Source organism: Manis pentadactyla, chromosome 1 (assembly GCF_030020395.1).
Source record: "Manis pentadactyla isolate mManPen7 chromosome 1, mManPen7.hap1, whole genome shotgun sequence".
NCBI classification, from domain to species: domain Eukaryota; kingdom Metazoa; phylum Chordata; class Mammalia; order Pholidota; family Manidae; genus Manis; species Manis pentadactyla.
Genome location: NC_080019.1, coordinates 209,355,168 through 209,499,346, shown reverse-complemented (window position 1 = coordinate 209,499,346; position 144,179 = coordinate 209,355,168).

The window sequence follows — 144,179 nt, the reverse complement described above, 5'->3', positions numbered from 1 at the left end:
ACGATATTAATTCTTCCTAGGCACGAGCATGGGATGAGTTTCCACTTGTTAGTGTCCCCTTTAATTTTTCTTAAGAGTGACTTGTAGTTTTCAGAGTATAGGTCATTCACTTCTTTGGTTAGATTTATTCCTAGGTATTTTATTCTTTTTGATGCATTTGTGAATGGAATTGTTTTCCTGATTTCTCTTTCTATTGGTTCATTGTTAGTGTATAGGAAAGCTACATATTTCTGTGTGTTAATTTTGTATCCTGCAACTTTGCTGAATTCCGATATTAGCTCTAGTAGTTTTGGGGTGGAGTCTTTAGGGTTTTTTATGTACAATATCATGTCATCTGCAAATAGTGACAGTTTAACTTCTTCTTTACCAATCTGGATTCCTTGTATTTCTTTGTTTTGTCTGATTGCCATGGCTAGGACCTCCAGTACTATGTTAAATAGCCGTGGGGAGAGTGGGCATCCCTGTCTAGTTCCCGATCTCAGAGGAAAAGCTTTCAGCTTCTCGCTGTTCAGTTTAATGTTGGCTGTGGGTTTATGATATATGGCCTTTATTATGTTGAGGTACTTGCCCTCTATTCCCATTTTGCTGAGAGTTTTTATCATGAATGGATGTTGAATTTTGTCAAATGCTCTTTCATCATCTATGGAGATGATCATGTGGTTTTTGTCTTTCTTTTTGTTGATGTGGTGGATGATGTTGATGGACTTTCGAATGTTGTACCATCCTTGCATCCCTGGGCTGAATCCTACTTGGTTATGGTGTATGATCCTTTTGATATACTTTTGTATTCATTTTTCTAATATTTTATTAAGTATTTTTGCATCTACTTTCATCAGGGATATTGGTCTGTAATTTTCTTTTTTGGCGGGGTCTTTGTCTGGTTTTGGTATTAGGGTGATGTTGGCTTCATAGAATGAGTTTGGGAGTATTCTCTCCTCTTCTATTTTTTGGAAAACTTTAAGGAGAATGCGTATTATGTCTTCTCTGTGTGTCTGATATAATTCTGAGGTAAATCCGTCCGGCCTGGGTGTTTTGTTCTTGGGTAGTTTTTTGATTACCGTTTCAATTTCTTTGCTCATAATTGGTTTGTTTAACTTTTTTGTTTCTTCCTTGGTCAGTCTTGGAAGGTTGTATTTTTCTAGGAAGTTGTCCATTTCTTCTAGGTTTTCCAGCTTGTTGGCATATTGGTTTTCATAGTAGTCTTTAATAATTCTTGGTATTTCTGTGTGGTCCGTCGTGATTTTTCCATTCTCATATCTGATTCTGTTGATTTGTGTTTATTCTCTTTTTCTCTTAATAAGTTTGGCTAGAGGCTAATCTATTTTGTTTATTTTCTCAAAGAACCAGCTCTTGGTTTCATTGATTTTTGCTATTGTTTTATTCTTCTCAATTTTGTTTATTTCTTCTCTGATCTTTATTATGTCCCTCCTTCTGCTGACTTTAGGCCTCATTTGTTCTTCTTTTTCCAATTTCGATAATTGTGATGTTAGACTATTCATTTGGGATTGTTCTTGCTTCTTCAAGTGTGCCTGGATTGCTATATACTTTCCTCTTAAGACTGCTTTTGCTGCGTCCCACAGAAGTTGGGGCTTTGTGTTATTGTTGTCATTTGTTTCTATATATTCCTTAATCTCTATTTTAATTTGTTCATTGATCCATTGATTATTTAGGAGCATGTTGTTTAGCCTCCATATGTTTGTGAGCCTTTTTGTTTTCTTTGTAGAATTTTCTAGTTTTATGCCTTTGTGGTCCGAAAAGTTGGTTGGTCGAATTTCAATATTTTGAATTTCCTTCCGTTTTAAGGCTGAATAGCATTCCATGTGTACCTCTGCTACATTTTGTTTATCCATGCATCCATATTTGGACTTAGGTTGCATCCATCTATTGGCTACTGTGCATAATGGTTCTATGAAAATAAGTGTACAAATATATGTCATGCAATTTGATGTCATAAATTTTTAAGTATCTTAAAACTAAAGCTTTAGCTTGATGTAAATCACTTAATTGAAGTGAGGTCCCTTAGCTAATTAGCTAGTACTCCTTTAGAAAAAAATCACATATTACTTCATTTAGGTTTGGCTAGTAAAGTCCAAATTTCCCATTAACTTTTACTTTGGTTAGCTGTTGTTTTGTTTTTGTTTTGTTTTTTTAATAAACTTGAAAAATGGTAATGACAATAACCATTTTGGAGGCTGAAAACATTTAAGAATGTTTAACCATTCAGAATAACTGATATTATGAAACATGTTAAATTTTTTAATTGAAGAAAATAAAGTTAACAAGGCATAAAGTAATGTTAATAAAATCTGCTCACATCTTTAATCCCCAGTCTCACCACCCTGGGTCAAGCCACCAGGACCTCTGTAGTTGGTCTCCCCTTATCCACTTTGGGCTCTTTATAAACAATCAATGTTTTCAGGAGATTAGTAAATTATAGTCCTTCCTTCTAACATGCTCAGAATCAAAGGAAACGTAAGGCACAGGAAACATAGCACTCAAAATAGCCACTTTTTACTGATATGTTGATTAAAGAATAGGGGTTTATGCCTACTTTGCTTTTAAGATGCAGTTTTATGATTCAATTTTTCTCTTTTCTTAGCATACAAGTATACTTCTTTTAAGAAAAAATGTAGTGGTTTCCCTAGAGTTTGCAATATACATTTATAATGAGTCTAGTTCTCTTTCAAATAACACTGTACCATTTTATGAGTAGTTCATGTACCTATAACAGTGTTCCCAATTCCTCCCCTTATCCCCTAAACATTACAATCATTCATGTCACTTATACAGACGATATAATCACCTGATACTTCTTTTGCTATTATTATTCTGAACAAAATGTTATGTTAGATCAATTAAGAATAAGAAAAATGAAAGATTTTATTTTGTATCCTTTATTCCTTCTCTAACACTTTTCCCTTACGTAGCAACTTGGATCTACATATCATTTCCCTTATTTCTGAAGAAGCTTAGCAATTCTCTAAAGGTAAATCTACTGGTGACGAATCTCTCAGTATTTATTTCTGTGGGAAATTATTTCTGATTCCCTTCTGAAATATAGTTTCATTGCATAAAGAGTTCAATTTTGGTGTGTGTTTTTTCATTCAGCACCTTAAATATGTCATTCCACACTCTTCTTGATTATATGGTTTCTGAAAAATAGCCTGATGTAATTCTTATCCTTTTTCATCTATAAAGTGTTTGTTAACTCACTTCTTTAAAGATCTTCTTTTTGTCTTTGAGTTTCTGCATTTGGATATGATATGCCTTGGTGTAGACTTTTTTTTGTTATTTAACCTGATTGGTGTTCTGTGAGCTTCCTGGATGTGTACTTTGATTTCTTACATTCATTTTGGAAAGTTCTTTCATTACTTCAGATATTTCCTCTGCTCTTCTCTCTCTTTCACCCCCTTCTGGAATGCCCAAAAACATATGTTGCACCTTTAGTAATTGGCTCATACCTCCTAGACATTTGGTTCTATTTTTCCTTTCCTTTTTTTTGTTATTCTTTTTTTTTTTTTTTCTGTTTTCTTCTCAATTTTGGAAGTTTTATTGACCTATCTTCAAGCTCACTGAATCTTTCCTTGGGTATGGCCAGCCTGTTAATGAACCCATCAGAGCCAATCTTAATTTCTGTTGTACTTTTTGATCTATACATTTATTGCTTTTTGATTCTTTTATAATTTCCATCTCTCTGCTTATGTTATCAATCTTTTCTTGCATGTTATTGGCTCTTTCCATTAGATCCCTTTGGAATATTAATCATAGTAATTTTAAGTTCACAGTCGATAATTCCAAAATATGCACCATATCTGAGTTGGGTTCTGATGTGTTAAAGTAATTAAACAAGGACTCTGATGACACTGTAGTGGTTCTAATGCTGTGGTAGCCTGCACAAACAAACTAAAACTTAAGCCAGAGTCAATATAGTACAATCTGAGAAAGTAAAACTTAAGAACAGTTGAATACAAACAGCCAACTAGACTTTCCCAAACCAGGCAGCTGCTTAAGCTATAGCCAATCAAATAATTTCCTTGCTTTGGTTCTGTCTTCTGTCTATAAAAACCTCTCCTCTAGCCAGACACTGTCTCTAGCCCCTGACCAATTTTGATTTATTGATTCCTGATTTGAATAAGTATACTCAGACTTGAAAAAAAAATATTAATGTGCCTCAGTTTACTCTTTAACAGACGCTTGCCTCATCTCTTCAGAGTGTGTTATTTACCTTTTGGGTACTTTTTTTTTTTTGGAAGTCAGACATGATGTATTGGGTAGAAGAAACTGAAGTAAATAAATCTTTAGTGCGAGCTTTGTTTATCAGGCCATTAGGTAGGCTGTGTTTACTCTTTGTTATACCAGTAGGTGTTGAGTCTAAAATTTCCTCCATTTCTTTATTTTTTCTTTGTGTTTCTTAGGCACGCCTGAACTAGAATCTCAGCCTTGCATTTCTTTTCAGCTGTAATCCCGTTATTACCCAGATGCTTTGTTGATGTGGTAGTAAAGTACAGGGGAGTGAAAACATTCTATATAGTGGGCTGTGTCCCTGCACATATGCTTCTCACCACTATATACACAACAGAGTAATTGTCACATGGTAGGCACAAAATAAATGTTTGGCAAATGGGCAATTTTTAGTTTCATTTTTTTCAATTCAAAACTATGTCTGTATTTAAAGTTATGCAATAATTAGCATCCATATTCACAGTCACTCTTTTTCAGTGCAAGAAAGCTTCATGCCAGTCCAAGCTAAGAGCCTTGAAATCACAGAGCCCACAAACCCATCACCTTAGTTTGGTGTGGTCAGTAATAGGAATTTTTTTTCCCCTCAAGTTGAATGTATTTGCAGTGTAACCTTTTAAAGATTAATGGTGTTTTGCTTTTTTACTGAACCATCAATTATTTAGGGTATGTTTTATTTGTAACTTTAATTCATTAAAATTCTCTTCCTATTTCAATAGGAGTATGCATGATTCTCTATGTGTGTGTGGATTGGTTTTTCCCTTGGGCATTTTTGGGGAGCTGTAAACATTTCCTATTCCTGAAATGATGAAGTCTTAAATAGTAATTATTTGGAGATTTATTAAGTAGGAAAAGGATTAACATCAATCAGGCTTAATATATGCAGTTGAATAACATAGTCTCTTTCCTTTAATTAGCAAAATATAAAGGAAACATCTCCAAAGTGGAGAAGTTAGTATGTACAAAACTTTAGGAGATGCTCTTCTTCCTCCTTAGTCTATGAGAAGTGATTTTTCAGCAAAAGTTAGTCATGGAATTGCATCCAAGATGATGACTTTGTACACTGGTTCTTAACAGGCTTGGTACTGCAGGACCAAATGATGTCTAATAATATGTGTGAGTCAAATAGTTTGTGACATTGTTCTTACTTTCTCTATGGGAGATAGGCAGAAATATATTTGGTGAGCTCTAAGTAGAAAACTAGTGTTGAACTGTGAGCTCAAGAAGTAAGTTTATAATTCCCTTCCTCTATTTTCTTCTTTCTCTTAGCCTCCAAAACCTTAAAAATTCATTAATAGGAAGTTATAATTAAACTACCTGCTTTTTAGATCTGATTTCTTAACTCTCTTTAGATATTATGTGATCAAGTGGTCACACTTTATGAAATGTTAGGGTGTGAAATATGAAGTAATGTTCTGATAACTGATCAGATATCAACCTAAACCATACTGGCATATGAAGTAAAAAAGTGGATACGTTTAGGTATTTTTTTCCTAGAACTGTTCTGTAACTTTAGAAGCTGATTATCTTATGTCAGTGTTGCTTCTTTCTTATTTACATTAATAAAACAAAGTAGAGATCATTGAAAATCCATTGCCTCCTGAGGCTTTTAATAGATTGTGGTGGTAGATTGGGGTTCTTTGCTACCTTTATTTGTAATCACATGGGAAGATTGTGGCTGTGAGAAAGGTCTGGTGATCATTTCAATCTGCACAGTAGAGTGAAGGTTGTAGAAGAGACTTAAGGTCTGGTGCTCTTTGCTTTGATCTGAACCCTAAAGCTGGTTTCTTTTTGTGTTTCACCACAGCTATTCATGCAATTTTATTAATCTTAGTGACACTTTTTCTGATACTGTTTCTTTCACCTAAATGTCTCAGAAGATTTTACAAGCAGAAGTTTTTGAATTTTATACAAAATACTTTGTTATTTACCTTGTGATCCATATTCATTCAACAGTCAGCACTGCTGCTAGGGGGGGATGGGAAAAAGAATTCAGGGAGGGGCTTAAACTCTGAGGGGTCCTTGAAGTCACTGTCAGTGTCCTGTACTATTTTCTGCTCTGCATCTATTTTTTCCCATCTTCTTTTATCTTTTCTTTTACTTAAAAACTCAAAACATATATATAAAATAAAATCAAACAAAGATACAAATCATATGAAATTCAAATTACCACCAATAATTAAATGTGCTAGATGATCTTGTTTGGCTATAATAAAATCACTCATGTCAGGGTTCATTATTGAAATATAGAAACTTGGGTCTGTTTTGGTATTTAATTTATTTCTGTGTATCTTCTTGAACAGTACTTATGTTTACCTGCATAGAATGTTGTATAAAACTACTAATAACTTTAAGGTTTTATTAGCTAGGTTCAGGATATTCATACTCATCTTTAACACAGACTCTGCCATTGACCAGTTTTCAAGTGCCACTTCTAAGTTGTAATTCATACAATGGTCTTGTTAAATTGAAGATACAGTTAATGCTGTAGTGCTATTAATACTTAAATTAATTAACATCCAGTGTATTAATGAGTGAATTAGAGACAGAAAAATTCTTTGTGTATTTAATGTCATATTTTCTATTAACAATCTATAGTAAGTTAGTTCAAAGCTAAGACCAGCTCAGTGTATCTACTGCTGTATGAATATGGCACTGACTACTCTGGTGCAGATAATATTAGTTGCCTTGACATGTCTATACTCTTGTATTTTTTCCTTTTTCAGACATGATGGCTAAAGATCACTATAAGCACAAATGCAAAGAAAAGCCTCAAGTGACCCTCTAGACCAGCATCAGCAACTTTTTTTCTGTTAAGGGCCAGATAATAAATATTACAGACTTTGAGGGTCCTACGGCTCTGTCACAACTATTCACTTTTGCCATGGTCATACAAAAGCAGCCACTGGGGAGCTTAAAAAAAAAGGAAAAAAGAGAAAAGAGAAGAAAAGAAAACAAAAAGTCATGGCTGTTTTCTACCTAACTTTATTGACCCATGGCTATACTTTGCCGAACTTTGATCTAGATATGTTGTCCAATATGATACCAAAGAGACACATGTCTATTAATGTATTTAAATTAACTAAAATTAAACATTTTTGTTTCTCAGTATGCTAACCACATTTCTCAAATGTTTAACAATCATACATGGCTAGTGGCTTCCATATTGGGACAATAAAGATATAGAATATTTCCATATATAATAATTATATCACCACATAAATTTCTATTAGACCACAAATAAAAGATTTCAAACATGTTCATAGGGCTGTCTCTAGGTATCATTGAGCTAATGGCACAAAATATAAGTTCATATGTCTAGGAGAACTCATAAACTTCTAAAATGCATTTCCAGATCTCCCAAGGGTAAACATTCTGATTTTAAAACATCTTAAATAGTAAAATGAGTTAAAAATCTTGGTTCTGGTAAATACATTTTCAATCTTAGGGATATCTGTATCTCTGTCATCTTATCTCTTACATGGAAAATACAATACCTGCCCAGTTTACCATAACATAGTTTTGAGAAGGAATTCTTAACTCTTAGAGGCAACTGGCAGATATTTTAGGACAAAGTATGAGCACATGGCTGTACTACTATGTTTGGGAAAGCAAATTAGTGTGGTTACTGAGACTATGGGAAGAGAGTTGGGAATTCAAACTCTGGTTTTGCCATTTTTCATGTGAACTTCAGCCAGATCTTTGATCTCTCAAAGCCACGATTTGCTCATCATTAATCCCCAATGAGATAATATACTTAAAGCTGCTTAAATAATGCAGTGCCTGGTTCACAGAAAGTCCTAAGTACATGATAGCTATTACTGTCACATGCTGAAGAAGGAAGGAGAAAACATGGCAACATTAGGCATAAAGACTTCCTGCCACAGCAGAAATATCCAAGTGTAGGAGCACATTACAAAAAATAAAGGTAAGGAAGAAAGAGAGGCTATAAGCATGAGAGAAAAAGAGGAAGGGAAGAAAATAGTTTTAAGTGTACTCTCATTGGAGGAAATGGCCATATGATTGCAGGCTAACAGACATTGAGCCAACTTAATGAGGGGTGTTATAGAAATGGATTTCAGTTTTAAATCTTTTGCAATGCAAAATATGAAACTGTCAGTTAAATGAGACAAAGTTTCTGGAAATGCCTTCATGTATTAAGCGCTATTCAAACGTAATGGATCATTACAGCTTTCTTCTCGAGACATAGGCTGCTATCAGCATCTGCGGACCCTCTGGAGACCATCAGATGGAATGAGGCAGCTGATTTCTGGGTTCTAGTGACTCATCCACCCAGGTCCCTCTGCTCTGTACACTGGGCATGCCCAGAGACTGTATGGTGAAGTTACAAAATGGAGCGGAGCCACCTCCATCTGTCTGCTAGTCCTAGGGCAACCAACTGCCCCAGGTTGTGCAGGACTGAGGGGTTTCCTGGGACACAAGACTTTCTGTGCTAAAATCAGGGCAGCCTGGGCAGACAGGAATGGATGTTCTTCTTAGTAATCAGGTATCTACAAGGATGAAGATTTAGGTCAAACACTTGGTAAACCAGAGTGGTTAGCATTAATGCTGCTTCTGGATCTACCCCTTCCCTCCCAGTATATGGTGAGAAAACTGGTGAGAATCAGAGATCTGCAAACATCAGTGAAGGATTCTGACTTTCAAATGAGTACATTAATTGGCTCTTTATAGAATTCTGAAATCCCTGGAAGTTAAATTTTGAAAAAAATCTTAGAAGTTCTCTAGCTCTGCAATTTAAAAATGTTAAAAAGCAGTGGCTTTCTTCCTTAAAACAAAGTTCAGGTGAGAAAGTGTTATGGAAAAAGATTAAAAAGTGGGCCAAAGTTCCCTGAACCGTATCTATTCTTGCATCTGCTGCCTTTTTCATACCCTTCAGAATATGTTTTCGGAAATCATAGGGGTTCCTAAGAACAGAGCTGGAAAACCCACTGATGTACTCCCAAGCTCATCATGTTACAGTGGGGAAAACAGACCTCAGGATATCTCCATGCTTGCATCTTGTCAGCTGATATGTGTCAGAGCAGGAAATCAAGTTCAGGGCTTGTTTTCTGAGAAACATAGAATTTAGAATTGTGTCAAAGCTACTAGTTCTCTCAGTTTGTTAGCATTATCTGGATGTCTTAAGAAAACCATAGATGCCTGGGACCTATCCCCAGGGATTTTAAGTGATAGCACATTTTTGTGTCATGGACATAAAGATTTAAAAAATTTCTTCAAGTAATTTTAATTCAAGTTTGGTTAAAAACCTCATCTAGGCCTAGATGAGGAATAATACCAAACAAACCAACAACACACACACACCCCCCCCACAGTCCCACACTGGTACTGTGGTTAACAGACATGGGTTTGACCTCAGCTCTGTCAATGACTGGTTTGTGGCTTCTGACAAATCCTTTACTCTGTGCTTTGTGAGATATTGGTCAGTTGGTTTCAAACTTTCTAAAGCCATGGAAACCTTCTTCAATTGAAAATTTTGTGGGAGCCTGATATATCACATATGTAAAAACAGAGTTGCTTTGATTAAATAGAAAAGGAAGCGAACAAGGATTAAAGATGGCGGCGTGAGAGGAGAGACAGAGGCTTCCTCCTAAAACTGGATAGAATTAGAACATTTAACTGGCGCAACTAATCCTGAGAGAGCAACAGGAAAGAGGACGCCTCAGACTGCACACATCTGGAGAAAAGAGCAGACCTCAGTGAAGGGGGTAACGTACCAGAGCTGTGGCTCCCTGGGACCCGAGCCCCTCCCCCGCCAGCCCATCGGCGGGAGGAAGACAAACGGAGCAGGGAGGGAGTGGAAGGCTTGGGACTGCTGAATACCTAGCTCTGGAAATCTAAGCCGGGAGCACAAACTTACATTTCATGGTGCTTTCATGAGACTCGCATGACTACCAGGTTGGAAAGTTAATACAGGCAGAGTTCCTGGGGAGACTGGGATTCCAGCTGCTTGTGGAAAGCAGGGATCCATATCTGGCTGCTCTGGGACAAAAACTTATACCTCTGTGCCCAGCTCACTAGCTCAGGCAGTGGAGACAGGCACAGCAGCCGGGAGGCAGGGAACAGCTCTTCCCTCCTCCCAGTACCGCTCCCCTGCGACCCCTGACATTGCTTCAGGGGCTCAGCAGCTCCAGAATAGAGCTTCTGGACACTAGAGGGCGCCATATACAAACATGAACCGCCAAAGGAACCTTGTCCAGAGTAAAATTGTTAATACAACTCCCGAGAAAGATTTAAATGATATGGACCTCGTGACTCTTCCTGAAAGGAAGTTCAAAATAAAAATAATCAATGTCCTAATGGAGGTAAGGAAAGACATACAAGAACTCAGGAAGGAATTCAGGTCAGAGATCCAATCGTTGAAGAGCACCATGGAGGGTATTAAAAGCAGGTTGGATACGGTGAAGGAGAAGATAAATGAAATAGAAACTAGAGAAGAGGAATACAAAGAAGCTGAGGCACAGAGAGGAAAAAGGATCTCTAAGAATGAAAGAATATTGAGAGAACTGTGTGACCAATCCAAGCGGAACAATATTCGCATTATAGGGATACCAGAAGATGAAGAGAGAGAAAAAGGGATATAAAGTGTCTTTGAGGAGGTAGTTGCTGAAAACTTCCCCAATCTGGGGAAGGAGATAGTCTCTCAGGCCATGGAGATCCACAGATCCCCCTATACAAGGGACCCAAGGAAGACACCACCAAGACACATAGTAATTAAAATGGGAAAGATCAAGGATAAGGACAGGCTGTTAAAAGCAGCCAGAGGCAGAAATAAAATCACATATAAAGGAAAGCCCATCAGACTAACATCAGACTTCTCAGCAGAAACCTTACAGGCCAGAAGGGAGTGGCATGATGTATTTAATGCCATGAAGCAGAAGGGCCTGGAACCAAGATTACTTTATCCAGCAAGATTATCATTTAAATTTGAAGGAGGGATTAAACAATTTCCAGATAAGCAAAAGCTGAGAGAGTTTACCTCCCACAAACCATCTCTGCAGTCTATTTTGGAGGGACTGCTATAGATGGAAGTGTTCCTAGGGTTGGACAGCTGTAGCTGTCACCAGAGGTAGTAAAACCATGGTAGGGAGGGTGGAGCAGCTGATTGTGAGGCAAATGCAAAATTAAATTGGCTATCCCCAAAGCCAATCAAGGGATAGAGAAAAAGTATAGAATCTTATAACTAATATATAAAGAATGAAGGAGGAGAAATAGAAAAGAACCTTTAGATTGTGTTTGTAACAGCATACTAAGTGAGTTAAGTTAGACTCTTAGATAGTAAGGAAAGTAACCTGGAACCTTTGGTAACAACGAATCTAAAGGCTGAAATGGCAATAAATACATACCTATCGATAATCACCCTAAATGTAAATGGGCTGAATGCACCAATCAAAATACATAGAGTAACTGAATGGATAAAAAAACAAGACCCATCTGGATAGCGGAGCCAAGATGGCAGCGTGACTAGGACAGTGGGAATCTCCTCCCAAAAACATCTATATTTTTGAAAATACAACAAATACAACTAATTCTAAAAGAGAGACCAGAAGACACAGGACAAAAGCCAGAATACATTCACACCTGCGAGAACCCAGCGCATGGTGAAAGGGGTAAGATACAAGCCGCAGCCCGGAGGGACCGGAGTGCCCCCTCACCCCAGCTCCCGGCGGGAGGACAGGAGTTGGAGCGGGGAGGGAGAGGGAGCCCAGGACTGCTAAACACCCAACCCTAGCCATCTGCACCAGAGCGCAGACACAGTGCATGCGTGGGGTGCTAGAAACTAGGGAAGCACGACAGGAGGACCTGTGAGTGGGTCCCGAAGCTGGCGCCCCTGTGACAAAGAAAAGCGAGTGCCTTTTAAAAGTCTTAAAGGGACAGGGAATCCACAGATAGACGGAAGCATCCCAGGTCACAGTCCAGCAGCTGGAAATTCCAGGGAACTCCGGGTGCAATAAACCCCTGGGCAACAGCTCTGAGACCCCTCACAGAGGTAAACAGCCAAACATCCCCCTGTCCATTACCTCTCCAGGGCCCCGCCATAGCAGAGCAGAAGCCTGAGTCTGGCCACGCCCTCAACAAGGGAGCTTCCTCCATACCGGCCGGGCAAGATACAGAGACCCAGTCTACACGCAATTTCCCAACACAAGCCAATAGGGGTCGCAGTTGTCCCACTAAAGAAAGGCCAGGATCCAAGTGGAAAGAGGCTTGACTCTCCCAGCTGGTAGATGCTTCAATAGCACTCCACTGCACCTATCAACATGAAAAGGCAAAAAAATTTGATCCAGACAAGACTAACCAAAACAGCTTCGACATCTGCTACATCTTGCCCTGAGAAGGAACCCGGGGAGATAGATTTAACCAATCTTCCTGAAAAAGAATTCAAAACAAAAGTCATAACCATGCTGATGGACTAGCAGAGAAATATGCAAGAACTAAGAAGGGAGAATACAGAAATAAAACAAGCTCTGGAAGGACTTCAAAACAGAATGGATGAGATGCAAGAGACCATTAATGGACTAGAAAACAGAGAACAGGAACTCAGAGAAGCTGATGCAGAGAGAGATAAAAGGATCTCCAGGAATGAAAGAATTTTCAGAGAACAGTGTGACCAATCGAAATGGGACAATATCCTCATTATAGGCGTACCAGAAGAAGAAGAGAGAGAAAAAGGGATAGAAAGTGTCTTTGAAGAAATAATTGCTGAAAACTTCCACAAACTAGGGGAGGAAATGGACTCTCAGACCACAGAGGTACACAGAACTCCCATGACAAGGGATCCAAGGAGGGCAACACCAAGACACATAATAATTAAAATGGCAAAGATCAAACACAAGGACAGAGTATTAAAGGGAGCAAGAGAGAAAAAAAAGGTCACCTACAAAGGAAAATCCATCAGGCTATCATCAGACTTCTCAATAGAAACCCTACAGGCCCGAAGAGAATGGCACGATATACTTAATGCAATGAAACAGAAGGGCCTCGAACCAAGAATACTGTATCCAGCATGATTATCATTTAAATATGAAGGACGGATTAAACAATTCCCAGACAAGCAAAAATTGAGGAAATTTGCCTCCCACAAACCACCTCTACAGGGCATCTTACAGGGACTGCTCTAGATGGGAGCACTCCTAAAAAGAGCACAGAACAAGACACCCAACATATGAAGAAGGGAGGAGGAGGAATAAGAAGGGAGAGAAATAAAGAATCATCAGTCTGTGTTTATAATAGCTAAACAAGAGAGTTAAGTTAGACAGTAAGATAGTAAAGAAGCTAACTTCGAACCTTTGGTAACCACAAACTTAAAGCCTGCAATGGCAATAAGTACATATCTTTCAATAGTCACCCTAAATGTAAATGGACTGAATGCACCAATCAAAAGACACAGAGTAATAGAATTGATAAAAAAGCAAGATCCACCCATATGCTGCTTATAAGAGACTGACCTCAAACCCAAAGTCATGCACAGACTTAAAGTCAAGGGATGGAAAAAGATATTTCATGCAAACAACAGAGAGGAAAAGGCAGGTGTTGCAATACTAGTATCAGACAAAATAGACTTCAAAATAAAGAAAGTAACAAAAGATAAAGAAGGACATTACATAATGATAAAGGGCTCAGTCCAACAAGAGGATATAACCATTATAAATATATATGCACCCAATACAGGAGCACCAACATATGTGAAACAAATACTAACAGAATTAAAGGAGGAAATAGAATGCAATGCATTCATTCTGGGAGACTTCAACACACCACTCACTCCAAAGGACAGATCCACCAGACAGAAAATAAGTAAGGAAACAAATGCACTGGAAAACACACTAGAAAAGATGGATCTAATAGACATCTACAGAACTCTACATACAAAAAGAACAGGATACATGTTCTTCTCAAGTGCACATATAACATTCCCCAGAATAGACCACATACTAGGCCACAAAAAGAGCCTCAGTAAATTCCAAAAGATTGAAATCCTACCAACCAACTTTTCAGACCACAAAGGCATAAAACTAGAAATAAATTGTACAAAGAAAGCAAAAAGGCTAACAAACACATGGAGGCTTAACAACACGCTCCTAAATAATCAATGGATCAATTTCCAAATCAAAATGGAGATCCAGCAATATATGGAAAAAAATGACAGCAACAACACAAAGCCCCAACTACTGTGGGATACAGCAAAAGCAGTCTTAAGAGGAAAGTATATAGCAATCCAGGCATATGTAAAGAAAGAAGAACAATCCCAAATGAATGGTCTAATCTCACAATTATCAAAATTGGAAAAAGAAGAACAAATGAGGCCTAAAGTCAGCAGAAGGAAGGACATAATAAAGATCAGAGAAGAAATAAATAAAATTGAGAGGAATGAAAAAATAGCAAAAATCAATGAAACCAAGAGCTGGTTCTTTGAGAAAATAAACAAAATAGATAAGCCTTTAGCCAGACTTATTAAGAGAAAAAGAGAGTCAACACAAATCAACAGAATCAGAAATGAGAAAGGAAAAATCACAACGGACCCCACAGAAATACGAAGAATTAATAGAGAGTACTATGAAAACCTATATGCAAACAAGCTGGGAAACCTAGGACAAAGGGACAACTTCCTAGAAAAATACAACCTTCCAAGACTGACCCAGAAAGAAACAGAAAATCTAAACAGACCAATTACCAGCAACGAAGTTGAAGCACTAATCAAAAATCTACCAAAGAACAAAACCACCGGGCCAGATGGATGTACCTCAGAATTTTATCAGACATACAGAGAAGACATAGTACCCATTGTCCTTAAAGTTTTCCAAAAAATAGAAGAGTAGGGAATACTCCCAAACTCATTCTATGAAGCTAACATCACCCTAATACCAAAACCAGGCAAAGACCCCACCAAAAAAGAAAATTACACACCAATATCCCTGATGAACGTAGATGCAAAAATACTCAACAAAATATTAGCAAACCGAATTTAAAAATACATCAAAGAGATCATACACCATGACCAAGTGGGATTCATCCAGGGATGCAAGGATGCTATGACATTCAAAAATCCATCAACATCATTCACCACATCAACAAAAAGAAAGACAAAAACCACATGATCATCTCCATAGATGCTGAAAAAGCATTGGATAAATTTCAACATCCATTCATGATAAAAACTCTCAGCAAAATGGGTATAGAGGGCAAGTACCTCAACACAATAAAGGCCATATATCATAAACCCACAGCCAACATGATACTTAACAGCAAGAAGCTGAAAACTTTTCCTCTGCGATCGGGAACAAGACAGGGATGCCCACTATCCCCACTATTATTCAACATAGTACTGGAGGTCCTATCCATGGCAATTAGACAAAACAAAGAAATACAAGGAATCCAGATTGGTTAAGAAGAAGTTAAACTGTCACTATTTGCAGATGACATGATATTGTACATAAAAAACCCTAAAGATTCCACTCCGAATATACTAGAGCTAATATCGGAATTCCGCAAAGTTGCAGGATACAAAATTAACACACAGAAATCTGTGGCTTTCCTATACACTAACAATAAACTAATAGAAAGAGAAATCAGGAAGACAATTCCATTCACAATAGCATCAAAAAGAATAAAATACCTTGGAATAAACCTAACCAAGGAAGTGAAAGACCTATACCCTGAAAACTATAAGACACTCTTAAGAGAAATTAAAGAGGTCACTAAGAAATGGAAACTCATCCCATGCTTCTGGGTAGGAATAATTAATATCGTCAAAATGGCCATCCTGCCCAAAGCAATATACAGATTTGATGCAATCCCTATCAAACTACCAACAGCATTCTTCAATGAACTGGAACAAATAGTTCAAAAATTCATATGGAAACACCAAAGACTGCAAAAAGCTTAAGCAATCCTGAGAAGGAAGAATAAAGTGGGGGGGATCTCACTCCCCAACTTCAAGCTCTACTACAAAGCCACAGTAACCAAAGACAATTTGGTACTGGCACAAGAACAGAGCCACAGACCAATGGAACAGAATAGAGACTCCAAACATTAACCCAAACATATATGGTCAAGTAATATTCAATAAAGGGGCCATGGACATACAATGGGGAAATGACAGTCTCTTCAACAGATGGTGCTGGCAAAACTGGACAGCTACATGTAAGAGAATGAAACTGGATCACTGTCTAACCCCACACACAGAAGTAAATTCGAAATGGATCAAAGACTTGAATGTAAGTCATGAAACCATAAAACTCTTAGAAAAAAACGTAGGCAAAAATCTCTTAGACATAAACATGAGTGACCTCTTCTTGAACATATCTCCCCGGGCAAGGGAAACAAATGCAAAAATGAAAAAATGGGACTATATCAAGCGGAAAAGCTTCTGTACAGCAAAGTACACCATCAATAGAACATAAAGTTATCCTACAGTATGGGAGAATATTTTCGTAAATGACAGATCTGATAAAGGGTTGACATCAAAAATATATAACGAGCTCACACACCTCAACAAACAAAAAGCAAATAACCCAGTTAGAAAATGGGCAGAGGAGCTGAATAGACAGTTCTCTAAAGAAGAAATTCAGATGGCCAACAGACACATGAAAAGATGCCCCACATCGCTTGTCGTCAGAGAAATGCAAATTAAAACCACAATGAGATATCACCTCACACCAGTAAGGATGGCTACCATCCAAAAGACAAACAACAAATATTGGCGAGGTTGTGGAGTAAGGGGAACATTCCTACACTGCTGATGGGAATGTAAATTAGTTCAACCATTGTGGAAAGCAGTATGGAGTTTCCTCAAAATTCTCAAAATAGAAATACCATTTGACCCAGGAATTCTACTTCTAGGAATTTACCCTAAGAATGCAGCAGTCCAGTTTGGAAAAGATATATGCACCCCTATGTTTATCGCTGCACTATTTACAATAGCCAAGATATGGAAGCAACCTAAATGTCCATCAGGAGATGAATGGATAAAGATGTGGTACATATACACAATGGAATATTACTCAGCCATAAGAAAAAAACAAATCCTACCATTCACAACAACATGGATGGAGCTAGAGGGTATTATTCTCAGTGAAATATGCCAGGCAGAGAAAGACAAGTACCAAATGATTTCCTTCATATGTGGAGTATAAGAACAAAAGAAAACTGAAGGAACAAAACAGCAGCAGAATCACAGAACCCAAGAATGGACTAATAGTTACCAAAGGGAAAGGGACTGGGAAGGATGGGTGGGAAGGGACAGATAAGGTTGGAAAAAAAAGAAAGGGGGCACTACGTTTAGCATGTATAGTGTGTGGGGAAGCACGGGGAGGGCTGTGCAACACAGAGAAGACAAGTAGTGATTTTAAAGCATCTTACTATGTTGATGGACAGTGACTGTGAACGGGGATGTGGGGGTGACTTTGTGATGGGGGGAGCCTAGTAAACATAATGTCCTTCATGTAATTGTAGATTAATCATACCAAAATAAAATTTTTAAAAAAAAGGCCCATCTATATGCTGATTACAAGAGACTCACCTCAAACAGAAAGACATACACAGTCTAAAAGTCAAGGGATGGAAAAAGATATTTCATGCAAACAATAGGGAGAAAAAAGCAGCAGTTGCAGTACTATTATCAGAAAAAATAGACTTCAAAACAAATAAAGTAACAAGAGATAAAGAAGGACATTACATAATGATAAAGGGCTCAGTCCAACAAGAAGATATAAGCATTATAAATATATATGCACCCAACACAGGAGAATCAGCATATGTGAAACAAATACTAAGAGATTTAAAGGAGGAAACAGACTGCAATGCATTCATTTTAGGAGACTTCAACACACCATTCACTCCAAAGACAGATACACCAGACAGAAAATAAGTAAGGTCACAGAGGCACTGAACAACACACTAGAACAGATGGACCTAATAGACATCTATAGAACTCTACACCCAAAAGCAACAGGATACACATTCTTCTCAAGTGTACAATGAACATTTTCCAGAATAGACCACATACTAGGCCACAAAAAGAGCCTCAGTAAATTCCAAAAGATTGAAATCCTACCAACCAACTTTTCAGACCACAAAGGTATAAAACTAGAAATAAATTGTATCAAGAAAGCAAAAAGGCTCACAATCCCATGGAGGCTTAATAACACGCTTCTAAATAGTTGATGGATCAAAGACCAAATTAAAATGGAGATCCAGAAATATATGGAAATAAATGACAACAACAACACAAAGCCCCAACTTCTGTGGGACACAGCGAAAGCAGTCTTAAGGGGAAAGTATATAGCAATCCAGGCATATTTAAAGAAGGAAGAACAAACCCAAATGAATAGTCTAACATCACAGTTATCCAAATTGGAAAATGAAGAAGAAATGAGGCCTAAAGTCAGCAGAAGGAGGGACATAATAAAGATAATAGAAAATAAAACAATAGAAAACATCAATGAAACTAAAAGCTGGTTGTTTGAGAAAATAAACAAAATAGACAAGCCTGTAGCCAGAATTATTAAGAGAAAAAGAGAATCAACACACATCAACAGAATCAGAAATGAGAAAGGAAACATCACGACGGACCCCACAGAAATACAAAGAATTATTAGAGACTACTATGAAAACCTACATGCTAAGAAGCTGGAAAACCTAGAAGAAATGGACAACTTCCTAAAAAATACAACCTTCCAAGACTGACCAAGGAAGAAACACAAAATCTAAATAAACCAATTACCAGCAAAGAAATTGAAAAGGTAATCAAAAAACTACCCAAGAAAAAAACCCCTGGGCCAGATGGATTTACCTCGGAATTTTATCAGACATACAGAGAAGATATAATACCCATTCTCCTTAAAGTTTTCCAAAAAGTAGAAGAGGAGAGAATACTCCCAAACTCATTCTATGAAGCCAATATCACCCTAATACGAAAACCAGGCAAACACCCCACCGAAAAAGAAAATTACAGACCAACATCCATGGTGAATGCAGATGCAAAAATACTCAATAAAATATTAACAAACTGAATTCAAAAATATATCAAAAGGATCATACACCACGACCAAGTGGTATTCATCCCAGGGATGCAAGGATGGTACAACATTCGAAAATCCATCAACATCATCCACCACATCAACAAAAAGAAAGACAAAAACCACATGATCATCTCCATAGATGTTGAAAAAGCATTCGACAAAATTCATCATCCATTCATAATAAGAACTCTCAGCAAAATGCATATAGAGGGTAAGTACCTCAACATAATAAAGGCCATATATGATAAACCCACAGCCAACATGATACTTAACAGCGAAAAGCTGAAAGCTTTTCCTCTGAGATTGGGAACAAGACAGGGATGCCCACTATCCCCACTATTATTCAACATAGTACTGGAGGTCCTAGCCATGGCAATTAGACAAAACAAAGAAATACAAGGAATCCAGATTGGTTAAGAAGAAGTTAAACTGTCACTATTTGCAGATGACATGATATTGTAAATAAAAAACCCTAAAGACTCCACCCCAAAACTACTAGAACTGATACCAGAATTCAGGAAAGTTGCAGGATACAAAATTAATACACAGAAATCTGTGGCTTTCCTATATACTAACAATGAGCCAATAGAAAGAGAAATCAGGAAAACAATTCCATTCACAACTGCATCGAAAAGAATAAAATACCTAGGAATAAACCTAACCAAAGAAGTGAAAGACCTATACCCTGAAACTATAAGACAGTCTTATGAGAAGTTTAAGAGGCCACTAACAAATGGAAACTCATCCCATGCTCTTGGCTAGGAAGAATTAATATAGTCAAAATGGCCATCCTGCCCAAAGCAATATACAGATTTGATGCAATCCCTATCAAATTACCACCAACTTTCTTCAACGAACTGGAACAAATAGTTCAAAAATTCAGATGGAAACACCAAAGACCCCAAATAGCCAAAACAATCTTGAGAAAGAAGAATAAAGTGGCGGGGACCTCACTCCCCAACTTCAAGCTCTACTACAAGCCATAGTAATCAAGACAATTTGGTACTGGCACAAAAACAGAGCCACAGACTAGTGGAACAGATTAGAAACTCCAGACATTAACCCAAACATATATGGTCAATTAATATTTGATAAAGGAACCATGGACATACAATGGGGAAATGACAGTCTCTTCAACAGATTGTGCTGGCTGACCTGGACAGCTACATGTAAGAGAATGAAACTGGATCACTGTCTAACCCCATACACAAAAGTAAATTCAAAATGGATCAAAGACCTGAATGTAAGTCATGAAACCATAAAACTCAGAAAAAAACATAGGCAAAAATCTCTTGGATGTGAACATTAGCGACTTCTTCATGAATATATCTCCCCGGGCAAGGAAAACAAAAGCAAAAATGAGTAAGTGGGACTATATCAAGCTGAAAAGCTTCTGTACAGCAAAGGACACCATCAATAGAACAAAAAAGGTACCCTACAGTATGGGAGTATATTTTCGTAAATGACGATACAATAAAGGCTTCACATCCAAAATATATAAAGAGCTCACACTCCTCAACAAACAAAAAGCAAATAATCCAAATGAAAAATGGGCAGAGGAGCTGAACAGACAGTTCTCCAAAGAAGAAATTCAGATGGCCAACAGACACATGAAAAGATTCTCCACATCTCTAGTTATCAGAGAAATGCAAATTAAAACCACAATGAGATATCACCTCACACCAGTAAGGATGGTCACCATCCAAAAGACAAACAACAACAAATGTTGGCAAGGTTGCGGAGAAAGGGGAACCCTCCTACACTGCTGGTGGAAATATAAATTAGTTCAACCATTGTGTAAAGCAATATGGAGGTTCGTCAAAATGCTCAAAATAGACTTACCATTTGACCCAGGAATTCCACTTCTAGGAATTTACCCTAAGAATGCAGCAGTCCAGTTTGAAAAAGACAGATGCACCCCTATGCAACCTAAGTGTCCATCAGTAGATGAATGGATAAAGAAGATGTGGTACATATACACAATGGAATATTATTCAGCCATAAGAAGAAAACAAATCCTACCATTTGCAACAACATGGGTGGAGCTAGAGGGTATTATGCTCAGTGAAATAAGCCAAATGGAGAAAAACAAATACCAAATGATTTCACTCATCTGTGGAGTATAAGAACAGAAGAAAAAGTGAAGGAACAAAACAGCAGCAGAATCACCGAACCCAAGAATGAACTAACAGTTATCAAAGGGAAAGGGACTGGGGAGAATGATAGGGTAGGGAGGGATAAGGGCGGGGAAGAAGAAAGGGGGTATTATGATTAGCATGTATAATGTGGGTGGTGGGGGAAAGGGGAGGGCTTTGCAACAGAGAGAAGACAAGTAGTGATTCTACAACATCTTAATATGCTGATGGACAGTGACTGTAATGGGGTTTGTGGGGGGGACTTGGGGTAGGGGAGAGCCTAGTAAACATAAATAAAAATAAATTAAAATAAATAGATAAATAAATAGAAAAGGAAGCTAGGAGGCTCAACATTCTATCCAGACACTATCAAGTATTTCTGAGGCCGCTTTACAGAAGTTTCCATTCTCTAAAGCACCCATGGGGGCATTGTGACCCCTAGAGCTCTATTTCATGTCTAAATTATTATTTCATTGGATAAAGCTGAATACTTGTTAGGAGATTTGCTTGCACCTGATTTCGTGGGACCTGATCCCTAAACAAGGTCTATTTTTGTTGTCCAATAAAAATGGAGTGTTGACCTGAAATCAGTTTTACTGATGAATAAACTTGTTTATTTCTTACCAGGCAACAGGTAGGCCATGATAGAATTTGCTCCAATGTTCTATGCTTCAGAATAGTAGGGCAGATTATTTCTAATTGAAGGATCCTCAGTCTCTTTCCCCCAGCCAATCCCATAAATATTTTATATCACAACTGGAACTGAAGGGTGGCCTCTGAAACTTTGAAAAATTGGGTTACACTTTGTCTGACTTGAGTAAATTCATGAGAGGCTACATCATCAATAAGTAGTTCCCCTTCATTATTTATAAGAACACAAAGGCAGATGTGCAATTGTTCCCTGTATAATTTTCATACATAAAATATCATGTACATGGAGAACACTGTCAGATAGTGTAATGTAGTGCATTTATTTCAGAGATGGATTCATCTCTTTGTCATTGTGTTTCATAAACACACTTCCATTATGGTGAGCGGATGGCTGTCAGTTCTGTTTCCTTTGCAAAGACCCAATGACTCTCTGTCTTGCTAAACGGTTTGTCTTGTTTTGTTTTCAGTAAGTTTGTTTATTTGATGAACTTACCCTTGATATTACCAAAAAAAGCCACAAAGCTTTTCATCGAAGACTATTTCTCCTCAGTCTTGAGATCCACCAATCTACTGACATTGCTGTTCATCTGCTGAAGACATCACATAGCTCCTCATTCTATCTTCCTTCTCACCCTCATTTGAACCACTTCCTCTGATACTGAGTACTCATATGAACAGGCTTGTTTTCCTTTGTTTTTCTCACAAAGTCCTTATCAGTTCAAATATGGAATCTATATTAATAGAGACATTTGTCTTTTAAGACAGAAGGTAAAAATACCTGACTCACAGCATCCAGTATAAATCATGCTCATTACTTAATTTAACTTGTAAAGAGAAAACCTTTGAAATGAAAAAAAAAAAGGCTCTTGGGGATGAGAACATTGAAGTAAATTTAGAAATGTGGAGATCTAACTTCTTTTGCTGTTCATTTCTATAACTGAAAAGCCATTCCTGCCTTGTGTTTTTATTCCGTCATGATTAGAGTCCTTGATAACACTGTCTTGTTTTTAAGGGACAACAGGGCTTAGTCATATATCATTTGTATTATTTATCAATAATTTCTATATATGGGTTTTGGTTTTTCATAAGGCAAAGTATATCTGTAGAAATCTTTCTGGGAATGCATGATATGTTTCCTCTTATTTCCCAAATTGTCCAGGCAGGTCAAATATTTCCTTACTGTGAAGCTTTTCTGGGTTACATAGAATAATAATTTACCAGCTGCAGTATACTCCCATAACATTTTCTTACAAGTTTCTTTTATTTCCCATTGGTTGTGGTAAATTTTTTAAATGCTATATTAGATGTGGAAAAGTGTGCATCTCAAAGTGATGTGGAAGTGTTTTATAACTGCCTTGCTCTTTAACCATGGTGGTGTATTTATAACCCCCACCTTTTATAGAACTGATAGTCCTTATACTGTAGGATGTATAATATTCATAATATTTGTTTCCCTTCAGAGAATGGAAGCCTCTTTGAACATTTTTTCTAACTTTACTGAGATATAACTGACATATAACATTGCATTAGTCCAAGGTGTACAGCGTAACAATTTGAAATATGTGTAGAGAATATAAACCTCTTGAGGCAAGGGATGTTATTCCAAATGTGTATATTCTTAGTATCTATTATAGTTCCTGGTTATTTATTAGTTAACAATAAATAGCTTGTGGAATTATTGACTAAATGTGAACATGTATGCAGTATCTTCAGACAGATGTAATAACCCCGAGAAGAAATAAATGAATTAAAAGGGGCTGTCTCACTTAATTATAGTAGATTAATATAGGGCTGAGATGATTTTCTACTGCCCTGGGATCTGCTTCTCCCTGATAATTGTAGAAGTGCTTCTCACAAGGTTTTATATATCCAAATTGGTTCCATGACCAAATAGAGATATTTAGAGACTCTGTCTTCACTGAACACAGTGTGGGCTCCTTCTCAGCAGGACTAGTCAGCATCTATTTTTAGACAGAATTGATGAGGTCTGTCCTTTTTTGAGGTCCAAGCTGTAAGAACCATATAATCGTGGAACTTCTGGGAAGTATGTTTTCATCTAAGTGTGGAGGGCATGACATTAAATCGAGTCAAAGGAAGTTAAGTAGGGCAGAAGGGGAGGAAGATAGAGACATGGTGAGAGGGATTGCCAAAAAAGCAGAGGAAGGAGACAAGAGAGGATTGAGAGCTTCTCAGTACTTGATGGAGTATCTGGACGCAGACTTGCCTGTATTAGACACTCAGTCAACAGTGTTGTTTATTTAATTATATTAGCAAACAATCTCTCTTTTTATCCTCTCTCTCCTCTTCTCTCCCCCTATCTCCCCCTGTTTCCCCCTACCTCTTTGTCCTCCTCCTGCTTCTTTCTGCCACTCCGCTTCTCTTTAAGAGTATGGCTTGTATTTCTGACCCTGCTAATAAATGATACTTAAAATAATAAAATATTTAATTATGGAAAAAATCTGAAGAAAGGCCAGATGTTGTTAAAATGAATAATAATATACAGCCTAGACGTTTTCACCTGTGACGGTAATGATGACAAAAGTGTATTCCTTCAAATGCTACATTTTTTTTTTTGCTCTTGAAAATGATCTCAATTTTGTTTATTGAGAAATGTGAAGTCATTGGCACAAAATACTGGGGCATTATCTGAAGAACTAAACAGTCAGACAAATGACCTTAGGCAGTCAAATGGATATATGACTATTTTCTTTAAGCTTAAAAAGCGTGTACTTCTTTCCTGTTTATTATCTCTCTTTCTTACAATGGTAAATAACCACTTCTTGAACTTTCAGGGTTATTTATCCTTTGAGATAAACACCCTGGAATTATAGGATGCGATGTCTTGTTGACTAAATTTTAAAAATTGTTATTATATTTAAGAGTGTTTCCTTAATTTCACTGTCTTCCACATACTATATGATCCACAAAAAGCTTCATTTCTCTGAAATCAAGGATTAAATATCAGCAAAAATTACACTTTGGGGGTGAAAACTGGTCAAACAGGTTTAGACGAAGGTGTGTTTTTTGGTAGATCCTTTTCTGTTTCCTTTTGTTCATGCTAGCATTCCTTAATATCCCTTTCTTTTTCAAAGTAAAGTAAAAAATGTATGCCTAACATACAGAAAGAAAGAAATACTGCTGATCTTCAGCCACATTGGCACGTAGTGCAGATTTTGAAGTTCTAGTCCCTCCTTCTACACTCGCACAGTTCTGAGGACCACTGCATTCCCCTTCTTGTCCACACCCGGTGAAGTATTCTCATAACTAACAATTCTTAGTGATCTCATTTTGATAGACGGATCACTTGAGAAGCTTTATCATGGCATGCTGCTTTTTCCAGAAGGAGGCAGAATAACACAGTGGATAAAACTGAAACTGCAGAATCAGGTAGAGGTGTATATTCAGATTTTGTCACTCCCTAGTGTGTGATTTTAAGAAAACTATTCTTCAACCCTCAAATGCTCATTAAAGTGGTAATAACAATATTCCCTAACATATAAAGTTATGTTTATATGATGGGGCTTTGATGACAATATTTAAAATTAACTAGGTAAAAGACCTAATACATGATAAGCAATCAATATCTTAGGTATAATTATTTAAAATTCTCCCCCTCTTTCTCCTCGTCTCCCCTCCTATTTCATTATCACCATGATATAGTTACTGAGCTACCAATATTGATGGGAGTTATCATCACTCCTCAGGTAAACTGAGGAAAGAAGAAGCTTGTAAACCACTATATAAACTAAGCCCCATAAAGGAGAGATTTTACTACTTTAAATGTTACCACTACAGTGGTTTCTAGTTAACAGAGGATTTTGAAGATAGTAAAGTCTTAATGTGAAGGCGGATAGACTAGATGTGCAACTTATTTACTAATTCGTGGTCCCATTGATTCTTTAGGGAAGAATTTCTCGCTCTTCAGCAGGCAAATGGGGGTGGTTACTCAGTTTTCTCTTGAATCAGCCCTTACACAATACTGTGGGGCAGAGCAGCTGACACACCCTGCTGATACCTCCAGGGAAACTTGCATCAATGTCCATACACCCGGGCTGTATAAACCTATATACAAAGTGTGCAATAAGGCTGGTTCAACTTGTTCAAGGAAACAACTAACCAAATGTCTTTTTAAGCAGGAGTCTGCCGTAATTCACTGGAACTCTATTATATGCTTGAATGAGCCCTGGAACAATGCTATTCTACTTTATTCAGAGAGTTATGCATGCTCACACGGAGAACAACTATCAGCAATAGCCTCTGCATAAAATATTGTTGTCTTATTAACATATCTAGTGGACATATTCCAGGCATGAGAGGTTCAGCCCAGGGGGTCTGGTGGGGAGGAAGATGAGCACTCTAAAAATATATGCAGTTAGAATCTGACCAGGTAAGGACTGCCTGCCATTGCAGAGCTCACATACTTGGCTGTAAGTAGAGCATTTACAGTATTTGAAGAGATGGGTAACACCCTGCTTTTCCTCGTCTTTCTTGTAATGCTCAGACATCCTTGGACTTGCATATTGGCTTCTAGATCTTTTGCATACTATAAAAAGGTACCCCTGGGATGGTTTGGTGTGTAGTGATAGGCATCAAGAATGTAAACTGTGGAGCCTGGTGTTTGAAGCTCTGTAATATTATCCCAAGCTCCTTCTTCATCCTTATTTCCACTACACTCTTTCCTAGAGCCTACACTCCGGCTAAGCTGGACTCTTTGAAATCTTCTCAAATCAGGTTTTATTTATTTCATTACTTTCCCCTAGAGTGTCATCACTATGGTCCTCCATTTGATGAAATCCTGCATTTTTGAAGATCAGCCCATGTCATTTCTTTCTTTAAGCTTTCTAGTGGTCTTTTTAAGAAATTCTCAAGCCCAAATTGGTGATATTTACATCTTGGCTATGTCTTATTTCCCCTCTTGATGTACACATTTCCATCAGGAGAGATCATGTCTTCTTTATCTGTTTATTTTCCTTTAATACCTACCATAGCAGAGAGTCAGCAGTAATGCTTCTCCAACAATTACAACAAGAAAAATACAGACTACAAGTTCATGACTTTTCTCAAAATTATCACTGAATTTAAGTCTCAGGGCAATCTGGAGAGAGATAGGTAACTTCAGGGAAACATGGGATGGAATAATTTTCTTATCTAGGATATATGGTCTATAAAATTTTACCAAATTCATTACCTCCCTTCCTTAGAATGGACAATCGATATTTCTAAACCATCAGGGATAATTTTTCTTTCATGATGATCACCCTTCGGTTATAGTGTTTGTAGTCTTGCTGACTAAATTTTATTTCTATTAATAGACATGAAATGAATCTCCTTAATTTCACTGTCTTCCCCATTACACATGTTCCAGGAAGCATTGGATTTCAGCAAAAGTTACACCCAGGGGTGGAAACTGTTATCTGGTCAAACAAGTTAAGATGAAGATGCCTTTCTGGTGGGGCCTCAGCTTTTCTTTTCTCCTTTTTATGTGTACTTGCATTCCTGAACACATCACTCTTCTTCAAGTTAAAATAAAACATGTAGCCTAACACACAAAGGAAAAAAATGGCTGCTCATCTCAGTCACATTGGGAAGTGCACAGCAAGGTTTTTCAGAATTCTAGTCTTCCCTCCTGCACCCTCAGCCAGTTCTGAGGACCATTATACCCCATTTTTTCAACACTGGACAAGTTTAAATAGTTGATGAATTGGTGGATGTCAGGGTGGGAATCTGAACCCCTAGGGGTGGTGTATATGTAGGCAGCAGTTCCCATCAATCATCTTACAGGCTTTTTTTTTAACTTAGAACTCCACCGGTTACTCAAGATCATGGTAATTTCTGAGAAAGCCGCCTTCATGGGACTGGCATGTGGGAGGCGATAGCAGCTGCTGTCACTGGGGCACAGAACTCCCTTGGGCTCTTCTCCCCATCTTCTAGATGGAAAAACAATCTTAATCACAAAGGGAAGGATAACAAAAGCCATCACCTTTAGGGTAATGGAGAAAAGGAATTGAAAAAATATACATATTTAAAAAAACCCACTTTTATTTCCAAGGGAGAGTCAGAAATGTGCATAGGAGGAACTGCAGTTATAGATAGGTCTAGAGCCTGGAGGGGCCACACAGTGATCACAGGAACTGAGTGCCTTCCCAAGGCTGGAGGTGAACTAGGCCCTCAGGACACCCCCCTGCTCCCCACCACTAGGCTAAGCAGTGGGCTCCTGCAGCCAGGAGACCCTCTGAGGCAAAGCACGAAGGGAAGACCTACAACTGAACTTCAAAGAGACATTAATTAAAACTCTGGAAAAGCAGTCTCCAATATTCTGAAGCATAATGAACAAGTTCTTACATGGTGAATAAGTTCTCCTAGAGTTAGGCTTGGGGTTGATTAATGATTGTGCATTGAGTCCCCTATACAGAATTTTATTGTTGTTAACAACCATTTGATCAATAAATATGAGAGATGCCCTCTCAAAAAAAAAAAAATGTCATGGCCACCTTTTTAACAAAAGTTTCACCTATTTAATTTGTATTCAGAAAATAACCCTATGGAAATTCTAGCTCTTTCAGTTAATTAAAATTTCATCATATAAAATTGCTCTTTGTACAATAATGGTATCTTAAGTTTTATTTTCGGCAATGACATATTTTGCATTTTCAATAAAATTTTGTTCAAAAGAAAAAAACAAAACTCTGGAAAAGCAGCCCCTATCCTAAACAGACAAGACCCTCTAGACATCTCGAAGCCTGTGGTATGCCAAGGATGAGTATTCCATCCAGGACACCCCATTGCATTTAGTTCTCATGTTTCTCTGCAAAGTTCTGACTGTGGTGAATTTTCAGAGTCCTAGTGTGCCTTCTGAGACACTCTGGATAGAAGAGGTGTCTAAAGAGTACTCCCACCTCTCAAGGGCTCTCTAGGTTTTTAACATAGTCATTATATAGCTTTAACATGTGTGGTGTTTATATTTTAATTTGACAAATAGGTAAAATATATTTAAAAAATAAGTGCTAACTCAAAAGTTACAACCTTAAAAAAAACATGGGATTTTCAAAACCATAGGTTCCCATGGTACAGTCGGAGCCCACTGAGCTAGCAAACCTCTGTTTTTTCCAATTCTTATATTCTAGGATTGTAACACATCGTATAGGTAGGAAGAAGCAGGTTTTCTCAACACTATATTACAGCCAAATTTGATAGAATAAATCCATAAAAAAGTAAAAGGAGCTCAAACTAATCCAAGTATAAGGTATATGAACAGTTTAGTTATCTAGATATTCTGAGTTTGAATTTGTGAATTAAACCTGCGGGTAAGAAAAGCTTTTGCACCCACATTCTCAATTAGCCTTGCTACAGTTGCTCAAGTTTTCATTCATTCCTCTTCCTATGGTGCCCACAGGCATTATTCCTACAAATAAGGTAAAGAGTTCTGCTGGTTAGAAGTAGATAAAGAGATTATATGCTTATCTCTCTGATATCTAAGCACCCTACCAGCCCGGGAATTGAATCCATCCACATGCAACACGAATTTACTCCACTTACCCACTCTCTCTATTCTTTTCTCAGAAATTAAATTGTAATATGATAGACTTTATAAGAAGCATAATGGTTGTTCAGGTCAGTATTTTACTGATTCTTATCGAATAGATTGTAATCAAGCATGCCCTTCTTTGCTTTGAACAAGGAGAGCACAAAAGCCCATTGAAAGGAAAAATAATTTAATCTTCCACTCTGACTACAATTATGAAGTTGGATAGTAATTAATAAACAGCCCTTGGGGGAATTTTCTGTGTTGCTTTTATATTATTTTTCTCAAGCTAACCATACAATAACTCACAATGAAAGAGTGACATGTATCTCTGGTGAATTATGAAACCCAAACGTACTGATTGAAGAAAAAAACATCTTAATGATTCCAACATGCATTTAATTATATATGTCTGTAGTTTTTCTTTTTAAAATATGGTTAATAAGGTTCTTGACTTTTGGAGTCACATACCTTTTCAGGAAAAATCCCCATGATGACTCCACCATGTTCTTTTGAGTGTATTGGAGGTAGAAACTGTAGGGATGTGTACCTGATCTTTTTTTTTTTTATTAAGGTATGATTGATATACACTCTTATGAAGGTTTCACATGAAAAAACAATGTGGTTACTGCATTTACCCATATTATCAAGTCCCCACCCATACCCAATGCAGTCACTGTCCATCAGTGTAGTAAGATGCCACAGATCCACTATGTGCCTTCTCTGTGCTACACTGTTCTCCCCGTGATCCCCCACACCATGTTGTACCTGCTCTTTTAAAGTTACAAAACAGGTGTTGCAGTTATTTATGGTTGCACGACAAACTGTCCCAAAGTTTAGTGGATTAAAATAGCTATTACCGTTCTCACTCTTTAGGAGGTCAAGAATCTGGGGAGTTCTGTAAGCAGTAGAGCTCTTCTGTGGCTCCTGTCTGATGGTGCCCGAACCTACCAGCAGCTGCAGGCCTGGCAAGGCTAGACTGTTCAAGATGACCCAATCCCACAGCTGGCAGTAAATGGCTGGCTGTTTGTTGTAGCACCTAAATGTTACCTCTCCGTGGGTAATGGGCATAATACAGCATGGTTCCAGTAGGTGGTCCCATGGGCAAGCATCTTCAAAGCAAGTGTTCAAGGAAACTGAAGAAGAAGCTGCCAGGCTTCTTTTAATTGAAACTTAGGAGTCTCGCTGCATGGTTCACATTCCAGGGAAGGAGAGAATGCCTCCATCTCTCAACGGGAGAAGTGCTACAGGGCCGTATATAGTGTTCTTCAAGTGACAACTTGGACAAACAACATTTATTAATTTAGCTAAAGAATTATCAACGAACCATCTACTTTTTGTCATAGCAATGTCAAAAATCCTTCCTGTGCCCACATCCTTTCTAGTTTCACAGCTCTTTTTATATACCTTAGCATAACTATATTTTTCTAAAAGGTAATCAATAATATTTACTATAGAAAACCCTAAAACACAGGAAAAGATGGATAAAGATACATATTGCCTCTAATCCGATCATCTAGTGATAGCTATATTTTGCACTTCTATCATACACCCTCACTTGATATAATTTTGTCAATTTGCTTTTTTAATTTAATAGAGTTAAACATTTCCTCACATTTAAGTTCTTTTACATTATTTACACATTTTGAATATTTACATTTTTAAAAAGTCTCACATTGTTTTGCTAATTCCTACAGGATTCAAAACAAAATTTAGCCTAAGACTCTTCAAGATTAATGTCCATTATTGATATGTTGATATATGTATGGTAGAAAAATGAAGAAAGAGTGGGAAACATATGATTAAATGAATCAATCAGCTTGTCATAGAAATGTTACTGACAATGGGCCAGGTCCAACATCCCTGATCCAGAATTTTAAAATTGAAAAATAATCTGAAAACTAATATTTTTGTTTTGTTTTTTTAACTTATTTGTCAATAGGAACTGATCTAATCCAATGAAAGACTACTTATAATCTTTGTATATACCAATATTTTCATATGTATTCATACCTTCAGCTGCAGAACTGTTAATATTTAATTATAGGTTGCTGCTTGAGACTCCCACTGGTGATTTATATACTGTACTAATTTTCTAAAATCTGAATTCCAAAGAAAATCTGTCCTTAATATTGCCTCAAAAAGGAATAGTAGCAATTAACATTTATTGAGTAGTGTTAAACACTGTTCTAAACCATTGATATGTATGTTTGTTCATTTTATCCCAAATGAACAAACAAACAAGCGTGGATGAGCACCCACCTCTCAGATGGCATTAAATAACAACCAGCAAGTGGAAGAACTGATTCCACTTGGCCACCAAGCTTCTGTGCTTGCCTTTTATGTTACTTTGCTTAAATTATTCACAGTCGAATGTCTTCCACACTGTACTGAAATGCCTTCAGCTGGCCAACATGATGCCTTTAGCATTTCTCCCCTCCTCACTCCTGAGTATTTCCTAAATTCCAAAAATTTCAGAGAATTCTGACAAGGTCCAGTGCAGACTGTAGGTTTCCCCGTTGCCCTTTCCTTCTGTGTTCCCAGTTCTGTGTAAGTGGTTGGCAGATAGAAGGAAGTAAAGAAAGAAAATATGTAAGATTCCTTAGCTGCTTGTGTTTCTCAGAATGATGTCTTCTTTCTATCTTCAAAGCATGTTCTCATTTGAACAGAAAGTGTAATTGCTCAGAGCTGTCAGTACCCTGCTTACCCAGTCATAAAAGAAACAGGCTTACCTTGGACTACCTTTGAGTCTTGCTGAACTCCCAGAGGCCATGGAGCCACTAGAATTTGGCGTTTATGTGATCTCAGCACCGCTATTTGCAAATAGGATGGCAAGGGACAGCAGCAGACATGTATTATATGTATCTCCTCTGTTCACATGCGTGCTGCATCATCCCATCAGACCTCACAAAACACAAATGTGAAGATGAAATTATTAATAATTTCAAGAGGGTAACAGTAGCATTGAGTCAAGAGTGGGGACCTTCTGGGTGTGACTGCCAAGTTTGCACACACATGAAGTCACTTCTGTCCACATTTCACTTGTTTGCTAGAACAACTCTAACTCAAAAGTGGGTAGTGGAGGAAAGAAAGGCAATTACATGACCCCATACTTACATCTCATGTTGGGATCTTTGAATCATGCAGACAGTTGAGTCCACTACTGGAGATAATTTCATATTCAACCAAACTTCACTTTGATGAAAAGTCCGTCTTATCTAGAGAAGAATAAACAAGTAGAAAGACCTACTTGGAAAATACATGGTGCATAAATAGATGTTGCTTATGTGGGAAGCTTAAAAAATCATCACAGAAGGACATCAGACAGTTTGGAAGTCATACACTAAAATTCGGAGGATATTTAAATTTTTTCTCTCCTCTCTATTAAGTTCCTAGTTCCTGAAAACATAATAACCATGAACCATAAATTCTGACTCACAAAGCTCCTCCTACCCTAGACATGAATTGTGTTTTACTTAAGGATGTTCACCCATTGAATGAGGCAAGGTGACAGCAGAGATGTTTAGAGCTGTGAATGTCTAGCCAGATTGTGCCTACTTATTTTGGGGCATGTCTGATCCATGGCTCTGAAGATGAATAGTAATCCAGAAATGAATTTGTACCTTTTACACCTCATTAGCTTACGTTCTTCCTGCCTGTCAGGCAGGGCAAAGATTTATGATTCAGAAATTCTCTGCCTCACTGCTTCTATTTCCCACCTGGGAATTGCATATTTATTTTCATCTTCCACCTTTGACCATTGAATCTGACTCAGTGAAGCACGTGTGACAATAAATCTTAGTACTACACTTATGTAGTCCTCCATCTATGTACAGTCTTTAAGGCGGCAAAGCGGCAATACAAAAATCAAATGGCATAACACAACCAGTTCAATAAATTTAGGAATTTTCTGTTATTTGGAGATGTATCTGTGCATTTTGGGAAAATGTATCTTACCTGTGAAATCAAAGCTAGTGAAATGCAAGTACTTAGCTGGATAATTGGTTAAGTCTTAAATTTCAAATGGTCAGGCAATTTTCGTATATTTCACTTCAGGGGAAGTCAGTTTTCTTAGCTAACTGAAAATGACAGACAATTCTGAATAACTTTACTTCTTCAGTTTTTAAGTGTAACTTGAGGTAGGGGGATTTCTACCAGATGTTATTTGAAATATTTGTTAGATGTGGTAAAATTTCTTTGCTGCCTTTGCAGTAGTTGAACAGTCAAGAGGATCTTGACCTGTTTATTGCCAACGACATTTTTTTTAACTACAGTGTAAAGGCAAGAGAATGGGGTGTGATGTTAAAGACAATATTTAAGACTCAGAGAATCATTTACTGTGTAGTCTCTCAGAGCCTCATTGGCCTTGTCTGTGAGATGTTCATACTAATTCAGACATTGGTTGTGAGCACTCAAGAAAGACTGCAGGACATTGAACATTGAAGAAGACAGAGGCTCAGACATACACATGCATAGTGTAGGGAACATGTTGAGTGTGAGTGAAGTAGTATGTATTAATCAAGAGGCATCTTTTAGGTACCTACTAATTGTGAACACTTTGAAGTTGTGGAAGATGTGAATAAGCCTGCTGTCAATGTAGGAAAGAAGTGATAAAGATGAAACAAGAGTAAGAGAAAGGGTTATCATCACATGACATGTGCCCAGCACTCAGCTGTCCTCATGGACTAAGTGTGGATATGTGCAGATACACATTTGATCCTCACACATCCTATGAATTAGGTTCAGTGTGTATTGCCTCCATTTCAAAAGGAGACTAAAGTACAAAGAAGTTGTAAGTTTCACATTACAAAAAATTAAATGCGAATTATTGTCCTTAAATCTTCAGATGTAATTTTGTTCTCATTCCAAGGAAATAGCAGTTCTATGCTTCATGGTATTTGCTAGTCATTTCCCTCAATGAAACATGGCCATAAAAAAATGTGTTTGTTGGGAAATCACAATAGGGAGGTCAGAATAATGCAATAAATTAGGACTCCAAATATAGCAGAATACTAATGAGTTACTAGAGAGGTTTGTCTATAACATTTAAGATTCAGTATAGTATCAAGAGCAAAATTTTTGGTTTGTTCATAAGTGTGATAACATTTTAAATCAACTTTCTCACTTGTAAAAATGGCCCTGAAAATAGGCAAACTGATATTCCAAAATAAATTTCTCAAATATAAACCATTTATTCACACAGGTGCAAACTCCTTTGAAGACCATTGAAAATTAATATTCGCTATTTTTTAGAGCTTGAGTTAAATGGTTAGAAAGGACTCATTTGCTGTGAATACATATAAATTTCAGCAAACAGTGGCGATATGTCATTTACTTCAAACTATTGTCAAATATCATGACATAGATGTGGTTAGCCAACAGACTAAAATCAAAACATCCAAGGAGAATTTTTGAGAAATATTTTCATGAAAGCAAAAGTGTTTACTCATATTTTGGCATATTTTTCTTAGCATTGAAGCATACCAGTCTATAAAAGAGATTTTAAAAACAAAAACAAAAAAATCACTTGAGTTCTATTGCTTTTCTCTATCATTGTCAATGACAGATCATTCATTTAGCAAATAAATAAATATTTACTGACCCATAGGTATGCCAGACACTACACCAGAAAATGGACTAATAAAGATTAACCAAGTGGAGTGATATCAGTCTGTGGCATTTTAAGAAAGGGGATGTGACAAGCAGTGGGAACAACTCACCTGGGTACAGACAGTAAGTGGGTGCATTATATGCAGAGAATTTAAAAACAACAATAGAACATGATAAAATTGGTCTATTTTTTAAATTATATTCTAGCAATTCTAGACAATGTCAATGTTAAAACAGCCCACCCTACTGTGACATAGTATACTTTCTATGCACCCTTGCCACCCTTGTAAAAGAATGTTGATAGCTTTATTCAAAAACTTGAACAGCCCAGGTGTCAAACAACAGGTGAATGGATAAACAAATTGTGGTATGCTCATACAATGAAATACTACTCAGCAATAAAAAAGAAAAATTACTGTCACATCCAACAATATGGATAAACCTGAAAAATAATATTATCAAGAAGAAACCTTACACAGGAATACTTGCTATATGATTACATTTATACAAAAAAGGAGAACAGTATAACTAGTCTATGGTGGAAAATGATTAGGACAAAGGTTGCCTCTGGAGTAGCATGGGTAGAATTTTACTGGGAAGAGAAATATTTCTTGGATGCTGGTCATGTTTAATATCTTGGTAGGGCTTTGTGTTACAGAGATATATGTATCTGTCAAAATACATACATACATATATATATATACTTAAGATTTGTGCATTTTATTGCACAAGAAATATATACTTAAGATTTGTCCATTCTATTGTATGTAAATTTTATGTAAAAAGAATAAATTTTATGTAAAAGGAAAACTATAACCAAACACTTAACTATAGAGATGTATAGTATTTATGAAGTCTATTGACCTCTTACATTTACTTTGCATCAAAAATGAGGTGAATTGATATATAGATAGAAGAATGAATAGATGGTAAAGTGAATATCATAAGATATTGGTATAATGTAGGTGATAGCTACAAATTTATTATAAAATTACTTCAACAGTTTTCAATGTTTGATAATCTTGATAATACAATGTTTAAAAAAAAATATATATATATATATATGTTTTATTCATCTACCTATATAGAGATAGATGAATAAAAAATACCTGGCATTCTGACCATGTTCATGTCATGTACTGGTTGTTTAACTACCTGAACAAATTACTGTTACCAAAGGGGATGGCTTACCTTGATTGGCCTAGGCCAACTGTCATCCACTCCCAAATCTGGGGATGGTATTCCAGTAATGGCTACTATAGTCCATTTCATTTCGGAAAATATTTCTCATCCTCCCTTTGTAGGATATTCTATCTGCCTTTAGTAGTAACTCCCACTTGCCTCCAAACTCAGGAGGTTGGCGAGCATTGTTATTTCCATCTGCAAGCTGAAGGATCCATAGGTCTTAAGGCCAGGATCATGCAATGAACAGAATCAGTCCTCTAAAGCTGCTGATTCTCTGCCTCGCCTTTCAACTCACTGAGTCAGGCAGCCTCTGGGGAGTGGAGAAGGAAGACTTTTATTTTTTTCTTGAGTTCTGAGAGTGCCTTCACAAAGGTACCAGTCAATGATTCTTGATCTTTGTATCTTTTCCCTTCTACATTTGTTGTATGCAGTTCGAGGTCTGGAATGGAAACTCAGCAATCTCTGACTCCTTAATGACCCCTTCCTGGCTTTTGTTAGTTCATAGAAATAAGCCCTGTCATTCAGCAAATCACATCTTGTTGGCTGGACCCAGCAGGCTTCAAGATAAATAGACCTATTTGTTTCCTCGAGATGTCCTTTAGGTAACACAGACTCTAAAATATTTTCCTCAGTACATTTCCAGCACCTAAAACCCCGAACTGCCTTTTGCTGGTTCACAGCAATATTTTAGAGTCTGCATGATGTATTTGTTCTGCATCAGAAAGCTCTAACTTTACTAAATATAAACTACTTACTGACAATATACTTTTATTTAGAGAAAAGCTTTGGGAAATTTAAAATAAAAAAGGGATAAAACAAATCTAACTCTGTCATTCCTAATAAGATCTTTTCTCTTAAGAAGAAAGTTTTCTCCTGTATTTGAAGAATAGTTTCCTTATGTAATATAAAGGAGAACATAATCATGCCCTAATATTATCAATGCACTGTATATTGTTGTATATATGTTAGGATCTTTCACTCAGGAGAGTTCTCCAATGGGCAGGAATGTGGAAGTAAGGAAAAATGGAAAGTCTCATCTGTGGTTCTACTTATGGAACCAAAATAATTTGGGGGCTGCAAAATTTCATTTTTATCTATTTATTTTTTAATTGAGTAAATCCAGTGGACTTTTGTAACTTAACTAGAAATCAACTGACCAACCCTGTAGTAGCCTTCATGGGACATGTGTTAGGAATAAGGATGTGATAGCCTGTAACAAATGTTTCGATGCATTACTTATCATCTCAACAATTCATTAAAAGTATAAAACTTTAGGCCTTAAAACCCATGGATTTTGCCCCAGTCGGTTTGGGCATGAATCTGAATTTTTAACAAGTACCACAGTTATTTCTAATGCAGGTGATTTCAAGGGCACTACATTGAGAAACACTGCTTGGTGTCCCATTCAAATTTAGAAGTAACATAAGAATTCATACAAACTCAGGGTAGGGGTTAGAAGCAGAGAAAGCTAAGTTTGCATTCTAAACTTTTCACTTACATGCTAAGAGACAGTGGGCAAATTATTAACTGTTCTGAGCTTTAGTTTCAATAGTTTTATCAAAGGAGTAAGGCTGATATCTGCTTCACAGTCTTCTGACATGATTATATAGGATTAAACAAAAAAAAACAATGCCATTAAATATGGGCTATTATTTTTGGATATAGAAATTTGTTTAAAACAGAAACGTTGATCTTCAACTCATGAATATCTACCTACCAGAATCTAACCTGATTAAATTTCAAGGGGTGCTGGGTTGTAAACTGTCATGGGAAAGAAAGAGAAATAAAATTATTGATTATTGGGCACATTATTATATTCTAGGCATTGTGCCGGACACTCTAGAATAGTTACCTTATTTCATCATCACAACAGTATTATTCTATGTGAGGGATACAAGACACAGAGATGATAATAAACTTGCTCAAGGTTTCATATCTAGTAAGTGGCAGAGTCTGTTTCAGACCACATATATTTGATTCCCAAATTCCTTAAAAAAATGGGAACCATTTCCTTTTCCAGACATGTTAGTGATTTTAGAGACATTATTCTAAGAAAAGAAACCCCTTGAACTTAAAGCAGCAATGCAGTGCAGTAAAATAGAGAAGCCCCAGGATAGAGAGAGAAGGGTAAAAGAACTATAATGAACCTCTGTGTGATGTTGTAACATCGTGTTTACAGCAATTACTTCGTTGCTTTCCTGGGCAATGGCTGCTTTGTCTAGCCCCCATCAGGGACAGCTGGTATACCAACAGGCTGTGCTCCCTAACATGAAACAATGACAGTGCCTCAAAGGGACCCTTTCCATCTCCCACAAAGTCAGTCTGTCTCAAGTGGAAATCATTAGGCTAAATTTATCAGAATTTACCTGGAATTGGATGCAATATTGTTTGTATTCTTTAAAGTCATTATCATTCCATGTTCCTACGATTTGCTATGGAGTAGGAGGATGGACAGAAGTAAGGTGCAGGGTAATTGTGATTCGTTGGGGAGAGAGAAAGTTTAAAATCTTCATATTTCTAAGGTTTCCTCTTGGGCCAATACATTTTGTTGTTTCATAATTATTTCCAGAAATAAACCCAAGTTGTCTGTGCTAATTTGTTCCTGGTTGAAGTAGATTACATTAGGAAAAAGAACTGGTTGACTACAGTCTGATTTAGTTATGTGACTCAAGTCACTAAGTTCATTTATAAGATGGTATCATATTATTATCAGAAGAAAACTGAATTTTTTGCCAAGATGTCTATTTCCACATCAATACTTATGTCTTGGTTTTTAGGACTGAACACACAGATTGGTCCATGGGACAGTCATGATCTTTCTTTCTGAAAAGTCAGTTTTGCTTGAAGGTTCAGAAGAAATTTATCTTTAGAATCAAAGAAGTACATATATTACAAAGTTGAATATTAAACTTACCTGAACTCTAGTAGCACAGAGCTCTGACAGAGGGCTATGCACTCGGATACTTAAGGCTTCATTTGTTTATTTTCACAGCTAAGGCTTACAGAGCACCTACTCTGTGCCAGGCAATGCAGCAAAAATGCTTTCCCTGCCCCATCACATTTTGCCCATTTAACACAATGAAGTAGATACTATTATGATTATTTTACAGATGAAAAAACAGTTACAGGCTGAAAGAACTTTCTCACTGTTGCATAGTCAACATCAAAGCTTGACCTTAACCTCATACATGAGGTTGGTGAAGTCTCTGCTCTTCACTGGTGTGTTGCAGTGAATTTTGATGTTATCATTTACCCTGTACCTGTTAATGAGCTTCAGTGTACATGCTTAACAATTAGTAACTTAAAGTAAGAATGAAGGAACAGCAAGCTATACAAGAAGTTTCATTTCTGGAAAACCAAAACATGTGAAACTGATCTTTGAATTTCCAAAGGCTCAACTGATGTATTTCTTTGTTTAGGCTATAGTAGGTTTGTGGTGAGAATCAGAGAAATGAGGCATATTTCCCATTTCACTTTACAAATCAACTACCTATTCATTTAGGAGAAAGACAAATAGTGGTGGTTCCAAAGAATACTGTTTTCATTTTCATAAATTGGGATATGTTTCTGGTTCAGAATCAATGCATTACCTATGCAGAGAATTTTAAGGTATTTGTCACAATGGGGGATTTCAGGGTTAAAATAAATTTGCTCTTATTAGCAGATAGCCATTATTTCTGCATCTTTCCTAAGCTATTTCTTTGTGCCCTCCTAGTTTAAAATTTCATTAAAAATCCTTGAAAGTCAAAGACAAGCAGCTAGCTCCTCTGTTTCAGAACTAACCATACACTGTAATTTTCCAAATTATATATATGAGATGAAGGTGTGACAACTCTCAATTGTCTCTTGAAAGTGGTTTTAGTCTCAATTATCTCTGGGCAACAAAAACACCTCTTTGGGCCTGTATCATGCTTCATCTTTCATTAGGAGGTTTCAGGTAAATCATCTCATTCTGCACTCACAACAACCCCAGGAGGTCTGCTATGATTAGGCACATTTTATGCATTCAGATAAGTTAACAGGCAGCTAGGAAGTGAGGGAGGCCATCCCAAATCTTCTGATTCCAAGTCTGATTTTCCTCCTAAATCATTCTTGTCTTCTGTTGCTTCTTTCTGCCTAACAGAAGCAGGCAGGATGCACTGTGTGATGAATGCCTTGAGTTGTGGCAGGCAACTTCTAAGCCTAATGTTCATAAACTGGTTGATATGAGAAAGTGTGGGATGGTTTATTTCCTGTGTCAGCCTGACTGAGCTAAGAGATACTCAGCTGGTAAAACACTATTTCTGGGTGTGTCTGTGAGGATGCTTCTGGAAGAGATCAGCATCTGAATCAGTAGACTGAGCAAAAAGATTTGCCTGCATCATGTGGGCAGACCTCATCCAATCCCTTGGGGGCCTGAATAGAACAAAATGGCAAAGGAAGGGTGAATACCCTCTCTATTCTGTTTATAATTTCCTCTTTCTCTCTAGAAAGTCGACCTGTTACCGCCCTTGGATATTGGATGTCCTGGTACGCAGGCCTTCATACCCTTGGTCCTCAGGCCTTCGGCCTCAGACTCTATTATATCATGAATATTCCTGGTTCTCCAGCTTATCAAAGCCAGATTATGGGACTTCCTGGACTCTGTAATTGTTTGAGACAAATCATAAAATAAATCTGTGTGTATGTATGTGTGTGTGTGTATCATATATTATCTCTATATAATAAATAAATATAATAACTTCTATCTATCTATCTATCTATCTATCTATCTATCTATCTATCTATCTATCTATCTATCTTCTATTATTTCTATTTCTCTAGATAACCCTGACTTGCCTTTTTGTGATCTGTCTTCATGATCTTTTAACTCTCCTTCTCCCTCTTTGACAGTCATTTCTGCTCCCAGAAACTCCTACTGGCCTTAGGTGTACAGAATTCTTTGGACTGTAGCCTGCTGGTCACCCCTTCCCTCCACCATACTTAAGTCCCAAGAGTGCTGTACTTACTGGTTTCCATCTTACTCGATTGTTTCACTACTAAGAAATCAGATAAATAATTTCCAGCAGTCTTTGCAACTAATGATATAATCGCCATCACTTCTCAGAATTTATTTCAGTTTCAATCAGAAGATGGCTGGAGATTCTAATGACTTGACCCAGTGGCATAAATGATTAGGGCTTCTTTCCTTGCTCTTCCCGACATGCATTCCTTTTTTTTCTTTCAGCTTTCCTTCCTTCTTTTCTTCTTCCCTCCCTGCCAGCTTCCCTCCACCTCTTCACGCTTCCTCCCTCTCTCCGTTTTTTCCTCTCATCCATCCAAAAATTAGTGATTTCTGCTAACAGTGACTAAACATCCTAAATGTACCAGGCAATATGCCAAACACTATGGATAAAAGAGTAAAATGACACAGCCCCTACCTAGAAATCTTGGTGGGGGGCAGGCAGACATGTCGACAACCATAATATTATAAATAAGTGGTCTGTTGGGAATCCTTGTTGACTTTCTTTGAGAGACAGCGATGCAAGGATCAAAAATAATGAGTGAATTCATATTTTCAAAGGTGTGAAATTGAGTGGAATCTAAATAAACATATAAAGAGCATGAGTGAAAAAAAACACTAAATAGGGTGCAAGAGATTTATGGGACATATTATTGGTGTAGGAGAATTTTATTTCCTTGACATAATGCCATAGGAATTGAAGCAAATTGTCCTCATAGAGACTAAATTTGAAGACTTATGTTTCTCTTTCTTTTCTAAGCAAGATCAGTACCAGAAACTTGACCATGAGTTCACTTGGGAGAAGTTTCTCTCAGAAGGATAGATCATCTATGAATTACTCAGGACATCCTTTTTTAGAAAAATGGACCCCTTGCCCAGGGAAATGGGTATGAGCAGCCCAGTTGAGTTTTAACTGTTGAGAATAAAAATCTGATAGTCTTCTGTGGATGAATCTCTGGGGAGGAAAGGGAGTTAGGGAGTCTGGATCCATGAGGTGCAGAATACAGACACCAGTCCTGTCCCTGTCCTATGTGTTTCCCTGCCCTACTGATGTGAATGTGAATAGGAAGAGCTAAGCTATTTGAGTTATAATGCCAAGTGTCTATTACAGGGTGATAGTTATTGAGGAAGAGTTATTGTCTTCCTTTGTAGAATCAGTGATTATGTATATGTGTTCCAGGTCATTGAAATATTACCTCACTAGTGGTCCTTCCTATTATCTGGGGCTGGATAGAGTCCATAGGTGGCAGAGGGACTTTGTGGCAGCAGAAAGCAAAGCAGAGGACAGAAGAGATAGCTTTTTACTCCCTGCTGGGGTATAGAAGCCCAATTGGCCCTTGATCTACCTGCTCTGCAAAGGCTGTTAGAGATTATGTAATGTAAGAAGAGAGAAACCTCAAAAGGCAATATAATGAACTCATCTCTGATATGTCATGGAGAACTGTGAATTCTAATATTAATAGAATAATATGATCGGCTTTTTAAAAAAACAACTTGTAGAAGGGTTCAAACAAGTTAGATAGATTTGGGGTCAACTCCACAATTTATATTTCCATGTCCATTATCTCATGGTAGTTTGTGGCTCCTGCCATGGAGGACAATAACTGAGTCTGGGCGGGATATGAAATAGCTGATAACATTTCTAACTTTATATTTCATAAGGGACAAATTACATTTCTTTTGCGCAAATTGGCCCTCTGAAAGCCTGGCATGTATCATGTAGTTAGAGTCTGAAAAGAGCCTAAGGAGTGGAGAACACCTAATCAACCAATTATGATCTATAGCAATTACTTTTCAATGTAAATTCTTATATAAGTGGCTCTGACTAGAGATATTCATCTCTGCCATTAGCCTTCATAATATGCAGTAATGAGAGGAAATATGCTGTGCATATTTCCCTTTCTGACGGGCCTTATTTGATTGCCTCATTTCTCCTTCATTGGTTTCGGGCATTCTGTTCCAAGATGGATTAAAATGTGTACTGCCAAAGGGTCCAGGGTGAAAGTTGGACTTATATTATGTAGGAAGGAATTTAGGAGGTCATCATTCATAATAAACACAAAGTACACTTTGTGGCTGGATTTTTTGGATTCATGAAGGAAAAGCTTTATACAAAAACAAAACAAAAACTCCTTACCTCTTCTGAAAAACTGAATGTGTAATTAGCTATTTTCTCAATCCAAGTGTTTCAGAAGAATCTGCCCTGATGTATCCAGTGTACAGCAAAGAACATTGCTACATGTATTGTACAGCATGACATTGTACAGCAAAGAACCTTTAAAACAGCAATCTCTGAATTGCCTACCTTTACTCAAGATAACTTTAAACAGATGGGTATATCCCAGCTGATCCAGGCATGATCATAAGGAGCATGACAAAAATGATTAGTGCCAGTTTTACCTTTCTCTCAACTACTAATGATACTTCTTTCTTTGCTAGTGTATTTTCCCCCTTACCCATTCTTTAGAGAGGGCCAGCCCTTCCTGGACAGGTTTATTCTTTGGGATTAAGGGAAAATTGAGGATTATGGACGTGATACAGGACCAAATAGGGAATAGAGAAAAGACAGAACCTAACAAAATAAATTTTCAATCCTTTTACTAAGAGTGAGGAGAGAGTTTGTTCAAAGAAAGACATGAGGAGTTAAAAACATGATTATTCAAGAAATTTCAAATAGAGCAGTGATAAAATGCCTGCAATGTGAATACAAAATAAAACAGAGATCAAGAATTTGCTGTGATATAAACTTTCCTTTTATATTACTAAAAATTCAAGTTAAGTATTTATTATTTTAAGTTTACCTTTTGGCTTTTGAACTGTCTCATTAATTGCAACATGGCTCTAGGACTGGACCAGGTGTGTGATGCTACTTAAGGGTTACTTATAATTTAGGGGGTGTTTATTTGAGGGCAGGGGTTTGCAAACTGTTGGTCACAGGCCAAATGCAGTCTGTTTAGGTGAATCAACTCCTACTGAAACACAGCTGTGTTTATCCATTTACTTGCTGTCTGTGTCTGCTTTCACATTACATCAGCAGAGATAAGTAGCTGCAACAAAGACCTTATGGCCTGTGAAGCCAAAAATATTTGTGGATTTTTTTCTCTTTAAATTAAACTATTTAACTTGAGGTCGTTTTAAATTCACATTCAGTTGTATGGAATAAAACAGAGACAACCCAGGTAGCATATACCCCATTTTCGCCACTGGTAACATCTTTCAACACTATCATTCAGTAGTACAACCAGGACACTGCCATTTATAAAATCTCTGTAAAACACATTTGCATCACCAAAAGGATCCCTCATGTTGCCCTTTTATAGGCACAGCTACTTTTATCCTGGCCCCAACCCCTCCTTTGGTCCTGGAAACTACTAATCTCCTCTTCATTTTTATAATTTTGTCACTAAGAATATTATACATAGGGAATCATGCAGTGTGTTACCTTTTGGGATTTTTTTTTTCACCTAGTATAATTCCCTGGAGATTTGTCCAGTTTGCTGTGAATTTCAAATTTTCATTCCTTTTTATTGCTGAGTAGTATTGCATTGTGTGTATATAATATAGTTGGTTTAACCATTTGCTCATTTAAGTATGTGTGGGTTGTCTAGTTTTCAGCTATCACAAATCAAGCTGTTTTGGACATTTTGGTTTGGATTTTTTATAACAAGTTTCCACTTATCTGGGATAATGCACCATGTGCACAATTGCTGGGTCATATGGTAATCAAATTATATAGGTTTTTAAGAATCTGCCAAACTGTCTCCCAGAGTTGCTGTACCATGTTTTATTCCCATAGCAGAGTAGAAATGGTACAGTTTCTCTTCATCCTTGACAGCATTTGGTGTTGTCACTGATTTTGTTTTAGCCATCTGGTAGGTGATAGTGATAACTCACTGTGGTTTTAATTTCCATTTCTATAATTTTTAAATATGTTTAATGTCTTCTCATGTGCCTCTGCTATCAGTATATTCTCTTTGGTGAAATGGATATTCACGTCTTTTGCATTTTCTAATTCTACTGTCTTTCTTTACTACTGAGTTTTCACATATTGATATATGCATTGTTGGATATTTTGTTTGAAAATAGTTTCTCCCACTCTCTAACATATCTTTTTATGCTCTTAGCAGGATATCCCACAGAGCTGGAGTTTTTAATTTTGATGAGGTCCATTTTTTTATCAGTATTTCTTCTATGTATCATGCTTTTGGTGTCTACCATAAGAACTTTTTGTACATCCTAGATTTTTCTTATATTTTAAAAAGTCTCTAATTTTTACATTTTGCCTTTAAATCTTTGATCCATTTTGAGGTAATTTTTGTATAAAATGATAGTTTTGTTGAGGTTTCTTTATTTTATTTTTTTTGGTCTATGGATATCTGATTGCTCCAGAACCACTTGTAGAAAAGGACTACCTGATGTTTTACAGAAAAAGTTCATTGACCCTCAATCTAGGATATTAAGAAATACTTTTTAGAAAGAGAAACCAGTCTCATTTACTACGTATCAGTTGAAGCACAAATACATTTAATAAACTTCAAAAAGATATACTAAGAAGTTTTCATAAAAATGATTGTTTCTTTCTCAATAATAAATGAACAACAACAAAAAGACATTAAAATCAATAGAATAGTGCCTGATCTTATCTGTCCCATATTTCTCTACCAACATTGTTCTGGTTCAGTTGAACCTTTTCTGAAGGCTCCAAAGGTATTTTATTTTATATTATGTAGTAATTTGTTTTTATTATATCAGAATTATTTTCAAGACTTAAAAACAATTTAAAAAATGTCTATACTTATTTGTGTTCAAAATTCACTGTGAGCTCTGGGTCTTCATCACCAGTTTCCAACTGAGTGCATGAAACTCTGAAAAAAGGCATCTGCTCACTTTATTTATTCAGGATGGCTTCACCTTCTAATCTGAGTATTCTGACATTGCATTCTGATCCCCATACTACATTGCTGTGAAGAAAAAGCATGAAAACTTCTTGATAAAAATGGATAGCCCTTTGATAAAAATGTGGACATGATTAGCTTTTCTGAGTAAACATTATTAACTCTTTCCCATTTCAGCTATAACCTTCTAAAAGATAATCCACATCAACAATTTAATGACTAGTGTTTTGAAACTCATATTCTTATCATCAAGTATTTTATTTATCCCGGGAAAGTGAACCTTGATGAGTGAGTTTTCCAGACCCCCAAAGCTTTAAGCATCACAACTTTCTTTCACTTCACACATTGACATGAACATCTTTCCTTAAGAAATGTGGCTCTCCAGATGCTGCATGAGGATATTTCCTTTGAAAACCAGGAATCATTCCCATTTATATCAGTTTTTGTACCACATGCTAACACAGTAGCCAGCAAGTAGTACTGATTTCCTCAGTAGCCAGCAAGTTCTAAACAGGTTGTTCACTCCTCCACAGTTATCCCCAGAATGCTGTGATTTTGAGATCTTAGGACTAATTTCTATAGTTTTGCCATTTCCACTTTCATTGACACCTTATTTCCGCCTTTGCCCTGGGACTCCAATATGTTGCTTCTACTTTGCTGTGAGAGTGAGGGCTGGGTAGGGAGGGAGGACCAGAGGCTTTGGAATAATTACAACTGAAATAAAATACAATTTGTCCTGTAAAATTCATGACATTCAAAAAAAATCTTGCTATCATCTTTTGGAGCTACCAAATGAAAAAAGAAAGGAGGAAACATAAATTTACATTCCATTGAATATTATAGCTATATAAAAATCAGAAGGCCTACTTTTAAAGAACTTCTGATTTAGCAAGAGAGAGAAGTATGGACTGCCACTGGTTTCTCTTTTCCCCTTTCTCTATATCATGTAGTTTACTCTTGGGGCCAGCCCCTGACATTGCTTGGTAGTATTTGTAGAACTAAGTGATAGTTACCCTTCACATTTCAAAAGATGCTCATGTCACTTCTTTTTATTAAGACAGCTGATATTAAAGAAATAAATTATGAAATATTGCTATCCAAACTGATATAATTTAAATGTTTACATTTAACATATAATTTTAACATAGAAATATAATACTGATGATGACTATGCAGTTCACAGGATAATTACATAAATCTCAAAAATGACTGCTAGTATAGTGGTGGGGTTAGGTCATGGAACATGTGTGTAATGAACATACTATCCTTTATTCCTGCAGTGTATCACTCCAAGAAGTCTATTTCCAATTTTGGAGATAGTTTCAAAGTATATTTGAACCCTGTATGTGTGTTAAGTCCAAGTTGGTGGCTCTCTCTTAACCTATTAGGTGGGATTCAGTTCAGCCTCTACAGAGATGATGGTCTAAGACCAAGTTTAAAGTCCATAAGGAAGTATATCCCAAAAGGCACAGGGAAAATCCAGCCCAGGCATAGGTAAAATACAAAAACAGGTTCAAAATTCCCAGGAAAGTAGCCTGGGGCCACTTGAATATATGAGTAAAACAGGCAGCAAGAAGTAGGTGGGGAGATTGGAAGCCTTACATGTAATCTTCCTTGCTGCTGTGCATGATTCTAGGGACAAGCAGATGCACCTTTAGGGCCAATTTAGGCTTTCTGGAGTTGGTAGTTAACTAACATTCTCATGAAGGATCAATCCTGGCAGGTACCTCTATACCAATTTTCCAGCAAGCACAAATCCAAACTGAGATATTACAACTTATCCACTTAGACTATGAAATAGTGGTTTGGAGGATGAGCTTTTAGATTGAGGTAGACCAGGCTCCATATTCCAGTTGCAAACTAACCCACAATATAGTTGGCATTTTTGAGCAAACATGTTTTCTCATCTGTAAAATAGGTATATTAATATTACAATCCACTTTATAGGGGTTTTGTGTGAATTAAATGTGATCCTTCATGTAGATCATTTGATACTGTGCCTGAAACAAAAGAAATTTATAAGATATAAATAATTTATGGTTATTATCAACCTCTCATTTTAGCTCTTAGTATTTTAATAAGGTGGGAATTTGCTAAGGCATGGATAGGTATTAAAAGGACTAGTTATAATTTGGTAAAATTTTGCATTTCATTGATTGAAATGAAATCTATTTCATGGATTTATTGAACAAATACTTATTTAACATTTATTTATTCAGAAACTCTACACATATAAAAGATTAAATTAAGTTCCTTAAAATTAGTTCTTACTTTTGTTTTTTTCAATTTTCTTTCCCTTATTCTATGATGTTTATTTTCATATAAATCTCCATATTTGCACTTCTATTGCATTATAAAAAGCTCAAGATTTAAAATAGTTCAATTTTTTTCAAAAATGAGGAAGATCTTACTGTTAATGGTGAATAGAGGTATCAATAGAAGGTAATATGACATTCTCCCATATTGTAATGCTTTAATTATGTTGCTATAACAAAGAGACAGCTGCAAAAATCATATTTTGCCCACCACATGTTGGGCAGCCAGCCAAGCCACAACTTTGTCCTAAAAGCATCTTTATGCCTACAAGGAAGTTCTGGTAATGCCTTCAAACCACTCATTTTGCCCTAACATCCTAGTGCAGCTTGAACCATGAGTTTCAATGGAAGGGTGGAAATAAATGGGGAAATATCTCACCCTGATGAAGCCTAAAGGAACGGAAATGCTAAGATGCCTTCTTCTCCTGCTTACAAAACGACAGAACCACAGTGGTGGGCAATTTCCAACATGTGGTGCTTCAGAGAAACAGAATTCCTGAAGTTTTCCAGTGACTTGTTTGATATATACTGACTTGAGGAATTACTTTTCTTAAGCATCTATACAAATGGGAGCAAATAATCCCCCAAAGAAACTAGAATCCAAGTTTATCTTCTGAGCAGAAAATATCAAAACATAAAGTAAATCTCTCAGGTTCCAGAAAAGATGGCAGAATAGGAAAGCAAGGAGGAAACCTCCTCCCAAAAACACATCAAAGAAAAAAATATGGCAAATACAACTAACCTGAAAACTTCAGAACAGACCACCTACACCCGAGGAAGAGAAGACCACATAGAAAAGGGTAAAGTCACAGAGATGAGATCAAGTGGGACCCAAGCTCTCTCCCTACCCTAGCCTACAGATGGGAGAAATAGGAACAGAGCAGGGAGTGGCTAGGAGACAAGGAGTGCTACACACCCGGCTGTGGAGATCTGTTCTGGGAGCACAAGCCCACATACATTTGGTTCTGGTGATTAGCAGGGCTGGACACCAGGGACAGGGAAGCTGAAACTCTAGCCATTCTGGAGACAGGCACAATCCATCAGTCTTGAGACCCAAAGCAGAGGCAGCAGTTTGAAAGACTTGCCAGCACTGGGAGGGATACCAGAAGGGTGAGGGTAGAATAGAACTCTGTCCTCAGGAGAAAGGGCAGGTGGAGGACACCTCCCCAGCCCTTCGGGGAGACTCTCCCAGGTTCCTTGGCTGTTTCAGCACATCCAGTGAGTTCCCTCCAGGAGCCAGCCCCAAGAGCTCCTTCCTCCATGAGGGTGTCCAAACCCAGTGTTGCATGTCTGGCCCAGGCAGAGCCACACATCAGCCCACCTGCCACATTATCCCTGCAACCCTGCCATTGTAGCAGGTCAGGCAGAGGATGGCCCCAGTGGCAGTAAGCTGAACTGAGATTCTTGAGCTGACCACAAAGGCAGAAGCTGAAGCAAAATGCCAGCACAACAGAAAGATGCCCTGCCTACTGCATGCCAACCACTGGGCCCCCCGCAAAATAGAACCAGGCACTAGAGAGTAAAGAATCCTGAGCTTCTGGACATCATAGGACACCTTCTTCATAAAGCTTTTACTCTACAGCTTTGGAAGCATAGCAGAGCCATCTAATACAAAGGAAGAAATACAGAAACCCTGAAAAAATTCTGCTCTTTTCTCCTTTTCATGGAAGCACAGAGATCCCCTAACAAAAGGAACCCCCGGAAGACAACACCAAGGTATATAATAATTAAGATGGAAAAGATCGAGGATAAGGAGAGAGTGTTGAAAGCAGCCAAAGAGAGAAAAAAGATTGCTTATAAAGAAATCCCATCAGGCTATCAGCTGAATTCTTAACAGAAACTTTACATGCCAGAAGGGAGTGGCATGATATATTTAATGTACTGAAACAGAAGGAACTCCAACCAAGAATTCTCTACCTGGAAAGATTATCATTTAAATTTGAAGTAGGTGTTAAACAGGTCACAGATAAATAAAAGTTGAAGGATTTCACCATCACTAAGACAGTTTTACAGGATATGTTAAAGGGACTGCTGTAGATGTAAATTACCCTAAGGCTAAATAGCTTTCACCAGTGAAAATAAACCTGCAATAAAGGTAGTAGACCAACTAATTACCAATCAGGTATGAAATTAAAACAAAACAAAGTCAACTATGCACAAAATCAGTCAAGGGGTACACAAATAGTACAGATTATGACATCAGAAATGAAAAATGTGGAGGAGGAAGGAAAAAAAGTACCATTAGATTGTGTTGAAAATGAGTGATCAGGGGGATGGGCGGAAGATGGCGGCATGAGTAGAGCAACAGAAATCTCCTCCCAAAACCACATATATCTATGAAAATATAACAAAGACAACCCTTCCTAGAATAAAGACCAGAGGACACAGGACAATATCCAGACCACGTCCGCACCTGAGAGAACCCAGCGCCTCGCAAAGGGGGTAAGATACAAGCCCCGGCCCGGCGGGAGCCGAGCGCCCATCCCCCCAGCTCCCGGCGGGAGAAGAGCAGGCAGAGCGGGAGGGAGACGGAGCCCAGGACTGCTGAACACCCAGCCCCAGCCACCCGGGCCAGAGTGCAGGGCCCTCGATACTGGGAAAACAGGGCAGCAAGAACAGTGAGCGGGCACTGGAGGCCGGGCGCCGGAGGACATAAGAAAAGCGAGCGACCAATTTTTTTTTTTTTTTTTTGCTGTTTTGTTTTGGCGAGTGCTTTTTGGAAGTCTTAAAGGGATAGGGCCCCCAATACTAGGGAAACTAGGCAGCAAGACCGGTGAGCAGATGCCTGAGGCTGGCGCCGGAGAATAAAGAAAAATGAGCGGCCAGCTTTTTTTTTTTTTAATTAAAAAAATTTTTTTTTTTTTTAATTCAAATTTTTTTTTTTTTTTTGTGGTCGTTGTTTTGTTTTGGCGGGTGCTTTTTGGAAGTCTTAAAGGGGCAGGGCGGGACACTTAATCCAGAGGTAGGGAATCCGGGGATCTCTGGGCACCCTAACCCCTGGGCTGCAGGGAGCAGGGAGGCCCCTTACGGAGATAAATAGCCTCCCAGCAGCTCCTGCTCCAACGCGACTCCACCATCTTGGAGTAGCTGCCTGAGCCAGGCCACGCCCACAGCAACAGCGGAGATTAACTCCATAGCAGCCGGGCAGGAAGCAGAAGCCCTGTCTGCGCACAGCTGCGCAGCACAAGCCACTAGAGGTCGCTGTTCTCCCAGGAAAATGAGTAATCAGCAATTTAAGATAGACTATTACATAGTAAGGAATCTATCCTTGGACCTTTGGTAACCACAAACTAAAGCCTACTATAAATATACCCACAAAAAATAAGTTAATTTAAAAAAGAGAAATCAAATTACAACACTAAAGAAAACCATCAATAACAAGAGAAAAGTATAAAAGAGGAAGAAAGGGACAGAAAGAAGCTATAAAAACAGCCATAAAATGATAAAATGGCAATAAATACATATCTATCAGTAATCACCCTAAATGTAAATGTTCTGAATTCACCAATCAAAAGACATAGAGTTGCATATAGATAAAGAAACAAGATCCTATATGCTGCTTACAAGAAACTTATTTCAGAACCAAAGACATACACAGACTAAAAGTGAAGGGATGGAAAAAATACTTCATGCAAATAATAGGGAGAAAAAAGCAGAATTAGTAATAATTTTTTGTATCCTGCAGCTTTGCTGACTTTAGTTATTAGTTCTAATACTTTTTTGGTGGACTCTTTTGGGTTTTGGATGTATAATATCATGTCATCTGCAAATAGTGAGATTTTAACTTCTTCCTTACCAATTTGGATGCCTTTTATCTCTTTGTGTTATCTGACTGCTTCTCAGATCACAATGGTATGAAATTAGAAATAAAGTAAACAAAGAAAACAAAAACCCTACAAGTGTGAAAGCTAAACAACATGCTTCTAAATAATGGATCAATGAATAAATTAAAACAGAAATCAAGCAATACTTGGAGACAATTGAAAACAAAAACAATAGCCCAAAATCTGTGGGAAATAGCAAAGGCAGTTCTAAGAGGAAAGTACTTAGCAATACAGGCTTACCTCAAGAAGTAAAAACTATCCCAAATAAATAGCCTAAGCTCACAATTAAAGAAACTAGAAAAAGAAGAACAAATGAATCCCAAAATTAGTAATAGGAGGGACAAAATAAAGATCGGAGCAGAAATAAATAAAATAGAGAAGAATAAAAACAATAGAAAAAAATTCAATAAAATAAGGTGCTTGTTTTTTCAGAAAAAAAACAAAATAAAGTCCTAACAAGACTTTTCAAGAGAAAAAGAAAATGTACATATATAAACTGAATCAGAAATTAAGAAGGAATAATCACAATGGATACTGCAGAAATATAGAGAATTATTAGAGAATACTATGAAAAATTATGTGCTAATAAATTGGATAACCTAGAGAAATGGAAAACTTCCTAGAAAAATACAACTGTCAAAGATTGACCCAGGAAAAAACAGAAAATCTGAACACACCAATTGACAGCAGTGAAATGAATTGGTAGTCAAAAACTTCTAAAAGACAAAATGCTATATCCAGCTTCACAGTCAAATTCTACCAGACATTTAAAGAGCTAACACCACCCTTCTTAAAGTATTCCAAAAAGAGAGAGAGGAGGGTATACTTCCAAACTCATTCTGAGGCCAGCATCACTCTAATACCAAAGCAGACAAAGATACCACAAAAAAGAAAATTACAGAACAATATCCCTGATGAACATAGATGCAAAAATACTCAACAAAATATTAGCAAACTGAATTCAAAAATACATCAAAAAGCTCATCCATCATGATCAATTGGGATTTATTCCAGGGATGCAAGAATGGTACATTTGTAAATCCATCAATATCATACACCACATTAACAAAAAGAAGGATAAAAAGCACATGATCATCTCAATAGATTCTGAAAAGCATTTGACAAAATTCAACATCCATTTGTAATAAAAACTCCCAACAAAATGGTAATAAAGGGTAAGTTCCTCAATGTAATAAAGGCCATATATGACAAAGTCACAGCCAACATCATGCTTAATAGCAAAAAGCTGAAAATTTTTCTTCTAAAATTGGGAACAAGACCAGGATGCCCACTTTTACCACTCTTATTCAACATAGTACTGGAGGTCCTAGCCACAGCAATCAGACAACACAAAGAGATAAAAGGCATCCAGATTGGTAAGGAAGAAGTTAAAATCTCACTATTTGCAGATGACATGATATTATACATACAAAACCCAAAAGAATCCACCAAAATCTATTAGAACTAATAACTGAATTTGGCAAAGTTGCAGGATACAAAATTAATACACAAATCTGTTGCATTCCTATATACTAACAATGAACTAGCAGAAAGAGAAATCAGGAAAACAACTCCTTTACAACTGCATCAAAGAGAATAAAATACTTAGGAATAAACCTAACCAAGGAGGTGAAAGACCTATACTCTGAAACTTACAATACCCTCATAAGAGAAATTAAAGAAGATACCAAAAAATGAAAATCTATCTCATGCTCATAGATAGAAAGAGTTAATATTGTCAAAATGGCCATCCTGCCCAAGGCAATTTACATATTCAATGTAATTCCTATCAAAATACCAACAGTATTTTCAATGAACTAGAACAAATAGTCCTAAAATTCATATGGAACCACAAAAGACACCAAATATTCATTGCAATCCTGAGAAAGAAGAACAAAGCTGGGGGCATTACACTCCCCAACTTCAAGCTATAATACAAAGCTACATTAATTAAAACAATTTGGTACTGGCATGAGAACAGACCCTTAGATCAATGGAACAGAATAGAGAGCCCAGATATAAACCCACACCTATGTGGCCAATTAATATACAATAAAGGAGCCATGGATATACAATGGCCTCTTCAACAACTGGTGTTGGCAAAACTGGACAGCTACATGTAAGAGAATGAAACTGGATTATTGTTAACTCCATACACAAAGGTAACCTCAAAATGGATCAAAGACCTAAATATAAGTTACAAAACCATAAAAATCTTAGAAGAAAACATAGGTAAAAATATCTTGAGTATAAGCATGAGCAATTTTTTCTTGAACACGTCTCTTTGGGCAAAGGAAACAAAATAAAAAATTAAAAAGTGGGTCTATATCAAACTAAAAAGCTTTTGTATGGCAAAGAACACCATCAGCAGAACAAAAAGGCATCCTGTAGTATTGGAGAATAAATTTGTAGATGACTCATTTGATAAGGGGATAACATCCAAAACATATAAAGAACTCATATGCCTCAACACCCAAAAAACAAAAAACTTGATCAAAATAGGCCCAGAAGGCCTGAATAGACACTTCTCAGAAGTAGAAACACAAATGGCCAACAGGCACATAGAAAGATGCTCCACATCACTAATCATCAGCGAAATCCAAATTGAAACTCCAATGAGATATTACCTCATACCAGTTAGAATGGCCACTATCGAAAAGACAAAAACAACAAATACTGGTGAGGATGTGGATAAATAGAAACCCTCCTACACTATTGGTGCAAATGCAAATTGGTGCTACTGCTGTATAAAGCAGTATGGAGATTCCTCAACTAAAAATAGAAATACCATTTGACCCAGTAATTCTACTCCTAAGAATGTACCCAAAGAAAACAAAATTCCTGATTCAAAACATATATGCACCCCTGTGTTTATCACTGCACTATTTGCAATAGTCAAGACATGAAAGCAAGCTAAGTTCCTATCAATAGATGAGTGTATATGAAGACGTGGTACTTATACACAATGGAATATTATTCAGCCATAAAAAGAAAATAAATCCTGTCATTTGCAACAACCCAGATGGATCTAGAGGATATTACGCTCAATGAAATAAGACAGGAAGAGATAGACAAATACCATATGATTTTACTTATTGTAGAATATAGAAACAAAGCAAAACATAAGGAATAAAACAACAGTAGACTCATAGACAGAAGTGACAACTGGTTACCAAGGGGAGGAGTTGGGGCAGGTGCTGGGGGTTAAGGGGAGGAGGATAAGGGTGCTCAGTAATTCTGAATAGTAAGTTGATCATGGGGTCTGTTGAACCACACACAGTGAGGTACATTTGAAACCAACATAAGATTATATATCGACAGTATTGTAATAAGAACAAAACAGATATGATGCAAAAAAAAAACCTGTTAGCTTCACTACAGAGCTACCTCTAGAGTAATGTATAGACTTAAACACATTTTTAAAAATTATCAGCTTCTTAGAAGTTAGAAGAGTAAACTCCAGTCTATTTAGCAATCCACTATGCTTTATACTCATATAATTTCTAATCCTTAAAACAACTCTGAAAGTTAGATTATGGCTGTTACCCACAGCTACAAATGTTCCTGATTACCTGAATTTAAAAGTAGAAACCATATGCCATTTCATGGGAAAAAAGTGACATCACATAAAATGTAACTTATATATTTGATTTTGCAAATGTCATGCAGCCTTGATCTTTACTGAGAGTAAAGATGATGTTGTGTTTTTTTCCCCACAAAATAAATAAATAAATAAATCTCTCAGAATTGGTAACTATTTCATTTTAGTGACAAGAGAGCTGGTCAATGTTTTGACAGATTGAACACTAGTTCAATTGTTGCAATTGTTCACTAGAGAAATTGTTGCAAGAAGGCAATATTTAAAAGAGACCTTGAAAAAAAGGAGCCAAATCAAAAACCTGGAGACAAAAGATATTAGAAATAGAATAGATAGAAACATAACAAAGATATTCTTAAATGTGAGAATGGTATACTTAGCCTAGTAGAAAAAAAACAGTGTTAAAGATTCAAAGAACTTTCATGAATTAACAGGGTTTTGCAACCTCGGTACTACTGAAATTTTGCATCAGGTAAGTCTCTTGCTGAAGTCTGCCCTGTGTATTGCTTGATGTTTAGATGTTTAACAACATTCCTGGTTCTTATCTACTAGATGTCAGTAGCAACCCTTAACGTCAAATGAAGACAACCAAAAATGTCTCCAGACATTGCTGCATTCCCCTGTGGCAAGACCAAAGTAATCCTCATAATGATAGACATTTAAAAAATATATATACTACATGAAGAGCATTTGGCATATTAATGTTCTCTCTGTGTATGTATATATGTGTGTTATATGTGTATATTATATATATATATAATGAAATACATACACAAATACTGCATTGCATATCAATCCTTTTGTTTGCTTTGAGGTTCTATTATTTAAGAATGCCATTTTCTTTTTATTCAAAATCTATAAAGTTCACCCATTGACTCTTGTTCTGACTTATGGAGCTGCTTAGAATGTCTATTCACTCTTCACTAAGATAGTTGTTAGATTTCTAGAAGACAACTCTTCTGTGTTGGCTTAATTGTTGTTTTTATTGTATATGTCACAAAACCTTCAATTGCCAAAAATTTGTGTTTTATTTAGTTTCATGCAAATGTATAGTTGAATTACTAATCTCTGAGAATGACTCGGAGGACATGGGCAACAATAATTATTGACTTCTTTATTTCAGTCATTAAGAAAAGCACTTCTGATGTATGATCTTCTTGTTTCTTTGTAGCAGTCTCAGGATGTAGGTGTTCATTATTCTCATATTACACTTTATTGGTTAGGAACCTGAAACACAGGATGGGTATTAAGTTTCCAAAGTAATGCCTAAAGTAACCAAAGCCCCTTATGAAAACAGTTCTCTCGTGCTGATGCTTGTCCTGTTAGCCAGTCTGCTCTCTTGTCCCATCTACTCAGCCCCCCTAAAGCAGGGCATGCTAAAGTCAGTACCAGAAGGGCATCATCTCAAGGTCTGAAGAAAGTGCCTTCTTGCTGCAAGTTACAGGAACAGAATGCAGTGTGGGAGACAATCCCACACCTGGACAGCACAAGCCCTCCAAATGAGCTAGATTTTGGCTCTCAAGCAGGTATCAGGGTGGTCTTCCATGTTCCTTGGTTATTTCTCTTTAAGGGTAGTTCTGCTCTCTTAATCCTTAGTTAAGGTAGTTTTAAAATTAAATGTCAAGATAGTTTCTGTTAAGCTAATGGATAAAGTGAAGGGTTTTGGGTTTTTTTGTTGTTGTTGTTGTTCATTAGCTTGTTTGAGTTTTGTCTTTGACCAGCCTAGATCTAAGAATGAAGGTACCCCAGAGAGCCTGAGAAGCAACAGCCATTCCTTAGACTAAAAGGTGTGTGCGCACACACGCACCACAAGGGGACAGCTCCTTCTGTCTTTCTGATCCCCAAAACAGTGCTTCTTAATCTCTGTTGAAAAACTTTATTTTTTTAAATTTCCAATCTGTTTGCAGACTTAAAATTTTGTAAAATGCAGTAAGCATAAAATAATAGAACAATGAAATTATAATATGGTGCATAAAATAGAAGCCTACACTATTTATTGTTATAGTCAAGGGGCATAAATTTGTTCTGTTAATTGGTATTCTAGTTTCTAAACATGCTCAGTTTCTGTTCTTATCTTGTAGCACATACTTTTTATAGCACTTCCTCAGAGGATTGTGTTTCAGATTATGGCACAAGAACATGTTTGTGTATGAAAAGCTATTAAATAGCTTGATTTTATGTGTGTTGCTTATTTCCAAGTCCTGTGAAACAGGAGCTGGGGAAAATAGAAAAAAGTTGCAAGAAAGAAGAAAATAAATGAGACCAGTCAGGGCATAAGGTGTGAATCTTTGTTTCCTCCTAACTTTCTTCAGTGTTCATTAATTTTTCTTTTCTTTTCACCTTTGTTTTCTTCTTCATTTTTATTACTTATTTATTAGTTATAAGTCTTCATGTCTTGACTACTTGCTTTCTTCTATGCTATTTCCCTTTCCCTTTCTTCCTCCTCTTGTTTTCTCTCCCCTTCCCTTTTTTGTTATAAATGAAATGTTTCAAATATAGAAAAATATCAGGAAAAATAAAGGAAAATACTCATGAACCCAACCTAGTTTAAAAATATTAGGAGAGGTGGGCAGGGGGATGGGGGAAATAGGTGAAGAGAATAAAGAAGTACAAACTTCCAATTATAAAATAAGTAAGTCATGGGGCTGAAAAGTGCAGCATAGAGAATATAATCAACAATATAAGAACTGTATGATGACAGATGACAACTACATTTATCATGGTGAGCATTTCCTAATGTATATAATTATTGAATCCCTATGTTATAGTCTGAAACTAATATTATACTTCAATAAAAAGATTATTAATAGCTTAGTATAATTTTTCATGGTTTTTGAGGAAATTAAGTATTTTGTATATAGAGAAAAATAGTTTAAGTTCTTTTTCATACCTCTTCTGGCAGCTATATGCTGAAGTTGAGATGTTTCTGTCTCTTCTAAGTGTTAGATTTTACCCCAGAGGAGCCTCTCAAAGAGCAACACACACTACTGTCTTATTATTTTTTAATATTGTTCAAAGTTAATGTCAATGGTGTATATATCATTATGAACATATTATTTTTTAAATTCAATATTATATTTGTGAATCATTCAAGTTGATACATGTAGATTGAGTTCTTTCAGGGTCATTGCTACCTAGTATTCAATTGTATGGATATGGCACAATTTGGGTATTTAGTTAGCTATTCCCCTTAGATGGAAGTTATTATTTTGGCAATTGTTGCTATGTAAATGTTGTTGCAAACACCACTTTGTGCAGGTCTCCATATGGACTTTTGGAAGAGTTTTTCTGGCACAGGTAACAAAATGTGAAACCAGATATTGACAAGATATTCTTAAAGAATCTGTGAAAATGTAAACAACCTACATGATCATTACTCCCTCATTTTACCCAGTCTTTGGTAGTGTCAGTTTCCTTAAATTCTTGCCAATCTAATGGGAGAGAAATATTACCTTTTCAAGTTTTGCATTTCTCTGATTACTACTGAGATTAATATTCTTTGTACATTTATTGTCCAAAATAGGATTCTTCATCTAAGGATTGCTCATTCACCATTTGTTCATTTTTCTATTGGATCATTAGTTTAGTTAAGAAATTCTTATGAGTTCTTCAGACAGGCCTGTCATTACATGTTTGTGATATGAGTTACCACTATCTTCTCCCAGGCTGCTGCTTGTCTGGGAGCTTGGTAAATTCTGTCCTTTGTATTTAATTTATATAGCCAAACTTATCAGTCTTTTCCTTTATATTTGTGCTTTTAATGGATGCTTTGGAAAATCTTTCCCTATTGTGATATCTTAATACTGGTTCTATATTTTGTCTTAAGAGTTTGGGATGAGGTTTTAAAACATTTCAATGTATAATACATCTGGAATTAATTTTGTTTTCCCCTCTTTTCAGTGTTCTATTTTATTGTCTTTTGCACTTTATCAGTACTCTTTTTCATTTCTTCTCTCATTTCTTTATATTCTTCAAAATCTATCCACCTATTAGTATATTTACTAAATAATCAAATTTTGCCATGTTTACTTCTTTTTAAAAAATGGTCTGCAGCATTGTTGTTTATGGTTCCTGCTTCAATATTTTAGCTTTCTTCATGTATTCATGTACAAGTTTCTTCTTGGCATTACCAGGCTTAGCCATCCTTGCACAAAGTAGAAATATGAATGATGGAGAATTTAAGCAATGTTACTATTGAAGAAATTTCTCCTTGCTTTTTAAATATTAAATAAGAACACTTACATAATATTCTTCCATTGGTACATGAATAAATCAGCTAAACATATACTTTCTGTCCTCTTATGAAGTAATATAACTTGCCTGGGTCAATTTTTATAACCCTGAGAGGCCTGTTAATCTTGCCATTGTTTCATGCACAAACCTCCAGCCCGCAATTCCCTATGCACTTGGTGTTAACTTTTTCCTTTCTGTCCCACTCAGGAAAGTAAACCCATAAATAAGTGAAGCACAAAATGCAGTAGAGTTGATTAAAAATGTGTTAGAAAAGAGAATCCTACCCTACTCGCCATTTATAAAACTTTTGACATTTTTACAATGCATGGTATTTAAAATCAAAATTCAAAAGGAAATTATTACAAAAAATTACAGAAAAGTATTCCAAAGACTGATTTGATAACAACCCAAATTGCTCTAATCCTTAGAAGCTGTTTCATGGAAACACATTTCTGATGAGTTGGTGATTTGGTAAATGGTTCCTTAGTAAATCGATTGCAAACGACAAATCTTTGGAGAAGTGGTCATTCTGCTCATTGGTGTTTTCACCCACTGACTTTGGCTAATTGCTTGTCACACACAGATTATTTGGCGTTCTGGCCAGGTTTCCTTTACATGAGTGTGGCATGCTCTCATTCATTCCCATGTCCACTGAGCAGGTTGTATTTACTTATTCTACTTGCCTTCTGTCTGTCAGCCCTGAGCTTGCAATCTTTGTCTTAAGCTATTTTACACATGACCTACTGATTGGGATTTTAAAAATGCACTTTGTTATTGTTCAAGAACTGAATCCATCATCATAATTCTGGATTCCTGTGGCTGAGAGGCATAGAGTTTGCTCTAGTTGAACCCATTTTATAGTGATAACCAGTCTCCTGTTTAGCAACACTCCCCTCTTTGAGGTGGAAGATACACTGAGCTTTCATTTGGTGATTCTAAGGTGCTCTTGGCTTTTGAAAGAAAACATGTTATTATTGGATAATTTTGAGTTTGTGATCAATAAAACCCAGGTTTTACATTTGTTGTCTTCATATAAATTGCTACCAAACATGAGTTCTCATTTGCCCTGCACTTCTTTTTTTTTTATGCTATAGGATGAAATTTGATTTGTTCTACCTCCTTCTAACTTCAATCACTTCTCTTGTTAAGATTTTGCCCATTTATTTAAGGTTATATGTGATTCAGTAGAATACAATATTGGCAATTCAAAATGTATCAAAGATTTTATTCATATATTCACAATGTAATAGAATGTTAGGAATTGAAAGAATCTGTTGAGACCATTTTCCTCAAATTCCTCCTACATAAATATTTCCTATAAATCCCTTACAACAGCAGGCAGCATCATTGTACCTCACTTAATTCTAACATCTAAGATAGCAAAGTTTTTGAGAGGAATAACAGGGGTTTGGAAATGAGGTAGTTAGGAATGAGTTGAATTCTATTTCCATTAGTAGTTTCATGACTGTGGTTCAATTTAGTCTATTGGCCCAGTTTCTTTATATTTGAAAATGGACATAATCAAACACCTGGAGTATTACTGTGAAGATTACACCAGGTAAAGATGCAAATATTGTACATGTAATTAGCAATCGAAAAATATTAGTTCCTACTTTTACTTCTTGACAAATGCAATTAGTATGATGCAAAAGATCTGCACATGCAGGATTTAGTAGGTCCATTCACATGGAATGCTTTCCCTTAAAAACAGTGCAGGGGTAGGAACTAGCAATTTCAGATGTTAAATGGCACAGCAACAGAGCTGCATGAGTTAGATTAAGAATAAATGTGAGAATTACAGGTACCTCTTGCCATCCCCAGCCATGTTGACATAAGAGGCTATCTGTTTAAAGAGTGAATTTACTTTGTCTAAAGGTAATCAGTAAAGAGAGGCTGAGCAGCAGTGTTGAGAAGCTGTATTTTCCTTGATTGGTGTCTATAAAGACATATTGATGGTTTGTTCCACCTCGCTGTGATAGGAGGAGAGAGGATACAGGCAATGCCCCATGAAGTATGCTCAGGATAAATTGGGCATCAACCAGCCCACAGGTAGGTGATACTGCTCAGCTTCTCTGTGCTTGATGTATTAGAAAGGTAAATTGCATAGGCATTTTCGAGTTGTAAAAATAACCATACTTTTTTCTGAACCCTTTCTAATGAGCACTGTTAACAGAAGCATCCTCCACTGTGTATTGTTTCTCAGGCCTTCAGCCTTGAGCCAATTACCTTTGACATGGTCCTGGCAGGAGAAATCTGCCAGTAGCAGCATGCCAGTCCTTGACCATATGTCAGACTTGTGTGCCTTGTTCCAAGTGTGGTCTGTAGGCCAGCAGCATGGACATGACCTGGGAGCTTTGAGAAAGGGATGATCTCATGGCCCACTCAGACCTCTGGATCAGAATCTGCATTTTTAACAAGATTCCCAAATAAATCTTATGCATATAAAATCTTTCTCTGTAACATTTAGCCTTGAAAGTAACAATGGTATATATACTTGTTTATATCTACAATTTAAACAAGATCACCAGATGAATCTTATGCCTGTAAAATCTTAAGAAGCTCTACTGGATGTAGATAGATGATAGGTAGGTAGGTAGGTAGGTAGACAGAGAGATAGAGAGAGATGTAGACAGATAATTTGACCTTGAAAGTAACAATGGCATATATACTTGTTTAAGTGTGTGTGTACAAACATGGAAATGCATTTATTATAGTTTTATTTTGTAAGTTCTCTAGGTACCTGGAAAGAATACACTAGAGTAACAGAAACATGATTGCTTTTGGAGGAAATAAAGCTCTGCTAAATAACTGGACACATTGATTTAAATGTTGAAAGCTTGCTCAGAGTGTGAACACCAGCAGAAGCAGCACTTGTCTCTGCAAAGTAAATTGAATGTGTTTAATCAAATTACTCCAGGGAGATTCACCAGCTAGAATGCAGTGGGATGTGACCTTATGTCAGGGCTCCAGTTTGTTTGCTAATGCTTGCTTTTGTGCATGTGTTTTTTAAAAGAGGAGTGGAAAAAAAAAGAAAAAAAATTGATTTTTGGAATATCGATGCCAATCTTCATTCTCGGCTATGGAGAGCCCAGCCAAGTCTGAAAGGTAAAAAGGAGTCAAATTGGAGTTAAAGGAGAAGGAGAACAAATGCATTACCACAGAGAAAACCTAGAGGAAGTACACCAAGAAAATGTGCAGTTTACTTGTTAGGTTGACTTGCTAAGAGAAATGTTTTATTTAATCTTTGAAAAGGGCAACTGTGTGTGAATGGATATACCCTGATATGAAGCAATGGAAGTGCAATTTAGTTATGAAATGTCAAAAGTGGCAGAGTGCTTAGACAGCATTAGGTCCATCTTTTTTCAACAGATAAAGTAACTAGGGTCTAGAGAGAGGTGATCTCACCAAAGATAACTAAGTATATATGGAGAGAGTTAGAGATTGAGTCCTTATCTCCAGGGTTTCTTCTAGAAATTTGAGAATCATCCTTGTCTCCTTTCACTCATGACTATTTAGTGCATCACTAAGTCCTGCCACTTGGATTTCCAAACATGCCTGTGGCTCCCACTCCCACTGTCTCTGCTGAGACCACCCAAATTCAAGCCACCATCCCTGTCTTCCCTCCACTCTATTCTCCAGCTACACAGGCTGCCTTTCATTTTCTCAAACCTGTCAGACTGTTCTCACCACAGGGCCTTAGCATGAGCTATTTCCTCTGCCTCTTTGTCTGTTGGCTACACTTTCTCTTCTGGTTCTTGCTTGCACATCAGCTAAAGTATCACTTCTTCATGGAAGCCAGCATTAAAATATCTTACTCGGTGTGTCTTCCTATTATTTCTGTCAATGAATGCTTACCATTTATCACTACATGTATTATAACATATTATATATAATTTTCAGTCTATTCTGCTACAATAGATTAGTAAACAGGAAAATAGAGTAACCACATGTTTTATGTTCAAACCCTGATACTTTTGGGAATGAAAGGGGTGCTAATAATAATTATGCCGAGGCAGCAGGCTTAAGCCAGAACCGCCTGGGCCATATGGCCAGGATAGTTGTAATGGTACTCTAATGTGGAAGTAGGGTTTCTTCATATGTGACTTTTTCCAAGGCAAGGAGAGACAGAATAAGTGCAGCAGAGTTTAATACTTCACCAGGAAGGAAAAACAACTGGAAGCTTAACTGCTGTGCAGAATGTTTCAGCTCTGTTTTAGGGCTGAATGGTTTAGGGAAGACAGGCATGCTTAAAAATAGAAGCCTGCACCCTGTCCTCCTCCTCACAGAAGTGCAACCCCTAGCCTTGCAAGGCTTTCTGGTAAAGGCAGGTTCTGCTTCCTCTGATGTTTATCTTAACAGCAGCCCTGCTGGGGCAAAGCCCCATCTGCTTTTGTTCAACACCTAAAAGGATGCCGGCATTCCAAGACTACTGTTTGTTGTGAACCTTTAAAATTCTCCAAAATAGCTTGTCTAGGCTAGCTAAGTTATCAGTCAGGGTATAACTACTGTTTTCATTATTGCTCTGGTTATAATGTTGTATAGGTTTTGAGTGATCTGATCTGATGTTTATTTTCCCTATATGCCATGTTTTTGTGTCTATGTATTCCATTGGATTCCAAGTATTTTTTACCACAACTCCTAGTAGAAAATATATTTTGTGCTATGACCCATTACCCATGTATATATTGTGTTCATGGTATATATAAACATATACATATATTTAATGTCTGTATAACATATATATAAATATGTACATATGTTTATATAAACACACACATGTAAACTAAAACAGTTTTACCAAAAAATTTACACTTGCTATGTATGAGGGGTCTCAAGGGTAGAGGGGATGAGCTTTTATTATATATGTTGAGTTCAAAGTTACAAAGGGATATCCAAGTGGAAATTTGTATATGGCAATTAATTAAAGATTTGAGTGGGGGCAATTTGGGTTACAATTCAACCTGTAAGAATTGATGAAATCTCACTGGGTAAGAGCAAAAGAAGGAAAGAACAGAGACTTGACAATTGAAACTTGGGAAATATTTATGTCTCAGGATAAAGTTAAAAATGGGAGCCAGCAAATAAGTCCGGAGACATTACTGAGAGGCAGAAGAGGGCAAGGAGAATGTGGCCTATAAAGAAACCATTTTAGAGAAAAGGAGAAATCAGCTGTATTGTTTATTCATTCAATATTTATTGAGCACATAAGCTCCAGGAAAGCCTGGTATTTGTTTTATTCCCTACTTAATCAATGAAAGTGTCCAGCACATTGCAGAAACTCCCTGTCTCTGTATGTGTGTCTGTCAGTTTCTGTCTCTCTCCGCACATGCACACATGCACATACACTTTTTTCTTTTTCTTTTTTAAGTGGAAGAAAGCTTGAGTGTCATTTTGAATATGGCACAGGCTTGATATTCAAGAAGTAGGAATAAGTAAGAAATGTTGCTGCCTTTAAGGTCTTGATCAAGTAGAAAATGAAATGTCACAGAGGGGGTCCAAGATACTAATCTAGTCCAAATTCATGCTTCTGTAGTCTGCTATGGGATGTTAGGTCTGGAAGTCTGCAAACCACATTTCTGTCTTTCCATCTGACCATTGGGGGCACTAGAGGAAAAGAAGGGACTTAGTCCTTTTTTGATTCTTCTTGGTTCTAGCAGGTTTCGTGTCTGCTCCCAGCTCCTGAACATGCTCCTGTCAGCATCAGCCCAGCCTTGCTTCTTTCCCCTGGTGTTGGTTTGTCTATTCCTAGAGCAGCACTTCAACCCAACTCATGTATACATTTTTTTTTATTAACACACATAGATTCAGCTTTATTGTGCATCAGTCAGAGGCATTAGCATTAGCCCATGTTCCATCCTCAGGGAGGTGGGCCCCAGCCCCAAGGGGCTCATCTCTGAGCTCAGAGAAAACAGCACAAGCAGAGGGTGCCTCCTCCTCAGAGGTCTGAGATTTCAGCTCAGAGACCTCTGCTATAGGCTTCGCAGTTTTAGTTTCCAGCTGCCTTTCTTTGCTTCCCCGGTTCTAAGGATGACAGCTATTTCCTGATGGTGTTAGCTCCATGATATTTTGGTGTTCTCTTTTTGCCTTCTCAGTGACCTAGTTCACCTTATCTCCATTAAAATGAGAGATGCTTGCTGTGCCTTGATTGGACCTTGACTAATATACAAATTGGTAACAGGAATGGTCCTAGGAAGCAGACACTCACAGATGGGCCAAAAAGGAAGTTCCTAGAAAGACAGGAAGTAAGAAGTTTCAAATCAAATGTAAAATTTATACAAAGTAAAAGGGCAGTGAGTTTTGAATTTCTGGATGTATCTTTTTAATTTATGTGTCTGCAATAATGTTTGGGTTATAGAGCATATAGTGAAGAGCAAATTAATCCTAAAACAATCAAAGTTATGTGATTGTATTATTATCAATAAGTACTACCTATCAGATGATTTTTGATTAATGAATACATGGTACAATTTCCACTGTCTAAGTAGAATCTAATTGTTGGGCTTAATTAGAATTTAACAATTGTTCCATTTATGTAATATTATTTATAACAGTCTAATTATTTTCAGCATCATTATTTGCAGAATCATTATTTTAGAATGAGAATGTATAATTATTTAGAGAATTGAGCTGTGTGTATGACATGAAATGATCTGACATAGATAGTGATTAGTAATCATGTTAGGAAGAGGAAATTGCAATTCATTCCTCTGCCTAAAAACCCAATCACCTCAAATCTTTTTTCACTTATCAACTCTCCCAGAAAGAATTTCTGTATCTTCTTTCTCAGTAATATATAAAGGAAATGCATCTTTTTACTGTGTGTTTTTACCCACATATTTTCAGCTACTCAGCAATTTTTCTTAATATTTGTACATGGCACTCTATTTTGGCTTTTGTTACAGATGCCCAGCAAACATGATTAGTGTTTTAGTTGCATTTGTTCTTTTTCAATGATAAAGAAAATAATAATATTCTGTTGGTAGATTGTAGAAGCAAGTACTATTGCAAGAACTTTGTAATTAGAAAATTCTCTGTTCTGTCTTGATTCTACCCTTGAATGGCTTGGCATTAACTGATCCTGGTCATATAATTTAAACTGAAATTCTCAATATTGTTATAATTTTTAATATAAACATTAACATTACCTCATGGTTTTCTTGCTGGATTATTTCATAAGATGCATGTGAATACTATGCCCAAACCCTTACAATAGGCATTATTTATTTTGGGGTAACATTTTTTTATTTTGGCACTAAATCCTGAAAATTTTATTTTCTTATAACAATGAAGATCAGCCAATAAATAAGGGCATACCTCACATGACAGAAAACCACTACATTTCAGTTTTTCACGTTCATTCTTGTATTCAACATGGTCCTTAATACTTTAGAAACTTAAAATGTACTGAGATTAATATATCCAGAGATGATAGAATAAAGTTAATTGTCTATATGCTCTAAGACATTAGAAGAATTAGTTTTATAGGAATAATCAAGGAATGTTTTATATTCTGGATTACTGCATATCTATTTAAAAATCCAAACACATAGGAGAGTAATCATGTGAACTCATTTCTGGACCAAGCATATAGTATCAAAATTAAATATCAGTTTCCATCTCAGTCTTATTAACATTACTTTCAGAATGAATACTTAATAACCATTTCACCTTCTGAGAAACCCCAGTGACTTAGTAGGAACTAGTTGTAGAACTGTTTTGAGATGGGTTCTGGGGATCAATAAATAGAAAATAATATCAATTTATTAACACCTGCAATGTGCATCAAAAAAGGGGGCATTTGTCTTTGTGGTTCCAGAAATCTGGGTCCAGCTCTAGCTCCACGAATCAATGGAGTGATATTGGTGGAATTATTTTTCCCACACAACTATGTCACATGAATCTGAAACAAGCCATGCCCCCTGTGCCTTGTCTGAATTCCTGACTCACAGAATCATGAGTAGATAAAATCAAGCCAACATATTTTGGGGATGGTAAGTTATACAACAACAGATAATGGAAAGAGAAATTGGAACCTATTAGGGGTCTAGTGCAGTAACAAGCTAAAACACACGGTGTTGTCTTCTGACTAGGTGACAGATAGAGACTTGAAGGTCCAAGATGACTGTCAGTGGGAACAGAAAGGCAGTGTGGTCATGCTAGGCATTATAGGAAAGAGCATGTAGGTGATGTATTGGGAGAACAGTTTGTAAATGAGAACCAGTTGAAAGTGTCAACAACCTTCTGTTAGCTACCTATGATGATGTATTAAAAATATGTGACAGGAGAGAGATGAGCTAAATTTCGAAGATAATTTAGAAGGAATAGGTAAAAACCAGGATTTGATGATTTTAAAATAAAAGTTCTCATCCTCAATCTTGGAAAAAGACTCTAAACTTAAAATGGACTCAATGTAAATAGCAAATACAGAGTGTTGCCAATAAAAATGTGTCCTTAAGGTAACAATTGCATCAGTTCGGTTATAAGACTCAGATTACAAACATGGGTCATTCTTTGAGATAAGGTTAATAGTAATTCAGTTTTTTTTTAATGAATGTAGTGCTATTCAGATTAGTACCACAGATTTACTTGGAGGGCTAACCCCTAACCCTAACCCTTCTAGAAAGGATTCACCATTATAGATGCCATTAAGAACATCCCTGATTTATGGGAAGATGTCAAAATATAAATATTAATAGCAGTTTGGTAGAAGTTGATTCCAGGCCTCATGGATTACTTTGAGGGGTTCAAGACTTGAGTGAAAGATGTCACTGCAGATGTGGTAGAAATAGCAAGAGAACTAGAATGAGAAGTGAAGCCTGAAGGTGTGACTGAATTGCTCATGTAATCTTACGATATAATTCTAATGGATGAGGAGTTGTTTCTTATGGATGAGCAAAGAAAGTGATTTCTTGAGATGTAATCTACTCCTGGTGAAGATGTTGGGAAGACTGTTGAAATGACAGCAAAGGATTTAGAATATTACATAAGCTTAGTTTATAAAGCAGCAGTAGGGTCTGAGAGGACTGACTCCAATTTTGAAAGAAGTTCTGCTGTGGGTAAAATGCTATCAGCATCACAAGTTTCAGAGAAATCATTCATGAAAGGAAGAGTCAGGGGATGCAGCAAACTTCATTGTTGTCTTATTTTAAGGAATTTCCACATCCACCCTAATGTTTAGCAACCACTATCTTGATCATCAGCAACCATCAACATCAAGACAAGACCTCCTACCAGCAAAAAGGTTATGACTCACAGAAAGCTCAGATGATGATTAGCATTTTTTAGCAATAAAGGTTTTTTTTTAGTTAAGGTATGTATATTGTTTTTTAGATTTAATGCTCTTGCACACTTAGACTAAGTTTGGTGTAAACATAACTTTATATGCACTGGGAAATAAAAAATTCATTTGACTCATTTTATTGTGATATTTGCTTTATTGTAGTGGTTTGGAACCAAACCCACAATATGTCTGAGGTATGTCTGTAATTCAAAAAAAAGAAAAACAGGCAAGAAAAAGAAAATTGAAAACTTAGGAAAAGCTAGAAACAAGAGAAATATGGTGGATTTAAACCCCACTATAACAATAAGTAAATTAAATATGGACAGTGTGAACATTCTACTTAAAAGGCAGACATTATCACAGTAGATTAAAACAAGATTCATCTATATTCTATGAAAAAGATGTGGATAGATTAAAAGTAAAAAGATGGGAAATATGTGCTATGCAAACACTCATCAAAGGAAAACTGAAGTGGCTATAGTACTATCAGACAAACTAGACTTTAGACTAAGAATTACAATAGTTCCCCCCTTATCCATGAAGGATACGTTCCAACACCCCCAGTGGAGGATGCCTGAAACTATGGATGATACTGAACCCTATGTACACTGTATTTTTCCTATACAAACATACCCATAATAAAGTTTAATTTATAACTTAGGCACAGTAAGGAATTAACAAAAATGACTAATAGTAAAATAGCATACTATATAAAAGTCATGTGAATGTAGTGTCTCTCTCTCTCTCTCAAAATATCTTATTGTACTGTACTCACCCTTCTTCTTATGATGATGTGAGATGATAAAATGCCTACATAATGGGATGCAGTGAGGTGAATGACATAGGCACTGGGACTTAGCATTAGGCTACTATAGACCTTCTGATGGTAAATCAGGAGGATCATCTGTTTCCAACTGACTGCAGGTACCTGAAACCACAGAAGCTGAAACCATGGATGGAAGGACTACTGTATTTGACAGGAATTTAAAAAAAGCATCAATTCCTAAAAAAAGAACATACAAAACCCAAATGAGCACACATATAAGAGTTGAGTTTCAAAATACATGAAGGAGAACTAATAAGATCTAAAAGAAAAAGTAGACAACTCTGTCGTTAGTGAGAGATAGGACTGTTGTTTCAGAAATTGGTAGAACAAATCAACCAAAAATCAGGAAGAAGTTTGAAGACTTGAATAACACTATTAACCAACTAGACCCAATTAACATTTATAGACTACTTCACTTAACTACAGGAGAACACACACTTCTTAGAATTTATTTTGTTTGATATTAATAGAGCACCCCTTTTCTTATGCTTACTATTCAAATGGTTATTTTTTGCCTTTTCCTTTTAGCCCTCTAGTTTTTCCAACTTAAATTTCAATTATTTCAGACAGCACCTAGATAGGTCTCACTTTTTAATCCAATCCTCATGTCCTTTTGAGGTATGTGTATTTTGTTTGTATTTAATACAATTATTGATGTGGTTGACATTTGTCTAACCTTTTTTGAAAATTTGTTTACTTTTTGTTACATTTGTACTTATGTATCTGTTTCTCTTTCCTTCTTTCTTTTTGAATTAATTATTTTTAAGTATTTTGTTTAATTTGTTTATTATCTTTTTACCTCTACTTGTATATTTAATGGTTTTTCTAGTAATTCCAATATGAGTCTGTAATATGTCATAGTCCACATACATTTATTAATAAATTGGGCATCATAAACATTAGAATCTTATAATAATTTAACTCCTTATATATCCGTCTTGTGTACTATTGTTTAAATATATTTACATTTACATACATATGTACCTCATAATAAAATATTATAATTTTTTATTTCAACAGACATTTGACCTCTGAAGAAGTTAAGATGTAAAAAAAAGAAATTATTTCATATTAACTACCTATATTTTACTTCTGTGCTTTTCTTTTACTTTTTTCCTTTGTGTGTGTATTTAATGTCTTTAATAGTAACTATATATACAAATATAGATATATAAATATACCCATATAAATATAAATATATATATTTGTAAGTATATATATTTCATTTTTTATCAATTTTCTTTCTTCTGAAGAATATTTTTTAGCATTTCTTGTACTGCTGCAGAGTCTGCTGGTAATGGACTCTCTTTAGTTTATCCAAAATTTTTTATTTTACTTTCATGTTTTACTTTGTTTTTTCTGCACACAGAATATGGGCTTTATGGTTTCAAAATATTCAGTTTTGTTGTCTTCTAGCTTTCACTCTTTCTGATGAATGATATTAAATTTGTTGTTCCCTGTATATAATGAGTCTTCTTTCTCTGGAAACTTTCAAGAATACTGTTTTTCAGCTGTTTGATAGTGTTATAACAAGATATACCTTTCAGTGTATTTATTCTACTTAGAGTTTGCTAAGATTTTTGGATATGAATGTTAGTGTTTTTCAATAAATTTGGGAATTTTGCTATTATTTCTTCAAATGTTTTTTCTCTACCAGTCTCAATTGTCTCTTTTTTTGTGTGTGTGTGTGGAATCCAACACATACATATGACCATTTATTATTGTGTTAAAGGTCACTGTTATGTTGTTAACTGTTTTTTTTTTCTTTTCTCTGAATTCATTAGTTTCTCTTTCTTGACATTCACTATTCCCATCTTCTTAACTTCCAATGTGCTTCTGTTTAATCAGTTTTTTTCATTTTTTTTCATTTTTTCATTTCATTTTCATTTTGCATTTTTCCATTCTAGATTTGACATTCATCCTTTTTATAATTTCCATTTCTTTTCTGAAATGTGATTCCCTATCTGTCCATGATTTGTTTAAAACCCTGAACACACTTCTAATAGCTATTTAAAAATTTTTTTCTGCTAATTGTAAATTCTGGATCATCTTCATGTTCAACCTCAATGACTTTTTTCCCCCTCAGTAGGTCACATTTTCTGCTTCTTTTTATGTCTAGTTACTTGTTATTATTTTTTAATGGGTATTTAGAATGTTGTGAAGACTCTGGATTATACTTTCTAAATGGTGGTTTGGTTTTATTTTCCTTTAGGAATTGAAATACATAATCACCTTCAATTAAGCTGAGTTTTCTTTTTTGCTAGGGAACAAAATTCAAGAGGTGTGTTTACCAAAATAACATAATTTGGCAGAATTCAAATGCTATATACTTTCTTTCTTCAATGTTTAGTAGCAGCTGAAATCTCTGTTCTGCTTATTCAGCCTTCCATGTATTGTTTTCTGTTGAGCATTTTGGAGTTTCTTCCACACGTGAACATTTCAAGGATCAATCAAGAATCTGAGGGAAGATTGACCTTGGATTTTGGACTCCTCTCAGTTGTATTTCCTTCCTTTCAGGCTTTCTTCCTACCAGTGTTCAGCCACTTCAGAAGCACAGACTCCATCCTCTGATATCCCAAGTAAATCAACACTATTTTTGCTTAAGATTAAGCTGTTCTTCACTCTGAGTACTGGGGGTTCTTTCAGGGGAAAACCCCTCCACAGGAGGATCTCTCCCAACGGTCTTCACTTCTTTGAAGGGTTGAATCCCTCCAATTTCTGCTTTCTTTTATTCTCGCTTCAGTCATTTCAAAGATTTGTATTTTATATTTTGTTCAGAGTTTATAGTTGTTATCTTCTATATGATTATTCTAACACATAACATAGTACCATCAGCAAAGCCAGAAATAGGAGCTAAGTTTTATTCATCTCCAAATCTCCAGTGCTAGCAAGGTACTTCACGCTTAATAGATAATCAACAGATGCATATTGAGCAAATGGATATGTATTTGTATAAAAATGACCTGGGAGGAAAGGATTGTGTGGAAGGCATAATGTGATTCCTTTCTACTGCCAGGCCCACTTGCAACTCATTAAAGTCCTAATGATGCCATTATAGGCCACTAATATTCTTTATGCCTTTGGATTTTCCAGTAGTTCCACCTTGGACAGTTTCTCCCATTCATGCTTTTCAGTTAGTTTTATAAACTTGCAGACCATCCCTCTCTTCCACTTTGCTATCTGGGAATTGAAGAGACATTTCAATTTTCAAATGAACCCAAGAGACGGACTCAGGAAGTGCTGTTCCTACTTGAATCACACCGAATTGCACAAGGGAGAGAGGAGTGCATTTAGAAAGTCTCTGCTTTCCTTTGATTGCTTTTTTCAGTATCAGTGGTAAATGTTTTAAAAAAATTGTCCATCACTTTGTCCTGGGTTTTGTTCAATGAAAGGTCTTTGTATCATTTCACTCTCCTTAAATGAATCAGCAGTTTGGGGTGAATTAGGTTTTTGAGTTTGTTGAAATCCATCTTGTTTAGAAATACAATTTTCATTTCCTCCTTTTCTTCCCTCCACTTCCACCCCTTAAACACCTTTGCTACCTTTCAGCCTATATTGTGTATTTACCCAGGGCTTGTGAACAACCCAAATTTATGTATTGGTTTCTGTGCTAATTTGTTTACATGTGTTCCTTGCCAGCTTTGTCTATAATAGATTTAAAATTCCCAGAGACCAGGGAACATATTAATCAACTTAATTTGTAGATTAGTTGGGTTATACACTGAACTTCATGAAATTATTGATGGTTTCTGGGATGGAAAAATAACACTTGACTTAAAATAAACATTTTTTATCAACTTTCTCCCCTTTGAACCATGTTTCATTATTAATTATTTATTGAATTATTATTTCAATAAATACTTATGGGGACTTATTCTCTATTAGGCATCATTCTAGGTACAAAGGCTTAGTGATGAACAATACTGAGTTAGGTATTGTGACTCTGAAAAAAGACATAGTCCCCAATACTGAAATCCTCATATTTGAAGGGTGGTGAGAAGTTCAGGATAGCAAAGCATAGAGAGATAAACAGGGATTTTAAGAAACTGTCAAGAAGGGATGTCAGCTTCAGTTTTTTCAGTATCAGTGGTAAATGTTTTAAAAAAATTTGTCCATCACTCTGTCCTGGGTTTTGTTCAAAGAAACGTCTTCGTATCATTTCACTCTCCTTAAATGAATCAGCAGTTTGGGGTGAATTAGGTTTTTGGATTTTCCAGTAGTTCAGGCTAGCTATACCTGAGAAGTCTAGAAGAAGCAATAATTGAATTGTAACTTAAGTGTAGCTGAGCATTTTAGTTGAGGCCAAACTAGGTTGATTTCCAGCCTGTGAATCTGGTGAGTATATATTTCCATGGTGTTTCTTCTTGGCTTCTTTGTTTATTGTTTGAAGTAAGAGGGAATGATATGTATGCACCCATATGTTTATTGCTGCACTATTTGCAATAGCCAAGATATGAAACCAACCTAAGTGTCTATCAAAAGGTGAATGGATAAAGAAGATGTGGTACATATATACAATGGAATATTATTCAGTCATAAAAAGAAAACAAATCCTCCCATTCGCAACAACATGGATGGAGTTAGAGGGTATTATGCTCAGTGAAATAAGCCAGGTGGAGAAAGACAAATACCATATGATTTTACTTACTTTTTATACTGTGGAGTATAAAAACAAAGCAAAACAGAAGGAACAAAATAGCAATAGACTCATAGACACTGAGAAAGGACTAGGGGTTACCAACTGGGAGGGGTGGGGCAGGTTGAGGGGGGAGGTTGAAGGAAATAAAGGGGCACAATAATTCGTAATCACAATATGAGTTGGTCATGGGGACGGTAGTACAGCATGAGGAATATAATCGATGATTATGTAACACCTTACTACACTGATAAACGGTAACCTCATTAGAGGGGGTGAAGATTTAACAACATGGGTAAGTGTTGAACCACTATGTTGTATATCTGAAATCAACAACAGTTTAATTTTTAAAAAGATAAACACAGAAAACAAAAAAATCAAAGGGCAGGTGGTGCATATGATATAATGATATGTTTGACTGGAATAGAAACAACACTAATATTTTAAAAAGAGGGAATTATCTGAAATAGGGAAGAGGAGTGAGGATGGTGTGGGTATTATTGTTCTTGGTGGGATGAGAATAGAGAGACAAGGATGCTAAATAGTACGTATTGCATTTTTCCTCCCTTTTCTTTCTTAGACTCTTGTGCCACCTTTGACTCATTTCTTTTGAAAAGGGGTTTAGGGTTTATGCAAGAAGGAGAGCTAGTAAGATAAAAGACTTTGAAAGACCCTGGGCACAAATGGTGTTGCTTTGAAGCAGTAATGAACAGCTATTATGTCTGCCTCTCTCACGCCTATCTACTAATTTTCTGGTAACATGTTCCCAGTTTTCCTTTGATTATTAGGAAACAACTTCTCTTCCACTCTTAGAAGAGTAAGATGCTTCAGGGGACACTCATCTAGGTCCATGGGTGGAACATGATACAGGCCTATTTAAACAACACCCTTGGTTCAGGCATGGGCATGTGACACAAAGCAGGTAAAACAAAGACCACCTCAGTACCAGTCTTGGGGTGGCTATGGTAAATAAGCTCTTCTATAGCCAGTGGTGCCAGCTGTATGCATGCCCAAGCCTGATGCAGGCAGAAGCAAAGCAAAACAAAGCAAGATGTGGAGTGAGTGAGTGTTTCATTGCCTGATGATATCAAGCAATCTCTGGGCCCCAGTCATTCCTGAATGAACAGATATGAAAGCCACGGAATCATTTGCATGGCTTAATAATTTTGAGATAGGTTCCTCAAAAAAGACACAGGTGAGAAAGTCCAATATTTTTGAACTTCGAATTTGCAAAAAGGCTGCCATCTCATATCACCCCTTTCCCAGCCCCAATATTCCTTGTTCATGATACACTACAGAGCTCTGGCCCTTCAAGAGCTTAGCGTGGGTGCTACTGAAAGATCACAAATGATAGCTCAGTGTAGAAATAATCCCCCCCAAAAGCAATTGTCCTGCAGGCAGCAAATCAAAATCAAAGAAATTTGATCTGAACATTTCTCAGAAATAACTGAGAAGACATTGACAAGGAGCTGATATCTCATAGTCACAGAGATGAGACCGAATGGTCTAGTAGTTTGTGGTTAATATTACATGTTATGTTAATGTTACATTAGTACTCAATGACAGGTGGGCTGGAATATTTGAATTACATAAGCCATGGGGTGAGGCCAGCAGGCTGCAAAGAATGACAGTAGCATTGACAGAGGAAAGCATGAGAACACGGTACATGTGGATAAGAGCAAATAGTTGGGTACCCCTGAAGCAATGGGTTTATGTCTTTAAGGGAGGAGGGTGTAGCATTAGAGATATGTGAGGCTAGCTCATTTCCTTTTTCAAAAGATATTACTATCTAAATTGTACTCTAGCTTGACATCCAAGATCCCTTTTCATATTAAACCTCCCCCTCCAACTTTTCTTCAGCCAAACTCTTCTTCCTTCACTGACTGGCATATTGCTTCTTCCCTGTTTGTGCTCATAGCCGCCATTCTCTTTGCCTGGATTGTCATCCTCAAGCAAATGCAACCAATTCTACTCACCTAAGGCTAATTATAAATTGCCTTGCATGGTAATTTATCTTTCTAAAATGTATCCATGTCATCTTACCAAATTAGTTTGTAAGCCCACTGAGGGGCAAAGGAAAGAACATTACATGCCTTGCTTTCTACCTCCTAAAGAATAGTCCCCATAATGTAGTGTCCAGTGAGCAACAGTGTCATGGTGTACGAGTGAGATCAGAGAACGTCAGCTTGTGACTTTCCTCCAGCTTTTTATGTTTCAGGGGAATCCCAGGATCAGGCCATATGCCTGGATATCACATCTTCTTAACAGGGATTTGGAAGGTGTCACACTGATCACCTTCCAGAGACACACGTCCTTTGCTCTCACCATCCCAGTATATCCTGGCAAGGCCTCAAAGCCTCCCTGCCACTGTTCAGTGGCATCAGCTATACGGCTTTCAGAGACTGGCAGCTGTGGAGCGAGGTCCCATGGTGGGAAGCTTGTAGTCTGTCTGCCTCCTGGTGACTATGCTGAGCCATAGAGTTTCCCAGGAATGGTTGTTTTGTTTTGCTTTTATCTCCAGCTGCAAAAGCACTACTTGCCTCCCAACAGCTCTGCAGTTGACTTGGCTATGTGACCTACTAACAATCCCCAGAGCTCCTTTCTCTTCCAAAGACTGCTTCCCAAGACACCGCTGAGCACTCAGGGAGAGGGCATCGGGAGGATGGAGTGTTAATGTCTGGATATCCAAGAGCTGTCAGTACAGAGGGCAAGGGTCTTTCTTTTGTGGCCTTTGGGGTTTAATGACCCATTTCAGGAATTGCATCTTTCCTTTTGTGAAAGACCTTAACTACCCCCTTATATTTTTAAAAATAATAACAGTTAACAGCTTAATCACTTGAAGTAGCAAAAGGGAGCTGGCTGACACCTCGATGGATAAGAATAATGTAGATTGTTTCCCAAATTATGTGCCTTGGATAACCAGTTCTGTCAAAGGCTAATGATTGGTATAGGACAAAGGGCTTCTGTGATCAGATAAGTTAGGGAATTTCTGGGTTTTCTTACCATAGCATTTCTCAGAACCTGTAATTTACCTACATGCCTCATGAGTCTCAGAGAGGTATGGTAGTTGCTAAATTTACTTGACCACACAAATCTTTTCATAAAGAGATACTAATTCACACCTTCCTGGTATTGACATTTATAGGAAAAGCCATACTAGATGTTTGCAGGTGTAGGTGAGGAAAAGGGGAATTATAGTTTCCTTGCTGATGATGTGCCCTTAAGTTGTCTTCTTAGGTTGTCTTCATGGACTGTAAACAGTCCCTTTCTGTTTGTATTTAAGTATCTGTATACATATATTTCATTTATTTACCCACTCATTCAGTAAAACTTCAGGGCGACAGGCACTCACTATATAGCACTTCGCTTTTCCTCTAGGCCCATTGTAAGTTCTCCGTACAGTTTATATCAAGACTTTTTCCTGCTGGTCATGTTGTCCTCCATGTCTTTCTCATATAGTAGAGCTATATGACCGGCTTAAATGACAAAGTTTCATTAGTATTTTCACGATCTGGTGGTTGAGAAACTTTATAACAATAGGATATTGTAAATTTCTTAAAACATTAAATTTGTGCTTATTCTTAGTGACATGGCAAATGCTACTTCTTATCTTTATGAGACACAGTAACACTTGAGTTTAAAGACACTGCTCACTGCCATGTAAATTAAAGAATCTTTTAAAATAACTCTAGCATCTCCAAATCTCTCCAGCACAAATTGCTCTAGATAACAGTCTCTGAATCAGAGAAAACTGAGTATGAATCTGAAGTCAGCTACTAGCAAGAAATGCAACTCTGAATAATTTAAGTAATTTCTCTAAGCCTCATTTATTAGGATGAGTTGAGGATCAGAGAGGTTAACATAACAGATGCACTCCCTAATAGGCGTAGATCTCTTAGTCTTTTCTTTCACTGATGGTGGACATAAAATAAAAGTGTTGTATAAAACACAGTGTGAGGCAAAAATGTTATTGTACTGGTTGTCTGCTTTTTGTAGTTCAAAAGCAAATGTAGGAAGAGCTGTGTCATAATTATTGATATTTAAATAAACCAGACGAAGCTAAAAAAAATGATATTCAGTGTGCCAGATATCATTGTAAGTGCTTTAGCAGCTTAATGCATTTGGTCCTCACAAACGTCTTAGAAGATCTCTTTATTACCCTGAATTTTAAAGATGTAGAAATGAAGACAAATGGATTATGTAATTTTGCCCAAGACTCTGTGTCTAGAGTCAGTCCTAGCTTTCAAACTCAAATAGTACTTTTCCAGCAGCTATGTTCTTGCTCTTTTCAGATAGACATCATGTGGAGGTCTCATTTGCCATGTTTTACTAACTCATTGTTTTTAAGAACCTTGTGGCATTTCAACATTGACAAGCCTGCTGTTTGCCTGGAAATAGTAATCCTATCATTAGGAAATTATCATATGTATTTAATTTTGCCAGCCCATTGCAGAAATACAGAAATTACTATACATTGTGCTAAGAAATGGTCAGTTTTCAGCTATATTAAAGCTCAAGAGTAACTTTTCCTAAAAGCTGGAACTGCCTTTGTGTTCTGAATAGACATAATGAGCATGTAAGTTTCCTATAAATACCTGTGTTGAGGAATAATGAAGTTGGGAAATACTCAAAAAGGTCATTTGTTAATTCTCCTGAATATAAGGAGCAAGATTTATTTGATAGTCATTTACTCAGTGCTTCCAAGACTACAAGCTACTGGAGACACAAGAAAACTAAAGAAGTATCTGTGTCCTTGGAGAGCTCAAGGTCTGGACAGAGGAACAGGTAAGTAAATAAATCATGACCTTGCCTTGATCAGCACAGAAGACAGACATATCAAAAGTAGTTCAAAATTAAAATAGAGTGGACTTCATAACTTTACATAATAACTGGTAATGGCAAAGAATTGTGGGTCTAATCATAAGAAGTTCCTCCTTGAGCACATTCTCGTTCTTGACTTTATCATTGTGTGTTCAGATCTCTATTTCATGACCCTGATAATGTAGGAGTTAGTCATAGCTGCTTTGGAATCAGCATTTGAATTTTGATTTTGAATTTGAATTCAAAGAGTTTGAATTCACTTCAACTAATTAATAGCTCTCTGATGTTGGGCAAGTACTTAGACCTCTCTGGGCCTTGGTACAATCATCTATAAAGAGAGGATAATAGATAAGAAAAGCCATATTCAATAATTGTTACTTGCAGCTATTAATATTGAATTGTTATTGAGAGTAAATGATGAGGTGTGAGATCGGCAACATTTGTATATTCAAGTATTTTAATAGCCAATACAAAAGAAAGATTTTTTTTTTCTATGTTCAAGCATGAATTCAAAAATATCTTGAGTACTTTTCCCACTCATACTGATCAGTGGGGTTAACTGTGTGGTTAGGACTTCATGTAGCTGCAGATCTGCACTGTTCACTGTTCACAAGTCAGAATCACTGTGTAGATAAACCACAGGTTCGCCAAGGAAGAGTCTTACTCTCTTGGTGTCGTGGGTGAGTGGCCCTGGGATTAAAACAATCCCGAAAGCTGTGTTTTGGCTTGGTCTCCCTCCCTTTGCTGTGCTCCAGTCCATCTACAAGAGTGACTAAAAGAAAGTCAATGGATTTTAGCAATGTATTTGCTTGTCTGGATGGCTTTGGGCTTTTTTAAAAGCATTGTTAATATACAATTATATGTTGGTTTCAAATGTACATCACGGTGGTTCAACAGTCCTCGTGATCAACTTATATTGTGATTGCAAATTATTGTGCCCGTTTATCCCCCTCCACCTCCTGCCCTGCGCCCACCCCAACCCCTCCCTCCGTGTAACCACTATTCACTTCTCAGTGTCTATGAGTCTACTCCAATGGCTTTGTTTTACAAACAAGTTTGGGGTACTACCTAGATGATTTGGACTTGAACATTTATTTTGGCGCTAGGTTTACCAAATATCTCACCAAAACAGTAATTCAAGGCATTTAGAAGTTTGGGGCCAGCTATAATGATCCAAGTGTGATTATTGGTGTTTTTTAAAATAAAATTGGCAGCTTGAATAATGGACTCAATCAAATTGACCAGATGTTTTGCACTTGGTTAAATGCATTCTAATTAGCAATCAGTTACAAACAACTGATTAAATCTTTTGCTAGAGAATTTCCATTAAACAAACAACAACAAAACAGCTCAAGCAAATTTCTTTTGCTTTCTTCTTACTGAAATCATGAATTTGTGAAGGAAAACCAGAGATGAATATCCACCCCTCATTCTTGAGTAGTCTCCAGATTACCTAAAACATTATTCTAGAATAACTGAAAAATTTTATTAAAAATGAAAGTTTCATAGGGGTGGATTGTGCTATTCAAAAAACTTTGGTAATGATTTTGCACTTTATTGCCTTGGGCACTACGTATATGAAAAATAGGGGTCCTCTATCTTAAACTTGTGGAGAATGTTTTACTTATTTTATACATGATCATCTTCTACACCCCAGTTCAATCAGTATACTAATTAACCTACTATATTTGATGCATTCAGATAAACTTTGCATTTAATCTTCATAACATCCTCGGTGCTGAAAGAAAGGATTTTTTTATTGAAATGTAATTGATATACGATACTATATTGGTTTCAAATGTACAACATTGCGATTTGACAATTATGTACATTACCTAGTGCTCACCAAATAAATGTAGTTATCTGTCAACATATAAATAAATTAAAATAGTATTTACTGCATTCCCTTTTGCTATACCTCCATCCCCACAACTAGTTTCTTTTATAATTTGCAGTTTGTACCTCTCTATCCCCTTCACCTATTTCACCTATCCCCTAGTCTCCCCACTATGGCAACCACCAGTCTGTTCTGTGTGGTTATGAATCCATTTCTTTTTTTTTTGTTCTATTTTTATAGATTCCACATATAAGTGATATTAAATGCTATTTGTCTGACTTATTTCACCTAGCATCATCCTGCTAGGTCCATCTATGTTGCTACTAATGGCAAGATTCTATTCTTTTATATGGCTGAGCAATATTTCATTGTCTATATGCAGTATGTAGCCTGTCTTCTTTCTCCATTCATCTGTTGATGGACATTTAGGTTCCTTCCATACCTTGGCTATTGTAAATACATAGGAGTGTGTGTATCTTTTCAAATCAGTGATTTTGTTTTCTTTGGGTAAATTCCCAAAAATAGAATCAGTGAATCATATTGTATTTCTATTTTTGGTTTTTTGAGAAACCTCCATACTGTTGTGATAGACAGAGGTTATAACCCTTTGGTACATATGATGACAAATTTCTGGCACAGAAATTGAATGACTTAATGTCATGCAGCTTCATAAAGCTGGTACTAACCCTGGATGTCTCAGATCTTAGCCAGAAATTCTTCTCACTTAGCTAGATAACAGTAGAATCAAGAAAACATGTTAATGCATTTGGGACCATAATTAGAGATAGGACTTATTCAGAATATTCTTTAATTTCACAGAGTTCATTCCTAGGTAGTGTGCTCCTTATGTAGCTCAATAGCTAACATCAACCTTGGTACATTTTTAAATGGTAATATTTTAACATGCAAGAATACTTTTATACTTTCTTTACCCGATCTTTGGACTTTGCAGACTTAAAACACCAATAGGAATTTTGGTTTTCTAGTTAAGCAGATGTATGCCTCAGATACTCAGAACTGTTTCAAGAAGCAGTTCAGTTTGGGATGTGTATTTCTGCCTAATATTTTTAAAAATTGCTATTGTTTAATATATATAAAAACAAAATTAAATCAGAATGGGAAAATATTGCCGTGATTGTAGGATGAAAATTAATAGACTTGTTGCCAGATTTCCAGAATTACTAGATAAATCTTTTATAATCATGAATACCAGACTTGAAGTCTCGTTTATGGGAGTTTTGTCCTAGGAATATATAAAATGAAGCCTTTTCACTGCTATGTTGAAGAAATAAAAATAAAACTATATAATACATGCACAGAAAATAATAAATTATCTTTTGATGGTGGGAATATATATAGATTTTAACTCTTTTCTATTTTCCTGTACTGTCCATATTTCTATAGTAGTTGCCTATTAGTTTTATTATTGAATATTCAATGAACTTTATTTGTATGGCTCTAAACTGGCCACTTTTTACTTAGCCATAAAGTGTACACAACTGTAGGACATGTACACTATTTGTTTATTCATGCCTAGAGGTCCTTGTACCAGAATTAACCACTCACTTGGCCATGAACAATCCTTCCCAATATCCTCTGGTGGTCTCTCGTAATTTAGGTCTCATCTTAGTCATTAGAAGTCATCCTCAGGAGCCCTCACTGGCTACTCTATAGTAGCTCTCCAACATACATCATAGTTATAATCACTACCTGATATTTATCTTTCTGTTTCTATATTAGATTTTTACCTAATAGAGTTTAAGCTCCACAATAATATTGACCATATACAGTTTTATTTATTACTACATCCTCAATTTACATGACAGTGTATGGTACATAGTAGATGCACAAGGAATATTTGATGAAGAATTGAGTCAAAATAAATTCAATGAGTGAATGAACTAACTGAGCTAAAATGATAATCGAATAACCTATGCAAACATCAAATCTGCACTCAGACATGATTAGGTTATTTCAGTGGACACCTTCATACTACAGAGTGACACAGAATGTTGTCCTAAATAACTGGATTCCCCTTCCTGCTGCAGGGAGGGCTTTACTGGTGTGATTTTTGAAGAAGACCCTGACCATCCCAAGCAGACATATGATTGGTAATCCATTTTATCTGGTGGAAAATGGGACATTTCATAGCTTATAAAGCTGTTGGATAGGAACTAGTGAATGGGAGACAAAAGTTTGTAGACTAGTCTGTAAGCTAAGTCAGTCCATTAGAACAGATTTAGAGTGATTGAAAGGGATGTTTCCCCCAAACTCAATTCACAAGAAGGAAAATATGCAGGCAGCTAATTTTCCACTTCAACTTCCATAACAAAAGCTTCCAGAACTGACAGCTTACACTTCATTAAACAGAATATAAATTAATAAATATATAGACCATTTTGTGATTAACTGTATTTACTAGCATTTCAGAGTCAAATAAGAAAGACTGTCTCTATAAGAAAATCTCCTGATTCTTCTCTCTCCTCTAGCAATTGTTATATGCCTGCTTACTTTTATAGTCTTTAAAGAAGGTTAATACATTTTATAACTTCAGAAATATGTGTTGAAAACCTGCTTTGAGTCAGATGCTGGGCATATTGCACTAAAGAAAATATTTAAAAATTCCTGTTTTATGGGGTTTACATTCTAATGGGTAGAGGGAAACAAATACGTAATAAAAAAATGAGTACATCAGATACTGGTAAATGCTAGGGAGAAAAATAGAGCAGAGACAGGAGTTACAAATTGTCAGCAGGGAATAGGGAGGAGGGTTAAGGGCAGTGGCTCTTGAGGTTGAAACATTCCTGGAAGTTGAAACCAGGAGCAGTACAGCTGAGATAGATCAAAGAGAGTAGTTAAAGGTGAGTCACAGAGACATTGGAAGCCAGATTATAGAGAGAATTACAGGCCACTATAAAGACTCAGCGTCTGAGATAAGGTATGAGAGAAAGAAGACCAAGCTGAATCAAACATTTTTGGCCAAAGCAACAGGGAGTTGCCATTTTCTGGGATGGGGACCATTGTTGCATAGATTGATCATGTTTTGGTGGTTGATCCAAAGAAGGTGAGTGTCAGGAGTTTGATTTCGGACATACAATTTTTTTAGAAGCCTGTATGGGTCTGGAACTCAGAGAGAAGAGTTCTGAGAATCATGCGATAGAGACAGTACCAAAAGCCATGAGACTGGATAAGATGACGGAGAGTGCAGAGTTCCTTGAAGGAAGCCTGAGGCGCACTGCCACTCAGAGGTCAGGGAGAGGAAGCAGAGTAGCCAGTATGGTAGGAAGAACATGCACAGAGGTATGGTGTTCTAGAAACCTGCTGAAAAAGGGGTTTGGAAACTTGGAGGGATTCACTCTAAGTGCTGCTAATACCACAGATATGCAAAAAAAAAACCCTGAAAATTGACCACGCAATTTAGCAAGATGGAGGTTTTTGGTGAGCCTGACAAGAGAAATTTAAATTGAGTGATGGGAATAAAAGTTCAACTGGAGTGAGTTCAGGAGATAATGTAAAGATGGTGACAACTCTTTCAAGAAGCTTTTCTGTAAAAGTAAAGGAAAACTAAAAGGTGAATTGATAGCTAAAAGGAAATATTATAGATTCCACATATAAGTGATATTAAATGCTATTTGTCTGACTTATTTCACCTAGCATCATCCTGCTAGGTCCATCTATGTATGGACCCACACAAGGATGGGACTTTGTTCCTCAGTCTCTTCCAACATTTACTCCTCAGTTCTGGTTTGTGGCTTTGTGTCATAGGAATTTTGCCTTCTGCTCAGAAGCTTGGAAATTTTAAAATAGGAAGAACTATTCACTTCAATTTTCGAAAGGGATCTACTGCTTGAAAGTGCTCCCTTCCTCTGAGAGCAGGGCTAGGCTCCTCCCTGGCTCTTCTTGGTGAACTCTTAGCCATGACTTTGCTGTCCCACTGGAGTTGTTGACTGTTCTTGCGTTTTGATAGGCAGTTAATCTTTAAGTCGACAGCTACTGCAGCTCTGCGATGACAATACAGCTCTGAAAGCCGTGTTCTTCAAGAATAAGGACTGTGCTGAGCTTTTTTATTGTCTTGTGCCATTATCTTTAAAAGCTTTGTAGAGTTTTTTTATCTGTATTCTTTTGTCCTGTTTTACTTTCGAAACATAAAAGTGCTCCACTCCTTGCCCTTTGGGTTGTTCAAAGGTGAGAATACTTTTTATAACAAACAGTGTAGTAGAATGGTCATGTTTATGGGGGTAAAATATTTTCTTGAGGTTGGAGAATGAGCTCACAATATAATGCCACCCTCTTGTGTATTTAGAGGTAGGGTGACCGTGTCCTTTCTCATCCAGTCCAGGACACTTTTGAGTGTGAAGGGGGGTGCCATGAATAATTAATTTGGGATAGCAGGCATTCTATTAGTGTGCTGCTATGCTGCTTTGACAAAGACAACCCAAAATACAGAGGCCTAAATAACACAGAAGTTTACTTCTCTCACATAATGAATTAGAGGGAAGAGTTTGAAGGATGCAGACTGGCCCCATATTCTTTTATCTCTGTAAGATGTGTCTGTAAAAATTTTGCAGACAGCAAGAAGAGGAAAGAGAAGGCTGAAAGGAGGCAAGCAAGCACTTTTTAAGAACATGACTCAAAAATAGTGCACACCACTCATTCATGTGGAGTGACAAGTGCTGTTGGACAGTAAGAAAGTAGCCGGATGGCCACACCATGGCTGCATGTTCTCTACATGGTGGACTCTAAAGCTTAAGAAGATATTGCTGAGAGATGGTTGTCAACTACCTCTAACTGGTCCGTTTACACATTGGTGTGGTCACTTTTGTCCTGCAGTAGCAATGCTGGAAGAAAGGAGGGTGACTATCTTGTCCAGGAGGGGCAAACATTTTCAGTAAAAGACCTGTTCTTAACTTGATATTTCTACCATGAACTCCCCAATGGGAAGAAAAATGACTAAATGCATTTTACATGTTTTGAAGTAAGCACACACGCACACACACACACATTAACAGACTTTATGGGCTTCTGAAAAAAGATAAGTGAGGCTTATGGTTCTTTATGTTTTTGAACAGTACATAAGTTTTCTTTCTGATTGTGTATTATTTCCCTCCAACATGCATTATAAAACATGCACCATTTATACAACTTTGGATAGTGCAAACTAATCAATAACATTGTGCTTTGAGCCAGAAAGTTCATGCAGGGAATCAGCATGGGCCCTTTAAGGAAAAGTGCTATTCAGAGACCCAAGAGAAGCAATACAACTGCCAAGTTGATGCTGAACTTAATCTCTGGCAGAAGTGGAAATCAACCAGTGTGGCAGTGGGAGGTCTGCCCTCAAGTGGAGGCCAGGTCTCTATGATCAAAGCCAAGTTGAATGTTGAGAGGGAAGTGATAGTCCCTGCCTCAAGTTCCATGAAGATCATTTCTACCCAAGTGGAGTGTATGCAGAATGGCTTTTGTGGGAAATTTACTGGAATTGGTTTTGAGACAAATTTCTTCTGTTTATTGTGGGAAACAGGCTCAGAAAAGTGAAAGCCCCCCAGCCTTTCTGGAAGAGAGAAAAGCTTACATTGTCTTTTAAAGATGAGCTCAGGGAGGTAAGAGCAGGAGGAATAAAAGAAATAGAGCTGAGTAACAAAATCACATTGTTAGATAAGAGTAGTAGAATAGAAGCAACGTGAAACGGGGGCAGAGGAAATTAGAAGCAGGTCAGAATTAAATGTGTGAAAGCTAAAGAAGCTGAAACAAGCCTAAAATATGTTGTGAATGGTGAAATTGCACCTGATTATTATTGTCCTTTTATTAGGAGCTTATCTGTATTTTCTACGTTTTCTACAATGCAAATGAATATTTCCATAATGTTAAAACACAACTTTGTTGTATACTAAGGGACAAAAATGAGCTGCAGAATATAAGAATTTTCAGTGAAATTGAAAGTCTCTTTAGCATGTGAAGTTCTTGCTGTGGGTTATGCATTTTAAACCAAAAATTAGGAAGTGTTGTTTAAAATATACACAAATGATTTTTCCCTAATTTGCCAGCTATTTATTTGAAAGAGCTTTAGATGTAATAAAAAATTAAATCTAATTTAGTTCTATATTCAGGGAATTGCATCTGTCCTGGAAAATGTGGTACAAATGGTTGCTATATAAGCTCTGTCTTCATTTAGCTCATTGATTTCAATGAATGTAAAGTTTATGGTCCAGTAATACTGAAGATATGTGGTAGACATTAAGAAATGTTGTATTAGAATGATAATATTCAAGACTAGGGAAAGTTTAAGACCTCCTGAAAATATAATACAAAACACATTTGAAAGTCTTGCTAGTAGACACATTAATATTTTTTAAATGCTTTACTATTGCTTCTTCAAATATTCCAGTTTCTTTAATAATACATATTTTTTTGTTTTTTGCTTTTATGTTTTCCAGTTTTAATGATATATAATTGACATATAACACTGTATGAGTTTAAGGTGTATGGAATAATGGTTTGACTTACATATATTGTGAAATGATTAGTGGTACAAGTTTAGTTAGCATCCATCATCTCATAAAGGTACAATAAAGAGGAAACAGAAAAAAAAAAAAACCCTTTTGTTGAGAACTCTTAGGATTTACTCTTTTACCAACTTCTATGTATACATACAACAGGGTTAACTGTGGTCATCATGCTGTATATTACATTCTCAGTACTTATTTATCTTATAATTGGAAGTTCGTACCTTTTGATCACCTTTTTTCTATTTCCCTTCTCCAAACCCCTGCCTCTGGTAACCACCAATCTGATCCTTTTCACTGTGAGTTTTGTTGATGGTGATTTTTATTTTTGTTTCTGTTTTTTTTATATTCCATATGTAAGTGAGATCAAACAGTATTTGTCTCTGTCTGAGTTACTTCAGTTAACATAATGCCCTCAAAGTCCATCCAGGTTGTCACAAATGGTACATTTTCTTTATCATTTCTTTATCAAAGTGTCCAAATACACACTCTGATTGTTTATTTGTCTCAGCTATTGTAAATAATGCTACTGTGAATATCAGGATAGACATAAGTTTTCAAGTTAGTGTTTCCATATCCTTCATATATATTCCCAGAATTGAATTACTATATTATATGGTAGTTCTTGCTTTAATTTTTTGAGGAACCTCCATACTATTTTCCAAAGTGGCTGCACTGATTTACATTCCCACCAACAGTACACAAGTGTTCCCTTTTCTTTAAATACTGGCCAGAATCTGTTATCTCTTGTCTTTTTAACAATGGCCATTCTAACAGGTATGAGGTGATATCTCATAGTGGTTTTGATTGCATTTACCTAATGACTAGTAATGTTGAGCATCTTTTCATGTACCTTTTGATCTTTTATATATCTTCGTTGGATAAATGTCTATTCAGGTCTTTTGTCCATTTTTTAATTGGATCATTTAGTTTTATTGCTGGTGAGTTGTATGAGTTCTTTATATATTTTGGGTATTACCCTTATCAGATACATAGTTTGCAAATATTTTTCCATTCTGTAAGTTATCTTTTCACTTTGTTGATTGACTGTTCTGCCATATGGAAACCTTTTAGTTTGATGTAGTCCCACCCACTTGTTTATTTTGAGCATTGTTGCTTGTGTTGTAGATGTCATATCCCCCCCCCAAAAAAAATATTGCCAAGACCCATATTGAGGAGGTTTTCCCATTTTCTTCTAGGAGTTTCATAGTTTCAGTTCTTATATTTAAGTCTTTAATTCATTTCAAGTTAATTATATAAATGGTGTAAATAGGTGTCTAGTTTCATTCTTTTATATGTGAATATCTGAATTTCCAGAACCATATTGAAGAGACTGTCATTAGTTGATTATATATGCTTGGGTTTATTTCTGGGCTCTTGATTCTGTTCCATGGTCTATATGTATATTTTTATGCCAGTTCCATACTGTTTTTATTACTACAGCTATTCAGTATAGCTTGATATCAAGAAGTCTGATGCCTCCCGTTTTGTTCTTTCTCAGAATTGCTTTAGCTATTTGGGGTCTTATTGGTTCCATATAAATTTTATGATTGTTTTTCTGTTTCTGTAAAAAAAAATGCCTTTGGAATATTGATAGGAATTGTGTTGAATCTACAGATGATTTTTGGTAGTATGGACATTTAAACGATATTAGTTCTAACCCATGAACATAGTATACCTTTCCATTTATTTGTATCTTCTTCTGTCTTTCATTAATGTCATATAGTTTTCAGAGAGGAGATCTTTCACCTCCTTAGTTTTTAAAATTATTTTTGATGCTGTTGTAAATGGGATCATTTTCTTTATTTCTTATTTAGATAATTCACTGTTAATGTACAGAAATTTTATTGATTTTTGTATGTTAATTTTGTATCCTACAGTATTACTGAATTTGTTCATTAGATATAATAATATTTTTGGTGGAGCCTTTAGAATTTTCTATATATAAAATCATGTCATCAGCAAATAGAAACAATTTTACTGCTTTCTTTCCAATTCTTATGCCTTTCTTTTTCTTGCCTAATTGCTCTAGCAAGGATTTCCAGTACTATGTTATTCAGGAATGGTGAGAGTAGGCACCTTTGTCTTGTTCCTGATCTTAGAGGAAATGCTTTCAACCTTTCACCATTGAGTATGATATTAGCTCTGGGCTTAGCATATATGGCCTATGTTTGTTGAGTTATGTTACTTCTATATCTAATTTGTTAAGAGTTTTTATTATGAACAGACTTTAAATTTTGTTGAACATTTTTTCAGCATCTGTTTAGATGATCATAAGATTTTTTTCTTTCATTCTGTTAATATGATATATCATATTGATTGATTTGTGTATGTTGAATCATCCTTGCATCCCAGGTATAAATCTCACTTGATCTTGGTAAATGATCCTTTAAAGTGTAGCTGAAGTTTGCTACTATTTTATTGAGGATTTTTACATAAATATTCATCATGGATATTGATCCATGGTTTCCTTTTCTTGTAGTGCCCTTTCTGGCTTTGGAATCAGGGTGATCTGGCATCATAAAATGAATTCCACTTTCTTTGATTCTTTTTGAGAGCTTGAGAAGGATTAACATTAATTCTTTAAATTTTTGTAAAATTCACCTGTAAAGCTATCTGGTCCTGAGATTTTTCTTTGTTGGGAGACTTTTTATTACTAATTCAATCTCCTTACTAGTTATTGGCCGAGTCAGACTTTGTGTTTCTTCCTAATTCAATCTTGGTAATTTGTGTGTTTCTAAGAAATTTTCTATTTCTTCTAAGTTGCCCAGTTTTTTGGCCTGTAAGTCATAGTAACCTCTTATAATTCTTTGTATTTCTGTGGGATCTGTTATAATGTCTCTTTCACTTACAGTTTTGTTGGTCTGAGTCCTTTATCTTTTATTACTGCTTAGTCTAGCTAAAGGATTGTCAGTTTATTTATCTTTTTGAAGAACCAACTCTTATTTTGGTAAAAAAATTTATCTTTGTGTATGTATGTGATTTCTATTTGTGAAACTTCTCATTTTGTTAATGCATTGTTTTCCTAATTTCATTCAGTTGTCTATATTCTTGTGGTTCAGAAACTTCTTTAAGAGGATTATCCTTAATTTTTTGTCTAATAATTCATAGATGTCCATTTCCTTAGAATCAGTTATTAAAGCTTTATTAGTTTCCTTTGGTGGCATCATATTTACCTATTTTTTTTGTGATCTTTGATTCCTTTCATTGGTATCCACACATTTGAGTAAGTGGTCTCTTCTTTCAGACTGGGAGGTTCCTGATGACAGAGACAGTTCTTCAACAGCCAGCTCAATTAGGGTTTCTGTACATATCTACTAGTAATATCCTTGAGCAGGTGGGTCTTGCTATAGGTGTCTATTTTATTTTGGGGCAAGGCAACTATTTGACCTCTGAGATCAGGGTCAGGGGTAGGTGCCACTGGCTAAGAACAATTAAATAGGACTACTAGATTGGATCCCTGCCCAAGTGAGGCTGTAGGATGGATTTCACAATTGCCTGGATTCTCTGCTCAAGTTTCCTAGATAGATAGTTGGAACTGTGTACTATATTAAGTAGTAAAGAAGGCTGTGAGTTAGCTTCCCTGCCCTGGTGGGGCACTAGGAGAGGACCCAGAGCTGTTTGGGGATCCAAATCAGGCAAGTGTGTGCACTAAATACCTGGTCAAATGAGGTGACTAGTTTTGCTCTGCAAACAGGGGAAGGCATGGGCTGGGCATTTAGTTCTACTGCTACTATAATCAGGGCTATTGGATGAGCTACACAGCTTCTCTGTAGGCTGGCTTAGGCAGTCTAAAGTTTGTCTTTGGAATAAACTGGGCTATGAATTCATTTCCCTGCCCTGGTCCAGTGGGTGAAGCAAGCCCAAAGTCCACTAATGCTCTTTATTTGTTGTGTTGACTCAAGCCAGCCCATGCCCCAAGTTCCCTGACCAAACAGGGCCACTAGCTTTGCTTTGAGGGTGATTAGGTCTGCCTGCCCACCTGGAGTTGCTGGGTTATGCACTTCCAGGTATTCTCACCAACACTTCTTGTCAGATGGAGCCAAGCTCCACAGTGGGTGGGTCTTTGAATCAGGCTACTGACTGGGCTGGGCTCAGAGCCCACTTAAAGCAACTCCTGATTTTTCTGAACAGGCTTTCTGTTTGGGAGGGTCAATGTGGATAAAATGAAAGTTCCTGTGGCCAGGATTCTCACCTGGCCGTGGTTGACTAGCTCACTGCACACCTGTGGGCAATACATGACTCTATAGAAAGAGCTCCGCCCAGTGCTCTGGGCACCACACGGTGGCACAGCTGCAAGGCTGCAGGAGAGCAGAGCAGAGGCTGTAGTGGTGGCAGCACCAAGGACCTGTGTGGGATGGTGGTGCAGACAGAGGGGCCCAGAGGACAGCTGTGCAGACAGAGGGCCCCAGAGACAGAGACCGGCTTGCTGCAGGCAGACTCGCTCTGAGTGAATGGGATTTGAGTGACTGACCTGCCACCTGGAAATAAAGTTGGGTATAACCCTTTCACCCCAAGAATGTTCTGCTGTCATTTTCTTTGGTCACACTGAATCCATAGCGAACTTGCCCAGGGCTGAAACCCATTGGCAAGACAGGCAGGAAGCCACCATCTGCAGCTGGTGGGGTTATGACTCAGCTCTTATGTCTGGGTGTGAGCAGACCAGGGCTCCAGGGCTGGAAAAACTTCTTATTTGGGGAATAAGGTGGACCTACACCCCACCAAGTTCCCTGGTCAGACCACACTCTTGATTTGGTTCTACAAATAAGCAAAGCCGCTGGTTGGGATTACTTCTTTGGCGGTGCGAGTAGGACTAGGTCTTCAGAAACAGTGCTGGTTGTTGGAGACCGCTCCCCCCATCTCCATCACAATCAGATCCCCAGTAGTTGAACCATGCAGAATCCTCTGTGATCCCCATGGGGCATGACCAGAGTAGGTGCTCCCACAAGGCAATCAACAAGCTGGGGAGGTGGATGTCATTCTGTGCTCTCTTTTCCCTCTGGAGGGACCAAGGGTTCAGCCTTGGGTTGCCATGGCCTGGGGGAGAGGCAGTGTGGTCAATGTGTGGTCACTTCTCTTACCCTCTAATATAGTCTGTCTCAGCCTCTGTGGTGCCAGAGGTGATTCCTCCTCACTCTCATGGTTTAGGATTCTCTCACTGGCTAGTCCATGCATAGTTGTTAGTTGTTCTTCTTATGAGGGGGAGTGAAGTCAGGAATGACCTATGCTGCCATCTTGGTGATGTCACTCCTCCAACATTAATTTTTTTAAAAAGCTAAAACACACTTTTTTGGAGAAATTTCATAGTTTGGAGTAATTTTTAATGGCTATTACATGACCAAAATTTATAGAAAATTGTGTTGGAATTTATGCATACAAAATGACTATACAAGTTACATAGCAAAGATGTCTTTTTATTTGTGTTTCCATTCATGCAGCTCAAATTTATACAGGCATAAGTGACTACTATCCATTATTTATTTAGAATAAAAACTATTTTCACTGGGTTACTCATGATTTTAAATGCATAAGTGGGCCCTTCATTTTCTGAGGATTCAGCCACCAACATGGCTTGCAAAATGACATTATTAAATCATCACCAAATATCTTTTTAGTACCTTTGGGGAATTGAATTTTTATCCACTCACTCAAACACAAGAAATATCTGCTTTTATTGAATATTAATGTTGTTATGTTGTTCATAGTTTATGATTGTACAAACAAGCAATTGTAAAGTCATTCAAATGATGTTTCACTATGTTCTAAATCTCTTAGGCCACTCACTCCACCATTAAGGCTTATGACACAGGTAAATGAAAGGTACCATTATGAATATCATAATCTAAAGAATGTATTCTGCTTATGAGAGTACAAAATATTTCATTATTTGCAGATTTTGAATTATAATTCTCTAAAAGAGACATTTCTTAAAACCACATTGTTTAATATTAATGAAATATAAGTTTTAAGAGCTAATATAAAGGAGAATTATAAGTTTCTATTTATGGTGATGATAGTAGTCTAAACAAATAGTTTGGCCCTGATGAGACTGACATATAGTCTTCCAAATAAAGGTCTGTCTCTGAGAGGTTATTTAATTTGTTGATCATATTGCATTTCTTCAGCTGAAGTGAGCTGGAGAGATATTGGTATGGAAAATTTTTATTTAATTTGAAAGATTTGATCTTGAAATCTGACGACAAAATAACTGGAAACATTGAGTCACTAACTAACTTTAAAGCTCATATACTTAGGGTAATTTCTTCCTACAAGGTTAACTGGTATATAGAAATTACACCTGGTAGGAATAATTTGATTCAAAATGGAAATGTTGTGTCTTACATGACCAGACGTAGGCAAAATTGTCAAGTAGGGCATTGGTGCCAGTCCTTCTCTGTGTCTCAGTAGTTAAGATAGATAGACAACAGACAGATAGATACACACACACACACACACACACACACACACACACACACACACACACACACACACACATCCCTGCTCTTGAACTATAAAGTGTATTCATTAAAATATGAATATTTCCCTTTTGTCATCCTGTTATCTTCAACTATTAATATCATTTTCATGATGCACTAAAAATATTTTATAAAAATAAACATGAATAATTAAAAGCTTTCTTTTGATATATCACTTTAAAAATCCTTTATTTAAAAGAAAAGAGCACATTTTTATTTTTTAAAAATTATCAATTGCTTCAAATATCAATCAGCTAATCATTGTTTACTTTCAACTAGACTCTATTTTAATTCATCAGAGTAAAACTAAAATATATATTCAAGGAAATGCTTTATTACTTTTTCTGTTCATTTGATTTCTATAGCATCAAATATATTGTCAGCAAAAGATAGACTTGATGTAAACAAAGAGATATAAAAGTCTTCATTTATGTCTTCTTTGGACTTAATATAAATTACACTATAGTTTATGATTAGAATAAAGTGTAGTATATGATTAGCATATGATACATTATAGCATGTGGTCAGCTACATTATATATAAAGCATTTCCCTCGAATAATAACCAGTTGTAGAGAATATATTTTGTTTGAAAAACTTTTGTTTAAGAAAAAAAACTTCCTTTGTGTCCCCGAAATACACTCTTCATGTTTATAATAAGCTGAATGTTATAAAGAACCAAACAGACAGAAGAGGGCTGTTTTATGACTAGATGCAAAATATTTTGCTTGTATGTGCATAATGGATGTCCAAAGAGCATGTCAGGAGTCACCACATCAGGACATGAAATTGCTAAGGGGAAAAAAGTAATTTGACTGCACTTAAACCTTCTTTCCTGCATTATTATTTTGCTCTAGTTCATAAAACTTTGATGTTCACGGTTAAGTATTGAAAAAGTCCCAAGACAGTGTCTCACAGAATTGCACAATGATGTTCTGTCCTTCTTATACTCACATTTCTTATGTCATGTTGTCCATTTTAACTATTTATGTAAAGAAATCACAAATATAAATGAACCCTAAGCAAAATTTTGCAATAGGCTTTTATTATCAACCTCTAGCCACTCCTAATTCCTCTACATCCCCCATTTTTACCCCACTGGAAACACCTACTGAGCATTAGTAGGAACTTCAGAACATTTGAGTTATTTACCCGCTCCCTGCCAAACCCAACAAAACCTGAAATCAGAATGTAGCTGATATCAAAGCATACATTTTGGAACTGGATACTTCTGATTTCAACACAAACCCTGACAACTGCTATTGGCCTGACCCACACTAACTTATTTAACCCCCACTATTTAATTTATTAAACATCCTTCATCATTTTATTTTCCTTCTCTGTAAATAGAATAATAATAGTACCTATTTCTATAAACTGTTATGAGGATTACATGAAATAGTATGTGCAAGGTGCTGGATACTGCAGTGGGAAGAGGTTTGATTCTCTGAGAATATGTGTGTGTGTGTGTGTGTGTCTCTAGTATACATATATATATATATATATATATATATATATATAATATAGTCTGTATATATATGTAACTATGCATTTGCATATTTGTATATATACATATATACACATGTGTGCATGTGATATGCATACTGTATGTACATAGTATATGGAATGCACATATACCTATATATATACATATATAAGTGCATATATTCACCTTGCTTATGTTAGAATAAAAGGGGGGTTTGGTATTTCCCCTGACAAAGATATTTGGTCATTGTGTGAATGGGACTTCTCTGATACACTTATTGCAAGACATCAGTCCTGTTTCCAGTGTCTCCAAAGGCACTCCTCATTTGTCCTATAAGGACACTGTCTCTATTGTGTTGTTGTCACACTTGATTTGTATCTTCAAAGTAAAAATGATGTTTTGACAGTGAGAGAGAAAATTACTACCTTTAGAAGGAAAATCATGGAATAGAGAAAGTTTTTAAAAACAGGATGGTGATATTTCTGTTATTAGGTGAGTTTGTTTTTTAAAATATTAAATTTATCCACTTTAAAAACTCTCATCCGTGGACACTGATGCTCAGTAATGGGATTTTGAGATTCCCTAATGTGTTTCAGTATTCTTTATATGAGAAGTTTTATTGGACTTTGATGACTTTGATCAAACAGGAAAAAAGTACACCTTTTAACTGATTTGAAAGTACAATTGATAGACAGCAAGAGAGGTGGAATTCATTAACTTATTTTTAATCCAAACCTTACATTAACTGATGGTTAAGGTTGGAAAATGAGCTCAATCATTTAGTGACAACAGAAAACAAAGCCCCATCCAACAATGGTAGCTTTTATGGTTCTTAGAATCATTAAGGCCAAATATTGGAACGCAGTGAATTTAAACCAGAACTTCTCAAAGCTTTATGATGAAGTGTTAAAGCAAGATTTTTTTAAAAAATGTTACAAAGCACATAAAATCCAATTGCTCTCACTAAAAGTTTTATTAGGAACAATATGTTATTTTAGTATCAGTTTAGTAAGGAAAGTGACTTTATGTATCATAATAAATATAGTGGTAATTAAAATATTCCTTCATTTCATCCATTAGTATTTACTATTTTTATTAAATTAGAATGTTTAACAAATGTTAATATATTAGTACATTTGTCTATTGTATAAATAGATGAATATACAGAGATGGCAGGGATCTACTTAAACATTTCATGCTCAGTTTGAAAAACCAAAACACTTTTGTTGTTGACATGGCTACTGATACTGTTGTCAAGGTTACACCAAGACAATTTATGAATTCCTTCATGGGAGAGATAGATCAGTGGTCAAATGAAGTCTGATGCATTTGTGTTCTTACGGCTAAAGCATGAGTCTGTCCACTTTCCTTCCCAATCTTTCTCCTGTATTAGTTTCCTAGGGCTGCCATAATAAACACCAAAGACAGGGTGGCTTAAAACACAGGAGTTTATTATCTGGGAATACTGGAGACCAGAAGTCTGAAATTAAGGTGTCAGGAAGGCCATCTTCCCTCCGAAGGCTCTAGGGAAGTATCATTCCCTGCCTTCTAGCTTCCAGTGACTCATAGCATTTCTTGCCTCTGCCTCCACTATCACATGGCCTTCTTCCTTATATGGCTTTATAACCACATCACTAGATTTAGGGTCCACCCTAAGTATGACCTATTCTTAGCTTAATTACATCTGCAGAGACCCTGGTCTAAATAAGTTCCCATTCACAGATACTGGGGATTATGACTTGAACATATCTTTTGGGTGGACACAATTCAACCCATTATGTCCTCTGCCTCCAACCCCTCCTTCCCTTCCACCTCCATCCCATCATTGCCTAATTTTTCTCTTCTACCATAAGGGCCACTGAGTTTTCTGGGAGTTCTCTATAGGCATAGAGTCCTTGGACAGGATCAAAAGGCTATAAACCAAGTGAGACTCAAGGCTTCCCCTTGGGAGATGGTTTGGGCTAGTGCAGGTCACGGAGGGTTATGTGGTATGAATCAGGGACACAATTCGCTCATTCATCCTTTGCAGTAGAAACTTGCACTAAAAACTAAGTGGCAGTCATCAAAATCTTTTACTCCCCCATGGCTGTGCTCAAAAGCACCAGGAGTTATGCACCCTCATAGCACCCAGCACTGACCAGTCTTGAGACCTTTGAAATTCAACCCCAGAGGGAACCCAGTCATTCTTTATGGACCCATTCAGAGAGAAGTAGGATTGATTCTATCAGCACAATCACAAGCAGCCTGTGAATCCAGTATCTTTAAGCTCTTACCATTCATCTCATCCTGGTAGATAGAAGTGTTTGCATTTTCCCTGGTAGTCTGAAGACCCTTTTTTCTTCAGTTTAAGAACAATCCCACTCATTTTGGCAATCCAGCACTTACTGTGCAATCACAACCACAGGCTAGGTATGGGCCCTGCGTAGAAATGTGCCCCTTAGTTATTATGTCTAAGTTGATGAGTTCTATTTTTCAATGTCTATAGTTCTTCTATAGTGCTGTATTCTTTTTCTCTGTCTTTTTTTTTGTCTTACTCAAGTAACATGACTTTTTTTTTTAATTAAGGCATCATTGATATAAAATCTTATGAAGGTTTCACATGAACGACATTGTGATTCCAACATTCACCCATATTATCAAGTCCCCCCCATCCCGCCCATGCCCCATTGTGGTCACTGTCTATAGTGCTGTATTCTTTAACTTTCTCATCTTTTTCCTCTCTCATGACTAGGTTCCTGATACTCATTCTGATAACACAGTGGATTTCCCTTATTCATAGTTGCTTTGCCTCTGTCTCTATGAAACAGTAAAGCATGCGCTCACTTTCTGGCACATCTCTCTAATTTATCTCTTTCCATTATACAGGTTCTATCTAATATAGTACCATTGTCAGCTCATTTACCTTTTTTTTCTATCACTGCCCAATCATTTCATGTTTTATGCTTTGTTTCAGCTGATACTTTAGACATGAGCATTTCAGTAACACCAAATTCACTTGTAGATTATCTTTCCAGAGTAGACCCAGGGGAAATTGTTTCTTTGTCCTCCTTATCTTCAAGACTACTTCACTATTAATGATACTTTTAATAACTGAGCCTCCTGGCCAAAAGAGATAATTGAAGAGAACAAATAGGTGGCAGACACTTGGTTTCAGGAAAGGCAGAAATTGTTTCCCACAAGAGAACAGAGTTCTTTCAGTAGAAAAAAGGATGCAATTTTACTTTTCTGGTGCTAAAGGACATGCCTGTTATTCAGACCAGTTGTTCAAGCTGTGACAGATTCTTCCTCCTATGTTGTAATAACAGTTGAGTTTTCTGCAGTACCCTTACTCCTTATGTATTTTTTTTCTGCTAGCTCTTTGATGAAAGAGAGATTTTTAAGATTGTATGCATAAGATAAATTTCTTGGGGCATCTTAAATGTATTTCTTTGTATTTTCAATCTTTGAACCTGAAGCATAAATAATGATTCTAACATAAATTGCCAGCCTCCACTTTATTTATTTGTTGCCAGCTTGCTCCAGGAAAAGGTTATTACCTCCTTTTCTTTAAAGGTCTTGATTTCCTATTTTAAGTTTCCTTCTTCTGAGGAGTGATCTGTTGACTGAAATACTTATTTTTTGCAGCTAATACTAGTGTCTTATTCCCCAGCTTACTTATTGCTTACATTCCTCTGCTGCTCTCTTCACTTCCCTCTATAATCCTCAGTTTTTCTGTCTACCTCCTTTACACTTGGCATATTTCCTCAGAGTATAACAGAAAAAGAGTCTTCCTTTTTTCTTTTTAAATCATTGCTCTATTCACCACATGTAGCCATTCTTTTAGTGACTGTCATAAAGCAAATTTCTGCAAAGGGTTTATAGTCTGAGTTCAGCAGCAGGAATGTTTTCCAATACATGGTGTTTCCCAAGTCTTTATCTAGTTGATCAGTTTCATCTCAAAGAGTTTGCTATTCCCCTTGTATTTGAAAAGGCCTGCCATGAGCTTGCTTAAACACCACACACTCTGTATGTTGTATGGTGGTGAGCACATTTTTTCAGTGGTTCTGCCTTGCTTTCAAAGCCTTTCTTTTTTTTCCTTTTCTCTCAATGTTGTGCTTTTGTGTATTTGGCATTGCCACCAGTCAATAGCATTTTAACAGCAAGGAAGTGTTGTAAACTGAGGTCTTTGGAACCTGACATACTTAGATGTGAACCCTAGTTTTGCCACTGATTGGTTGGGTTGCCTTCAGGAGTTAACTACTCTTATCCTTAAATACTTCACCTGCAAAATGGGAATAACACTAGTGTCTCCATCAGAGGATTGGTTGGAGGATTTTTATGTGACTGTGTATTTGTGGCTGTGCCTGACACATGGGGAGTGCTCAGGGAATGTTGCTGAATCTAGAACCTTCTCCTGTATCTCACAGCTTCTGTCCCTGTAAGCAATGAAACATGTCTCATATCATAGCAATGTTTTCTTTCTTGCCCTATCTTAATTTATCTATTTAAGCTTTTAAAAGCTTGGTAGTTTCTTCTTATCTGAGTGTATACTTATACTCTTTATAAGTAGATTCCTATGTAAGGCTTTACCATTCTTTCATTAATATAATTTTTGAAAGATACAGAAACACAGAAAAATTAAAATCACCCATAATTTTATCCTGTATCTGTATATAAGATTTATATGTGTCTATGAATGCATATGGCTATTGTGTGCATATACATATATGTGTGTACATATGTGTGTATAAACTATTATACTTAAACTTAACATTTATATAAAATTGTATCACTCTACAACTCTACTATCTCTGCAATGTCATCACCAAGAGGAAACTACTTTTCACAATTTGATGTGAGTCTGGCCAGTCATTTTCTATGCTTATAGGTATTTATTATTTGTGCCTATACTTTTGTTTTAAAAATATGTTTACAATATTCATCCTTTAAATGAATATTTAATGCATTTTCTTAGGCAATTTTCCCCTTTTGCTTCCTCTTGATATAACTTCCTGTAACAAATAATTAATTACCAATAGTAAGATCGATCATACAAGGCACATATGTTTCACTTTAGGGTTTCCAAATGTTTTTCACACGTGCTAACTCTTGTACTGTCCACTGCCATACTGTGCAATGGTATAAAATATCCCTACATGACAGATGAAGGTATTGTGAGTCACAGGATTAAGTAGGTAAATGGTGGCTCACAAGCTACCACACAACCCTCTGGACCTCAAATCCCTCCCAGGCACTTCCCTGAGCAAAGTGCACAGCCACCCCACACTGCTGGTTATTTACATGTGTTTCTGCCAACTCCTGCAGTCTGCCATGAGACTGACACTCATCTTCTATCACCCATATCACTTTTTGCTGAAAGTTGTGTTCATTTAATTCTCAAGGTCTTTCCTATACTGCTCTGACTTCTCCGAATTAATGTCTATCATAATTCATGACGTAATCTGAAAATAAATGCATTACTTCATTTCCTTAAATCCAAAAGTAGCTGTTTTTTCTCTTAGTAGAGCTCATTTACATTGTTCTTATTTTTCAGATGTAATATCGGAAACTAGAAGTAGGCAATAAAGTAGTACAGCAGTTAAAATTACAAGCTCTGAAGCCCCAGTACTTGAGTTCAAATCCCAATTCTGAACCTTCTTAGCTGTGTAACTCTTGTTCGATCCTCAATTTCCCTGTCTGTAAAAGGAATATAATACAATATCTTATGATTATAGAAATCATTAAGGGCTCAAGGTTTTAAAACATTAATAGTTTTAAACCTTAATATTAAAACATTAATAATATTTGACCTAATGAAAGCTTAGAAAATGTTAGCCAAGATTACTATTATAATAAAGATAGGGCACAAGGCAATCAGAAAGCTTTTCCAGATTGTATTAAAGATGGCAGTAAAGATTATGTCTTGCCAAATCAGTGTGCTTTTTACTGAACAGTTTTGTATTCACTCTTTTATGGTGACTAATGATAGTTCGTGCATGTACTAAATGTCAAAACTTTTGCTGTATTCTTTTAGTGTTCCTATAACTGAATGAATTGATAAGTCTGCATGCATTTACTTGAAAATAATTGATCAACACATTTATTTTTGTGATTATTACACACTTTTGAATGTCTGTAAAACAAATTTTGATAGGCAAGCAGTACTATGACATTGTAATGTAGACTTTCTTTAGAATAATGAACATATAGAAAGAGCAATATGGGTTTGTGAAAAGAGCAGGAGGCTAGTAGAGGCTGGGGTTCTAATTCTGACTCTTAATGTGGAATATATTTACATAGGCTAATCTATTTAGATCCATTCTTTACCTTGTAACATGGCAGGTCTGGGGTAGGTGATCTCTAAAATTACTGTCATCTATGACATTTTAGATTCTGTCTGAATAATTTAGAACCTCCTAATTATTATTATTGATAAATGTGATGTGGATTGTAGCATTCTTAAAATTATAATCCTGAATGGCAGAGAGCCCAAAAGAAGTCCATTTGTGTGATTTGACACACTAGCGTCTGGGAGGTACCACCCTCACACTCCACTTAAAACTCCATATTAACTCTCCACGGTTCTTAGGAATGGGATCTAAAGTTCTTAAGACAACTGCCAGGAAGATTAACTTGCACTCAAGTACATTGCTAGTCTTATCTCTAGCAACTCGCCACATTTTACCCAGAAGTGCATAGAGCACCCTCACCACCAGTGTGGTTCACATTTTTTGGAATTCCCCTCCCCTCTTTTTACCCACTCTTGACTCTAACTTTTAATCATCAGCTTAAAAATAGGTTTCACAAATGCAAAAATGAACAAGTGGGACTATATCAAGCTAAAAAGCTTCTGTACAGCAAAGGACACCATCAATAGAACAAAAAGGTATCCTACAGTATGGGAGAATATATTCATAAATGACAGATCCGATAAAGGGTTGACATCCAAAATATATAAAGAGCTCACACACCTCACCAAACAAAAAGCAAATAATCCAATTAAAAAATGGGCAGAGGAGCTAAATAGACAGTTCTCCAAAAAAGAAATACAGATGGCCCACAGACACATGAAAAGATGCTCCACATCGCTAATATCAGAGAAATGCAAATTAAAACTACCATGAGGTATCACCTCACACCAGTAAGGATGGCTGCCATCCAAAAGACAAACAACAACAACAAATGTTGGCGAGGCTGTGGAGAAAGGGGAACCCTCCTACACTGCTGGTGGGAATGTAAATTAGTTCAACCATTGTGGAAAGCAGTATGGAGGTTCCTCAGAATGCTCAAAATAGAAATGCCATTTGACCCAGGAATTCCACTCCTAGGAATTTACTCTAAGAATGCAGCAGTCCAGTTTGAAAAAGACAGATGCACCCCTATGTTTATCGCTGCACTGTTTACAATAGCCAAGATATGGAAGTAATCTAAATATCCATCAGTAGATGAATGGATAAAGAATATGTGGTACATATACACAATGGAATATTACGCAGCCATAAGAAAAAACCAGATCCTACCATTCGCAACAACATGGATAGAGCTAGAGGGTATTATGCTCAGTGAAATAAGCCAAGTGGAGAAGGACAAGTACCAAATGATTTCACTCATATGTGGAGTATAAGAACAAAGGACAACTGAAGGAACAAAACAGTAGCACAATCACAGAACCCAAGAATGGACTAATAGTTACTAAAGGGAAAGGGACTGGGGAGGATGGGTGGGAAGGGAGGGATAAGGGCGGGGAAAAAGAAAGGGGGCATTATGATCAGCATGTATAATGTAGGGGGGGTCATGGGGAGGGCTGCGCAACACAGAGAAGACAAGTAATGATTTTACAGCATCTTACTACGCAGATGGACAGTGACTGTGAAGGGGTATGTGGGGGGGACTTAGTGAAGGGGGGAACCTAGTAAACATAATGTTCTTTCTGTAATTGTTGATTAATGATACCAAAATAAAAAAAAAAAGAATTGATTAAAAGACGTAAAATCAGTAACACCACTATAGTAGAGAGTGAAAATTTACCTCTTAGATTATTCAAGGAGCAGTTGTGGACAATGTATTCCACTATTTCCAGGAACAGATAATGTGTGCATCCTTTAAAATGACTCTTAAAACAATTGAAAATGTAATGAAAAAGATGTCATGTCCATTCACAGCAATGCAATCTATCAAATTCATAGCAATAAAATTAATAACAAACGATAGAAATGTTAAAACTTAGCTGAACAACATAAATGAGAAAATGAAGAAACCTATGTCTGTATCAATACATAAAAATAGTCATTTGTCTTCAAAAGTAATCTACAATTTCATTGAAATCTTCAAAACCACAGGTTTTTCTCATATAACTTAATAAGCTATTTCTGAATTTTCTGAAAATGTAATTGAATAAAATATCTATTTAAAAATATTAGAAAATTGAAAAATGAGATATATCTTGTCTCATATGCTGCAACAATATTTATAAATAGTAATTTCAGGAAAATCTTACAATGAATTGTATTTCAAATAGATGTTTAATTTTATGCATTCTTTTCTGGAAATATAATATTTCTAGAATATTATTATAGGAGATATTTAGTTGTATCTGATTTTTAAATACTTTGAGAAATATCCTTTAGATTGAGTATATAAATCGTGTGTATTTTATAAACTGATTCTCAGAGCTCATAAAGATTGCAGAGTTAGCATAATAAGGTAACTTTTAAATTCCGAAGTTCATGTCAAACATAAAAGAGAATAAAACTAATAGAAAATAAAGAGGAGAAATGTGTCTCATAAAACAACTATTGAAAGGCTTCTAATCCCCATCTAACACAACTAAATTGCTTAAATTTGGTTATTTACACAAATTTCTGAAAACAAATAAAGGAGCTGCAAAAAAAAAATAGGTTTCAAACTTCTGTGTTATATACACGGTATTTTAGGCATTAGAGGCAAGATTACATAGAATCCAGTTTCAGTTATCTCTTCTAAAATGCGTATCTGTCAGCGTTTGGGTCCATGTTTGTACATGGCCTCTGGAACCACTAGCTCATGAATAACCTTTTTAGATGAGCTCTGAGACTTTAGGACCTGTATAAATGCAGATGCACTTGTAACCCAGCTTCATTCATGTATATAATTTGTTTCTTCATGTAGTTTATACAGCAGCAACCTCTAGCTAAAATTTTACTTCCTCAAAAATGTCTTTCTTTGAACCCTTAGAGTAGGTACCTGCTGAAATCTTCCACAGCACCCTATACAGGCCTAAAACCTATTGTGCTTTGCTTCATGGCATTTTGCAGACACTGCCTTTTTAACAAATTGAAGGTTTGTGGCAACCCTAGATCAAGCAAATCTAAAGGTGTCGTTTTTCTAACAATATTTGCTTACTTTGTGTCTGTGTGTTACATTTGGTAATTCTCACAATATTTCAAACTTTTTCATTATTATTATATTTGTTATGGTGATCTATAATCAGAGATTAAATTGACTCACTGAGAGCTCAGATGATGATGAGCATGTTTTAGCAATAAAGTATTTTTAATCAATGTGCATTGTCTTCTTACACATAATGCTATTACACATTTAATAGACTACAGCATAGTATAAACAAAACTTTTATATGAACTGAGAAACCAAAAATTCATTTGACACACTTTATTGCAATATTCACTTTATTACAGTGGTCTGGAACCGAATCTACATATCTCTGAGGTATGCCTGTAAATATCCTTTAACATACTTAGCATAATTGCAGAAGATATTTTTTTTCCAGGGATATAATTGTTTTAATGTGTATGTGCCACTACTAGATGGTAAGTTTTTTGAGAGCCAAGCTTTCTTGTCTACGATCCTATCCTTATACACTTTGCCTGGTCTGTGTTATATTCTTGCCAAGTAGTTTGAGTGTCTAATATACACCAGACAATGATCTAGTGTCTCAATAGCTGATGAATGATTGGATAAATTGATGAACCAGCACAGATCCCCCCAGATGGCAACCCTAGGAGTAAAAAGGCAAATTTAGATAGATCAGCAGATTAAAAGAATGCAGCACCACAGAAGGAGTGATCAGTCTCATCAACAAGTGCGGTCTACCTGTTGTAAGAAACATTTCTTTGCCATCTGATTCTGTTAGAGACCTGTTTTCATAGTTGTATTGTTGATATTGTTTCAGTCATGTCAAGAGGTTGTAAGATTTACAAATTATGAGTCACCAGTACAATCTGGCATCAATCACACATTTTCCTCCAGTCTAAATTTAGAGCATCTTTATTCAAGAACATACAGGTGTGATAACAGAGGTTTCCAGAGAAGCATACCACCTCCCTAAAATGGTATTTCCCTCCAGGAGCTAAAAACAACCTATTGAAATAGATAAAAACCATAAGTCAACCAGCAAAAATACATACTGTGTTCCTCAGTCTCTTCTTTTGAAGTAAAATGAAATTAAAAAAAAAAAAAGAAGAGGAAATCATGATCAGAAGTATGTGGCAAATACTATACCTTGGGGATCATGGGCAGGTTAAAACATGATCATTGCAATTCATAAGTTTAATATTAAAATAAACTTCAGCTATTCACACACTTATTACTCCACACTTGGTACTGGAAGCACTAAAACAACCATTCTGAGTTTCATTGCCTTTCTCTCTCCAGGAATAATTTAGTTTCCCTTGCTTGATATTTTCCATGTGCCAGACAAAGTACTCCATATAGTCCAGGCATTATCAATATTTACTTGTAAGGCCAGGCTGCCGTGTACATACCAAGCCCATTTTACAGATGAAGCAATGAAGACCCAGGTGCAGTGTGCCAACAGAGGAACTGAGGTTTGATTCCAAGTCTTTCTGAAAACCGATGCAGATACTCCTAGCCACTGTTTTATACAACCTCCAAAATCATCTCAGTGAAAGTACTTGAAATAAAGCAAAAAAAAAAAAAAAGAAGAAAAATCCACAATTTTATACGTCACGTAGTATCAAATTAAGTCTGTCCTGTATCAGTTTTGCTTATTCTTAGAATATAAAGCTATTAGCTGCCTTAATTTGTATTAGTAAACAATATTAAAACTTCTAGATTTATTAGGTATACCAACAGTGCTTCTCTTTTGGTAACGATGATGCCATTTCATGTAGAAACATTTTGTAATTCAAAATTTGTAGCAACAAAGCTTAAATTTTGTACAAGTCATAGTTTTTTCTTATAAAGAAAGGGTTCTTAATTTGGAGCATAGAATACTTCAAATTTTTTATAGGAAGCTATGGGCCTGCTTCCCAGCAAAATCACATACACATAATTTTTAGTATGTTTTAGAGGTATTAGGCAAATAGAAATGTTTAAAATAATAATGATGAAAACAAAAATGAAAAATGTAATACATTGAACATGTACTGTGTTCAAAAGAATAGAATATATCTCCTGAATTTATTCCTAATATACCTTAGTGGAGCTTAGTAGCCTATGTGATCCCATGTTGTGCTAAGCATGAATCAGAGCATTAACAAGCAACAGTCTCTTTAGAACCAGGGCTTCTTAAACTGGGACTCTATCTTTAGGGAGATCCATGCATCCTAGAAATATTATTCAACTTTTATGTACCTTTACATTTTCTGGGGAAGGGATCTATCCTTTCATGAGATGGTCAAAGAGTTTTCTGATTCTCTCCAAACTAAAAAGTAAAGATGAAAGAATGAAATTATCTACTACCACTAAAATTATGGAAATGTGTAATGACATTAGAAAGTGTTCCTGCAATAACGTTGATTTAAAACTGAAGAAAATGTGTATGTTGAGAAATATGTACCTCCCAAAATTAGAATTTATAGAATACTTAAAATGTACCATAATATTAATGGTTGTTACCTGTTCATAAATGATTTTTATTTTCTTCTACTTATATCTTAAAGTTTTATAGGATAATTTTTAAAGTTTTCTAAAATGACCATATTTTCACATTATATTAGAAAAATAAGTATCTTAAAGATATTTAAATAAATGATATAAAATCAGATATCTCCAAAACGATCCTCACCACTGCCAGATTCTCCTGAAAGAAATCTAGGAAATTTAATTAAAAAAAAAAAAAGTCTTCTGAATCACCTTTTTTGAAGAGGTATCCTTCTTATGCTATAGGGTGTACAAATATTCATCATTAATGTATGAAGTTTTTACATTCATTTCATTTTGGAGGAACAATTTAGTGGCATATTACTGAATAGCCATTTGACTGACTATATTAAACATTTTTTTAATGGTCATAAAGTTGTTAATTGCAATCACAGATCTTTAGAATTGGAGGAGACCTCAGAGGTAATCTGGTGTATTTCCCTGTCTGATGCCTATTTGCCTCTAAGTTTTTCTAACATCTCCTTAACACCCTGAATGACCTAAAACATATTATCTCTTTGGCAGAATTTTCTGATTTACGTAGCTTAAATTTTAGTGATACCTTTCTAGTCTGATACACAGACACACACACACACACACACACACACACACACACACACACACATTCACACATACATGTGTACATTAACTTTTCCATAATTGTTTTATTTTACTTTTCAAATGAAAAAAAGGTATATTTTGTGTTGGGTTTACTGTTGCTTCTAAGTTTTTTATCTGGCATAATTTAAGCTGTTTGGTTCAGAGAAAATAAAAATTAGTTCATGTGTGTGAATCAGTCTAATCAAGAGAGGAATAGCTAGCCCTCTCTTGATTAGATCATCTATAAATTTTACAAATATGTGATTATGCCCTTAGATGATACAATGCATATAGATCATCTAACATTATACCTGATACTTATATGCTCAGTGAATATTTGAAACAAATGTTCAGATGAGATAGAGCACAAATGAAGACTTGCCACCAGACTTTACTCTTGTATAGTGTGACATTGTACCATGTGACATTCAACTCATCATTGTGTCATCAACCCTAAGTTTCATCCAAGATTTGTTTTGCCAGCTTGGAACCTACCTTCTAGGATTCTCTCTGACTCATTCTTCTAGCAGCTGTTTGACTTCCCATGATAACATGGAAGGTATATTAGTGGAGGTTGGAGGTACTGCCCAGATGCCCCTCCAGTCCTGATGGCCTTATTCCACACAGCTCATGTACTTGCTGCTAGCAGACAGCTCTTAGCTGTCAGTTCCTACTAGAAATTTCCCTCAGCTGAAGAGAGCTTCTTTGCCCAAAGCCATGCCTCTTTCCGGGGGACAGTTGCCACCCTGTAATTCCTCCATGCAGGAGTACAGAGACACAGCCCCTCGTGACAGCAGAATAGTGTTGAGGGACCATCCTCGTCTCAAAGCCCTCCATGGAATCAGCCGAGGTCTTTGTCATCACACTTTGCAGCTAGCTTCTCTCTTTGCCATTCCTGCTTCCTTCTCATCTATGTTGATCCCAAGAATACTCCCTAATAAATGTTTTTTCAGATCACTCTCCATCTCTTAGTCAGCTTTCCAGGGCATTCAGCTCAGAGCAGTTACCTGATCTAAGTCAAATTTCTCAACCTTAAATTCTCAGAGCAATGACTTCATTCAGGTGAGCCAGACAATTTTGAATCTATTTCCACCCTTTAACTCTCTCTAATCTTATTTATAATTTAGTTTTTTTCATAAATGTTTATGTTCAAATTTTCTAGTCATACCTGAACACCCAAAAAATGGTTTCAGATCATTAAAGAGGATCCTTACTGGATACCTAAAGAAGGATGTTACTGAAAAATATGAAAATCTTGTGTTTTCTTATCTCAACCTTCAGAGTTTTAGTGAAATATTGGCAAAACTGCATGGATGATGATAATGAGGCCTAGAATAAAGAGAGTATTGTTCCTAGAATATATTTTTTTATAGTGGCATTTTTCCCAATTAGCATGACACTTTCTTTCTCTAAAAATCAATAGCATTTATTCAGTTAATAAAATTATTAATATAATAGCATTTGTTGATGAAGTAGTCTTGAAACTAGTAGAATTAATGAAAACTCCAATACATAGCTGCTTATAATTTTCTTAGGAAAAATAACACGTTTAAAAATAAAATAACCATAGAAGATCCTACCTAAAGTAAAATCCAAATTTAAAATCTCTAAAAATAATAACAAGTCTAAAGTGGGTATATGAAGGAAACTACAAAATTTTATAGCAGTACATGAAAAAGAATTTGAATATGTAGGGACAGAAAGGTTATGACTGGGATGATTCCATTCTGGAAATAAATCAATGTTCCTTTTAATTAATCTAATCTAGATTCATCAGATGATAAAAATTCATACTTTTTTTTTAAATTTGAAAATTTCAGTTAGATTAATACCTCTGCAAGCATATTCAGGTATCTTCAGAAAAGGAGAGTCATACACAGAGATTTTCCAAAATATATACTGAAATACCTTTAATTTGATTAATTAATAAATGCAATATTGATACTGGAAATAAACACATTTAAAATGATAGCTATTAAAAGGACATTAACTGATAAATGAAACATTTTAAATTGATAAGGTAAATGGTTTGGGAACAATTATCTGCTCATTTATGAAAACTTAAGTGTTGATCACATAACCTCATTTCTTAAACAACTTCTGTTCAGTGCTACCATTACCTTGTGGAAGAGGCCGAGCTTAGTAACTGAAGTGAGTGGGAGAGGGGCTTTTGTGTGCTAGGATGCTCTGTGACTTGACCTGACTGATGGTTACCTGTGTGTTCACTTTTTGATAATTCCTTGAGGTACATCATTATGATCTGTGCTCTTTTATTGATGTATAATGTAAAAAGCTAAGCATAAATAAAAAAATAAAAGTCAATGTACAATTTTAAAAAAAGAGTGAGTTCCTGCATGCACCCAGTTCTGGTAATATACTAGTACAAGATCAGGCATATTTTGGCACTAGGATATAGAAGCACAAAAGCAAACAAATTGAAGAAATTATTCCTTTCCTTTTCCACAGATACACTCGGTATAAGGTCAGGTAACATACCCTCTCCCCGCACCTTTATCTTAAACCAAATTAAGTTATATTTTATCATTAAGGAAAATCCATTTAAGATTGCATGCCTAAAAAATTAGACCCATAATCTACAGGATAAGAACACTTTACTCATGTCATTGTTATGCTTTAAAGTGATGTACGGGAAATAAAATAATAGCTTGTAAGAAGTGGAATTTCAGTTTAAGTATTTATAATGTGTGCAATATATGGTGTATGCCAAAGCAAAAAAAATTATTTTAATTATCCATGGTTGCCCTTGCTGTGATATGATTAAAATAATGAAACGTTAGTCAAAAGTTTAACATCAAGTTTTAATTTAACAAGTGAACCTATGTTAGTATTTATGTTCTCCTTTTGTGAGGCTTTTTTTGAAAAAGATAATAATACTCTGAGTTTTAGGAAATAATTAGCATATAAATATTTATTGAATCACACCTCATATTCAGAAAACATTTGTCAAACCCAACATTTCACTATAGCATTCAATTTCTGACCTTTTTATATTCTCATAATATAAATATGGTATCAAACGAAGTAATTGTGGACTTTTTCTACCTTAATACATTGGCTATTGGCTATTGGTTTTATTGTTGCACCATCAGACCCAGCCCCACTTACCATGTTAAATTTTTATGCGTTTAGATCTCTTCAGTCTCTGACTTTACATGTCCCCAGATGCTGTTGGATATTTCTCTCTTCTGTACATGGTTATGACATTCTTGAAGTCCAGAAGCCAATCTTAAATGTGTGAATTTCACATGGTTTAGCAAAGTTCTAGGCACATGTTAATTTGTGAATATTTATTGACTGGGTTTCATTTAGTCCAGCAGGAATTCTATGTTGTAGCTTTAGCCATGATTAATAGCTTCGTAATTCATTATTAATTGCTTTTTATAGTCAAGGATCTTTGTTGAGTTATATCTCTCTTCCTCACTTTCAATATCCAGACCCGTCCCTTTAAAGTATATAGTTGTGTGTCTACTGTTACCCATTTAAACCTTCTCCCGCATTTCATCCACTAATCTTTCTGCCTGAATTGGTTACAGATTATTCCCTGTCCAAGATTTATGACTCAAAGCCATTTCTCTGACACTACCTCACTCATGTGAGCACTCAGGTTCGTGAATTCTGTCTTACCTCTTAGTTCCTTAATTATTCCTTAATTATTTGCTTTTCAAATCTATTACTCAATAAACATGGATTGTTGTGGAAAGCCAGAAAGAAAAAAAAAAAAGAGAGACTTCGGCTGTATGAGGTTTACAATGTAAATAATAATAAAATCATAACCTAGGAATATATAACTAGAGAATAATATATTCTCTAAAATCATAGTGCAGAGTTACATAAAAGCAAAAAAAATGTTAACTGTATACTGATGCTTGATTTCTCTAGAAGAGCTTATGTTCTAGTAGGAAAATCTAATGGAATCTGTAGTCTAACTGTGACAACTTGACAGCTATATTCTTGTCCTCCTTATCAGCTCTTAAAGACATGGGTGATGTAGTTACCAAGAACCAAAAAAAATGGGTATGGAAGAAATGTAATGGTATAAGGAAAAACAAGGTATTTTAAGCAAAAACTACTGCTCAAGTATTAGCTCTATTGCCTTTCCAAAGACTCTTGTTTTAATAAAAATAAATAAATATAGTGGTCCTAGTGGCAATATGAGAAATAATTATGTCTCCTAAGATTATTTATAAATTTTTTTTAATTTATAAAATTTGCTTACATTAGCCCAAAAGGAAATATAGTTTAAAACTGTGTTTACTTAGAAAAGGTAAATCAGCAGAGAATCTTTATTCAGTTGCATGAATAGTTTTATTTGCATGAATATTTTATTAAGTTGCATGCCTCATAGTTTTTTAGTTATTTTTAAAAATACAAGACTCAGAATTAGAAGGAAAGCTCAAGCTCATCTTGCATAATTCTCATCCTTAAGTTGGAATGTCATTTCTTTTTTCCTGACAAACGCCCATCACTGGTAACAATAACTCTTAATTAAGAGACTAGACTCTGGGGCCAATATTTTAGTTTAAATCCTGGCTTCACCACCAGTTAGTTACATGAGCTTGAGCAAGTGATATAATTTATTTGTGCTTTGAATTTTTCATCTATAAAATGGGGTAATGACAGCATCTACCTCAGAGAGTGGATTAAATAAGGTAATAAATGTGAAGTACTTACAATAATGCTTAATGCATTGTTAGTGCTCATTAAAGATGAGTTGTAAAATTTGTTGTTATACATAATATAAATAGAGCAAGTCACCCCATGTAAGTAGACTGATCTAATTCCTTCTGGTACTCTGAGCTCAACAGAAAAGGCTAATGACCAGTTGTGTTACTGCGATACCACCTCCTAAATTATTGCATTCCTTCCTCTTTTCTCCCCTTTCGATTAACAGCCAAAGGTCATCATTCCAAAATTCAAGTCAATGAGGTTATTTCCCTGATTAAAATATGCAGATATTATTTGTCAACATGCTTTGAAATCCAGATGCCTTACCATGTCCTATCCCAGCCTGGCCAATACTACTTCTGCTCAAGTGTTCCAACCTCACCACCTACCCTATCGCTTATGGCAATCCCCCCACACTGCCATTTCCTTTCTTTTTGTCTGAGTGAGTGTTGAGCAAGTGGCATCTCTTATCTATTATCAGGAGTAGAAATCTGAGCAGTTCTACACACTGCATCTTGGTATCAGAGTCACCAAGGAAAACACAACACAGTCAAGCACCAGGTGGAACAACACTTTACTCACACAGAGAAGAAAAAGAGCACAGGCAGCTCCAGTCTTGAGTGCTGGGCAAGCAGGTCTCTCCCGGCAGTCAGTGCAGGGCCATTGGCCTGCATACTTCCCTCCTGTGTCACAGAACAAAGGAGCACCCTCCCCACAGATACAGTAGTGGGGTTATCCTGGTGCCACATATCACACAAATGCGTAGGCAGAACAAAGGATACACAATGAGTCCGAAACAGAGAAAAATATTCCCACACAAAAGCCCAAGCCCAGAACAGGCTGTGAGTTCTCTTTCTCTTGTTGAGGAAGTGTTCCAAGCCCAAGGCCCATTCTGAGGGAGATCAAAAGTTGTTTGTACAGGACTGACTTTCCCAACAATTCTTTTACACTTGCTGTTTCTTAAGCCTTGAATTATTATCCACATTCACAGAGCTTGTAAGAGTCACTGGCAAGTACTAGACAATCAATGGATATAGATTGGAGCAATGGATTCTATTCCTAACCTCTCTCCTTAGTGACAAAGTCTATAATGTGTAAATACCTGTTGGCCTTTCTCTGGGAACAACAGGCTCTTAAAACACCCTCATGCATTTTTTCTTCCCTGGGTGAGGCATATATTTTATTCAATGGGTCCATTTAGCAGAATGCTTTCTCATTTATCAAGTGAAAAGAGTAAGGCTCTGGAGGAAAACAATCATGGGTTCTCTTTTCCCATCACATAGAATCTATTTCATGTTAGACAAAGTCATTTATGCCTCAGTTTCTTCATCTGGTAATTTGCTTAATGAGTAGAATAGCATCCATCACCTGAGTTGTTTATATATACTGTAGATACAATATTTTACTATTATTATTATAACTGAATATTAATAAATTTGGAAGTTAGTTGTTTTTTTCAGTTCTACAAAGGAGTAAACTGAGGCTCAGAGTTATAAAGTAATTTGACTTAGATTTCCTAGATGGTAGATAATACATATAAATGCCTCTGTTCAGTTTCCAAATTTAGTATTATGAGTATAGGGTATTATGTGGTTCATTTCCCTATAGCTGCAAAATATTTGATGACCGTTTTACACCAGCTCCCATTAGCATCCAGCCTATTGAATTTCATTCTAATGTATGGGTGCAGAAAAGGACTTCGGATGATAACTCCTGGTAGGTGCCCTCAAGATCAGTTTTTAAATGTGGCAAACCTTATGCTTTATATAGACATTATTTAAGTCCTATTTCCCCTGTAATTCCTGGGACACTTGACTCAATGTTAAAGGCTTTTTAAAAAGACAAATATCATATGATTTCACTTACATGTGGAATCTAAAAAACAAACAAAACAAAACAAAAAACAATACTCATAAACATGGAGAAGAAACTGTTGCTTGCCATAAGGGATGGGTATAGGGGGATGGGTGAGATAGGTGAAGGGGATAAAGAGGGACAAACTTCCAATTATAAAGTGAATTAATCATGAGGATGAAAGTACAGCATAGGGAATATAGTCAATAATATTATAATAACTTTGTGATGGCAGATGGTAACTATACTTATCATGGTGAGCATTTAAGAATGTAATTTTTGTCAAATCACTGTCTTGTGCACCTGAAATGAATATAATGTATAGCAAATGTATTTCAATAAAAATAAAAATAATTTAAATGAACAATTTTTTAAAAAATGTTGACTGACTTCTGTTTCCCAGAAGATGTGGTAGAAATACTTTTTCCCTATTCCTCCCACCAAGTGTTTGGTTATTAAAAGGCAACTTGAGGGATTCTTGTAATGTTTTGTATCTTGACTGAATCAACGTCAATATGCTGGTTGCCATATTTTACTATAGGTTTGCAAAATGTTATCACTGGAGGAAACTGGGTAAAAGACACATGAGATCTCTCTAAATTATTTCTTACAACTTCATGTGAATCTATAATTATTTTAAAATAAAAAGCTTAATTAAAAAACACACTGCTATGTGTATACAATAGTAATTGGTGTGCACAGTGAATTCAACTGTTTAATATGTAAACAGCTCCAATAAATTAATTAGAAAACTATCAGCACCCCATTATAGAAATGAAGCCGACATGTTTAGGTAATGTAGCTGACTCCAATGCTTATTAACTTTGCTCACAGGGCAGAGGACTCAGTCTTTATAAGCCTTGGTCCCTTGTATCAGATGTGAACCAAAATGTCTACTTTATGGGGTTAATATGAGGAACAAAAGAAGACAGTGCATTTTCTAAAACATGGCACCTAGTTTCGATCAATGATAGATTTACATACTCTTCTCAGGTGATACACATATAAACTATGTAAATAAAATTATATCTCTTTATATATTATTTATATAATATATATATGACAAGACATGATATTTTACTGCTAAAACTGGCAAGTTTTAAGGATTTTTATCACATTATTTAAAATAACAAGAAAAGTTCATAAATGCCAAAATAAGAGAAATATGGGATTCTACATGTTGGTCAATCTATGACGTTATTTTAAATGATTAATGTAGAAGCTCATTTGATGATATGAAAAATGTTCACCATATATTGACTAAAAGGTTTATAAAATATTATAATTATTTGAAACCAATGTAAGATTGTTTATCAATGATACTTCAATTAAAAGAAATATTATATGCAGTAGCATTTTAGATGGATGTGGATACCAAAACTGAAAAAAAAGGGTAAAACAAAGAAAAAAGAAATGTACCCTAATCTTGATAGCACAGGAGTAAATTAGGTTCACAGATCTTCAAAACTGTGAAAATAATAATTACCATTTTGTATTTGAAGGAATGAAACTAAATTCTCATGAATAGCAGCTACATAGGAATATAATTACTGTGCTATGTTAAGCAAATAAAAGATATATATCAAAGAAGATTACATAGAAAATCATGTTTAAATTGTAAAGTGGAGCCAAGTGGGAAATAATGTCAATGGGAGCACATTCTGTGCATTAACTTTTCTGCAAGCTTGTATTACATTATTCATTGTGTGAAAATCTCTGGGTACTCTATTCACTTACTGTGAATTATAAATACTATTTTTACTTCCAAGTATTTCCCTCCTTGGAAATTTTCTGTTTTGTTTTTGTTGCTATTGTTGTTACCACTGTATAAAGGGAGGTATTCCAGAACATTTCTGAACTTTGTCAAGAACAGTGGTAATAGAGATCTGTTAGAGAAAAGAATGTAATTTCACTCAAGTTCACTGGTGCTTGTTGAGAACATTTGTGTAATTGTGAGTATTGGTTGAAGAAGTATTCTTACGTTTTTCCCTTTTATTCATTTAAGAAAATCTTTGTTCTGTATTGGTTATGAAAATATTGTAGAGAATTGTATAATTCATCTTCAGGTCCCTTCAAATTATTTTAGAAATCAAGTAATCAAGTAAATGAAGAGGGAAAATAGTAAGTCCCCATAAAATAACTTTGAAAAGAGGAATATTTAACTATTAACCTGCAGGAAAATACAAATCTATGAATATAATATAGTCACTACAATATCATTTTAGTGATATGCTTCACAGTGTAATAGTCAATGGAAATAAAGTTATCATCTCTTTTGAGGAGAGGAAAAGCATTCATTGACCAAAATACTCATAGCACACAAATCCCTCCTTCTCCAATTCTGATGGACTGTGAAAAGTTTCCATTTATTAGGACATTTATAATTTATTTTAAATTATTTTATTTTTTCAGTTGCACATATGCATGTGAAAAAATAGTTTGCAAACCAATGAAGAGAAGAGAACCAGTCATGTCCTTTGTAATGAGAAGATTCACCTATGATTTTGTCCACTGTTGAAGAAATTGGTAAGCAATATAACAGTATCATATACTTTAAATCCATATTCTGCAAATCCCTAATACTATATAAATCAGTTTGTCCTCATCAAAATTTCCCTAATCAAAGAGAAAGAGAGAGAAAAAGAAAAGATACATTGAGAAATAGCCTTCATCAGTGCTTACCAAAGAAAGGAGTGCAAGTTGGTGAACCGGTAACTTAGTGCTACCATCTCTCATCTGCTGAAGAGCTTCCAGGACAAGTGTCTTGGTAGTCTCTGACTTTACACCCCTTGGAATAGGTAAAACTTTATTTCCATAAGTTCTGCTATAATTGTTAGAATTAAATAGGAAGTAACCTAAACACAATTGAAGTGGTTTTCATTCCCCCCAAAAGTGTACCTCGTTTCATGTATCAAAAAAAAATTCCTTTCCCTTTAGAAAGGGGTTAAAGTGAATTAATTTTCAAATCAGTTCTTATTAAATAACAATAATTTTAAGCCAGTGCTTTCATTGACCTCTGTTTTTCAGCCCCAATGGACAATTTTGAGTGTACATCACTATTTATCACTACTGGCATAGTGGCACATAATATTTTCTTATGCTAGCTTGACAGTTTATTTGGCTTCAGTTGCACAAGACAAACTTCTTTCAATGGTCTGAAAGTTGTTTCTTTCCAAGGAACAAAGAACACAATTTAGCTTACACTGTGGACGTATCAATAGAAATGAAACAAAATTATTTCTTTTGTGTTCATACATATTTGCAAGTAAAGAACAAATGAAACTAAAATGCTTTGAATAGACCAATTATCTCTTTTGTCTCAAGTACACCCAATGTGTCCCCCAAAATACAGAATTTACATTGTTTGTCAATAAATCTTTCAGGATGAGTGCCTTGCTGTACTCTTCACACAACATAATTAACAAACTAAACAGGGTATGCAGTGGATCCAGGTGTAGAGATGATGTTTAATTAAAAATGGGACTACTTCCAATGATTTGATTTGTTTTGAGTTGTAATTTTGAGACTTTGCACTGTTGAACACTGATCTAGATTTCCAAATGGAATCACTTTAGGAAAGGTTAATTTTGCTTCTCTGAAAATGAATTGCTTTAGTCTTATTCTCAGTGAATGGTCTATATTTTCTTTTTAATATACATACTTTTTGTCTGAGCATCACAATATGCTGGAACACTTCCATTCTGTTCTAAATATATTTAATATTTCTATGGGTCATTCCTTTATTAAATAATCATCTATGACTATATGCTGAGCGAAATATGGGAACATGACAGTAAGGAGGATATTATATGGTATCTTTCCTCATGAAGTTTATATTGAAATAAGGGTGGCAGAAATGATATAGATATTAGTCACATCACAAAAGGCTTTATAGTTCATGGATAAAAATTTGATTTTATTCTAAGGGCAATGAGAGGCATGAAGCTTTAACTGTCAAGGGGCATGCAGTGAGTTATGGTTATGTGTGGAGAATGTGCTAGTAATAGTTCAGGTAAAGGTGGCAGTGATTTGGTTAGGAGAGGTGGTTATAAAAATGAGGAAGACTGAATAAATTTGAGCTGTGTTAAAGATTGTACTTTCACCTACTCATGGTCCAATCTGAAAACAGGATGCCCAGCACATGGCTATTATTCTATGGTAGAGTTTCTCAGAAACAGCACCATTGACATTTTGTATGTGACATTTCATGGATATGGGGAGTTGTTCTGATCATTGTAGCATTCCCGGCACTACACATTAGATGGCATAGCATACACACACACACCTGTCTTGACAATAGCTTTGCCAAATGTCCTTTTGGGGGCAAAATCTTCTCAACCTAGTTGAGAATCACTTCTCTCTAGTGATAGTTGTAGTATCTGGTTTACTGAAGAACAAAACTGGAAATGAAAATGAAAATAAATGTTCAGTTTCACACCAGGGAAGAAGGAAAAACAGTTTCAGAATGAGAGAGAGCTTCAATAATACCACAGGCTGAGAAGCAGAATAGGGATATCCTTCTGCCTCTATGACTTCTGCTCTGGGACGGGGTATAAATATATACATTTAATTTGACAAACATTGAGTTTGAATATAAACAGAAATCTCTGAGGTATTGGATGAAAGAGATTCAGGGATCATTTATTCAAATATAAATATAAATATAAATGTATAAGTATACACACATACAAATGTCTATATTTATATATATATATTTATGTATATATATACAGACATATATACAGACATTTATTTACCTGTATGTGTGTGATATACACACACAAACACAGATACACATACATTTATATATATGTCTGTATATAATGCCTATGGGAAACCAATTTCCTAGGTACTTTGGTTGTTGTGAAGATACATAAGATAATATATCTGTTCCCCAAAATGTAATGTTCTAGTTCATGGAGACATGTAAGTGTGTTTGTATGCATATGTATGTATCTACACATACCACTCTATTAAAAAAATTGTGTTTCTGTCCAAGATCATCAGTTAAAAAACCAGAAAAGGTTTTCACCAAATATAGCATACATACTGGAGATGGTATGAATTATTGTATAATATATACATACAGTTAGGCAGCCATATTCCAGTGTAGTTTCAGAAACTGCAACAAAGTGTAGCTCCTACGATTGACACTCAAGAGTGCTATGGAGAGGGGGAAAAATGGAGTGTTTTCAAATAGACTCTCATATCAAAAATCCTAAAAGTAAGTATTCCTAAGTTTAGGTGTTTTGGTTTTAAGTTGTTACTTCTGCAGGAAATTCTAAGGGCTGTGGCAGTGGTTCTCAAATGTGATGTGTCACAATCACTTCCAAGGGCTAAAAAAGAATTCAGAGGCTCAGGTTTGTGGAAATACCACGCAGCCTGGTCTCCCTCATCACATTGTCAGTTCTCCCTGGGATTCTCATACTCACCAACATTTGAGCCAATCTGAGCTACAAGCGAAGAGCAGCAGAAATTACTAAACTGTGGTTCCTGAGACTCCCAAGTCACATAAGAGGCTACTGAAAAATATGGTCTGAGTGTATGTAGGCACACGTCTTAAGTAATTAGGGAAGTTAGTTGTCGACTTTTGTCTATTCGAAAGATATGAAATAGTACCGCAGTGTAGTTTTAACTTACATTTCTCCCATTATAAGTGATTTGAGCATCTTTTCATATGTTTAAAGGTCAGCTGTATATCCTTCTGTGTATATCTTTCTTTCTATCCACTTTTCCAATTTGTAAGTTTTATAGATAGTAGAGTTTTTAGCCCCTATTCCTTTTTAGGTGGAAAATATTTCAAAGACTATTCTAGCATACAGGATCATAGAAAACATAAAAGGGAAATAGAATAGCAAATACTCTAGTGTACTGGACTGTAGCAGTGATTCCAGAATGTAGGGTTTGCCTTAAGAAGCATGATAATGGTTTAGATGATATGTGGATATAATGTGAAGTTACTTTGGATCTCTCAGTAAGTCATCTTTCTAATTATATCAAAAAGTCACTTTGGTGGTATTTAATAATCTGTGCTTTTTGAAAAAAGAGGTCTCTTGCTTAGAGCTCTTATGTAGACAATAGCATCTAAGTATAATTTATAACATTATTTTATTATGTTCATCTTACTGTTACCTTCTGTTTATTGTAAGATGTTCTTTTTCTGGTAGAGACATGTAATATCATCCAAAACCTAAATATGCCAATAAAAAAAGTATCAGTCAAGAAAACAGTAAATCATATTGTAGGTGATGGCTGAACATGGCCAAATCATGTAGGTGGCTCAGAAATAACTTAAATTTGAAACTTAGATTTACTTCTTATAAATATGCAGTCAGTAGCTATAAACATTTTTTAACTTTGCTCTGGATTGTCTTGTTATGTAGTGTTTGTGACCTGAGATATTCTGGCTCAGAGGAGATGGCAGGACATTCAAACAATGTGATCTTTTACTTCTTAGTTCAGTTTTATCTCAACATGTTTTCTATTTCAAGAAGGATAGAGGGGAAGGAAGAGGAAAAAGAGGGGAAGGAAGAGGAGACGAGGAAGAAGTCTTAAATTTTTATACAGGTGATTGTGGCACATAATTGACAGATGAATAAGACAGCAAGCATTTGTAGTCAGAGTGGCCGATAATCCAGGCCTCTTATTCCTGTAACTGACTGCAGGATTCGCACTTCAGAAGTCCTTCACGTATCCCTGTGAGCCGTCAACGACTCCTTTCAGTTTTGAATAACAGCACTTCTTGAAAAGTATGACTAACCATTTTATATTAATAATGATAAATTGATCATCATTTAAAAAAAAACTTCTAAAAAATAATTTTTTCTATTGATATCATATAAAAAATGCTAACAAAAATATGTATAACCCCATTCTCAGAATTTTTATCTTATAGCATTTTGCATTATTTGCCTGCCTTTCTCAAAATAAAAGTTTTGAAATAGAATTAAATTCCTGTAACACCTTGCTTGTTCCCTTTCCAACACTCCTCAGAGGCATCAATTTTCATAAATTTTATAACTTTAAAATATGTTCTGATACTTTTTTTTTTCTGTAGATAATTATTTTTTATTGAAGGGTAGTTGACACACAGCATTACATTGCATTAGTTTCAGGTGTACAACACAGTGATTCAACATTTAAATACATGATAATTCTAGGTACCAGCTATCACCATACCAAGTTGTTACAATATTTTGACTATATTCCTTATGCTATACATTACATCCCGGTTACTTATTTATTTTATAATTGGAAGTGTGTAATTTTTTTTGTGTGTGTGAGGGCATCTCTCATATTTGTTGATCAAATGGTTGTTAACAACAATAAAATTCTGTATAGGGGAGTCAATGCTCAATGCACAATCATCAATCCACCCCAAGCCTAATTTTCATCAGTCTCCAATCTTCTGAAGCATAACGAACAAGTTCTTACATGGAGAACAAATTCTTACATAGTGAATAAGTTAGATGGTGAACAGTACAAGGGCAGTCATCACAGAAACTTTCAGTTCTGCTCATGCATTATGAACTATAAACAGTTCAAATATGAATACTTATTTGATTTCTATACTTGATTTATATGTGGATACCACATTTTTCTCTTTATTATTATTATTTTTTAAAAAATGCTGAAGTGGTAGGTAGATACAAGATAAAGGTAGAAAACATAGTTTAGTGTTATAAGAGAGCAAATGTAGATGATCAGGTGTGTGCCTGTAGACTATGTGTTAATCCAAGCTAGACAAAAGCAATAAAACAAACACGTATGCAGAAGATTTCTCTCAGAACAGGGGGGGTGAGGTTCTAAGCCTCACCTCTGTTGATCCCCATTTTCTCACCTGATGACCCCCCTGCGACTGTGCCTGTCTTAGGTTGTTCCACCCTTGAGGAATCTTACCCGTCTCTGGCTAACCAGTCATCTTCCGGGGCCATACAGGGAAATGTAAAGTTGGTAAGTGAGAGAGAAGCCTTATTGTTTGAAAAGGTTAGCTTTTTACTTCTTTGCAGATTTATGCCCTGTGGCTTCTATGCCCAGCATTTGTCTTGAGGTGTCTTTACCACTTGGAAGAATTATGATACTCGGTAAATTTGATATGAGGCACGAATTCTATTTAAGGGTTGTAATTAGGAAGGAAGAAGAAAAGCTATAGAGGTAGCAGGTGGAAGAAAACATGGGAAGATTGATTATTTCTTTGACATATCTTCTTGTAGAGTAACTTCAGCATGTATAGGTTTTAAACTACTAATTAAATTGCGCACACACATTAACATAGTAGGAGTAAAGTTACATAACCAAAGCATACCTGTAATTGCCAGCCATTTCCAGTGAAACCAAGAAAAGCAGTTAGGCACCTTAGGCATTTGTGAAAACTTATCTATGATATGGTGGATATTGTCCAACTGAACTTGAACAGTCTGAGAGAAATAGACAAATTAAAACAACTCATTCCTGGGGACTGTTCACATACCATATGTTCTTTTAACAGTAAATAGTCTGTAGTTGTAAGATTTTGGAGCACTACAATTTGCACTTCTCCTAATTCTTGGTTGAGTTCCAACAGTATAGATCCAGTCAAATTTGTTGTTTTACTGTATGCACAGGACAGCTTAGATATCTCCTATTTCATTCCCAAGGCAAGTACAGGAACTGGTGGGATGAGTGCATCTACAGCTGTAGCAATGTGTGGATCTTTGTTGGGGTTTTTTGATGATCATCGTCTGGCATGAGTCTTCCAGAGAGTGCTGATGTTGGAAGTTCTTTTTCATATCGTATCTTAGTTGATTTTCGGGGTAGCCAAATTAGGCTTTGATCCTCTGTATAAACGCAAACAGACCCTTTGCCTACACTTTTATATGCCCTTTATACCCTTGTGTAGAACTCACTGGAGGTCACCACACAGGAACTGCCTTTTTTTTTTTTTTGGTATCATTAATCTACACTTACATGACTAATATTATGTTTACTAGGCTCTCCCCTATACCAGGTCCCCATTATAAACCCCTTTAGAGTCACTGTCCATCAGCATAGCAAAATGTTGTAGAACCACTACTTGCTTTCTCTGTGTTGTACAGCCTTCCCCTTTCTCCCACCCCCCAATGCATGCTAATCTTAATACCCCCCTTCTTCTCCCCCACCCTTATCCCTCCCAACCCACCCATCCTCCCCAGTCCCTTTCCCTTTGGTACCTGTTAGTCCATTCTTGAGTTCTGTGATTCTGCTGCTGTTTTGTTCCTTCAGTTTTTCCTTTGTTCTTATATTCCACAGATGAGTGAAATCCTTTGGTATCTATCTTTCTCCGCTTGGCTTGTTTCACTGAGCATAATACCTTCCAGCTCCATCCATGTTGCTGCAAATGGTAGGATTTGCCCTTTTCTTATGGCTGAGTAGTATTCCATTGTGTATATGTACCACATCTTCTTTATCCATTCATCTATCGATGGACATTTAGGTTGCTTCCAATTCTTGGCTATTGTAAGTAGTGCTGCGATAAACATAGGGGTGCTTTGGTCTTTCTCAAACTTGATTGCTGCATTCCTAGGGTAAGTTCCTAGGAGTGCAATTCCTGGGTCAAATGGTAAGTCTGTTTTGAGCATTTTGATGTAGCTCCATACTGCTTTCCACAATTGTTGAACTAATTTACATTCCCACCAGCAGTGTAGGAGGGTTCCCCTTTCTCCACAGCCTCGCCAACATTTGTTGTTGTTTGTCTTTTGGATGGCAGCCATCCTTACTGGTGTGAGGTGATACCTCATGGTAGTTTTAATTTGCATTTCTCTGATAATTAGCGATGTGGAGCATCTTTTCATGTGTCTGTTGGCCATCTGTATTTCTTCTTTGGAGAACTGTCTTTTCAGTTCCTCAGCCCATTTTTTAATTGGGTTATTTGTTTCTTGCTTGTTGAGGCATGTGAGCTCTTTATATATTCTGGACGTCAAGCCTTTATCGGATCTGTCATTTTCAAATATATTCTCCCATACTGTAGGGTTCCTTTTTGTTCTATTGATGGTGTCTTTTGCTGTACAGAAGCTTTTCAGCTAATAAAGTCCCACTTGTTCATTTTTTACTGTTGTTTTCCTTGCCTGGGGAGATACGTTCAAGAAGAGGTCACTCATGTTTATGTCTAAGAGGTTTTTGCCTATGTTTTCTTCTAAGAGTTTAATGGTTTCATGACTTACATTCAGGTCTTTGATCCATTTTGAGTTTACTTTTGTATATGGGGTTAGACAATGGTCCAGTTTCATTCTGCTACATGTAGCTGTCCAGTTTTGCCAGCACCATCTGTTGAAGAGACTGTCATTTCGCCATTGTATGTCCATGGCTCCTTTATCAAATATTAATTGACCATATATGTCTGGGTTGATGTCTGGATTCTCTAGTCTGTTCCATTGGTCTGTGGCTCTGTTCTTGTGCCAGTGCCAAATTGTCTTGATTACTATGGCTTTATAGTAGAGCTTGATGTTGGGGAGTGAGATCCCCCCTATTTTATTCTTCTTTCTCAGGATTGCTTTGGCTATTCGGGGTCTTTGGTGTTTCCATATGAATTTTTGAATTATTTGTTCCAGTTCATTGAAGAATGTTGCTGGTAGTTTCATAGGGATTGCATCAAATCTGTATATTGCTTTGCGCAGGATGGCCATTTTGACGATATTTATTCTTCCTAGCCATGAGCATGGGATGAGTTTCCATCTGTTAGTGTCCCCTTTAATTTCTCTTAAGAGTGACTTGTAGTTTTCAGAGTATAAGTCTTTCACTTCTTTGGTTAGGTTTATTCCTAGGTATTTTATTTTTTTGATGCAATTGTGAATGGAGTTGTTTTCCTGATTTCTCTTTCTGTTGGTTCTTTGTTAGTGTATAGGAAAGCCACAGATTTCTGTGTGTTGATTTTGTATCCTGCAACTTTGCTGTATTCTGATATCAGTTCTAGTAGTTTTGGGGTGGAGTCTTTAGGGTTTTTTATATACAGTATCATGTCATCTGCAAATAGTGACAGTTTTACTTCTTCTTTACCAATCTGGATTCCTTGTATTTTTTTGTTTTTTCTGATTGCCGTGGCTAGGACCTCCAGTACTATGTTAGATAAGAGTGGGGAGAGTGGGCATCCCTGTCTAGATCCCGATCTCAGAGGAAATGCTTTCAGCTTCTCGCTGTTCAATATAATGTTGGCTGTGGGTTTATCATAGATGGCCTTTATTATGTTGAGGTACTTGCCCTCTATTCCCATTTTGCTGAGAGTTTTTATCATGAATGGATGTTGAATTTTGTCAAATGCTTTTTCGTCATCTATGGAGATGATCATGTGGTTTTTGTCTTTCTTTTTGTTGATGTGGTGGATGATGTTGATGGACTTTCGAATGTTGTACCATCCTTGCATCCCTGGGATGAATCCCACTTGGTCATGGTGTATGATCCTTTTGTTGTATTTTTGAATTTGGTTTGCTAATATTTTGTTGAGTATTTGTGCATCTGCGTTCATCAGGGATATTGTTCTGTAGTTTTCTTTTTTGGTGGGGTCTTTGCCTGGTTTTGGTATTAGGGTGAAGTTAGCTTCATAGAATGAGTTTGGGAGTATCCCCTCCTCCTCTTTTTTGGAAAACTTTAAGGAGAATTGGTATTATGTCTTCCCTGTATGTCTGATAAAATTCTGAGGTAAATCCATCTGGCCCTGGGGTTTTGTTCTTTGGTAGTTTTTTGATTACTGCTTCAATTTCATTGCTGGTAATTGGTCTGTTTAGATTTTCTGTTTCTTTCTGGGTCAGTCTTGGAAGGTTGTATTTTTCTAGGAAGTTGTCCATTTCTCCTAGGTTTCCCAGCTTGTTAGCATATAGGTTTTCATAGTATTCTCTAATAATTCTTTGTATTTCTGTGGGGTCCATCGTGATTTTTCCTTTCTCGTTTCTGATACTGTTGATTTGTGTTGACTCTCTTTTCCTCTTAATAAGTCTGGCTAGAGGCTTATCTGTTTTGTTTATTTTCTTGAAGAACCAGCTCTTGGTTTCATTGATTTTTGCTATTGTTTTATTCTTCTCAGTTTTATTTATTTCTTCTCTGATCTTTACTATGTACCTCCTTCTGCTGACCTTTGGCCTCATTTGTTCTTTTTCCAATTTCGATAATTGTGACATTGGACCATTCATTTGGGACTATTCTTCCTTTTTAAAATATGCTTGGATTGCTATATACTTTCCTCTTAAGACTGCTTTTGCTGTGTCCCACAGAAGTTGGGGCTTACTGTTGTTGTTGTCATTTGTTTCCATATATTGCTGGATCTCCATTTTGATTTGGTCATTGATCCATTGATTATTTAGGAGCGTGTTGTTAAGCCTCCATGTGTTTGTGAGCCTCTTTGCTTTCTTTGTTCAGTTTATTTCTAGTTTTATGCCTTTGTGGTCTGAAAAGTTGGTTGGTAGGATTTCAATCTTTTGGAATTTACTGAGGCTCTTTTTGTAGCCTAGTATGTGGTCTATTCTGGAGAATGTTCCATGTGCACTTGAGAAGAATGTATATCCTGTTGCTTTTGGATGTAGAGTTCTATAGATTTCTATTAGGTCCATTTTTTCTACTGTGTTGTTCAGTGCCTCCGTGTCCTTACTTATTTTCTGCCCTGTGGATCTATCCTTTGGGGTGAGTGGTGTGTTGAAGTCTCCTAGAATGAATGCATTGCAGTCTATTTCCCCTTTTAGTTCTGTTAGTATTTGTTTCACGTATGCTGGTGCTCCTGTGTTGGGTGCATATATATTTAGAATGGTTATATCCTCTTGTTGGACTGAGCCCTTTATCATTATGTAGTGTCCTTCTTTATCTCTTGTTACTTTCTTTGTTTTGAAGTCTATTTTTTCTGATATTAGGACTGCAACCCCTGCTTTCTTCTTGCTGTTTTTTCCTGAAATATGTTTTTCCATCCCTTGCCTTTTAGTCTGTACATGTCTTTGGGTTTGAGGTGAGTTTCTTGTAAGCAGCATATAGATGGGTCTTGCTTTTTTATCCATTCTATTACTCTTTGTCTTTTGATTGGTGCATTCAGCCCATTAACATTTAGGGTGACTATTGAAAGATATGTACTTATTGCCATTGCAGGCTTTAAATTCGTGGTTACCAAAGGTTCAAGGTTAGCCTCTTTAGTATCTTACTGCCTAACTTAGCTCGCTTATTGAGCTGTTATATACACTGTGTGGATATTCTTTTCTTCTCTCCCTTCTTATTGCTCCTCCTCGATTCTTCATATGTTGGGTGTTTTGTTCTGTGCTCTTTTTAGGAGTGCTCCCATCTAGAGCAGTCCCTGTAAGATGTTCTGTGGAGGTGGTTTGTGGGAAGCAAATTCCCTCAGCTTTTGTTTGTCTGGGAATTGTTTAATCCCACCATCATATTTGAATGATAGTCGTGCTGGATACAGTATCCTTGGTTCAAGGCACTTCTGTTTCATTGTATTAAATATATCATGCCATTCTCTTTTGGCCTGTAGGGTTTCTGTCGAGAATTCTGATGTTAGCCTGATTGGTTTTCCTTTATAGGTGACCTTTTTCTCTCTAGCTGCCTTTAAAACTCTTTCCTTGTCCTTGATCTTTGCCATTTTAATTATTATGTGTCTTGGTGTTGTCCTCCTTGTATCCTTTCTGTTCGGGGTTCTGTGTATTTCCGTGGTCTGTTCGATTTTTTCCTCCCCCAGTTTGGGGAAGTTTTCAGCAATTATTTCTTCCAAGATACTTTCCTTCCCTTTTCCTCTCTCTTCTTCTTCTGGTACCCCTATAATACAGATATTGTTCCTTTTGGATTGGTCACACAGTTCTCTTAATATTGTTTCATTCCTGGAGGTCCTTTTATGTCTGTCTATGTCAGCTTCTATGTGTTCCTGTTCTCTGGTTTCAATTCCATCAATGGCCTCTTGAATCCTATCCATTCTGCTTATAAACCGTTCCAGAGTTTGTTTCATTTCTGTAATCTCCTTCCTGGCATCTGTGATCTCCCTCCAGACTTCATTCCATATCTCTTGCATATTTCTCTGCATCTATGTCAGCATGTTTATGATTCTTATTTTGAATTCTTTGTCAGGAAGACTGGTTAGGTCTGTCTCCTTCTCTGGTGTTGTCTCTGTGATCTTTTTCTGCCTGTAGTTTTGCCTTTTCATGGTGATAGAAATAGTTTGCAGAGCTGGGACGAGTGACAGCTGGAAGAACTTCCCCTCTTGTTTTTTTGTGGCCCTCCTCTCCTGGGATTACAGTGACCTCTAGTCGCTTTTGCTGGGCAGCTGCATGCAGACACGGCTTCTGCTTCCTGCCCGGCTGCTATGGAGTTTGTCTCCGCTGTTGCTGTGGGCTTGGCCTGGCTCGGGCTGCAGCTCCAAAGTGGTGGAGTAGCGTTGGAGGGGGAGCGGCTGGGGGGCTCTTTATCTCCGTAAGGGGCCTCCCTGCTCCCAGCTGCCCAGGGGGTTAGAGTGCCCAGAGATCCCCAGACACCCTACCTCTGGACTAAGTGTCCCGCACTGCCCCTTTAAGACTTCCAAAAAGCACCCGCCAAAACAAAACAATGACCCCAAAAATAAGAAAAAAAAAAAATTTTTTTTAATTAAAATAAATAAATAAAAAATGGCCACTCGTTTTTCTTTATTGTCCGGCGCCAGCCTCAGGCATCTGCTCACCAGTCTTGCTGCCCTGTTTCCCTAGTATTGGGGTCCCTGTCCCTTTAAGACTTCCAAAAAGCACTTGCCAAAACAAAACAGCAAAAAAAAAAAAAAAAAAAAAAATTGGTCACTCGCTTTTCTTATGTCCTCCGGTGCCCTGCCTCCGGTGCCCGCTCACTGTTCTTGCTGCCCTGTTTCCCTAGTATTCAGGGCCCCCTGCGCACGCACTGAGTCTGCGCTCTGGCCCGGATGGCTGGGCTGTGTGTTCAGCAGTCCTGGGCTCCCTCTCCCTCCCTCTTTGCCTACTCTTCTCCTGCTGGGAGCTGGGGGAAGGGGCGCTTGGGTCCTGCACGGCCCGGATTTGTATCTTACCCCCTTTATGAGGCACTGGGTTCTCGCAGGTGTGGATGTGGTCTGGATGTTGTCCTGTGTCCTCTGGTCTCTATTCTAGGAAGAGTTGTCTTTGTTATATTTCCATAGATATATGTGGTTTTGGGAGGAGATTTCCACTGCTCTACTCACACCACCATCTTGGCTCCCTCCTCTCTGGTACTTTTACAACGTTCACTTTGTAATAACTGTAAAGCATTTATGTAGCCATCAGTAGTGGGGCTTTTTATGGATGTTTTATATAAATTGCATTTATGTATATGTGAACCATGTATACTTGTTTTAATTGAATATTTCCTTCAATATTGTTTTGATATATACTCATAATAAGGATATATAAGAATATATGTGTATATATGTGTAAATATCCTATAATACTGTATACAAATATATAACAATATATGTACATGTATGTATATGTGTAAGTTTGAACATGCATATATATAGTCATTCAGTTAGTTAATTATTCCTTTTAACTCCCGAGTAATATTCCATTTTATAAATTAACTATATTTAATTTTCCATTCCTCTTTTGATGGTTAGTCAGGTCCTTTCATTTATTCTTTTACTTATTTCACTTATTATCTTAGTTAAGGAAGCTAAGACCCTGTCAAGTAGTTTACCCAAGACTAATCAGTTAGAAAAAGTTAAGCAAGGACTTAAATCCAAGTCTGTCTGATTCCTAAGACAAGTATGTCAACTATACAATAGTCCCTTTACTGTTTTCCACATATCTCAAGTCTTACATTCAAACAGACAATAATGTAGACATATGCTAAGAATTTTTAAGTACCTGTGTCTCTATCCAGAATATATCACATTCTTGTACTTGGAGAGTTGGAAAGTAAATGAGATCAAGAAAAAATACAAAAGATGACATCATGTGTGAGAGGATTTGTAAATGGTCAGTCATGTTTGGCATGCTCTCAAAGAATAATATGTATTATTATATGTTTTTAAAAAGTGTCATTATTTCCAAACTACCTTGTGCTACATACCACACTAAGTCCATTAGAAATATTATTCCTAAATATCACAAGGACCCCAGAAGAGAAATATAGATGCCTACCATTTTACAGATGAAACACTAAAGCTGAGGTCTAAGTAATTTCCCCACCACCACATGCTGAATAAGTGGAGAAACTAGGATTCTAAGCCTATTTTCTCCCACAGTCTGTTGTAACCCTTATACTCTGCTTTAAATCTAGGGATTAGGATCACAGTTGCTAAGTCAGATCTCTTGGTACTCTCCCTTTATTTCATGGCCTCATGACAGATACTAATAGGCCAATAGTGTTGATGCACAAATGGCTGCTTGATTCAGATAAAATCACCTGTCTTCTCAAAAATCACTCAAATTACGTTTTTGTCTTATATCTTTGCTGATAAAGGAAGAATTAAAGTTTTTACTTAAAAAAATGTTATCATCCACAGTCCACTAGGTTTTCATGTTAGTCGTATCTCATGGACTTATATTTTATTCTTAACCAGCAAATAATGATGTAGAACTAACATTTATTTAGTTTTAACCTCAAAATAAGGAGAGAAAAAACACACAAAGCACAAAGGAGGTATTTAATAAGTGGTTTTGGAAATGGATTCCCTAGAATAGTTAAACCCTGGGTAGTTATCACATTTTCATTTATAGTATTAAAGAACAGTTCTATATAAACACCTGAATAATTCCAAATTATTGCTTCAGTGTTGTATCCAGCTAATAAAAGTCAATTACTAGACTGAAATAGTCATGTATTTTGTATTTAGCCCTTCTCTTTATAGTGACTTTAAATCCTAAGTTAAGAGGTGACCGATGCTCTTCCATTAGGCACGAGGGATGTGTAGATCTCCTGAAGTCCCCTGTGGATACCTGGTGATTCTCTGAAGGCTGCTGTCCAATGGCCTGGAAAATTAGAAAGGGATGGATATGCCAGTACCTTGGGACTGAAAGAGCTACAGGCCAGGAAAAAAGGGAAACTGAAGCTCCAATGGATCAGTTGAGAAGGCCTGGACTGGCATTCTGGGGTCATTTCCTAGAACTTCAAATAAAACACAAAATTTAAAAATCAAACATCCCTTCTGATTTTCTTATTCTATTTTAGTTCTGACACTTCAAAACAGCAACAAAGACTTAAAATAGAGGTGTTAGAATGGGGGAAATTAGAGATTAGAAACTGTCACCAGAAAAATCCCACTCGGTCTAGCAAATCCCACTAACTAGTCTGAGTCACACACCAAGCCGTGTGCTGATCACACGATTTCACTTGTCCCTAATTAGAACAGTGTACGTGGCTCTTCTTCATCCATTGATGAATTTATTTAGTTGTCATTAATTAGAACTTGCTTGTCCTTAACACTGTGCTATACTCTGTGGTGGTTAGGAATAGTGACTAGATAGACACAGATAGAAAGACATATAATGCACAGCTGAAAGAGTACATAATGTGAATTAAGAAATGGTTTGTTTTACAGGTGCTTAAAATATAGAGTCAAATTCTAAAATTCAGCTAAAAGGAAATTGATAGACAAACGTTGGTTTCACTTTAGAGACTGGCAAAGCTGAGGTGTATAGAAGCAGCTAAGAACAAGGATAAAAAGTAGGGGGTTACCAGTATCAACTACACAGTAGCAGCAACTATAGTTCCTAGTGTCCTGCTCTGCAGGTAGCCAGCAGCTTTCAGCACAGCCATCATGGACCCCTGTATTTGAAGATGCCAGACACTTGAGTTCCTCCCTGCTCACTCCCCACACTGCCCAAGCTACAGCCCAGGATCTGCATAAGTGAACAGCATCTCTAAAGCTAAGCAAGTGCAAGCCATCAGTCTATACCCGCCCAGCCGACCCTCACTTCTGTGCACACTCTTGGGGCTAGCTCCTCCAGCTGTGCAGTTGCATGCTACTGTCCTGACTCTTGTCATTGTCTTTTACTGCCATATGCATGCCATGGCAAGATCCTGAAGCCACAGAAGTGTGCTCAGATAGCCAAGGACCCTACTGCTACTGACAGCCCAGGTTCAACTCTATCTATAGTCACTGGCCTGCACCACTGGGCTCACTTGCAGCTAGATATCCTTAGCTATGCACCTACACACCCCCAAGCTAAACCTCATCACCAGCCTCAGAACAGTGTACAAACTGACCGGGTCATCCTGCAGCCACAGGAGTGGACACTGACAGCAAGGGCCCCAACAAATACAATGGGACTAGATCTCGACCTGTCTCCTGACACCATTTTGTACTACAAGGCTCCCATGTAGCTAGCCTCTCCAGCTGTGTATCAGAAGACCCCCTAGCCTCACCCCCATTGCCACCATCCACTGCCATGCCATAGAAAAACAATAGGAAAAAAACCATCAAAAATAAGAGTTTTGAAAATATAAACACAGTTAGCAAAGTTTTAATTACTCTTGCCAAGAAAAAAAGAAAAAGGACTCAAATAAGTAGAATTAGACATGAAAGAGGAGACATCACATCTGATACCACAGAATACAAAGGGTTACAGGAGACTATGATGAACAATTACATGCAACAAATTGAAAAACCTAGAAGAAATGGAAACATTCCTAGAAACGTACAACCCACCAAGTCTGAATTGGGAAGAAATAAAAAATCTTAGCAGACAAATAACAAGAAAAGGATTGAATTAGTAATCACAAACCTCCCAACAAAGAAAGCTCTAGAACCAGATGGTTTCACAAGTTAGTTCTACCAAACATTTAAAGAAGAATTGAACCCAAGCCTTTTTAAGCTCTTCCAAAAATTAAAGAGGAGAGAACACACCTCAACCCATTTTATGGGCTCAAAATTACCCTGATACCAAAGCCAGATAAGGATAATGAAAAACAAAAACAAAACAAAACAAAAAACTGTAAGCCAATATCCCTGATGAATGCAAAAATTCTCAACAACATACTAGCACACCTAATTCAAAAGCACATTAGAGGGATTCTATACCTTGATCAAGTGAGAGTCATCCCTGGGATGTAAAGATGGTTCATCATATGCAAATCAATAAGTGTGATGCACTACATTAATAGAAAGACAAAAATCACATGATCATCTCAACAGATGCAGAAAAAGCATTTGACAAAATACAGCATCTTTTCCTGATAACTCTCAATAAATTGGGTGTAGAAGGAACACACTTCAACGTAATAAAGACTGTATATGACAAAATATCAACTAACATCATATTCAATGGTAAAAGGTTGAAAAGTTTTCCTCCAAGATCATAAATAAGACAAGGGTGCCAACTCTCACCACTACTATTTAACATAATACTGGAAGTCCTGTCTAGATCAGTAGGCAAAAAAAAAGAAGCCACGTCATCCAAATCAGAAAAGAGGAAGTAAAACTGTCTCTGCTGATGGCATAATCTTGTAAATAGAAAATCCTAAAGACTCCACCAAAAAACTGTTGTAACTAATCAATGAATTCAGGATATGTAAAGTTGCAGGATATGAAACTAACATGCAAAAATCACTTATATTTCTATGAACTGACTGTGAATGATCTGAAAAAGAAATAAAGAAAAATTCCCAGTTACTGTAGAATTAAAAAAAAAAACCTCTAAGAATAAATTTAACCAAGGAAGTGAAAGATACGTTCACTAAAAACTATAAAACAGTGATGAAATGAATTGAAAATGACACAAGTAAATGTAAAGAGAGCCTGTGTTGGAAGAAGTAATGGGTTGGAAGAATTAATATTGTTAAAATGCCCATACAGTCAAATACATCTATAGATTTAATGCATTCCCTATCAAAATCCCAGTGTACTTTTCACAGAAATAGAAAAACAATATTAATACTCATATGGAACCCAAAACACCCTGAATAGCTAAAGCTTTCCGGAGAAAGAGAATAAACCTGAAGGTATCATTCCTCCTTATTTCAAACTGTATCACAAAGCTAGAGTAATCAAAACAGTATGGTTCTAGCACAAAAATAGACACATAAATCAATGGAAGTAAGAAAAGCTCAGAAAAAAACCCCTCACAGAACTAATATTTGAAGTATTAGGACTAAAATTTAATATTTCAATATTAGTCAACTAATATTTGAAAATGGAGCCAAGAACACTCAGTGGGGGAGAGGTTCATGTAGTTTGTATCCACCAACCACATTAAATGTATCAACCACTAAATATATTTTGTATATTATACAAAGCCACATGTGTTGTGAGGAGCTTTGATGCTTGTGGGGAACATATACAGGCAAAGGGAACAAGAAATGTAAAATACTGCATATACAATGCCAGTAAATTTATTTTTAACATTTTCTTAATGATACCATCGGGATGGTAAAGGCACTCAAAAAGTCAGAAATTGGTCATATTCAAATGGGTCACTGTCATCAAGGAAAGTTTCAGTAGGGATGTGGTATATTTGGTATTTAGTTTTCAGACATCTGATGGTCTAATTTCTGGATTTTGACTTTCTTGCCTGTGTCAGCCAAAGTTTTCATTCTCCACTGCCAAACTCTTCACATTTGTCATTTTGGAAGTTGAATGATATTTGAAGCACTCTTTATGCCAATGGAATCATTCCAGAAGTTCACACTATGACACCAAGGGTGAGGCAAGTACCTAGGATACCTGCTAGACAATAGTTTAATTATCTCAAGTTGCCCCAATGAAAACATATCATCATTTATTTGGACTTCATATGGAAATTAAGTGGCCTTTAAAGTTGGCAGTTTACATTTAGAAAGAATGTTTCTTGGGAAGAAATAGAAAGTCAAGTTGGGGTGATTTTTTTCATTGTGAAGATTTTTTTAACAGCACATTCATTGTCTGATTTACATTACTATTGATTAGTTTACATTAATAGCAACTAGGATACACTCATTTATCATCTATTTCTCTTCATTAGAATGTTAGCTTAAAGAGCATCTAAGTTATTTCTAACTGTCCCCAGAACCCAGAAAGTGGGCATAAGACACTATTAGTATGCAGTAAGTATTTGCTGAACAAATAAACATTAAATTAGTGAACATGTTTGTTTTTTTGTGGAATTTATTTATGTATGTTTAGTGTACTTTAGAATAACAGACATTGGAAATATTTATGCTAACAACTGCCAAAAATATCTCTCATCTTTCCTAAGATACAGGGAGTGGTGTCTAAAAGGGTCTTTTGCTGTTTAATATACACTCCCTACAAAACCCTGCAAAAAAAAAAGTCTAAATATAAAGAACACATTAGAGCAGTAAGTTATTATATCTGGCTGTCAGGTTTACTCAGGATAAATCCAAATCTACTACCAGGAATAATATGAGAAGAAAATGCAACAGTAAGAAATGTGTGACTGGCAGTTGAAAGGAAAAAGAAACTATAATCAAGTCTTTATTCTTTCCTTATCTACACCAACGTCTGTGCAGTGTAGGCTTGGCTTCATTACAAAGTGCCTTAATTTACAAAGTCTGATGTAATTCATCATATTCTTTCTAGAAAATATCTTTCTATTCTGTGTTCCTCCAAAGCTTCATGGGGGCCAAGAACCTAGGAATGCAGCTGAAGGACCCCGATTACTCTGAAAACTATATTAGCACCCACACCTGTCTCCTTTGCACACATCCTCTGCCACTGCTTCTGGGCTCTGCCCTCCCCTGGGAAAGATAATGCCCCTTGTTAGCCTTGGGATGAGAGCTTAGACAAGTGCCTCCTGTCACTCTTTACCAACAAGAGCTAATTTCTTTCACATTCATATTTTTAAACACCTGGAAGGGGAAAAAAACTTATAATAGATGCTGCTCATTTGTTAGATGTGGCTTTCTTCCCATGAATTTATGCTTTGTCAAAAATTATCATTTCCTGCTACTCTCGTGGCTTAAAGTATTGAGAACTAGGACACCACAATCTCATTCTATTTTATCAATTTCCATGGGTTGTGGGTGGTAGAGGAATTTTTTTACCACTGAGCAAACCTATGGAGACATTCACCAGGCTGGCTTCTTCAGTTCTTGCCTCTGAGCTTTGGACTGGAAAACTGGAAAACGTGTGGTGTTGAAAGTAAATAAAATCAGATACAGTAGACCATGACAGGTAGAGAATGTGGGCTTTGGATTTCAGATGGCCTGGGTTTTAAATCCTGACCCTACCATGTGCTAGTCACGTGCCTCTGAGCAAATGACCTCACCTCTCTGTGTCTTAGTTTGCTCATCTGCCGAAGGGCGGATAATAATGTCTGCCTCATAGGATTTCTATAAGAAATAAATAAGATAATACCCCTAAAGGATTTAGAACAATGACCGATACATTGTCTTTAGTCTTTAGGTAAATAATTATTAGGTATTTTTCTTTTTATTAATATCAGATTACATTTATGCAGAAAATCACATACATAATAAAAAGGTAGTTTGATGTTCTTAAGAACAGAATTCCAATCCTATCTTTAATCCTAACAATGACATAACTAGTCTTAATATGGGATATAGGCAGTCTTTCTTTGGGTAGAAGGAAGGAAAGAGGAGCAGCAGGTTTGGATATTTTAAGTAAGAACACAACACAGTGAGTTTTAAATGTGTGTCCATTCAACGGAACATTTACCATAATTACTTCCAATAATATCTGATGCAAAACCAGTATTTATTTTATGAATTTATTTGTATTCTGGCTCAGAAAGGATGTATGATGGCTAAAGTCAGTGGTTTCCATGCCTAGGTATGTCTGCACTTTTTATTTTTTAAATAAATGTAGAGTTTTAAAATTATCATAAAGCATTATTTCCAATAACCATGAATACAATACATCAGCCAATGAATAACAGGGAGTAAATAGACTCCCTGTTTTTCTTTGATTCTAGTCTTCTTTTTTTTTTATTAAATCTCTTCAATTATAATCTCTCCAAATCTTATTTATCCCTAATAAATACAACATTCTTTTCTAGTAATGCAAGCAGATATAATTAGATGATAAGAACTAATGAGACTATCAAATATGCCTAAAATATCTACTCCTTTTCATTTAATAAGCAATTGAAGCTTAGATGTTTTCAGACTGCATTTTATTAAAGAATGTCTCCAGACACCTTTGGAAAAAATGCTTTTCCTTGTATTCTCAGTCCTTGACCTTGTTCTCATGTCTTAGTTTTGTTACTGTCCTTGGTAGAGTTGGCATCTGGAAAATGAGAAAACAACGAGGAGTGGCTGGAAGTGGAAGTGGAAAGACTGCTGAACTGAGAGTCAAGAAGTCCAGATTTTTTGTCTTGACACTCCAACGATGCCAGCTAACATTTTGAGGACACAGTAGGGGGGGTGCACCCTGAGCCCTAATTATTCATTATCTCATTTAACTGAAGCATTTAACTCTATCCCTGAGGCAACAGGACTAGGGCAAATCTTGTGACATGAAGGTACCACCTCTCTACCCTTACTTTATGTAATGAAATAAGGTCAATATCTGTCGAATGACTATTTGAATGATTAAAAGAGATAATGTATATCAATCCTCTTGAAAGCTGCCATGATCAATAACACTTCTGAAGTGCTTCTTTTGTGCCAGGCATCATGTTGCTCCCCTTAATGCTATTTAATCCTTCCCAATATTTAGTGAGGTAATTATTCTAATACTACCATTTCACAGATGAAGAACCAGATTCAAAGAAAGCAGTTGTCCATGGCTTAGGGCTAGAGGGACAGTAGAGTAAGCATGGAGAACATTCCAGTGACAGCAGATGGGGTAAGGAGTCTCCTATTCAGGTCCAGCTCTCAGGTCAACTGGTGATCATGTCCTGTCGATTACACCCTCCACCACTATTCAAGCTGATAACACTCTAGAAAAGTTAGTATGTACGCACAGCCAAAAATTTGAGGATATATGTTACATATTAACAAGGTTCTGAGGTTCAGAAAAAAAGTGAATTTCTTTCCTTAAATATTTCCTTAAAGATTTTAACTGCCTATTATGTGCCAATCACTTTGTAGAGTGGCTCCAAAGATACTTCATCCCCTCAGTCTAAATAGGAAAGATAGTCCTATGATTAAAGATAGTAATAATAATGCAGTCAGATAAATATATACACATATTTATGATATATATTAACATATAATTATGTAATGTGTATGTTCTTTTTTGGGGGGATTTAAGTTATTAGTTTATGTGTGTCAGCTGTATGTCTCTGCATAGCAATTACCCCAATATTTGGTGGCTTAAAACAACACACATTTATTATCTCAGTTTCTATGGGTCAGGAATCCAGTTGCAGTTTAACTGGGTCCTCTAGCTCAAGGTCTCTTACAGGATGTCACCAAGATGTCAAGTGGAGCTGCTGTCTTTAAGTTCCACTGGGATGGATCTGTTTCTAAGTTTACTTAGTTGTTGGTGGACTCAGTTCCTAGCAGGCTGTTGACCTTTAGTTCCTTACCACATGGGGTAGCTCACAGTATGCAGCTGGATTGCATAGAAGTGAGCAAATTGGGGACCTACAGAGGGTGAGCAAATCAGAAGCCACAGTCTTTTGTAACCTAATCTCAGAAGTAACATCTTGACACTTCCTTAAAAAATTGAGATATAATTGACATATGACATTGTGTTAAGTTTAAAGGTTACACGTATATAGACTTGATACATTTATATCACATTACTACTGCCATTATCCTGTTAGGTATTAGTACATATTTGCAACTCATAGATAAATAAGATTTGGGGTGTAATACACAGTGCAGTGGTTATAAGCATCTTATCACTTTTGCTGTATTCTTTTCATTGGGAGGGAATCACTAGGTGTAGCTCACATTCAAGCACAGAGGCATGACTACTTGAGTTGAGGATCTCTAGGAACCACTTGGAAACAAACCAACACAGAGTCACTCATGTTTTTCTTGTTGAATTTGTTGGGAAAGAGATGAGAAAGAGGCATTCAGCAGAGGTGAGTCTTGAGCTAGCACAACTCTCAGCCTACCACACTTGCATAGGATTCAATAAAGGATCTATCCCCAAGGTAAATTAAATCCTGAGTGCCAATTCAGGTTGGCAGCATCCTAGCCCATTAATTTCTCAAATGACTCATGTGTGTAGTATCTGGAATTCTGAGGGACGTGACAGGGTTCTGAGCATTAGTTTAGCATGTGGAGATCCATATTACGTTGTTAAACATACTCATACTAGTTTCTCATAGGTAACTCCCAAACTTAAAAAAGAAGAAAGTATTTTAATTATCTTTAAATAAATATTTATGCAATGAAGGGACAAATATGTGAAGGAATAGAAGAGTCAAAAAACAAAAATTCCAAATTCCCAAAATGTCATTCAAGCTTCAATGTCTCACAGATAGGAATCTCAATATAAATTTGTTAAATGACAAATCATAAATATTAATATGTATGCTTATACAATGTCCTATAACCTCACAATGACTACTGAACTAGGATTAAGTTCTGTGGTGAAACTTTGGGTTACAATGAGGAGATACGAATTAGTGGATTCTGAGGACAGTTGATCTTTGGTATAAGGGTGGGGGTAGTGAAAGAATGTACAGATAAACTCATGTACTACTTCTTTTAATGACACTGAATGAATTTGTTTGAATTATTTGCATGCAAAGTTTAGAAACACTTAAAAAAAATGAAATCTAGAATTTTAAGCACTCTCAATACAATAACGTCTTAGTTGAACATGGCTGACTTTTCCCCCACACCTTCTTCTTGCTCTGCTCTTTCTCCCTTCTCCCTCTCCCTCCCTCTCTCCCTTCCCTTTTTCTCTTCCTCCCTTTCCATTTGTCTTTTCACCAATCTTTGATGAAAGTTCAAGACACCCCAGATCAGTAGGGAGATGGGGGCAGCCCCTGCTATCTGCTTGCTCCCTCCCCCTGCTCTCTTCTCCCTGGCTACTTTCTCCACCCTCACAGTCCTAATTCCTGCGCTGGATTGCCCACCTCCCTTGCCCTTACTAAGCTGAGGGCTATGGCACCCACTGGAGAAGGTGCTGGCAGAGGGAAGGACATGATTCTGGCAGGCTGTGTGTAGGAATGGTACGCTAGAGGGATGCTAGCGTGCTACAGTAGATACCATATCTATTGATTACTAAGTTGTTACAAACAACCGATGCCTTTTATTCTTAGTGTCTTTAAGATTTGTTTTTACATATACACCATATTTTTTCTTTTTCTCTTTTTTTTGTAAATGACAATTAGTTCTCAAACCTTTATTGGGTTGCCAAACAATGAAGAGTTGACTGTACATCACATTAGGTCTAAGGAAAAGTAACACATTCTGAGGTAGCATTACAAGGAGCCAGTGAAGTGCTCGATGACATGTGTGAATTGTGTCCTTCTGTGCATGAGCCTGTCACTTCAATCTCATGTCCCCCGAGGAATGCTAGACTCTGTGTTTCTTTTATATTTTTAACTAAAATTTGTTTTTATTATAGATATTTAGGTAAATACATGCACATACATACAAACACATGTTTGTAAACGGCCACTCATATTTTTAATTTATTTAGTGTATATCTTTCATCTTTTTTAAAATTGGAGTATAGCTGACATATACTATTATATTGGTTTCAAGTAGACAACACAATGGTTTAACAGTTACCCCCATTATTAAATCCTCACCCCCACTAGTACAGTACCTATCAACAGAGAAAGATGTTTAGACTTTGTGTTTCTTAAGTGAAGGAATGGTGTGCAATATTTGACATTTTACCCACACTTGTGAAAGAAGGGAAACTTAAACATGGTAGGTTTCAGAAATATTTTTACTTGACTGGTTAATCAACTACAACTATGCATTGAACTAAAATGCAGGCTGTCAATTATGATGCAGGAAGGAGAATATTTTGTTTGATAATAATAGTGGGAAAATGCTAGAAGGGTGGTGTCCATAACAAGGCTTAGAATTCATAGGTTTATATATTCAAAATAATCTCATTACAGAAAAAAAATAAGTTTATATATTCATAGTTTCCAAAGGATATCCTGTGGAATATATTTAAGATGTTCAACATATTTCATTTGGGATATTTTTGAAAAGCTTAAGAAATACAAATAAATAATTTAAAAATATAGTTTTGTATAATGATAAATGACTCTAGGTATCCTTTATCACAAATGTTGGCACTACCTCATTGCTGTTCTTGAATCTGTCTTCCTTTTTGTGTAGATTTTATCCTCAGGCTGGACCTATTTTTGGTTGCAAGATGCCCAAACAGTTAAACATCACATCTAAACGTGACAAAGTCTATAGGAATAAAGAGACCAACTCTTATTAGTAATTATTTGTAAGACTGAAGAAAATTTCCCAGAATCCTTAGCCAACTTCCACCCACATCTTATTGGAAGGAAATGTATCACGTTTGCATGATCATCTTAGTAGAGCAGGACATATGCCCGGGATTGGGATGATGTTTGCCTTACCTGAACAGTTATGAGATAAAAATTAAGGTTAGGAAAGATGATGGGGGTGGAAATGCATGTTAGAGATACACCTAACAGTGTCCACTGCAAGAATAGTCTTTTAAAAAAAGACTGCATACTAGGCTCAGTGCTGACATCGAGTGTTAACCCTGGGCTAGAGCAAGGAGTCTTGCCCCAGGCAACAGTGTTACTTGTTTCAAGCTGGGTATTATCTAAGGAATATTTGCCTGTCAAAGAAAGGGAGAGTTAAGGGGGGTGGTTCATCAGTCAGCATGGGGATTTGACAAGACGGGGTTACTGTTGCTCACAGTGTGACATAAAGTGTAGCATTTCCCTACCTGTTCTTCTAACTTGTTTGTTTCCATTTGTTTTGTTATATGTTACATGTTTTGTTTTATGTTATAACTGCTTGCACAATAACATTTGTTATTACATTGTTGTTATAAATTCACATAACAGCATTCCATGATTTATGAAATAATTTTATAGTGCTGTAAGGTTCACGTCTCTCAGGATCTGAACCCTCTTCCACACATGAGAAATTCTCCAACTTCTGAGGCTTGATGAGGAGAAAAGTTCAGTTACAACATAAGAGTTGAGAATGCCTCGTATCTCCTTTCCCACATTCCCTTGCAGCTAATGTCACAGATACAGTTTTGACATGGAAGGTGGTGACCCAAGAAGAAAGTGATGAGAAAATACTCTACTCTCCCTCTGCTTCCTCCTCTGTGTTCCTCTTCTCTGTCTGTTCTCCCCTCCCCTCCCCTCCCCTCCCCTTCCCTTCCCTTCCCTTCTCTCTATTTCTCTTACAGTGTTAACAGCAGTTTTCTTTTTTCACCAAATACAATCTGGAATATAATCTGAAAGATTTTTTTTATGGCCACTCAACCTTAAACTTTGAACATAGTTCTCTAGCCTTTCTAATATTTCTGCGAGCTACCCAGCAACTTAATAAATTGCTATTCAGCTTTTCTCAGGCAGAGCCATCTTCTGTCGATTGCTGCTGAGAACCAGAACTAATACAAGTATTAAAGCAGAGAATTATGGTGAATAAGCAGCAAAAATAACATTTTAAAATAAGAATTAAATATATTAGTAAATGTAAATACCTGGAGATGAGTGACCATAGATGGTGATGATTTATTCTAAAGAATTGGGCTAGCAGGGAATATAGATTAGTTCTGAATTGTCAAAAACACATTCACCTTTATAAAAGTGTTCATGATTTTCAGTCATTTGACATTTTTGCATAAAACAGTTTAACCAAACATTGCCAATGTATAACAGAATGACAGGAGTGAAATATTCTCAACCAAATGTTGAATACCCCTGCTAATGACAGGCAATTTCAAATAAAGCTACAATCACTCTAAAATGATTATATAGGTCACTGAGAAATAAGATTTGGTTTATAAAAATCTAATTAAAAATGCATAAATTTTACAAATCAGGGAAATTGAAAGGTTTAAATTTGAAGGAGCATATCCAAGCTTATCAGAATTATATTTAAATCTCCAATGCAATTATTTTCAACTTTTTTTCAAGAGGTTCATATAATTTAACCATGCTTTTGTGTTTGGAAAGTTAAGAACTAATCTTCCCTTTATAGAAAGTACTATAAGCTATCATCACACCTGCTTAATTTAAACTCAGAAGGGTTTTTTCTTCTTTCATTTTTCTAAGACAACATTTTTTGAGGAAGAACTAAAAAAATTAAAACTGTGCATCACAGCA